The sequence below is a fragment of the Oncorhynchus clarkii genome, chromosome 4, assembly GCF_045791955.1.
Source record: "Oncorhynchus clarkii lewisi isolate Uvic-CL-2024 chromosome 4, UVic_Ocla_1.0, whole genome shotgun sequence".
Classification (NCBI taxonomy): Eukaryota; Metazoa; Chordata; class Actinopteri; order Salmoniformes; family Salmonidae; genus Oncorhynchus; species Oncorhynchus clarkii.
Genome location: NC_092150.1, coordinates 55368240 through 55512418, shown reverse-complemented (window position 1 = coordinate 55512418; position 144179 = coordinate 55368240). Strand labels below are relative to the sequence as shown.

The window sequence follows — 144179 nt, the reverse complement described above, 5'->3', positions numbered from 1 at the left end:
TCTTAAAGCATTTTAGCCAATAGGTTGTGTTGTGACAAGGTAGGGATGGTTTACAGAAGATAGCCCTATTTGGTAAAAGACCAAGTCTATTATGCCAAGAATAGCTCAAATAAGCAAAGAGAAACAACAGTCCATCGTTACTTAAGACATGAAGGTCAGTCAATACGGAAAATTTCAACAACTGAAAGTTTCTTCTAGTGCAGTCGCAAAAACCATAAAGCGCTATGATGAAACTGGCTCTCATGAGGAAGACCCAGAGTAACCTCTGCTGCAGAGGATAAATTCAGTAGAGTTAACTGCACCTCAGATTGGAACCCAAATAAATGCTTGGTCGAATTGCTCCATTGAAACCACTACTAAAGGACGGACACCAATAATAAGAAGAGCAATGGACCTTAGACTGGTGGAAATCTGTACTTTGGTCTGATGAGTCCAAATTTGAGATTTTTGCCATTCAATGTGTGTGTAAAGAATCCAGGGTGTTTAGTTGTGTCACGACTTCCGCCAAAGTTGGTGCCTCTCCTTGTTCGGGCGGCGTTCGGTGGTCATCGTCACCAGCTTTCTAGCTGCCACCGATCTATGTTTCCTTTTCCATTTGTTTTGTCTTGATTGTACACACCTGGTTCCCATTACGTTATAATTATTTCCCTATTTAACCCTCTGGTTCCCATTATGTTTTGTGCGTGATTGTTCCTTGTTGAGTGTTAGTCTTCCGTGTCATTGTGTATTTTTTCCTGCGTGGAATTTATGATTGTTTATTTTTCGAGTAAAGTACGTTATTTTACTCAGTTCTGTGTCCTGCGCCTGACTCCGTCCTCACCTCTGCAAACTGACACTTGACAGAATCACGCACCAAAAATATGGAAACAGCAGGTGCACCCAGTCCTCCTGTACCAGTAGAGGAACGTGTCCAGCAGCACGCAACGATGCTCGAACATCTTGGCACAGCCATGGATTGCGTGCTGCTCACCATGGAACGATGGGAGAGAGGGGGTTTTCCCACTCCTGCATCAACTTCACCCCAACCAACACCACAACCCACACCGCTGTCCACCCCTCCGTCACCTGGACTTCAGGACCCTGGCTGCCAGCGTGGGATGGAATGAGAGGGCCCTGATCGACCATTACCGGTGTAGTCTATGTGAGATCGTTCGTCGGGCGCTGGCCTGCAGGAAAGCCACCCTTACCCTCGACCAGCTGGTGGATTTATCCATTCGGCTGGATAACCTGTTGGCCACCCGCGGACGTCCGGATTGGGGTCCGTCCAATCCATCCCCCAGCACCTCCAATCCTACACCTATGGAGCTCGGAGATGCTGCTCTAAGGGTGACCGGAGGGGGGGGGGGGGGGGGCGTTTCCTGCACTACCTGTGGCCGCAGATGACACATTGCTGGTCGGTGCTGGAAAGGTTCCCCAGGAAGTCGGGGCGGCAGGCAGGGCACTGGTGGATCATCCCAGGTGAGTAGGCATCCGACTCACCCAGAGCTTCCTGTTGCGCACATTTGTATATTAAAATAATTTCCTCAGTTTTCCCCGCATTCCCAGCATAAGGCGCTAGTAGATTCAGGCGCAGCTGGGAATTTTATTGACCGTTCGTTTGCTCTTAGATTAGGGATCCCTATTGTTAATGTTGATGTGCCCTTCCCTGTACATTCCTTAGATAGTCGTCCTTTAGGGTTGGGTCTGATTAGGGAGGTCACAGCTCCACAATGTATGATAACGCAGGAGGGTCATGAGGAGAGAATTAGTCTCTTCCTGATCGATTCTCCTGCGTTTCCTGTGGTGTTGGGGCTTCCCTGGTTGGCCTATCATGACCCCACTATTTCGTGGCAATAGAAGCCTCTCAAGGGATGGTCACATCAGTGTTCAGTGAGATATATAGGTGTTTCCATAGGTGCAACTACGTTGGAGAGTCCAAACCAGGTCTCCAACATGCACATCCCCCCTGAATATGCTGATTTGGCTCTCGCCTTCTGTAAAAGGAAGGCGACTTAACTACCACACCATCGACGGGGGGATTGTGCAATAGATCTCCTGGTAGACGCAGCACTTCCCAAGTGTCACATGTATCCTCTGTCACAGGAGGAGACGGCAGCTATGGAAACATATGTCACCGAATCTCTGGGACAGGGATACATTAGGCCTTCCACTTCACCTGCCTCCTCGAGTTTATTTTTCGTGAAGAAGAAGGATGGAGGTTTACGCCCGTGTATTGACTATAGGGGTTTAAATCAGATCACGATGAAGTATAGTTACCCGCTGCCTCTCATAGTCAGTGTGACCGAGTCCTTGCATGGGGCGCGCTTCTTCACCAAATTGGATCTTAGGAGTGCGTACAACCTGGTGTGTATCCGGGAGGGGGATGAGTGGAAGATAGCATTTAGTACCACCTCTGGGCACTATGAGTACCTCGTCATGCCATACGGGTTGATGAATGCGCAATCCGTCTTCCAATACTTTGCAGACAATATTTTCAGGGACCTGCACGGGCATTCTAATATACTCTGCTACACGCGCCGAGCATGTGTCTCTGGTGCGCAAGGTGCTTGGTCGACTGTTGGAGCATGACCTGTACGTTAAGGCTGAGAAATGTCTGTTCTTCCAACAGTCCTTCTCCTTCCTAGGGTACCGCCTGTCTGAGTCAGGGGTGGAGATGGATAATGACAGCATCTCAGCCGTGCGTAATTGGCCGACTCCAACCACGGTAAAGGAGGTGCAGCGGTTCTTAGGGTTTGCCAACTACTACTGGAGGTTTATCCGAGGCTTTGGTCAGGTAGCGGCTCCCATTACGACTTTGATGAATGGGGTACCAGTGCGACTGCAGTGGTCAACTGGGGCGGACAGGGCTTTTGGTCACCTGAAGGCTCTGTTTACCTCGGCTCCGTTGTTGGCTCATCCTGATCCCTCCTTAGCGTTCATAGTAGAGGTGGACGCGTCCGAGGCTAGGATAGGAGCTGTGCTGTCTCAGCGCTCGGGTACGCCACCAAAGCTCCGCCCTTGTGCGTTCTTTTTGAAGAAGCCCAGCAGAGCAAAACTATGATGTGGTGGACCGGGAGCTTTTGGCTGTTGTCAGGGCTCTGAAAAGGTGGAGGCATTGGCTTGAGGGGACTAATCACCCTTTTCTCATTTGGACTGACCACCGCAATCTGGAGTACATCCGGGTGGGGAGGAGAATGAATCCTCGCCAGGCAAGGTGGGCCATGTTTTTCAACCGTTTTGTGTTCACTCTATCCTATAGACCAGGTTCCTAGAATGCTAAGGCAGATGCACTGTCCCAGATGTATGACACAGAGGAGCGTCCACGGATCCCACTCCCATACTTCCGGCTTCTTGCCTGGTGACACCGGTGGTATGGGAGGTTGATGCGGACATCGAGCAGGCGTTACGTGCAGAGCCCACTCCCAACCAGTGGCCAGTTGGACGTAAGTACGTTCCGTCGGATGTTCATGATCGATTGATCTGTTGGGCTCACACGTCACCCTCCTCTGGCCATCCTGGTATCGGTCGGACAGTGCGCTGTCTTAGTGGGAAGTACTGGTGGCCCACTTTAGCTAAGGATGTGAGGGTGTATGTTTCCTCCTACTCGGTGTGCGCCCAGTGCAAGGCACCTAGACACCTGCCCAGAGGGAAATTACAACCCCTACCCTTTCCACAACGGCCGTGGTCACACCTATCTGTGGATTTCGTGACGGAGGATCTTCCTCTTCCTCCTTCCGTCACAAGGAAACACCACGATTCTGGGTTTTGTGGATCGGTGTTCTAAGTCCTGCTGTCTCATTCCTTTGCCCGGTCTCCCTACGGCCCTACAGACTGCGGAGGCCCTATTTACACACGTCTTCCGGCACTACAGGGTGCCTGATGATATAGTGTCTGATCGGGGTCCCCAGTTCATATCTAGGGTCTGGAGGGCGTTCATGGAATGTCTGGGGGTCTCGGTCAGCCTGACTTCAGGGCTTCACCCCGAAGGTAATGGGCAGGTGGAGAGAGTGAACCAGGATGTGGCTAGGTTTCTGCTGTCTTATTGCCAGGACCGGCCGGGGGAGTGGTCGGATTTCATCCCCTGGGCAGAGATGGCCCAAAACTCCCTCCGCCACTCCTCCACTAACCTTTCTCTGTTTCGGTGTGTACTAGGTTATGAGCCGGTCCTGGCACCGTGGCATCAGAGCCAGATCGAGGCACCTGCGGTGGATGAATGGTTTCGACGCTCGGAGGAGACCTGGGACGCTGCCCATGTACGCCTGCAACGGGCCATCAGGCGACAGAAGGCGAGCGCCGACCTCCACCGCAGTGAGGCCCCGGTGTATGCACCGGGAGACCGGGTCTGGCTCTCGACCCAAAACCTGCCACTTCACCTGCCCTGCCGGAAGCTGGGTCCGCGGTTTGTGGGGCCATTTAAAGTCCCGAGGAGACTGAACAATGTATTTTATTGGTCACAGCTTCCCCCTTATTATCGTATTAACTCCTCGTTCCATGTGTCTCTCCTCAGGCCGGTGGTGGCTGGTCCGCTCCAGCAGTCTGAGGTGCGGAAGGTTCCTCTGCCCCCTCTGGACATCGAGGGGGCCCCGGCGTATACTGTGTGAGCCATCATGGACTCAATGCGTCGGGCGAGGGGCCATCAGTACCTCGTGGAGTGGGAGCGGTATGGTCCGGAGGAGAGATGCTGGGTGCCGGTAGAGGACATCCTGGACACTTCCTTAATGCAGGAATTTCACTGTCACCACCCAGATCGCCCTGCGCCGCATCCTACGGGTCGTCTTTGAGGCCGGTGTCGGCACGCTGCTGGAGCCGCGCGTCAGGGGGCGTACTGTCACGGCTTCCCCCGAAGTTGGTGCCTCTCCTTGTCCTGGCGGTGTTCGGCGGTCGTTGTCACCGGCTTTCTAGCTGCCACCGATCTACGTTTCTTTTTCCATTTGTTTTGTCTTGATTGTACACTCCTGGTTCCCATTACATTATAATTATTTTCCTATTTAACCCTCGGGTTCCCATGATGTTTTGTGTGTTCCCATGATGTTTTGATTGTTCCTTGTTGAGTGTTAGTCTTCTGTGTCAGTGTGTTTTTCCCTGCATGGAATTTATGATTTGTTTATTTTTCGAGTAAAGTACTTTATTTTACCTAGTTCTGTGTCCTGCGCCTGACTCCGTCCTCACTTCTGCACACAGACACTTGACAAGTTGGGTCTACTCTTCATTATAAAACTATTGGTTGAATGGTTTAAAATCCATCAGAAGCTGATATCAATTCATGGTGGCTCTGAATAAGTCTTGACGGAGACAGAGCTTGTTTTGCCAAGGAAAGTGAAAAGGACTGAGGGAAAGTAAAATGGAAAATACATGAAAAGGAACATGGAAGAACCTCAAAGAACATTGGATTTTCAAGATCATCAAACATAACATCAAAATGCATCTTATATTCCTGCAATTACAAAAAAAACACATGATTTCACCCTACATGTTATGTGAAATCATGTGAAAACATGTTATGCAACACAACGTGATCACATTTTCACATGTTGCTTTAAATCTTATCACATTATCTTCACATAAGATTGCATGAAAACATGTTTTTGGAACACTTCCCGTGTTCAGTTGACATGTGAAATTCATGTGTTTTTTGCGTATCTGACTGGATAGGATGGGTGATTCAGCAGAGCACAGAGCGAAGCTGACCAGCCAACAGGAGCTGTGTGTCCCTGACAAGCAGGCCACCAAATGCCCCTGCAGTTCCACACTCAAGGTTCTTAATAATGCTTTAAAATGCACATGTACAATTGTGTATGTGTAATGGGTTGAAAACAAAGTCACTAAAAACAGACACCCATTTATTATTTATTCCCCCCCAAAATTGTTTAAGTATTTGTCTTAATGAATCTAAATGGTATTTTCTGCATACTTTAGCGTTAGCAGTCCATCAGGCCAATAGATGGCGCTGTTGCACTGTTGTAGCACTGTTGTAGTTAACCCACCGTTCCTAGTCCATCATTGAAAATAAGAATGTGTTCTTAGCTGACTTGCCTAGTTAAATAAAGGTGTAATTTTTTTTTGTTGTGTACAAATCGGCAAATCGGTGTCCAAAAATACCGATTACCGATTGTTATGTAAACTTGAAATTGGCCCTAATTAATCGGCCATTACGATTAATTGGTCGACCTCTACCCCATATTACTTTGGCCAATGGAAATTAAGAAATAATTTACTTATTTTGTTCTCAATGTCTCAAAATAAAATACAGTTACTTGACTTGTTTTTGGAAGCATAAGTATTTACAACAATGAATTGAATGTGGTTGACATCTACCAATAGATTAACCCATCTCCCTGTATTATCTGCTTCATGACTCACTATATGACCCTTAAATAGCCTTCCTTCTCTTGACCTAATACGACCCCGACTACCTTCAACTGCATAAGGGGTAACAGTGTTGTGTACTGTTGCAATAGTGTGTCCGTCAACACAGTCAGTGCGTAACTGATCAGGTAACGAATGGTCCGCGTTTGGTAGGTCAGTACGGATATCGTAAGCAGACTGGTCAATTAGCTCACTCACTACACTGTTACAGTCTCAGTCAGATTCTTGAAGACTCTCTGATCGAGGCAGACCTTCCAGATGCAGTATATCATTCACAGAATCCAAAGGTGGAATATCCTGAGCATCCAGGGATTGCACATCACCCTCCAGGCTTGTGTCACCTGTTCCTTCAGAAGACAACTCTGACATGGCAGCTGAGACCACAAGGCTGTCATTCATGTCCTCAGACTCTGTTAATCCAGACATGTCTGTTCCCTCATCAACGGCAGCATGGGGAAGAGGAAGAAAGTTGACTGGCATTATCAGGTTGCGATGTACCGTCTTCTCCCGTCCAGTGGAGCTGTTCTGAATCTTAAAAGTGTGACTGTCAGCATTCAATCCAGTGACAAGGTAGACAGTATCCTCCCAACAGTCAGTGAGCTTCCGCTTTCCCCGCTCCCCCTTGTTAGCCAGCAATACTCGATCCCCAAGCTCCACTGGTTCTCCTCTGACTCTTCTGTCATAAAGGTCAGCATGCCTCTTCAACTGCTTCGCTGCAGATGCCTGTGCTGCATTCATGGCTTATTTCAGATCTCTCCTCAAAGACTGAACAAACTGGTCATAGTCGACAACTTCTGGATTTTCTATGACAGAGCCAAAGACTATGTCAACAGGCAGTCTTGGCGTCCTCCCAAACATTAGCAGGAAAGGGGCAAAGCCTGTGGTCTCGTGGATTGTACAATTGTACGCAAACGTGAGGGACTTCAGCACCTGAGGCCATCTGTGCTTTGCTCTCTTTGGCAGGGCCCGAATCATGTTTCCCAAAGTCCTATTCATCCTTTCGCAGGACCTGTTCCCCATCGGATGGTACGGTGTGGTGTGAGACTTGTGAACGCCTGCAACACTCAACAGTTCGGCTATTAAAGCGCTCTCAAAGTTGGCTCCCTGGTCTGAGTGTATACAGAGAGCCATCCCGTAGACACAGAAATAGTTGTTCCACAACTGATGAGCTACTGAATTAGCAGACTGGTTCGGACACAAGATGGCATGAGCCAATTTGGTAAAGTGGTCAGTAACGACAAGCACATCCAAGGACTTGTTTGAAGAATCTTCTGCAGACCAGAAGTCTATGCACACTAGAGGCTCAGTTGTTATTATGCTCTCAAGAGGAGCTCTTGCTTCCGGATCAGGAGTCTTGCTCACTACGCATCTCCTGCAGCACTTCACATAAGCATAAGCCTCTCCAGGCCATGCCAGAAGAACCTCTGTCTTGTCAGGTAGACTGTTCTCTGTTGGCTCTGGTGGACAGCTTCATCATGGACACCCTTCAACACCATTGCTTTCATGGAGGCTGAAACCACACACAGATACGTTTTCCTCTTTGTAACCACATTCTTCGAAACACGAAACAGTACACCCATCTTCATGGTCAACTTGTCCTAATTTCTGAGAAGACACAAAATCTCAACACTCTCATGGGCACGCTCTCTCCGGGATGGTCTTCTCCCCCTCTCCACAAAGAAGATGACTCTGCTGATCATGTTGTCATCACGCTGCTTACTCATCAGTAGGTCGTGTGGTCTGGGAGTGTAATCATTGACTGACACTAATGAACGCAACGGACATAAAATGTTGAATTTGGCTTTCTGCAATTTCACCGGATGTTGCGCCAGAAAGGTTAAGCAAGGCACTTACACCTAATTTGCTCTAGGGGTGCCGTAATACTATGGCTGACCCTGTAAAACAACACACGTCTCTGCATCTATCTGGTGTCTGTGACAATAAAACATTTTAAAAACTAGCTAACATAAAGAAAATGACAGCATAGATGTTTTTGTTACAGCAGTTAATTTAACAGTGCTGGTTATAAATCTTGTTGACATTCATACAAGGACAGCTTGACTTACATTACATTCTCACTGCAGAAAAAATATTCTCATGTTATTGACGAACCAGAAATGTCACATATCTGTTTGACAGTAACCCTGGATGTTGAATGTGTGAACTATCTTGTCATCTTTTTGGGTAACCACATTGGAACATTTTAGTCTTTAAGGACATGAACTGGCAGAACAGGTTTCAGCAAAGTATGGTGTCATTGTTTTCAGCAAGGTGTACCCAGGAGCAACAGGAGGCAGACTAAGTACAAGGGCAGACACCTGAACTACTGCCCTACAAAGACAAAGAGCAGTCTACACAAACAGTGAATCTGAGAAAAATGGCTTTAAAGTTTGTTTTCTTGTCCATGCATATTAACCGTGACCACTGATCTGACCTATGACCCCTACACTCTACCTTGGTATGACCTTAAACAGCTGTCTGGGTAATGAAACAGCAAAGAGCAGCATCTAGAAATCTAAATGTGTTGATCCAGCTTTCTTGTTGTTTTTCTGTTTGATGGAAACACGTTGAGAATTCTAACTACATTCCAACTGTATTTAATGGTGTTATGTAGTTGTGTTTTCTTGTTTTGAATGTTGTATTGTAGTAACCCTCAACTATATTTAAGGGTGTTATGTACAGTGGGGCAAAAAAGTATTTAGTCAGCCACAAATTGTGCAAGTTCTCCCACTTAAAAAGATGAGAGAGGCCTGTAATTTTCATCATAGGTATACTTCAACTATGACAGACAAAACGAAAAAAAAAAAATCCAGAAAATCACATTGTAGTATTTTTAATTAATTTATTTGCAAATTATGGTGGAAAATAAGTATTTGGTCACCTACAAACAAGCAAGATTTCTGGCTCTCACAGACTTGTAACTTCTTCTTTAACCTCTAGTCAGTCTCCATCCCGCATGAGGGAGCGTAATCATCGACTGACACTAATTAGCATAACGCAACGAACATAAATATTCCTAGAAAATATTCCTATTCATGAAAATCACAAGTGAATATATTGAGACACAGCTTAGCCTTTTGTTAATCACCCTGTCATCTCAGATTTTCAAAATATGCTTTACAGCCAAAGCTAGACAAGCATTTGTGTAAGTTTATCGATAGCCTAGGATAGCATTTTGTCCAGCTAGCAGCAGGTAACTTGGTCACGGAAATCAGAAAAGCAATCAAATTAAATCGTTTACCTTTGATGAGCTTCAGATGTTTTCACTCACGAGACTCCCAGTTAGATAGCCAATGTTCCTTTTTTCAAAAAATATTATTTTTGTAGGCAAAGTAGCTCCGTTTGTTCTTCACGTTTGGCTGAGAAATCGCTCGGATATTGCAGTCACGAATACTCTGAAAAATATTCAAAATTACTCTGGGAGCATCAGGTGACCACTTGCGCAATGTAGCCGCTTATGGGTTTTCTTCAACATAAATGCGTAAAACTATGTCACAATGCTGTAGACACAGTGGGGAATACGGAGAAAAAGTAATCTGGTTGTTAGCCCATTCACTGCTCAATAGGGACGCATTGGAACGCAGCGCTTTCAAAACATGAGGCACTTCCGGATTGGATTTTTCTCAGGCTTTTGCCTGCAACATCAGTTCTGTTATACTCACAGACAATATTTTTACAGTTTTGGAAACTTTAGAGTGTTTTCTATCCTAAGCAGTCAATTATATGCATATTCTAGCATCCTGTCCTGACAAAATATCCAGTTTTCTACGGGAATGTTATTTTTCCAAAAATGAAAATACTGCCCCCTAGTCAGAAAAGGTTAATAGCCAGGGGAAATGCAGAGCGCCAGATTCAAATAAAATGCTATAAAATTCAAACTTTCATTAAATCACACATGTAAGATACTCAATTAAAGCTACCCTCGTTGTGAATCCAGCCAATATGGCAGATTTTAAAAATGCTTTTCGGCGAAAGCATAAGAAGCTATTATCTGATAGCCTGCACCCATCTGCACCAGCAATAAACAAAGGAGCTAGCGTAGCAGGCGCTACACAAAACGCTGAAATAAAATATAAAATATGCATTACCTTTGACGAGCTTCTTTTGTTGGCACTCCAATATGTCCCATAAACATCACAATTGGTTCTTTTGTTCGATTAATTCCATCCATATATATCGAAAATGTCCATTTATAAAGCACGTTTGATGCAGAAAAAAACGGCTTACAAAAACACAATGTCACTACAAAATATTTCAAAAGTTGCCTATAAACTTTGCCAAAATATTTCAAACTACTTTTGTAATACAACATCAGGTATTTTTAAACGTTAATAATCGCTCAAATTGTAGACGGGGCAATCTGTATTCAAAACATGAACGAAAAGAAAACAAAAGTGTCCCCAGTTCCGAGTTGGCCTACTTCTACACAGCACAAAGGAATAACCTCAAACATATTCCAAAGACTGGCGACATCGTGTGGAAGCGATAGGAACTGAAAATTGGTTGCTATTAAATATCCAATGGCAAAGACAATATAGTGAACAGAGATGGGGGAAAAGTAAAAAATCAGAACAGTTAGTCCTCTGGGTTTTGCCTGCTACATAAGTTCTGTTATACTCACAGACATGATTCAAACAGTTTTAGAAACTTCAGAGTGTTTTCTATCCAAATATATTCATACTATGCATATCTTATATTCTTGGCATGAGTAGCAGGAAGTTGAAATTGGGCACACTATTTATCCAAAAATGAAACTTATGCCCCCTAGTTTTAAGAGGTTAAGAGGCTCCTCTGTCCTCCACTCATTACCTGTATTAATGGCACCTGTTTGGACGTGTTATCAGTATAAAAGACACCTGTCCACAACCTCAAACAGTCACACTCCAAACTCCACTATGGCCAGGACCAAAGAGCTGTCAAAGGACACCAGAAACAAAATTGTAGACCTGCACCAGGCTGGGAAGACTGAATCTGCAATAGGTAAGCAGCTTGGTTTGAAGAAATCAACTGTGGGAGCAATTATTAGGAAATGGAAGACATACAAGACCACGCAAGATCTCACCCTGTGGGGTCAAAATGATCACAAGAACGGTGAGCAAAAATCCCAGAACCACACGGGGGGACCTAGTGAATGACCTGCAGAGAGCTGGGACCAAAGTAACAAAGCCTACCATCAGTAACACACTACGCCGCCAGGGACTCAAAACCTGCAGTGCCAGACGTGTCCCCCTGCTTAAGCCAGTACATGTCCAGGCCCGTCTGAAGTTTGCTAGAGAGCATTTGGATGATCCAGAAGAAGATTGGGAGAATGTCATATGGTCAGATTAAACCAAAATAGAACTTTTTGGTAAAAACTCAACTCGTCGTGTTTGGAGGACAAAGAATGCTGAGTTGCATCCACAGAACACCATACCTACTGTGAAGCATGGGGGTGGAAACATCATGCTTTGGGGCTGTTTTTCTGCAAAGGGACCAGGACGACTGATCCGTGTAAAGGAAAGAATGAATGGGGCCATGTATCGTGAGATTTTGAGTGAAAACCTCCTTCCATCAGCAAGGTTATTGAAGATGAAACGTGGCTGGGTCTTTCAGCATGACAATGATCCCAAACACACCGCCCGGGCAACGAAGGAGTGGCTTCGTAAGAAGCATTTCAAGGTCCTGGAGTGGCCTAGCCAGTCTCCAGATCTCAACCCCATAGAACATCTTTGGAGGGAGTTGAAAGTCCGTGTTGCCCAGCAACAGCCCCAAAACATCACTGCTCTAGAGGAGATCTGCATGGAGGAATGGGCCAAAATACCAGCAACAGTGTGTGAAAACCTTGTGAAGACTTACAGAAAACGTTTGATCTCTGTCATTGCCAACAAAGGGTATATAACAAAGTATTGAGATACACTTTTGTTATTGACCAAATACTTATTTTCCACCATAATTTGCAAATAAATTCATAAAAAATCCTACAATGTGATTTTCTGGATATTTGTTTCTCATTTTGTCCATCATATTTGAAGTGTACCTATGATGGAAATGACAGGCCTCTCTCATCTTTTTAAGTGGGAGAACTTGCACAATTGGTGGCTGACTAAATACTTTTTTTGCCACACTGTAGTTGTGTTTTCATGTTTTGAATGCTGTATTATAGTATGCCTAACCCTCACAAAATGTTCTGGTGATGGAGAGAAACACCAGACAAGACAAAGAGACAGCAACAGAATAGGATATGATGGAGAGAGACACCAAACAAGACACAGAGACAGCAACAGACGACACAGAGAAAGTGATGGAGAGAGGCTGAAGAGGGGAGAGCACATAGTGGACTGTTTCACTTAAAGCTGCTAAAGGGATTCTAATTACTGTGTGTGTGTGTGTGTGTGTGTGTGTGTGTGTGTGTGTGTGTGTGTGTGTGTGAGAGAGAGAGAGAGAGAAAGAGTGTTTAGGCACTGTGTGATTACTTAATCAGTTTGGCTCAATCCACAGTTCAGAGTCTATTTTTGGAGTTGCTGAGTGGTTTCTGGAAATACACTATTTTTGTATTCATGGATTTAGCTGTTGAAATTCCTTCCTGGACCCCCCTACTGGCTGCGGGCTAAGCCACCAATGTCTTCAAATCCTAAGGGAGAGAGGAGCTGCTACACCTAGGGAAAGAGGAGCTGATGCCCATGGGGAGAGAGGAGTTGCTACCCCTGGGGAGAGAGGAGTTGCTACCCCTGGGGAAAGAGGAGCTGATGCCCATGGAGAGAGAGGAGTTGCTACCCCTGGGGAGAGAGGAGTTGCTACCCCTGGGGAAAGAGGAGCTGATGCCCCTGGGGAGAGAGGAGTTGCTCCCCTGGGGAAAGAGGAGCTGATGCCCCTGGGAAGAGAGGAGCTGATGCCCCTGGGGAGAGAGGAGTTGCTACCCCTGGGGAAAGAGGAGCTGCAACCCCTGTGGAGAGAGGAGCTGTTACCCCTGTGGAGAGAGGAGCTGCTACCCCTGGGGTTAGAGGAGCTGCTATCCCTGTGGAGAGAGGAGCTGTTAACCCTGGGGAGAGAGGAGTTGCATCCAGGAGAGACTGCGACCCTGCTCAGGAAGAGCTTAACGATTTGTGTTTGTTGGGGCACGTTTGGCAGGAGTTTCAGTGATGAAGACAGCTGAACTTGCTGATGTTTCACAATATGCCATGGCCGTCTCAGTCACCAGGTCTCAACACAATAGAACAACAAATCAACAAAACACCAAATGATGGAATTTCTTGTGGAAGAATGGTGTCACATCCCTCCAATAGAATTCCAGACATTTGTCAAATGTATGCCAAGGCACATTGTAAGAGCTACAAAGAGAGAGGAAGTGGGAGAGAGAACAGGCCAGACCTGATATGTAAATGAACAGAGCAAACGAAAGTAACTTTCGACGACCGAATGATCATTCCAGACTCTGTTTCTATTGAGAGAGAGATAAAAGGTAAGACAGCGATTGTTATGTGCATAAATATAGTTGATGATATTGTTATGTGTATTAATATAGTTGATGATATTGTTTTGTGTATTCATATAGTTGATGATATTGTTGTGTGTGTTCATATAGTTGATGATATTGTTAAGTGTGTTCATATAGTTGATGATATTGTTAAGTGTGTTCATATAATTGATGATATTGTTATGTGTGTTCATACAGTTGATGATATTGTTAAGTGTGTTCATATAGTTGATGATATTGTTGTGTGTGTTCATACAGTTGATGATATTGTTAAGTGTGTTCATATAGTTGATGATATTGTTGTGTGTATTCATACAGTTGATGATATTGTTATGTATATAAATATAGTTGATGATATTGTTAGGTGTGTTCATACAGTTGATGATATTGTTATGTGTATTCATACAGTTGATGATATTGTTATGTATATAAATATAGTTGATGATATTGTTAGGTGTGTTCATACAGTTGATGATATTGTTTTGTGTATTCATATAGTTGATGATATTGTTAAGTGTGTTCATATAGTTGATGATATTGTTGTGTGTGTTCATACAGTTGATGATATTGTTAAGTGTGTTCATACAGTTGATGATATTGTTATGTGTATTCATACAGTTGATGATATTGTTATGTATATAAATATAGTTGATGATATTGTTAGGTGTGTTCATACAGTTGATGATATTGTTATGTGTATTCATATAATTAATGATATTGTTAAGTGTGTTCATATAGTTGATGATATTGTTAAGTGTGTTCATATAGTTGATGATATTGTTAAGTGTGTTCATACAGTTGATGATATTGTTATGTGTATTCATATAATTGATGATATTGTTATGTGTATTCATATAATTGATGATATTGTTATGTGTGTTCATATAATTGATGATATTGTTATGTGTATTCATATAATTGATGATATTGTTATGTGTATTCATATAATTGATTATTATTTTGGTGGACAGTGTTGTAATAGGCCTACTCTCCTTAAAATAAATATAAATATTCAATATAAATTAAATGCGTGGGGTGAATTCGTTCTGTGCCCATCTGTGTGCCCCAGGGTGATCGCTCCTACACTATCTAGAATCTAAAAAGGTTATTTTTCTGTCCCCAAAGGATAACCCTTTCTAGAACCCTAGAACCCTTTCTAGAACCCTAGTACCCTTTCTACTAGGGAGAAACCTTTTGGGTTCCATGAAGAACCCTTTCCACAAAGGGTTCTACGTGGAACCCAAAATAATATCTTATGGTGACAGTCGGAGGACCTGTTTGGAACCCTTTATTCTAAGAGTGTACTGTATCATAGGTCTATAGACTTTTCTTCTCAAAACAGACTTAAAACACAAGCAACAAACAAACATTTTCTCTTTCTAATCTACTGTGAATGATTTTCACTGAGGAAGGTATGTTGTGTGAAAGAGAGACAAATAAATATTTTGGAAAGCCTAACAACAAATTACTTCCTCAAAATAGGTTGTGTGTATTCATTAGTGCCAACCGTAGCAAAATGTTTGACAACAGAAACCTTTAATGTAACATTGTGGGGTGTTTGGAGTAAACTGTTTATGCAACATTTTAAAACTGTTGGCTGGTGAGTAAACTAATGAATACAAGGTTCAACAACACAGGTTGCGGCCTACAACTCGGCTGTTGATGCCGGATGCTGAAACCTGAACGTAGACTGAAGGGTATACTATGATGCAAGCTAGATTTACTGGTTTTCAAAAGCTAATCAAATCAAATCAAATGTTATTTGTCACATACACATGGTTAGCAGATGTTAATGCGAGTGTAGTGAAATGCTTGTGCTTCTAGTTCCGACCATGCAGTAAAATCGAAACAAGTAATCTAACAATTCAAACCAACTACCTTATTCACACAAGTGTAAAGGAATGAATAAGAATATGATCATAAAAATATATGGATGAGCGATGGCCGAAAAGCATAGGCAAGATGCAGTAGATGGTATAGAGTACAGTATATACATATGAGATGAGTAATGTAGGGTATGTAAACATTATATAAAGTGGCATTGTTTAAAGTGTCTAGTGATACATTTATTACATCCAATTATTTATCATTAAAGTGGCTTGAGATTTGAGTCAGTATGTTGGCAGGAGCCATTCAATGTTAGTGGTGGCTGTTTAACAGTCTGATGGCCTTCAGATAGAAGCTGTTTTTCAGTCTCTCGGTCCCAGCTTTGATGCACCTGTACTGACCTCACCTTCTGGTTGATAGTGGGGTGAACAGGCAGTGGCGCGGGTGGTTGTTGTCCTTTATGATTTTTTTTGGCCTTCCTTTGACATCGGGTGGTGTAAGTGTCCTGGAGGGCAGGTAGTTTGCCCCCGGGGATGCGTTGTGCAGACCTCACTACCCTCTGGAGAGCCTTACGGTTGTGGGCGGAGCAGTTGCCGTACCAGGAAGTGATACAGCCCGACAGCCCGATGTTGTTTCTTACCCTCACCACCTGGGGGCGGCCCGTCAGGAAGTCCAGGACCCAGTTGCACAGGGCGGGATCGAGACCCAGGGTCTCAAGCTTATTGACGAGATTGGAGGGCACTATGGTGTTAAATGCTGAGCTGTAGTCAATGAACAGCATTCTTACATAGGCAGAATAAATCAAGATGTCGTCAATATAGACTACCACACTTGCCCGTGCAAGTCCCTGAGAATCTCATCTATAAAGGATTGGAAGACGGCTGGAGCATTTTTCAACCCTTACGGCATGACGAGGTACTCATAGTGGCCTGATGTGGTACTAAACGCTGTTTTCCACTCGTCTCCTCCCCGAATACGCACCAGATTACACGCGCTCCAGTTTTGTGAAGAAACGCGCTCCGTGGATTGATTCCACCGCCGTAGCGATGAGAGGTAGCGGATAACTAAAACCCACTGTGATCGAATTGAGACCTCGATAATCAATGCACGGACGCAGACCTACCCTCTTTTTCCTCACAAAAAAGAAACTTGAGGAGACGGGTGACATGGAGGGCCCAATGTACCCCTGTCTCAGAGCTTTGTCACATATGTCTCCATAGCCAACGTCTCCTCCTGTGACAGTGGGTACACGTGACTCCGGGGAAGTTCAGCGTTCTCCTGGAGGTTTATCACGCAATCCCACTGTCGATGGGGTGGTAATTTGTTAGCTTTTTTCTTACTAAAAGCGATAGCCAAATCGGCATATTCTGGGGGCGCACGGTGGAAACTGGTCTGGACTCTCCACCGTCGTGGCACCGATGGAAACTCCTATACACCTACCCGAACACACGTCTGACCACCCCTGAAGAGCCCCCTGTTTCCAGGAAATGAGGGGATTGTGAATAGCCAGCCAGGGAACCCCCAACACCACTGGAAACCCAGGTGAATCCATAAGGTAGAAACTGATCTTCTCCCTATGATCCCCCTGCGTCACCATGTCCAGCGGAATCGTAGCCTCCCTGACCAGCCCTGACCCTAACGGTCGGCTATCTAAGGAGTGCACGGGGACAGGTGGGTCTATCTGCACTAACGGAATACCCAACTTACGGGCGAGTCCGCGATCCATAAAACTCCCAGCTGCGCCTGAATCGACTAGCGCCTTTTGCTGAAGAGAGGGAAAAAACGCAGGAAAGAAAATAAACAAAAACATGTGACCAACAGGGAGCTCTGGGTGAGTGTGGTGCCTGCTCACCTGGGGTTCACCTGAGGCTCACACTCTCCTCACCCGAGGGAGCCGGACGCACGGTAGCCAGGCCGCCGCTCCATCGTACTCCCTCGGGGGGGAGAGACGCAATGAGCTGGACCCAGAGGACGACGTAGGTGCAGTAGGTGGCGTCGTCTGTGGGGGAGCTGGGGTAGACGTCAGTAGACCACTCTTTTCCCATCGCTCCATCCTCTCCATCATCTGGTCCATCGCTGTACCGATCCGATGGAGGACAGCTGTATGGTGATGGACGCGCTCCTCCATAGTTGGGAGAGGGGTGGTCGCTGCTCCTGCTGACTCCATTTCGGTGGTGCGGGCTTCTGTTACAACTTCTAACAATGGCGAGTGGAGGAGTCAAGCGCAGAGAGCAGGTAATTCAGTACGTGGATATTTTATTCCATAGACTGTGGAACCACGACATGCAAAACACCAGGGCGCATGAAACAACTGGTCCCAAAATACAACGGACTAAAAACTGTCCGGAAAAATACTGATAACACTCATACATAGATAACAGGAAACAAGCCCGCACAAATACCCAGCGGGCCTAGTGCCCTTAAATAGCCTACAAACAAACACTAACTCAAAACAGGTGTACCCAATTAAACCCAATAAACAGAAACAAACGGAAAGGGAATCGATGGCAGCTAATAGGCCGGCGACGACGACCGCCGAGCGCCGCCCGAACAGGAAGAGGCACCATCTTCGGCGAGATTCGTGACATGTGGGTACAACATCACCGATGCACATGCTAATAAACTTGCTTGCGAATCAACGTATTCATCAATATTCATGACTGTGATTATAATCAAAGCGAATTCTCTTGGTAGATAATGCGGTCGACATTTGATTGTATGGAATTCTAGGTCAGGTGAACAAAAGGACTTGAGTTCCTGTATGTTGTTATGATCACACCTCGTCTCGAAACCTCTTCATCCTACCCCCTCCTTTTTCGAACATTCTGTTAAAAATCGCGCAACATTTCAGCGTCCTGCTACTCATGCCAGAAATATAGTATATGCATATGATTAGTATGTGTGGATAGAAAACACTCTGAAGTTTCTAAAACTGGTTAAATCACGGCTGTGACTATAACAGAGCGTGTGTTTCATCGAAAAGCGCAAGAAAAACTGGTCACTGAAAGCTGAAAAAAGTATCCATGCGCCCCTTTCATGTATTGTTTAAAGGAAACCAAATTTAATATGGAGACGGATGCAATTCCTACAGCTTCCACACGATGTCAAAAACGTCATTTTCATTGACAAAAATCCTTTGAGACATTACCAATAGATCCGTCATTCCATCCAGCCTACAACAATCGATTTTGGAAGATTGAAAAATGGACACTGTTTTCTTGAGTAGCTGCTATTGAATACAGATCGCCCAGTGATCAATCGCTTATTAACGTTTACAAATACCTAAAGTTGGGTTATAAAAGTAGGTTGAAGTGTTTTGTCAAAGAATATAGGCAATTTATATAATTTTTAAACATGTTGGAAGAGAGCTTTTTTCCTGATGCAGACAGGCTATACAAATGGATATTTTGGGCATTCATGGACGGATTTAATCGGGAAAAAGACCAATTTGTGATGTTTATGGGACATATAGGAGTGCCAACAAAGAATATCATCAAAGGTAATGAATGTTTTATATTTTATTTCTGCGTTTTTGTGTAGCGCCGGCTACGCTAATTCTTTTGTCTACGTTGCCTTCAGGCATTTTGGGGTGTTGCATGCTATCAGATAATAGCTTCTCATGCTTTCGCCGAAAAGCATTTTAAAAATCTGACTTGTTGGCTAGATTCACAACGAGTGTAGCTTTAATTCAATACCCTGCATGTGTATTTTAATGAACGTTTGAGTTTTAACGAGTACATTTAGCATTTAGCGTAGTGCATTTGCATTTCCAGGTGCCTACTTGAGACGTCTGCGTCTCAAGTAGGATCAAGAAGTTTTAATCATAAGGCATACACCTCCGCCCTTCTTCTTACCAGAGAAATGTTTGTTTCTGTCGGCGCGATGTGTGAAGAAACCAGCGGAGTTGTACCCACTCTGATAACGTATCCTGAGTGAGCCATGTTTCCATCAGAATATACAGAGCTTGTCATCGGGAAGGTGCTCTCTCAGCAGAATAAAAAATTTCTCAATGACTTGATATTTTCTGGTTGTGAATTCAGGCTACAAGGTGAGAATCCTGATACTAATACTGGGTTAAAAACCTATTGCGGATCGGATCCCGCTTGTGGGATCAAATTCGACAACATCCATTGAAATTGCAGCTCTCCAAATTCAAAATACAAAATCGTAATATTAAACATTCATGAAAATACAAGGGTCATACATCATTCTTTAGCTTAGAATCTTGGAAATCGATTGTCCGATTGCCCGATAATATTGTCCGATTTACAATAGGCTTTACGGCGAAAGCAGTTTTCGATTATCTGAGGACAGCGCCCCACATCCAACATGTTTTTCAAACCAGCACAGGCGACACAAAATTCACAAATAGCGATAAAATAAATCACTTGCCTTTGATGATCTTCCTCTGGTTGCAATCCCAAGGGTCCCAGCTACACAATGAATGGTTGTTTTGTTCGATAAAGTCTTTCTTTATATCCAAAAAAGTCTGTTTAGTTGGCGCCATTGATTTCACTAATCCACTCGTTCAACATGCAGACAAAGAATTCCAAAAAGTTACCGGTAAAGTTCGTCCAAACAAGTCAAATTATGTTTCTAATTAATCCTCAGGTCCCCTAATATCTAAATAATCGATAATATTTGAGACGGAGAATAATATGTTCAACAGGGAAGATAAATAACGAAGAGCGCACTCCTGTTCACACGCTCAACAAGACTAGCTTTCTAATGAGGAACACCTTGGATAAACTACAACTACTTGTTCGTTTTTCAAGAAACAAGCCCGAAACCTTGTATAAAGACTGCTGACATCTAGTGGAAGCCATAGGTACTGCAATCTGGGAGCTATTTATTTGTTTTTCCCATAGCCTTCCATTTGAAAGGCCTGTGACCTCCAAAAACAACATTTCCAGATTGATTTTCCTCAGGTTTTCGCCTGCCATATCAGTTCTGTTATACTCACAGACATTATTTTAACAATTTTAGAAACTTCAGAAGGTTTTCTATCTAATTCTATGCATATCCTAGCTTCTGGGCCTGTGTAACAGGCAGTTTAATTTGGGCACGTCAGACAGCCGAAATTCAGGATACTACTCCCTAGCCTTAAGAAGTTTTAACTACTTAACTACTTATGATGATACTGGGTTAACACTATTTATACAGATACTGGGTTAACCCTACTTATGATGAAACTGGGTTAACACTATTTATACAGATACTGGGTTAACCCTACTTATGATGATACTGGGTTAACACTATTTATACAGATACTGGGTTAACACTATTTATACAGATACTGGGTTAACCCTACTTATGATGAAACTGGGTTAACACTATTTATACAGATACTGGGTTAACCCTATTTATACTGATACTGGGTTAACAATATTTATACTGATACTGGGTTAACCCTGTTTATACTGATACTGGGTTAACCCTATTTATACTGATACTGGGTTAACACTATTTATACTGATACTGGGTTAACACTATTTATACAGATACTGGGTTAACCCTACTTATGATGAAACTGGGTTAACACTATTTATACAGATACTGGGTTAACCCTGTTTATACTGATACTCGGTTAACCCTATTTATACTGATACTGGGTTAACCCTATTTATACTGATACTGGGTTAACCCTGTTTATACTGATACTGGTTTAACCCTATTTATACTGATACTGGGTTAACACTATTTATACTGATACTGGGTTAACCCTGTTTGTACTGATACTGGGTTAACCCTATTTATACTTATACTGGGTTAACACTATTTATACTGATACTGGGTTAACACTATCTACACTGATACTGGGTTAACCCTGTTTATACTGATACTGGGTTAACCCTATTTATACTGATACTGGGTTAACACTATTTATACTGATACTGGGTTAACCCTATTTATACTGATACTGGGTTAACACTATTTATACTGATACTGGTTTAACCCTATTGCTGCGATGCAGATGGTGTTTTCCTTTTTCGCCAGCGACCTGGGTTCCCTGCCCTGCCCTGCTGTTTGCTACAATATTAATATCATAGACTACCTGTTGAACTAATAGACACAATCATTTGATTGAAAGGATTTTAGGATAATATCAGTAATTGTTGATTTAGAGTTGTCTTCTGGGTTCAGCCTTGTAGCTGTCTTTATCAATTGGGTGAAATGTAACAAATGACATCACAATGACATGTCCTCAGAGTTGGGAGATAACCAGTCCCAGTCTAAATCACCATGACAATCATTTCATTATTTCTCCAGAGCAGCAAGGGAATCTAGAGACTCAACCTTTGTAGAGTCAGAATCACCTTTATTCACCAAGTACATTTACACATACAGATGTAGGATCTTAATTTGAGTCAGTTTACTACAGCAGGTAAATAAATATTCCTGCAGTAACAGAAAATGTTAATTATTATGTGAATTATAATTCATGGACATTTTTGTAGGTAATGTAGATACATTTTCTTTAAGGGAAACTCAAGTCTGAAATTTCTAAAATGAAATTACAAACTTCAGAAGCCTTTTTAAAGCTCAAATAGACTACAGGTTAATATGGTGCTGCTAGTGATAGACAACATTTAGAGACAGAATATAGACAGAAGAGTACACAAAGTTTCCCTACAACATTTTACACAGCTAGGTAGAGTGAGCAAAGAGGTATAAGAGAATGAACAGTGGATATACACATATACAGTACAGTGGATATACAGTTGATATACAGTACAGTGGATATACAGTTGATATACAGTTGATATACAGTACAGTGGCTATACAGTTGATATACAGTACAGTGGATATATTGTTGATATGCAGTACAGTGGCTATACAGTTGATATACAGTTGATATACAGTACAGTGGCTATACAGTTGATATACAGTACAGTGGCTATACAGTTGATATACAGTACAGTTGATATACAGTTGATATACAGTACAGTGGATATACAGTTGATATACAGTACAGTGGATATACAGTTGATATACAGTACAGTGAAAATACAGTTGATATACAGTACAGTGGATATACAGTTTATATACAGTACAGTGGCTATACATGCAGTTGATATACAGTACAGTGGATATACAGTTTATATACAGTACAGTGGCTATACATATAGTGGATATACAGTGGATATACTGTACAGTGGATATACAGTTGATATACAGTACAGTGGATATACAGTTGATAAACAGTACAGTGGATATACAGTTGATATACAGTACAGTGGCTATACAGTTAATATACAGTACAGTGGCTATATAGTTGATATACAGTACAGTGAATATACAGTTGATAAACAGTACAGTGGATATACAGTACAGTTGATAAACAGTTGATATACAGTACAGTGGATATACATTTGATATACAGTACAGTGGATATACAGTTGATAAACAGTACAGTGGATATACCATTGATAAACAGTACAGTGGATATACAGTTGATATACAGTACAGTGGATATACAGTTGATATACAGTACAGTGGATATACAGTTGATATACAGTACACTGATACATTTGATATACAGTACAGTGACTATAGAGTTGATATACAGTACAGTGGATATACAGTTGGTATACAGTACAGTGGATATACAGTTGATATACAGTACAGTGGATATACAGGTGATATACAGTACAGTGGATATACATTTGATATACAGTACAGCGACTATACAGTTGATATACAGTACAGTAACTATACAGTTGATATACAGTGCAGTGGCTATACAGTTGATATACAGTACAGTGGATATAAGGTTTATATACAAAACAGTGCATATACAGTTTATATACAGTACAGTGGATATACAGTTGATATACAGTACAGTGGATGTACAGTTTATATACAGTACAGTGGCTATACAGTACAGTGGATATACAGTGGACATACAGTACAGTGGATATACCATTGATATACAGTACAGTGGATATACAGTTGATATACAGTGGATGTTCACATTTACGGTATCAGTATAAATATATCTAAGAGAGATGAACAGAGAGCTAATGCAGTTTCATTCAGTTATTTAGTGTACAGTTCAGAGATGGCTTGATGTGGTTTGCAGCATAGAGTGTATAGCCGTTTAGTCTCTATGGGCCAGGTGGCCAGTCGGTAAGGGCCACAGCATTGTCCTTTAGTCTCTATGGGCCAGGTGGCCAGTCGGTAAGGGCCACAGCATAGTCCTTTAGTCTCTATGGGCCAGATGGCCAGTTGGTGAGGGCCACAGCATAGTCCTTTAGTCTCTATGGGCCAGATAGCCAGTTGGTGAGGGCCACAGCATAGTCCTTTTGTCTCTATGGGCCAGATGGCCAGTCAGTGAGGGCCACAGCATAGTCCTTTAGTCTCTATGGGCCAGATGGCCAGTTGGTAAGGGCCACAGCATAGTCCTTTTGTCTCTATGGGCCAGATGGCCAGTTGGTGAGGGCCACAGCATGGGGAAAGAAACTGTTCATATGGGGGCCTATAACATCTAATCACAGCAGCTGAGAGTTGCAACTTCATTGCTAATAACAGCCTTATTTATATAAAGACATCATCTCTGTACAAATGTAGGATCTTAATATGATCACCCTGTTACAGGAAAACTAAAATGTGTAGTGTATTTGAGTGTATTTAAGCTTTAAAAAGGTTTCTGAAGATGATAAATTCAATTTTTCCATTTTAAAAGGGTTAATTAATTACAGTCTACGTAATAGTTCAAATGTCCTGTTACTGCAGGAAAATGTTCCTGCTGTAGCAAACTGGCTCAAATTAAGATCCATCATCTGTAGCAATATACCTCTCTAATGAATATGGCTCTATCAGGATATATATACCTCCCTCTAATGTATATGGATATTTCAGGATATATATACCTCTCTCTAATGGCTATATCAGGATATATATACCTCTCTCTAATGGCTATATCAGGATATATATTCCTCTCTCTAATGTATATGACTATATCAGGATATGTATACCTCTCTCTAATGAACATGGCTCTATCAGGATATACAGTGCCTTGCGAAAGTATTCGGCCCCCTTGAACTTTGCGACCTTTTGCCACATTTCAGGCTTCAAACATAAAGATATAAAACTGTATTTTTTTGTGAAGAATCAACAACAAGTGGGACACAATCATGAAGTGGAACGACATTTATTGGATATTTCAAACTTTTTTAACAAATCAAAAACTGAAAAATTGGGCGTGCAAAATTATTCAGCCCCTTTACTTTCAGTGCAGCAAACTCTCTCCAGAAGTTCAGTGAGGATCTCTGAAAGATCCAATGTTGACCTAAATGACTAATGATGATAAATACAATCCACCTGTGTGTAATCAAGTCTCCGTATAAATGCACTTGCACTGTGATAGTCTCAGAGGTCCGTTAAAAGCGCAGAGAGCATCATGAAGAACAAGGAACACACCAGGCAGGTCCGAGATACTGTTGTGAAGAAGTTTAAAGCCGGATTTGGATACAAAAAGATTTCCCAAGCTTTAAACATCCCAAGGAGCACTGTGCAAGCGATAATATTGAAATGGAAGGAGTATCAGACCACTGCAAATCTACCAAGACCTGGACGTCCCTCTTAACTTTCAGCTCATACAAGGAGAAGACTGATCAGAGATGCAGCCAAGAGGCCCATGATCACTCTGGATGAACTGCAGAGATCTACAGCTGATGTGGGAGACTCTGTCCATAGGACAACAATCAGTCGTATATTGCACAAATCTGGCCTTTATGGAAGAGTGGCAAGAAGAAAGCCATTTCTTAAAGATATCCATAAAAAGTGTTGTTTAAAGTTTGCCACAAGCCACCTTGGAGACACATCAAACATGTGGAAGAAGGTGCTCTGGTCAGATGAAACCAAAATTGAACTTTTTGGCAACAATGCAAAATGTTATGTTTGGCGTAAAAGCAACACAGCTGAACACACCATCCCCACTGTCAAACATGGTGGTGGCAGCATCATGGTTTGGGCCTGCTTTTCTTCAGCAGGGACAGGGAAGATGGTTAAAATTGATGGGAAGATGGATGGAGCCAAATACAGGACCATTCTGGAAGAAAACCTGATGGAGTCTGCAAAAGACCTGAGACTGGGACGGAGATTTGTCTTCCAACAAGACAATGATCCAAAACATAAAGCAAAATCTACAATGGAATGGTTCAAAAATAAACATATCCAGGTGTTAGAATGGCCAAGTCAAAGTCCAGACCTGAATCCAATCGAGAATCTGTGGAAAGAACTGAAAACTGCTGTTCACAAACGCTCTCCATCCAACCTCACTGAGCTCGAGCTGTTTTGCAAGGAAGAATGGGAAAAAAAATTCAGTCTCTCGATGTGCAAAACTGATAGAGACATACCCCAAGCGACTTACAGCTGTAATCGCAGCAAAAGGTGGCGCTACAAAGTATTAACTTAAGGGGGCTGAATAATTTTGCACGCCCAATTTTTCAGTTTTTGATTTGTTAAAAAAGTTTGAAATATCCAATAAATGTCGTTCCACTTCATGATTGTGTCCCACTTGTTGTTGATTCTTCACAAAAAAATACAGTTTTATATCTTTATGTTTGAAGCCTGAAATGTGGCAAAAGGTCGCAAAGTTCAAGGGGGCCGAATACTTTCGCAAGGCACTGTATATACCTCTCTCTAATGTATATGACAATATCAGGATATATATACCTCTCTAATGTATATGACTCTATCAGGATACATATACCTCTCTCTAATGTATATGACTCTATCAGGATACATATACCTCTCTCTAATGTATATGACTCTATCAGGATATATATACCTCTCTCTAATGTATATGGCTCTATCAGGACTCACTTTTGACCATTTGACATCTTTTATTTACTGTTGTTTAGGCTGGTTGAATGAGTTGCCTATGAAAGCTATTTCATCTGCAAGACAACAGGCGGCTGCACCAGTGACTGTAAGTTATGTGATTTCCTCATATGAAATGAAAAATATGTTTGTAGCCTACGCAGTTACAAAATGGCTGTTGAAACTGTGATACATATTTCCCGGTAACATTAAATAAACGTGTTGGTATGTAGAAAAGACGGGCAGACTCTCGTAGGTCTAGGCTACCTACAAACTATTATAAGGCTATGATCGCTTTTCATGCTGACAAAACTGATGGTCTCTGTGAACTGATCTGAACAGGTTTAGGCTGGTCATCTATGATATGTAGGCTATAGCCGAGGTATAGACCTTGATCTGCATATCACTAACAAACTGCTACTATACATTATAACATAGCCTACTTTACATAATATAAAATATCTTACCTGTTGCAAATAAACTTTCTGAATGGATAATTTTTTTCCCCCTCAGATCAATCACTCTCATTTTAGCCCTTCTGTCTACATTCTCAGATATATTTAGAAAAAAATAGATTGAAAGACAATAAATATCTTACTTTTAATTCACACAAATAATTGTGAGACATGGCCTTGTGTTGCTGTACTGTTTATAACTACCTTAACAAACAGTTACTTATTATTATTATTATTATTGACCATTACCATGGAGATGTCATTTCACAACTACATATTCATATGATTGCATTAAATCACCTGACTGTTTCGATACGTCTGTTAGTAAATGTTTCATAAGAGATAATTAATAAATGATAACAATTGACATTAAAGAATTACTGTGTTAACCACAACCAACATGCTGGATCTCTGTTTAGGGGTCAGTGCTCTAAAATGAGTCTCTCTGGGGAGAGAGAGGAGGGGGGCCCTGCCTCTAAAAGGCGTCTCTCTGGGGAGAGAGAGGAGGGACCTGCCTCTAAAAGGCATCTCTCTGGGGAACATGACACCAAAGCTAAGAGGTGAGATGACAATTTTTGAAATAATTATTAAGAGTTTATTTCCAAAATGCATCACATTTGTTTTTTCATCAGAAATGGTTGCTTATGGGTACCTTCAATATTACTGTTCTCAGATTATCAGTTAATAGATTTTATATGGGTATATCTTTGAAAAAAAATTATTACTATTATTACAGCATGTCCTCTTTTCAAAATGTGGCTGATTTAAACAGACAGAATACATTTTCTAAATAAGATTATTTATTTTTTTTACTATTTGTTTTTTCTGAATGGCTGCTGGATAATTTGATATGCACTGAAATCTTCATTTGAAGGCATTGAATTGAGCGAATGCTAGACAGGTTCACTGAGATGCAAACCAAATGGACATGTCTAGCTCATTGATTTGTAGATCTGACACAGTTGCTACTTCAGATTATGTGCCTATCAGGTGTTGTGAATGAGTTATGTAGTACCCACAGAAGGCCACAGGGAGGAGCAAGAGAGCTAGAAACCCATACTGTTTTTTGCCTTAAAAACCCTAAACCTAACAATCAATCAAATGTATTTATAAAGCCCTTTTTACATCAGCAGATGTCACAAAGTGGTATACAGAAACTCTAACCCTACCTATTACCTATTTTAGCCTTAACCCTAATTCTAGGGTAGAGTAGAGTAGAACACTTCTAGAAACTATTTTAGTACTAAATAGCATTTTGATTATTTTGTTAATCAAAACCTGTCTGAGCATTTTGCTTTTATTTTTGTTTGTTATTTTATTATATTTATTATTGCAAGGCAAAACACTTGATAAACAAGACACATTAGTTTTATTTTTCAAATGTGTTTTGAACTGGGTAACCTCTATGTGAAAGTCCAGCAATTGGTGTGGGATAGGTGGGGCAGGTTTGAGACTGATCTAAATAATTAATGAGAAAAATACACTTTATTTTTCAGCTGCATCACCAATGTCAGTACATGAATTATTACCTTTTAATTGCTAAATATGTCCAGTAGATGGCAGCATAAGACCACGAAGCATCAGTTATAGGCTACAAGCAGCAATATGATTGACATAAAATAGAATGCAAACACAGACAAAATGTCCCATGATTTTCTAAAATTGTCACTCATTACTTTAGTTAGCTATTTATCTCGTATTAGGGCTGTGTTGCTTTTGGGAGAGCAAAAAAATAGTGACTATAGCAGATATTGAACCCCGGGTAAATATTCACAAGTCATAAACTCAACCCTAGTATACAAGCATTGAAAAAATGTATCTTAATATCTGATATTGAGAGTAAACAACCGCGGAATATAAAAGACAAGAGTGCATCTTCCAGCCCTTCAATAAATTAGATTATGCAACATTCCCGGTTAGTAAATTTACCTCAACATAACCTTCACATTCACATAAAAACAAGTAATAATAAACATGTATCATCATTATACTACTAAACAGTAATCTGTTAAATGGTTTTTCAGTCCTTCATCTTGCGTTAGCAGTGTGGAAAGGGACAGAAATAATCACACGTGTGTTTTCCTGTGAGGGGGAGTAGTGGTGTATCCAGGGAGAAAACTAAACTAATATTCTGAAAATTCATTTGTGGTCTTATGCTGCCATCTATTGGAATTATGTAGCAACTGCAGTAGTACTGAATAATGTGTAATTCCTTCAGAATTGCAAAATATACAATCTTCTAGTTAATTGTATCCCTTACAACCATAAAATAACCACTTATAGCATAACAAACAATTAAACTGACATAAACCAAAAACACCCTACATGTAGTTAATTGAGTTAATTACCAAATTGAGCAGGTTGGTCACATTTGAGAGTGAGGTATATACATAGCATTTTGCTAAAAAAAACATTTGACTCTCTGAAATGAAATCATCAAGTGATAGATTTTAAACAAATGTCTATGTCATTGAACCACCCCATGCCATGATTATATAGTGAAAAAACACAATTTATTTGATCATTTCTTTAAGCAATAAAATCAAATTCACCAACATTTCAGAAAATTGATACATAGCATTTTAGAATGAAAGTCTTCTTATGTTTCCCCATCTGAGCTCAGAGTAGATGAGAGATGTAATGTTTGTCTCTGTTGTGTTGAAGCCCAATCAAGCAGGAGAGACCAGCCTCACCTGTTCCCAGCTGTGTGTCCATGAAGAGTGACTGGTCTATGGGGCAACCTATAGAGTTTGGAGAGGGAGACTTTTCTACTGAACAAAGGTAAGAAGAACTCATGGGTCATCGTCAGTGAGTTAATAAACAAAACTGCCTCTAGTCATTTCTCCTCTCCATTTTCCAAGTTATTTTTGTTGTTTTCATAATCCATAGGCTAATCCTTTGTCCATTTTCATAGTCCTAAAACAATGTTAAACAAACACAACTTGTGATTTTGTGTGTGCACTCCTTGGATGAGGAGATGTAATCTCATGTTTTGTTAACAGAAACCAACAGGAGGGATCAGAGTCAGGGATTCTCAGTGGTCAGTCTTCCCAGAGTCATCAAACAGATCTGGCCTCCATATTCAGTGTATGTGTTCCTGTTATGTACATTTGTTTTTGTTTACCTCAAGTAAAGTTGATCTGTCAATCATTCATTAATGTGTTGATGAGAAAGCATTTTGTCTCTTGCTTAACTTATTTACTTTATTTAATTCAGTTGCTTGAAGAGAACATTATGACATTTGTGAAGAACGAGCTGAAGATGTTCAAGAGGATTCTTAGTCCAGAACTCCCAGAAGGTTTTCAGGGTCAGAAGCAGGATAAGGACGTGGTGGATGCCAGAGAGGGGGCTCTGAAGATCGCACTGCACGTCCTGAGGAAAATGAACCAGAAGGAGCTTGCTGACATACTGGAGAAAAGTAAGAGCTGTCTGCCTCATGTTGAATGCTGTTTTATAACATTTAAAAGCTGTAGCTAAAGTACAGCTAAAGTAGCTGTGTAACTCAATGATATTGTAGCAGCCTTAACACAACACTGAACTTCTGGAGAGAGTTTGCTGCACTGAAAGTAAAGGGGCTGAATAATTTTGCACGCCCAATTTTTCAGTTTTTGATTTGTTAAAAAAGTTTGAAATATCCAATAAATGTCGTTCCACTTCATGATTGTGTCCCACTTGTTGTTGATTCTTCACAAAAAAATACAGTTTTATGTCTTTATGTTTGAAGCCTGAAATGTGGCAAAAGGTCGCAAAGTTCAAGGGGGCCGAATACTTTCGCAAGGCACTGTACTTACAATACTGTAGGCATTAAAACAGACGTAATATTAATATCCTCTGTGTTATTTCTAGATTCAGATGATCCTGCTGTGATTTGCCAACGTGAACTCAAATCTAATCTAAAGAAGAAGTTTCAATGTGTATTTGAGGGGATCGCTAAACAAGGAAACCCAACACTTCTCAATAAGATCTACACAGAGCTCTACATCACAGAGGGTGGAACTGGAGAGGTCAATAATGAACATGAGCTGAGACAGATTGAGACAACAACCAGGAAACAAGCAAGACCAGAAACTGCAATCAAATGTAACGACATCTTCAAACCCTTAACTGAACAAGACAAACTTATCAGAACTGTGCTGACTAAGGGAGTTGCTGGCATTGGAAAAACAGTCTCTGTGCAGAAGTTCATTCTGGACTGGGCTGAAGGAAAAGCAAATCAGGATGTCCAATTTGTATTTTCATTCCCTTTTCGGGAGCTGAATTTGATTAAAGAGGACAAACACACTTTCATTGAACTTCTCAATCACTTCTCGATGGAAACCAAACAATCAAGAATCTCCAACTACGACACGTACAAAGTTCTATTCATCTTTGATGGTCTGGATGAGTGCCGACTGCCCCTAGACTTCCAAAAGAACAAGATCTGTTGGGACGTCACAAAGTCAACCTCAGTGGATGTTCTGATGACAAATCTCATCAAGGGAAATCTGCTTCCCTCTGCTCTCATCTGGATAACTACCCGACATGCAGCAGCCAATAAGATCCCTTCAGGGTGTGTTGACCAGGTGACAGAGGTACGAGGGTTCAACGACCCACAGAAGGAGGAGTACTTCAGGAAGAGATTCAGTGATGAGGACCTGGCCAGCAGAATCATCTCACACATAAAGACATCAAGGAGCCTCCACATCATGTGTCACATTCCAGTTTTCTGTTGGATTGCTGCAACAGTCCTTGAACACATGTTGAGTACAGACAAGAGAGAAGAGATGCCAACGACTCTTACTGAGATGTACACACACCTTGTGGTGTTTCATACCAAACAAAAGAATGAAAAGTATATTGGGAAAGAAGAGACAGGTCCACACTGGCATAAGGAGAGCATTCTGTCCCTGGGAAAGCTAGCTTTTCAACAGCTTGTGAATGGCAATCTGATTTTCTATGAAGAAGACCTGAAAGAGGCTGGTATTGATGTTTTTGAAGCCTCGGTGTACTCAGGATTGTGCACACAGCTCTTTAAAGAGGAATGTGGGCTGTACCAGAACAAGGTGTACTGCTTTGTTCATCTGAGCATTCAGGAGTTTCTGGCTGCTGTATATGTGTTCCTCTCATTCATTAACAACAATGAGAATCTAATGGACAAACTGCAAACAAAATACAAGTCTGAAGTTACTTTCTACAAGAGTGCTGTGGATAAAGCCTTACAAAGTGAGACAGGAAACCTGGATCTGTTCCTCCGCTTCCTTCTGGGCCTCTCAATGGAGTCCAATCAGAAGCACTTACGAGGTCTATTGACAAAGACAAGAAGCAGCTCACAGAGCCATGAAGAAACAGTCAAGTACATCAAGAAGAAGATCAGGGAGAATCCCTCTCCAGAGAGGTGCATCAATCTGTTCCACTGTCTGAATGAACTGAATGACCATTCTCTAGTGGAGGAGATCCAAAGCTACCTGAGATCAGGAAGTCTCTCTAGAGACAACTTGTCACATGCACAGTGGTCAGCTCTGGTCTTTGTGTTGCTGACTTCAGAAAAGGACCTGGATGTGTTTGACCTGAAGAAATACTCCAGATCAGAGGAAGGTCTTCTGAGGCTGCTGCCAGTGGTCAAAGCCTCCACAGCTGTTCTGTGAGAACTTAAAATTAAGTATAAGAACTAATCATCAGGAATATTTATTAAGTTTAGAGAAAAATACGTGTTAAAATTAGTATATAATATTATATTGAATAACATATTGAATAAATGCATTGATTTTCACATTAGTATAACATTATGAACATACAATTCTAGGAGACCGGAGATGAATCTATGTTTTGTTTGAGAGAATAAACCAAATGCATCTGCATTGTCGTTATACACTACTGGTGTAAAATTAACAGTGTGTTTGTTATTGCATGATGATCTTTTTGTCAGGCTGTCAGGCTGTGGAGTCACAGAGGAAGGCTGTGCTTCTCTGGTCTCAGCTCTGAGGTCAAACCCCTCACATCTGAGAGAGCTGGATCTGAGTAACAATGACCTGAAGGATTCAGGAGTGAAGCTGCTCTCTGCTGTACTGGGGAATCCCCACTGTAAACTGGAGACTCTGAGGTCAGTATTCCTTGGACAGTGAAGCTTACAGTCTTAAATGTGGTGCTATGCTCCAGCATTTTGGATTTGAGATAGAATGTTTCATATTAGACAACAGTACATAATGTCACCTTTTATTTAAAGGTATTCATACATATACAGTGCCTTGCGAAAGTATTCGGCCCCCTTGAACTTTGCGAACTTTTGCCACATTTCCGGCTTCAAACATAAAGATATAAAACTTATTTTTTTGTGAAGAATCAACAACAAGTGGGACACAATCATGAAGTGGAACGACATTTATTGGGTATTTCAAACTTTTTCAACAAATCAAAAACTGAAAAATTGTGCGTGCAAAATTATTCAGCCCCTTTTACTTTCAGTTGTCGTGGAAATTTCCTCTATTTACCAAATCATGGGAGCAAACCACACACACAAGTCAGAGTTAGTTATCAAAGTCCATCTTTAATTATATGAGCTCTATCACAACCCTGTGACTCTCAGATCGATTCAGTGTTTAACCATGAATTCTCTGAGAGCCCCCTTACAATGCAACTGAGTTCTTTTAATAGCAAAGACACACATAGTCAGACAGCATAGAAATAATTCATCGTTCAGCTTTGTCTCTTTTCCCAAACCCCAGAACCATAAACCAAATCCTCCATATCAACAGGCATATATCAAATTGTCATTTAGATACAACCAACTCTAAATACAACCAATCCTGGACAAGCTCACGGAGAGGAGAATGATTCCAGACACTGCCATCTCCGATGGGAAAACTAGGGAGTGAACTGGCACACACACAGTGGAGCAAAAGACATGTTTACACACGTTGATACTTAGACCTCTCCCCTCTCTCCGCCCATGCAACTTAGTCTTGACATAGAACAGATACTGCAACCTGGCCACAGTATTATACAAAAATACCATTCTGATGAGAATTAACTTACACACATTTGATAAATATAAAACATCTTACATATGTTACCAACAAATTCTGATTATCCGACGACACAGTGCAGCAAACTCTCTCCAGAAGTTCAGTGAGGATCTCTGAATGATCCAATGTTGACCTAAATGACTAATAATGATAAATACAATCCACCTGTATGTAATCAAGTCTCCGTATAAATGCACCTGCACTGTGATAGTCTCAGAGGTCCGTTAAAAGCGCAGAGAGCATCATGAAGAACAAGGAACACACCAGGCAGGTCCGAGATACTGTTGTGAAGAAGTTTAAAGCCGGATTTGGATACAAAAAGATTTCCCAAGCTTTAAACATCCCAAGGAGCACTGTGCAAATAATATTGAAATGGAAGGAGTATCAGACCACTGCAAATCTACCAAGACCTGGCCGTCCCTCTAAACTTTCAGCTCATACAAGGAGAAGACTGATCAGAGATGCAGCCAAGAGGCCCATGATCACTCTGGATGAACTGCAGAGATCTACAGCTGATGTGGGAGACTCTGTCCATAGGACAACAATCAGTCGTATATTGCACAAATCTGGCCTTTATGGAAGAGTGGCAAGAAGAAAGCCATTTCTTAAAGATATCCATAAAAAGTGTCCTTTAAAGTTTGCCACAAGCCACCTGGGAGATACACCAAATATGTGGAAGAAGGTGCTCTGGTCAGATGAAACCAAAATTGAACTTTTTGGCAACAATGCAAAACGTTATGTTTGGCGTAAAAGCAACACAGCTGAACACACCATCCCCACTGTCAAACATGGTGGTGCCAGCATCATGGTTTGGGCCTGCTTTTCTTCAGCAGGGACAGGGAAGATGGTTAAAATTGATGGGAAGATGGATGGAGCCAAATACAGGACCATTCTGGAAGAAAACCTGATGGAGTCTGCAAAAGACCTGAGACTGGGACGGAGATTTGTCTTCCAACAAGACAATGATCCAAAACATAAAGCAAAATCTACAATGGAATGGTTCAAAAATAAACATATCCAGGTGTTAGAATGGCCAAGTCAAAGTCCAGACCTGAATCCAATCGAGAATCTGTGGAAAGAACTGAAAACTGCTGTTCACAAATGCTCTCCATCCAACCTCACTGAGCTCGAGCTGTTTTGCAAGGAGGAATGGGAAAAAAAATTCAGTCTCTCGATGTGCAAAACTGATAGAGACATACCCCAAGCGACTTACAGCTGTAATCGCAGCAAAAGGTGGCGCTACAAAGTTTTAACTTAAGGGGGCTGAATCATTTTGCACGCCCAATTTTTCAGTTTTTGATTTGTTAAAAAGTTTGAAATATCCAATAAATGTCGTTCCACTTCATGATTGTGTCCCACTTGTTGTTGATTCTTCACAAAAAAATACAGTTTTATATCTTTATGTTTGAAGCCTGAAATGTGGCAAAAGGTCACAAAGTTCAAGGGGGCCGAATACTTTCTCAAGGCACTGTATATTTTACCGTTTAGAAATGAAAGCACTTTATGTATCTAGTTCTCTCATTTGAAGAAGTCTTAATTATTTGTACAAATGCACTTATATTGTATGATAGTAGTCATAAGTTTAGTAGTTGGTCCCATATTCCATGCCTGCAGTGATCACATCAATCTTGTGTTTCTACAAACTTGTTGAATGCATTTGCAGTTTGTCTTGGTTGTGTTTTGGATGATGTTTTTCCTAATAGAAACTGGATGGTGAATAATGTCCTGTCATTTTGGAGTCATTTCACTTGTATTGTCAGTAAGAATAGAATATGTTTCTGAACACCTCTACATTCATGTGGATGCTACCATGATTATGAATAATCATGAATGAATCGTGAATAATGACAAATAACAAAGTTATAGAGGCACAAAGATCAAACCCCCTCTGTTATTGGCAATGGTGAGAGGTTAGCATGCTTTGTTGTAGCCTCTGTTATTGGTAATGGTGAGAGATTAACATGTTTTGTTATAGCCACTGTTATTGGTAATGGTGAGAGGTTAGCATGTTTTGTTGTTTCCTCAGTTATTGGTAATGGTGAGAGGTTAGCATGTTTTGTTGTAGCCTCTGTTATTGGTAATGGTGAGAGGTTAGCATGTTTTGATGAAGCCTCTGTTATTGGTAATGGTGAGAGGTTAGCATGTTTTTTTGTAGCCTCTGTTATTGGTAATGGTGAGAGGTTAGCACGTTTTGTTGTAGCTTCTGTAACTTTCTCACTCATTATTATTCAGAATTCATTAATGATTTGTATTAATAATCATGGCATCATCAGGATTCATTTAGTAGTGTTTAGAAACATGTCTACTCGCTTAGAAAAGTAATCCAGTCAATATACAGTATATCACAAAAGTGAGTACACCCCTCACATTTGTGTAAATATTTGAGTGTATCTTTTCATGTGACAACACTGAAGAAATGACACTTTGCTACAATGTAAAGTAGTGAAAATGTCCAAATTGGGCCCAATTAGCCATTTTCCCTCCCCAGTGTCATGTGACTCGTTAGTGTTACAAGGTCTCAGGTGTGAATGGGGAGCAGGTGTGTTAAATTTGGTGTCATCGCTCTCACACTCCCTCATACTGACTTGTCGCTGGACGTTCAACATGGCATCTCATGGCAAAGAACTCTGAGGATCTGAAAAAAATAATTGTTGCTCTACATAAAGATGGCCTGGGCTATAAGAAGATTGCCAAGACACTGAAACTGAGCTGTAGCACGGTGGCCAAGACCATACAGCGGTTTAACTGGACAGGTTCCACTCAGAACAGGCCTCGCCATGGTCGAAGTTGAATGCACGTGCTCAGCGTCATATCCAGAGGTTGTCTTTGGGAAATAGACGTATGAGTGCTGCCAGCATTGCTGCAGAGGTTGAAGGGGTGGGGGGGTCAGCCTGTCAGTGCTCAGGCCATACGCCGTACAGTGCATCAAATTGGTCTGCATGGCTGTCGTCCCAGAAGGAAGCCTCTTCTAAAGATGATGCACAAGAAAGCCCACAAACAGTTTGCTGAAGACAAGCAGACTAAGGACATGGATTACTGGAACCATGTCCTGTGGTCTGATGAGACCAAGATAAACTTATTTGGTTCAGATGGTGTCAAGCGTGTGTGGCAGCAACCAGGTGAGGAGTACAAAGACAAGTGTGTCTTGCTACAGTCAAGCATGGTGGTGGGAGTGTCATGGTCTGGGGCTGCATAAGTGCTGCCGGCACTGGGGAGCTACAGTTCATTGAGGGAACCATGAATGCCAACATGTACTGTGACATACTAAAGCAGAGCATGATCCCCTCCCTTCGGAGACTGGGCCGCAGGGCAGTATTCCAACATGATAACGACCCCAAACACACCTCCAAGACGCCCACTGCCTTGCTAAAGAAGCTGAGGGTAAAGGTGATGGACTGGCCAAGCATGTCTCCAGACCTAAACCCTATTGAGCATCTGTGGGGCATCCTCAAACGGAAGGTCTCTAACATCCACCAGCTCCGTGATGTCGTCATGGAGGAGTGGAAGAGGACTCCAGTGGCAACCTGTGAAGCTCTGGTGAACTCCATGCCCAAGAGGGTGCTGGGAAATGATGGTGGCCACACAAAATATTGACACTTTTGGCCCAATTTGGACATTTTCACTTAGGGGTGTACTCAATTTTGTTGCCAGGGGTTTAGACATTAATGGCTGTGTGTTGAGTTATTTTGAGGGGACAGCAAATTTACACTGTTATACAAGCTGTACACTCACTACTTTACATTGTAGCAAAGTGTCATTTCTTCAGTGTTGTCAAATGAAAAGATATACTCAAATATTTACAAAAATGTGAGGGGTGTACTGTTACTGTAATTTAGTTATTCCAATATGTTTTCATTAATTGAATTCCCTTAATCTATTTTATGAGAATTTGTAAGATGCTTGTTTGCATAAAAAAGACCAGTCTTTTCAATAATAGGTAACAGAATTTATTCTCGGAGCGCGCTGCCACGTTACCACGAGCAACAGTTTATATACAATAACATGACGTCATTTCATTGCTTCTAAAATTAATCTCCTCCTCTCGACCGAGACAAAGGGAACTTTAAAAGTTAATTCAAAGTTCATTCTGACCCACTAGCACATACACAGGACACACAACACAACTAAATTAACTTTTGAACCCTCACCATTATCGATCAGCACTTAGCTGACAGTTCTAATTAACAGAAAAAATACTTATTTTTCACCATAATTTGCAAATAAATTCATTAAAAATCCTACAATGCGATTTTCTGTATTTTTTTCTCATTTTGTCTGTCATAGTTGAAGTGTACCTATGATGAACATTACAGGCCCCTCTCATCTTTTTAAGGGGGAGAAGTTGCACAATTGGCGGCTGACTAAATACTTTTTTTTGTTCCACATAATGGAAACAGATTATAATGTTAGACTACATGAACTTTCCTGCTCAAATTAACTGGTGTTACTTAAACAAAGGAATCAATAACCATCAGAATCCATTATCACTATGTTTTACGATTCAGACATTCAAATCTCCCTTTCTCATAGCCAAATACAGTCCAAATATACAACACAAATCAATGATGCCCACCTAGCGAATCTGTTGCTAGTTTTTAGCATCTTTCCTGACTACCTTGACGACTTACAGCTACTTTTTAAAATCTATTTGGAAATGTTTATCAACTTCTAAAAAGTGACTCAAAACAATATGCACGCATTTTCCTTCTAAAAGACACAAACAATTTTCTCCGTCACCCCCAGTCACAACATAATTTCCGTGGCGACAAAAGTGCCTTGCAAGTGATGTCATCAACAAGCGCTCAACCTAGACCCAAGCCGCAACGATTTTCAATTAATTGTAAATAATTGTTGGCTGTCTGTAGCAACAGTAGTAGGGGTTCGATAAACCAAACCTAATTTATCACATCTGTTGAATCTTGAATTAGAACTTACAACATCAATCAACATCTCTCATCTCTCAATTCGCTAAATTTATAAGAACATTTCGATGGGCACAATTCTATCGTAATTGTCTCTTCATTATTATTTAGAATTCATTAGATTTAAGTAACTGTCTCGTCTTTGATTCAGCACTCTATTCCCAATACATTATTCAAACAGACCATTTAGTGAACAGACATCGTCTTGCATCAAAATTCGCTTCGTTATTATTTTAATTTGAATGAATTAGTCTATTAATTTAACCTAAACAATCTATTAAAAACGTTCAATTTATATCTTACACAAACACTAGCGACCATATCTTTCTTGGCAAAACATACAATTAGTTTAATTACAATCAAAAGATCTGAATTTAGTCAACGCCTTGGCTGGGAACTGAACCCGGGACTCCAGTTTGGAAGGCAGCTATGCTCACCACTATATCATCAACGGTATGTAAGTGACTAAGATTCTCCGCAAATAGACCCAATTTACAATTGTCTGTATTCGTAACTCCGGCATTGGGACAACAGAAAATAGCCCTAATTTAAAAGCCCAAGCTTTCCCTCAGTGAGGATTCTCATTAATCTCACTCTCCTCTATCAGAAATTAGGAATAGTTACTATCCTCTTTGAGGATTTACTACCTATTTCTAGTTAAATCCTTACCGTTACTAGTAGGTATGGTATTATAATCACTTATCTATGCCTTTCAATTTTTTTTACCTTCTATGTGTGTGTATTTATCGTTACACAGTTACTTCAGTTGCTCTCCTGTCTGACTATGTGTGTGTCTCTTTAATGATAATCAATGTGTATGGGTTTCTATATTTATTTCTCCTTTCTGGAAACTTCGTCTATAGATTTGACTTTTGATCGGACATTAAATTTCACCCGTATACAATTATAAGCTCATTATAAACTATTGTTCCTTAGGACTGTCAACATTAATATCTCATATCTCACTTCTCTAGACCTCCGTGGATATTACTTCCTTTCAGTATTGAATAGGTTAAGTTTTTCCGTTCGCCTAGGATTACTCTGCCTTCTCACCAAGCCTAATTTATCCTCACCCGTTTTAATATATCTATCCGCTAGTTTTCATAACAGATAGACTACTAAGGTTAACTTTATTTAGGTATGTCTTTTGAATGAATGGCTATCCTATTTGTACAGAACGACCGTCCTATCTAACAAAACGTACTATATAACTTCCTTCCGTTATGTTTATTTGTGGTAGAATTCGTTACCAAGGTCATTTCGGACCTTCTCTCTTCCTTCCTATCGATTTTGGTTAAAACACAAAGTAGAAGCCTAGTGTATTTGTTCAGAATATTTAAGCACCTATCATTGATTCAAAAATATCTTAAATAATTCCCCCCAAATTCGAGAATAAAGACTATTTACCGTCGTCCTGTAGACTGGGAAAAGCAATGCCGGTTCGATTCCGTCACCTTCTCTGTCGCCCTTAGATCTTAATACCGGCCTGTTGTTTTTTTAAACCTCAATCCAGAGGCCAGGTCTTTAAATAATGAGTCCAGACCCGTCCGTGCACGGCTTTCGGCTTTCCCTTCGGACGACAGAGGCAAGTTTGTGGAATCCACTCGTAGGACCAATTGTTACTGTAATTTAGTTATTCCAATATGTTTTCATTAATTGAATTCACTTAATATATTTTATTAGAATTTGTAAGATTCTTGTTTGCATAAAATAGAAGGAGACCAGTCATTTCAATAATAGGTAGCAGAATTTATTCTCGGAGTGCGCTGCCAGGTTACCACGAGCAACAGTTTATATACAATAACATGACGTCATTTCATTGCTTCTAAAATTAATCTCCTCCTCTCGACCGAGACAAAGGGAACTTTAAAAGTTAATTCAAAGTTCATTCTGACCCACTAGCACATACACAGGACACACAACACAACTAAATTAACTTTTGACTCACCATTATCGATCTCCACTTAGCTGACAGTTCTAATTAACAGAAAACCTAGGAATTCAGTCACTGCCTTATTTAAAACACCCCAGAGCTCAGTTTTGTCGGTTCAACCATAGGTTAACTACCTTATCTGCTTACTTAATCCACAACCCATTCCTTTCTGCCGAGTTGGAATGGTGTTCATTAACTTTAATTACTCCTTGTCCGTGTCACACAATCCCTTCTTATGAACTCATATTGTTAATCAGATATAATAAAACAGAGTAGAAGTTTACTTAGTTACAGTTCCATTTAAAATTAGAATATTGTTCAGTCATTTATTCATAATATTCCTAACATGTACTCACTTTTGTGATATACTGTACATCATTCAGTTACTATTGGGCAAAACACAACCAAAACAAACTGCAAATGCAACCAACGAGTTTGGGGCCGACTAAACTTTTGATGACTTATAGAGCCACATTTAAAATGTTAGCTTCACTGTCAAAATAGATATGGTGTGGACTGTATACTCAATACAATCTAAATCTGATACCTCACTGTTTGTCTTTTGACTGATACTGCTTTTTAAACTGGTCTTGTCAGTCTACTCAAATATTTGTACTATACATGTTTCTATCTGCAGGCAATACTTTGATCATTTATCATTTTCTGAATCATTAATTTATGAAAAGATATGTCAGGTTTCAGGACACTGACGTATCTGAAAAAAAATGTACTGCCACTATTTTCACCACCAAAGAATATCAGTGTAGTTGTAATATGATTTGACTCTTTGCAGGCTGTCACGCTGTCTAGTCACAGAGGAAGGCTGTGCTTCTCTGGTCTCAGCTTTGAGGTCAAACCCCTCACACCTGAGAGAGCTGGACCTGAGCTACAATCATCCAGGAGACTCAGGAGTCAGACTGCTCTCTGCTGGACTGGAGGATCCACACTGCAGACTGGAGAAACTCAAGTATGTAGAGGGTTTATGTCAATGTTCATATCAGACATGTTTGACTTATCAGGCTAGTTAAGACAAACATTCTTACCACCACTTGGACAAAGTTATATACTGACTACGTGTGTGTGTGTCCAGTATGTGTGTGTGTCCAGTGTGTCTGTGTTTCAAGTTTGTTTGTGCGTGTGTGCGTATCCGGTGTATGTGTGTGTGTGTGTGTGTGTATGTCTAGTGTGAAACACACACTCACACACTGGACACGGACACACACACACACACACACACACACACACACACACACACACACACAGGACAACACTCACACTAGACACACACACAGGACACACACATACACATACACACTGGACACACACTGGACAAACACTGAACACACACACACAGACAAACATTCTCATGCTTGACTGTGTGTGTGTGTGTGTGTGTGTGTGTGTGTGTGTGTGTGTGTGTGTGTGTGTGTGTGTTCAGGTGTATAACTCAATGACTGTCTGTTCTTCTGCTTACCGCTACAGTGTGGAACATGGTGGAGAGTACACAATGAAACCTGGGCTTAGAAAATGTGAGTGTTGACTGCTGTGAAGAATATAACTAAGAATAAGTCTTAATTTAAGTTAAAGTTAAAGACCACCATCATTACTTACTTGGTCAAATTAAATATCAGCTGTAGTTCTACAGAAGCAGAAATCAGGGACACCAAAGTTTACAAAGAGTTGCGTTGACAATGTGTTTGTGTGGCGTGTTCGTGTTACATAAGAAATGTGTGTTTGTGTTCATGCATGCATACAGGTGTGTGTGTGTGTGTGTGTGTGTGTGTGTGTGTGTGTGTGTGTGTGTGTGTGTGTGTGTGTGTGTGTGTGTGTGTGTGTGTGTGTAATTAATGGGAATAAGTGTGTTTTATATTACCATACAGTATAACATATGATCATTCAACAAGTCTCAAGTTACCTTAAACTCTCCTTTTGATACCTAGAAACATCTACATTAAATGAATTAGTGAAAAGTGAGTTAACATTCTAATGTGAATGATGATGAATTCTAATATTGTGTCTGGTTTCATCCATCAGATGTCTGTGATCTCACACTGGACCTAAACACAGTAAACAGACTTCTCTCTCTGTCTGAGGAGAACAGAAAGGTGACATGTAGGACAGAGAAGCAGCCATATCCTGATCAACCGGAGAGATTTGAGGACAGAGAACAGGTGCTGTGTAGAGAGGGTCTGACTGGGCGCTGTTACTGGGAGGTAGAGTGGAGTGGGAGAAGGGCTGGTATAGGAGTGACATATAAAGGAATCAGCAGGAGAGGAAGGGTTAAGGACTGTGGGCTTGGATGGAATGACAAGTCCTGGAGTCTGTTCTGCTCTGACAACAGTTACATTGCCTGGCACAATAATAGTGACACTACCATAAACGTCCGCCCCTCCAGCTCCCACAGAGTAGGAGTGTATCTGGACTGGTCAGCCGGCACTCTGTCCTTCTATAGAGCCTCCTCTGACACACTGACCCACCTTATCACATTCACCTCCACATTCACTGAGCCCCTCTATCCAGGGTTTTGGGTTTATGAAGACTCCTCAGTGTCCCTGTAAATAATCACCTGACACACACACAAACATGCACTGACACACACACAAACTCTCACACACACACACTGACACACACACACACACACACACACACACACACACACACACACACACACTGGACACACACTGGACACACACTGATACACATACACCGAATTCCACGGACTCCCACCGCAAGCTCTGTACCTTTTCACCAGCTGGCTAGCTGCAATCCGAGTGTCTACTTCTGGCTAACTTCTCTGTCCTTGCTACTAGCTAGAGGTCAGCTAACTTCTGCTATCGGTCATCAGCTAACCTTTAGCTGGGAAAACTCTCGCCAGTCAACGCGATTCTAGCCAGAGCATACCAGACCTGTCTTCTCTCCATTTCCCCGTATTATTCCCTCCGCAAGCTCTGTACCTTTTCGCCTGTCTCATCCAACCTACTGCTGGCTAACGTCTCTGTCCCGAAGCTAGCACCACTTCGCCTGGAGCTAGCCCATGCTAGACCCATTTTCCGGCTAGCTGAAGAGTTCCATCAGCCACTCCTGGGCTACAACACCTATTTTTTTTTTAATTGCTAATTGGCCTGGACCTGTTTTACTGCCGGTGCGGAGCCCCACCGGGCCGTCACAACTGGACAACCAACGTTATCTGCCTGAGGGGGTTATTCAACTGGGCAACGCGACATCACCTGAATGCCCATCTGCTAACTGCTGCCTGCTAACGTGAGCTGTCTGGAGCATTTTGGCTGCTAGATGAATAGGTCCACCGGACATTTTTTGGGGGCACTATACCTATTTTACCAATTGGACTGGTCCCCTTTACCACACGGAACACCACTAATCCATCACGACTGGTCTACCGATGGAAACGCACGATGAGGCTATAACGACACCAGACACACAAACACAAACTTACTTGACACACACACACACACACACACACACACACACACACACACACACACACACACACACACACACACACACACACACACACTGGACACACTCACACACACACACTGGACACATAAACCCACACACCTGACAAACACTCAGGACACACACACACACACGCACACACACAGATTGGACACAAACACACACACACACAGGACACACACACACAGAATGGACACACACACACTGGACACATACACACACACATACACAGACTGGACACAAACACACACTCGCTTGACATACACACACTGGAGGCACACACACTGGACACACACTGGACACACACACACACACACAGACACTGGACACACACACTGGATACACACACTCGACACACACACTGAATACACACACACACATACACACAAAGACAGTCACACACAACGGACACACAAATACAAACACACACACACACTGGAGACACAAACAGACAAACACACTGGACACATACATACACACACACACACCCATAATGGACACACACAGAGGACACACAAACACACACACTGGACACACAAACACAAACTCACTTGACACACACACACACAAACTGGACACAATAACACACACACACACTGGACACATACACACACACAGACTGGACACAGACACACAGACACACACACCCACACTGGACACACAGACACTGGACACACAAACACACACACTTGACACACACACACTGGACACACACACAGACACACACACTGGACACATAAACAGACAAACAGACTGGACACTAACACACACACACACACACTGGACACAGACACACTGGACACACACAAACACACACACACACACACACACACACACACACACACACACACACACACACACACACACACACACACACACAGTCACAGGGCACACACACAGACACTGGACACACAGACTGGATACACACTCAACACACACACTGGACAAACACACACACTGGACACACACATACACTGGACACACACATTGGACACACACACACACACACACACACTGAACACACACTGAACAGACACACACATATACACACTGGACACACACACACACACCCACTGGACACACACACACATACACACTGGACACACACTGGACACACACACACACACACACACACACACACACACACACTGGACACACACACACTGGACACACACACACACACACCCACTGGACACACACACTTTACCCACTCTTGACACACACACACTGGACACTCACACACTGGACACACACACACACACTGGACACAAACACAGGGCACGCACACACATTGGACACACACACACACATATACTGGACACACACATACTCGATACACACACACCCACTGGACACACACACACACACTGGACACACACACACACACCCACTGGACGCACACCCTGGGCACACACACACACACACACACACACACACACACACACACACACACACAAACACACACACATATACTGGGCACACACACTGGACACACACACTGGACACACACATACTCGATACACACACACCCACTGGACGCACCCACTGGACACACACACTGACACACACACTGGACACACACACTGGACACACACATATACTGGACACACACACTGGACACACCCACTGGACACACACACTGGACACACACACACACATATACTGGACACACACACTGGATACACACACTGGACACACACATACTCGATACACACACACCCACTGGACACACCCACTGGACACACACACACACACACACACTGGACACACATACACACACACTGGATACACCCACTGGACACACACACTGGATACACACACACACACACTGGATACACCCACTCGTCTTCTTCATTGTGTTATAACAAACTTGTTATGTCACCTCTGTAACTAGGTATCTAACATACTGACCTTTCTGACCCTGTCCCATGGCCCTACTTTCTAGAACTAAACATTTAAATTCCTCTGAGTTTTGCTTACTGTCCATTTACTTGTGTATTATGTATTTGCTGTGTATTGGAATTGTGCCGCAGAGCATCATGGGGGTTTGTATGTGTTTAGATGATCACGTTCCAGATAAATGGTTGAACTGATTCCTGTCTCCCGTCTCATCATTATTGAATTGCTAGCTAAGAGAGAGAGTTAGCATCGTCATGGACGGCAGAAAAGGATTCGAGACGGATGTCGGAGCGGGAAAACAACATGATTTAAAAGTTAGGAATATACAGTGATTAAAGGAAAGGACATTTATTCAACTGTGAAGATGAACTGAGGAATTAAAAACTGCTAAATGAGCGAAGTGAATAAAGATCACATGACTGAGGAAACTATTGCTGTGTTTGAGGACAATACTGAAGTGAGTGACAATCAGGAGCATATTGAGAAATGAAAAATGGCTGGAATTGTTGGAACCATTGGACAGTTTTATGAAAGTATTGAGCAGGGGACCTCATATACAGAACGGTTTGAATATTTTGTTCTTGTAATTTACATTGATGAGGACAACATTGTACTTACAGTTTTTGGTGTAATGGGGCCAAAGACATTTAATTTACTAGTCAGCCTGCTACAGCCAGACAGAACAGGTAACAAGACGTATGGGGATATTGTGGAGATATTTAAAGGACATTTTTCAGCAGAACCACTAGTTAATGCTGAAAGGTTCAGGTTCCACAGGAAACATCAGGAAGAGGGAGAATCAGTACCAATGTTTGTTGCTGAATTAAAGAAACTATCAGAACACTATGAGTTGAATGGTGTTCTAAATGACATCATAAGAGACAGACTAGAATGTGGGCTACAGAGTGAAGCTACACTAAAGAGACTGTTGACTGAAAGTCATCTGACCTTGGGGAAGGACATTGAAATCAGTGTGTCCATGGAACTAGCTGCTAAAGAAGCTCACCAGTTGAGTTCATCAGGAACTTAGCTTGTTCATTTAACAATCCTAATCACCAGCTGATACATTGTGATGTCATACACAGAGTACACCTTCCACCTAGAAAACATCCTTTAATGAAAATCATAACCTCTCCTCTGTGTGATCTATGTAATCAAGGTGCCTCGGGCTCCTTTCTGCAGAAGCAGTTTTTTTACTTTGCTCTTTAATTATTTGTTACTGTTATTTCATATTTATACATTTTTTATTTGATTTGCTCTTCAATTATTTGTAACTTTTATTTGTTGTTTTTGGGGGTATTTTTCTTAAATCTGCATAAGGGCTTGTAAGTCAGCATTTCACTGTAAGGTCTACCGACACCTGTTGAATTAGGTGCATGTGACAAGTAAAATTTGATTTGATTTGATATGTAGCACAACAACAATTGAGAGCTGGTTATCTGCAACTAAACTATAAAATAACTACTGTTGTAGGTTTTATACCCAACAGATTGCCTGTTCATCATAATTTTAGTGCAAATGTGAACCTTACTGATTTTACTATTATGATTGTATTTACATACAATAACTAGTATACTATTAAATATATTTTAACAGTATTGTGTCTATTCCTGCTGCTATTTGTTCTTGTCTTTGTTCCTTTAAAATCACAAAAAAAGGAAATGTGCACAGAGAAAATCAGAGACGGGAAATCAAGTCACATGCTTCCACTGTGGCAAGGTGGGACATCAGACTTCTACATGCTGGTGTAAGGACACGGATTGCCTGTGGTAAGAAAATGCACATTTGACAAAACCTCTAGAAACAATAAGAGAACAGAAAATGCTAAACGGGAAACAAGAAACAGACATTCCAACGAAAGACAAAGAGACATGTTTACACTGTTGAATAAGAGAACACTGAGGTGAGTGACTCAGCAGACCAGGAAGTCACACTGAAACACCTTCCACTCCAACCAGCGTCCCTCATGTTAAAGACTTACACAGGTGAATCTGTCGCTGTGAGAGGCATCACTGATGTCACAGTTCAGGTAAACAGACAAACTGAAAAGCTGCCGCTCTATGTTGTGAAGGGAGACTATGCATCACTACTGGGATGTTCAAAGTTGGAGAAAATCACACTTGCCATCAGTGCAGACAATGACACTGACCTACCTGCCATCTTAAAGAAACAGACGGATTTAATGGACAGCAGGGTAGTATGAACGACATTACAGGGAAGCTTAGCATTAAGTCAGACAGCAAACCAACAGTCAATGCTGACTTGGAGGCTTTAGTCAAGAACAAAGTACTGGAGCCGGTAAGCATGAGCGAATGCATGAGCAACACCCATCTACCAGTCCTTAACCTGGTCTTTCAGCATATCAGAACACCCATCTACCAGTCCTTAACATTAGAACCACCTGGTCTTTCAGCATATAAGTACCCACTAGAGAAAGTTGCCAGATATCCACTTTATCATATGTGTTACATCAGCTCCTTCCACTCTCTCTCTCTCTCTCCCTCTCTGTGTGGGCAAAGGCAGGTGTGCTGGAGTCAGAGAAGATCCCCACCAGCTGCAACCTGTTCCATAATCAAGACCTCTACAAATACTCAGTCCTGCCACTTCCACACTGCCAGATCGTAGCCTCTCCTCAGTCTGTCTGCGTTTTAGCCATTGGCTCATGCATAGATCCTGTTTTCGTGTTGTGCCCGTTTTCCGTTGCCTGGTGCTGTTTTCGCTCCCTCTCGCTGACCTCCGTCTCAGCATAGTGATAGGAGGTTTTATGCCGGCTCTCTTGTTTTTTTTATGCGGGTCTTCGCAACCACACACCTGCTTCACTCTCTCAGTACTATCATCAACACACACCTGCTTCACTCTCTCAGTATTATTATCAACACACACACCTGCTTCACTCTCTCAGTACTATCATCAACACAACACCTGCTTCACTCTCTCAGTACTATCATCAACACACCACCTGTTTCACTCTCTAAGTAACAAATTAATTACATGAAGAAATATTATTGGAAATATATCAATATAAAATAACGACAATAGTTCATATAACAAAGTAAAAATAAAATGGTCCAATAAACTATTTCCGTTTCCCTTACAATAAAAACATTAATGTAACTTTATTTGTAGATTCAATTAGTAATAGAGTTATAGTACTTAATAAAGTCCATTTACAGATTCCTACAGAAACAAAAAAAAAAACTCTACATTTATTATAATAATAATATAACCAGCCAGGTGAATTTATTTGCTGTATTCCCAAACAAAAGCAAAAGTGCATTAACAATTGTAAAGGATGAATTGCAAAAATAAATATTTGTGGAAAAATATTGGTGACAAGATATTAAAACAATAATGTGTTGATTGTATCAAACACTGTACTGCGCCGTCACACATGAATCAATCCCGTCTTCTCTTTATGCTTTGGGTCCACAAACAAGTCAAATCGGTTGCCCTGCACACAGTTTTCATTGGCCTTGTTTGGTGTGAATCTGCCGACTTGACATTGTGTCTCCTTTCTCCCCAGTGGGAGATGTGGTGCTTGGGGAAGAGGGAGAGCAGGACCTGCTACCTTGGAGGCCTGCTTGGTGACTATCTTTTTTCTCTGCGTTCATGTGGTTCTCACAAAGCTCACATGCCAGATCCATGATGAAATCTCTCCTGTTGACTGTATTGACAAGGCATTGCTTGTACAACATGTGTTGATAGCAGCCATGTCGAGCACATTGTAGAATTGCGCAACAGGCCAGAGGCAAGTACCTCATTTGACAGAGTCTTGCCATGTAATAGTAATAATATGAATGTAATATAATAAAAGGGGGGATACTAGTTGGTGTCTGTCAGATGGGAAGGCTGTTTGTATATGGTAGGGATACTGTATATACTGTAATGACCTGGCTAGATCATAAAGGGGATACTAGTTGGTGTCTGTCAGATGGGAAGGCTATTTGTATATGGTAGAGATACTGTATATACTGTAATGACCTGGCTAGATTATAAAGGGGATACTAGTTGTTGTCTGTATATGGTAGAGATACTGTATATACTGTAATGACCTGGCTAGATTATAAAGGGGATACTAGTTGGTGTCTGTCAGATGGGAAGGCTGTTTGTATATGGTAGAGATACTGTAAATACTGTAATGACCTGGCTAGATTATAAAAGGGATACTAGTTGGTGTCTGGCAGATGGGAAGGCTGTCTGTATATGGTAGAGATACTGTATATACTGTAATGACCTGACTAGATCATAAAGGGGATACTTGTTGGTGTCTGTATATGGTAGAGATACTGTATATACTGTAATGACCTGGCTAGATTATAAAGGGGATACTAGTTGGTGTCTGTCAGATGGAAGGCAGTCTGTGTATGGTAGAAATACTGTATATACTGTAATGACCTGGCTAGATCATAAAAGGGGATACTAGTTGGTGTCTCTATATGGTAGAGATACTGTATGCACTGTAATGACCTGGCTAGATTATAAAGGGGATACTAGTTGGTGTCTGTATATGGTAGAGATACTGTATATACCTTTGTGTGATTGTAGTCTGTCTTTGTCTCCGGTTTCTTCTTCTGGACACTGCCGGTGACAACAGTGGGGTTCATGGTGCTGAGGAAGCAAACACTTATTTTTCTGACATCTGTACACTGTGAGTGTTGCTTTACCACTCTCCATCACACCGTGAGTGTTGCTTTACCACTCTCCATCACACCGTGAGTGTTGCTTTACCACTCTCCATCACACCGTGAGTGTTGTTTTACCACTCTCCACCACACTGTGAGTGTTGCTTTACCACTCTCCATCACACTGTGAGTGTTGCTTTACCACTCTCCATCACACTGTGAGAGTTGCTTTACCACTCTCCATAACACTGTGAGTGTTGTTTTTACCACTCTCCATCACGATGGTTTCATCTTTCCACAGACATGGAAAGACATTGAGCAAGTTGGTTTCGACATCTGCGGCTAACCAAAACAGAAGTCACATGCACCATGATCAGTTTCTATCTGGTTTCTGTTGGCCGTTCATCCATTGACGACAGAATAGCAGATTTGAATTTGATTGTGTTACTAGTTTTTGCTTAGTTGCCAGATCAATGCTACTGCTGGAGTGGTCATGTGATAAATACATGGACAACACGGATATTATTGAAGAAAAAGTGAACTTTGGAAATAAAGCTGCACCTCTTGAATGTTGAGAGTTATTTGATAAAGGTACGTGTCAAGGAAACTGCAGAATCTGCTCTTTCAGATACAGTATTATATAGAAATCACAATGTTTAACCTGCAGAATCTGCTCTCAGATACAGTATTATATAGAAATCACAATGTTTAACCTGCAGAATCTGCTCTCAGATACAGTATTATATAGAAATCACAATGTTTAACCTGCAGAATCTGCTCTCAGATACAGTATTATATAGAAATCACAATGTTTAACCTGCAGAATCTGCTCTCAGATTCAGTATTATATAGAAATCACAATGTTTAACCTGCAGAATCTGATCTTTCAGATTCAGTATTATATAGAAATCACAATGTTTAACCTGCAGAATCTGCTCTCAGATACAGTATTATATAGAAATCACAATGTTTAACCTGCAGAATCTGCTCTTTCAGATACAGTATTATATAGAAATCACAATGTTTAACCTGCAGAATCTGCTCTTTCAGATACAGTATTATATAGAAATCACAATGTTTAACCTGCAGAATCTGCTCTTTCAGATACAGTATTATATAGAAATCACAATGTTTAACCTGCAGAATCTGCTCTCAGATACAGTATTATATAGAAATCACAATGTTTAACCTGCAGAATCTGCTCTCAGATACAGTATTAAATAGAAATCACAATGTTTTACCTGCAGAATCTGCTCTTTCAGATACAGTATTATATAGAAATCACAATGTTTAACCTGCAGAATCTGCTCTCAGATACAGTATTATATAGAAATCACAATGTTTAACCTGCAGAATCTGCTCTCAGATACAGTATTAAATAGAAATCACAATGTTTTACCTGCAGAATCTGATCTTTCTGATACAGTATTATATAGAAATCACAATGTTTTACCTGCAGAACCTGCTCTTTCAGTTACAGTATTATATAGAAATCACAATGTTTTACCTGCAGGATCTGCTCTCAGATACAGTATTATATAGAAATCACAATGTTTAACCTGCAGAATCTGCTCTCAGATACAGTATTATATAGAAATCACAATGTTTTACCTGCAGAATCTGCTCTTTCAGATACAGTATTATATAGAAATCACAATATTTCACCTGCAGGATCTGATCTTTCTGATACATTACTATATATACATCACAATGTTTTGCCTGAATGTGACTCTGAAGGAGGATTTGATAAATGTACTAGATGCTCCCATCTCTTCGTGTACTAGATGCTCCCATCTCTTCATGTACTAGATGCTCCCAACTCTTCATGGTCTAGATGCTCCCAGCTCTTCATGTACAAGATGCTCCCAACTCTTCATGTACAAGATGCTCCATCTCTTCATGTACTAGATGCTCCCAGCTCTTCATTTACTAGATGCTCCCATCTCTTCATGTACTAGATGCTCCCATCTCTTCATGTACTAGATGCTCCCATCTCTTCATGTACAATTTGACAACTGATAGACCTAATATTGTCAGAGAGAATAAAGTAGACGGCACGGGTCAAAATTTAGATTTGTGGCCCTGTGTCCAGATGACGCGTGCATGTCCAAATATGGGCATCCGGCCAGGACATACTGTTCCTGTTGTCATGTGTTAGAGGGTGTGTTATTTTATATCTATATTGCATCTATTCCTTTGAAGTTGTCATGCTGATTGATGTCTAGGTACCTGGTTGAACTGGGGGGGGGGGTTGCTATCTATGAAGCAGGAATGTCTGGGAGGGTGATTGTGTGTGTGTGTGTGTGTGTGTGTGTGTTAGAAACAAGGTCCCTTGGCATTGTGTCCGTTTCAAGCTTTCAACAACAATTAAACAGCCATCTAAATAATGTATCTCAGCCTAACACACTGTTGAGTTTCCTATTTAGTTCTCTTTACATGTACATGCACAGAGCTTCCAGATGGCGCCAGCCTATGGATGTTCGGTGCATGTACATCGGGGAGATTAGAACCCCAAAGAAAATATCCTAAAGGTAATTTCAGATTCAGGTTCAGGGTGTAATAACTTTAGGGAAACCACATTTCACACTATGTACAGACATAGAGAGCCTTCGGTAACAAGCAATGCGTGTTAAATATGTGTCACAGTCAATCATGACAGCCTCTTTATGAAAGGCCTTTACTTATGGCTAAATAGTTTCTACCCAGCTTATTCATTAATGCTGTGGGATAAATCAGGTGTTTCTAGGTGGGCTTAAACAAATCTACAGTGAAACAAACGTGTACACTTTACACACATGTTTATTGACTTTTAAAAAATAAAATAAATTTAAAACAGTATGTCACCCTTTAACGATAGGAAAATGCTTTGATGGAGCGGGCAAGCGTCTTTGCGATGGTGAATTGGAAACGGATAATGGTCAGGGAATAGTAAAAATGTTGAATTATAACGTGTGTTAAAATGTATGTACTAAATATTTCGAATTAAATCATTGGTTTTAAAAATGTATCTCACCCTTTAACGAAAGGGGAAACTGTCTTTTCTCTCACGCCCTGGTCTGTTGCAGAGAAATGCAATGTCTTAAAAAAAACAACGTATTATTTTATAATCTTTCCTACAATGGTATGTTATAAACTTTACTGGTTATTAAAGTTTGTAATGATGTACAAATCAAATCAAATTTTATTTGTCACATACACATGGTTAGCAGATGTTAATGCGAGTGTAGCGAAATGCTTGTGCTTCTAGTTCCGACAATGCAGTAATAACCAACGAGTAATCTAAATAACAATTCCAAAACTACTACCTTATACACACAAGTGTAAAGGCATAAAGAATATGTTCATAAAGATATATGAATGAGTGATGGTACAGAATGGCATAGGCAAGATGCAGTAGATGATATTGAGTACAGTATATACATATGAGATGAGTATGTAAACAAAGTGGCATAGTTTAAAGTGGCTTGTAATACATGTATTACATAAAGATGCAGTAGATGATATGGAGTACAGTATATACGTAGACATATGAGATGAATAATGTAGGGTATGTAAACATTATATAGCATTGTTTAAAGTGGCTAGTGATATATTTTACATCAATTCCCATTATTAAAGTGGCTGGAGTTGAGTCAGTGTGTTGGCAGCAGCCACTCAATGTTAGTGGTGGCTGTTTAACAGTCTGATGGCCTTGAGATAGAAGCTGTTTTTCAGTCTCTCGGTCCCAGCTTTGATGCACCTGTACTGACCTCGCCTTCTGGATGATAGCGGGGTGAACAGGCAGTGGCTCGGGTGGTTGTTGTACTTGATGATCTTTATGGCCTTCCTGTGACATCGGGTGGTGTAGGTGTCCTGGAGGGCAGGTAGTTTGCCCCCGGTGATGCGTTGACCTCACTACCCTCTGAAGAGCCTTACGGTTGTGGGCGGAGCAGTTGCCGTACCAGGCGGTGATACAGCCCGACAGGATGCTCTCGATTGTGCATCTGTAGAAGTTTGTGAGTGCTTTTGGTGACAAGCCGAATTTCTTCAGCCTCCTGAGGTTGAAGAGGCGCTGCTGCGCCTTCTTCACGATGCTGTCTGTGTGGGTGGACCAATTCAGTTTGTCTGTGATGTGTACGCCGAGGAACTTAAAACTTACTACCCTCTCCACTACTGTTCCATCGATGTGGATAGGGGGGTGTTCCCTCTGCTGTTTCCTGAAGTCCACAATCATCTCCTTAGTTTTGTAGAGTGTGAGGTTATTTTCCTGACACCACACTCCGAGGGCCCTCACCTCCTCCCTGTAGGCCGCCTTGTCGTTGTTGGTAATCAAGCCTACCACTGTTGTGTCGTCCGCAAACTTGATGATTGAGTTGGAGGCGTGCCTGGCCATGCAGTCGTGGGTGAACAGGGAGTACAGGAGAGGGCTCAGAACGCACCCTTGTGGGGCCCCAGTGTTGAGGATTAGCGGGGCGGAGATGTTGTTACCTACCCTCACCACCTGGGGGCGGCCCGTCAGGAAGTCCAGTACCCAGTTGCACAGGGCGGGGTCGAGACCCAGGGTCTCGAGCTTGATGACGAGTTTGGAGGGTACTATGGTGTTAAATGTTGAGCTGTAGTCGATGAACAGCATTCTCACATAGGTATTCCTCTTGTCCAGATGGGTTAGGGCAGTGTGCAGTGTGGTTGAGATTGCATCGTCTGTGGACCTATTTGGGCGGTAAGCAAATTGGAGTGGGTCTAGGGTGTCAGGTAGGGTGGAGGTGATATGGTCCTTGACTAGTCTCTCAAAGCACTTCATGATGACGGAAGTGAGTGCTACGGGGCGGTAGTCGTTTAGCTCAGTTACCTTAGCTTTCTTGGGAACAGGAACAATGGTGGCCCTCTTGAAGCATGTGGGAACAGCAGACTGGGATAGGGATTGATTGAATATGTCCGTAAACACATCAGCCAGCTGGTCTGCGCATGCTCTGAGGGCGCGGCTGGGGATGCCGTCTGGGCCTGCAGCCTTGCGAGGGTTAACACGTTTAAATGTTTTACTCACCTCGGCTGCAGTGAAGGAGAGTCCGCATGTTTTGGTTGCGGGCCGTGTCAGTGGCACTGTATTGTCCTCAAAGCGGGCAAAAAAGTTATTTAGTCTGCCTGGGAGCAAGGCATCCTGGTCCGTGACTGGGCTGGTTTTCTTTTTGTAATCCGTGATTGACTGTAGACCCTGCCACATACCTCTTGTGTCTGAGCCGTTGAATTGCGATTCTACTTTGTCTCTATATTGACGCTTAGCTTGTTTGATTGCCTTAAGGAGGGAACAGCTACACTGTTTGTATTCGGTCATGTTTCCGGTCACCTTGCCCTGATTAAAAGCAGTGGTTCGCGCTTTCAGTTCCACGCGAATGCTGCCATCAATCCACGGTTTCTGGTTTGGGAATGTTTTAATCGTTGCTATGGGAACAACATCTTCAACGCACGTTCTAATGAACTCGCTCACCGAATCAGCGTATTCGTCAATGTTGTTGTTTGACGCAAAACGAAACATATCCCAGTCCACGTGATGGAAGCAGTCTTGGAGTGTGGAATCAGATTGGTCGGACCAGCGTTGAACAGACCTCAGCGTGGGAGCTTCTTGTTTTAGTTTCTGTCTGTAGGCAGGGAGCAACAAAATTGAGTCGTGGTCAGCTTTTCCGAAAGGAGAGCGGGGGAGGGCCTTATATGCGTCGCGGAAGTTAGAATAGCAATGATCCAAGGTTTTGCCAGCCCTGGTTGCGCAATCGATATGCTGATACAATTTAGGGAGTCTTGTTTTCATATTAGCCTTGTTAAAATACCCAGCTACAATGAATGCAGCCTCAGGATATGTGGAGTCCAGTTTGCAAAGAGTCAAATAAAGTTCGTTCAGAGCCATCGATGTGTCTGCTTGGGGGGGAATATATACGGCTGTGATTATAATCGAAGAGAATTCCCTTGGTAGATAATGCGGTCGACATTTGATTGTGAGGAATTCTAAATCAGGTGAACAGAAGGACTTCCTGTATGTTGTTGTGACCACACCACGTCTCGTTAACCATAAAGCATACGCCCCCGCCCCTCTTCTTACCAGAAAGATGTTTGTTTCTGTCGGCTCGATGCGTGGAGAAACCAGCTGGCTGCACCGACTCCGTTAGCGTCTCTCCAGTGAGCCATGTTTCCGTGAAGCAAAGAACGTTACAGTCTCTGATGTCCCTCTGGAATGCTACCCTTGCTCGGATTTCATCAACCTTGTTGTCAAGAGACTGGACATTGGCGAGAAGTATGCTAGGGAGTGGTGCACGATGTGCCCGTCTCCGGAGTCTGACCAGAAGACCGCTTCGTTTCCCTCTTTTACAAAGTCGTTTTTTTGGGTTGCCGGCTGGGATCCATTCCGTTGTCCTGGGTGAAAGGCAGAACACAGGATCCGCTTCGCAAAAGTCATATTCTTGGTCGTACTGATGGTGAGTTGATGCTGCTCTTATATTCAGTAGTTCTTCTCGACTGTATGTAATGAAACCTAAGAAGACCTGGGGTACCAATGTAAGAAATAACACGTAAAAAAACTAAAAAATGCATAGTTTCCTAGGAACGCGAAGCGAGGCGGCCATCTCTGTCGGCGCCTCCAATGTTTTTACATAAAACACTCGTGATGCATGTTTAAATATTACGAACATTTGGTAATTAATTCTAACATGCCTTAAAAAGTTTGTAGTAAATATTTTGGAATTAAATAAAAGGAATTTAAAACAGTATCTCACCCTTTAACGATAGGAAAATGTATTTTATATCATCACCCCGGTCTGTCGCGAGGAAAAAAGACATGGAAAATCAGGGTGCGTGCGTGAGTGTGCAAAGGGGGGGGATGTTCAACAATGCCCAGGCATCTGCACTCAAGGCACTTTCTCTCCGTTAGGGCATTGTTTGAAACCAAGGTTTGCACTATCATGCATACAGCATGTCCAGATATCTGCCGACCCCCCGGGGTTAAACATTGATATTTCTAATCAGCGCCCGATGCCCCCACCCCGGTTGTAGACAAAATGTCTCGACATCCCCTCCTGTTGTTTGAATTCACTGCCTTTGTTCTCTAAACCAAATATATGCATACATGATATCTCCCGAAAAAATGCCCACCACGGCCCTGTAAACTCATTCCGTACTTTCTCTAGTTAGGGACACGAACGCGGAGTGAGTCTAGTGGGGCATACTTTGATACTATGTTAGCACAGCTTTAGCTTCAAGCCCACAGACCAATAGCCCCAGAATATTTAGCGGCCAGGACAGATAAAAAAAGATAGTCTGTGAATCCCTCCTAATGGATATTTCTGAAGGCTACTGGACATAAGTGATTGGGAAGCGACTGTTAGATGGGGATTCTCAGAAGCAAACTGCGCCCTGTCCTTTACGTAGCCCTTCACGATCACACAATTTTCGGTGTAAGTCCAAATAACCACATACCCAAGAATATTTAGATATTAAAAAACGGAAAATGTGCACAATGAACAACTTCGGAAGAGCAGATGAAACAGATGCTATTCTACTTTTTTGTACTAACGGCCTTACCCTAACTCCAAACACCAGGCAGCAGTCCCAGGACAGATAAAATGATAATCAGGAAATCATGTTCTGATGCGGATTGGCTTATTTTTAGACAGTTATGAAACAAGTGTTATTTTCTTCTCAGGAAGGCCAAGTATGAATATTTTATGTCTGTTCCACTGATAACCTGAATGACCCTGTCACGTACTGACCGTAGGTCCTTTTTTTATGTCTCTATTTTAGTTTGGTCCGGGCGTGAGTTGGGGTGGGCACTCTGTTTTGTTCTGTGTGTTAGATTTCTATGTGTTTGGCCTGGTATGGTTCCCAATCAGAGGCAGCTGTCAATCGTTGTCTCTGATTGAGAACCATACTTAGGCAGCCTGTTTTCCCACTATGGGTTGTGAGTAGTTGTTTTCTGTTTTGTGTGTATTGCACCTTGCAGAACTGTTCGTTTGTCGTGTTGTTTTTTGTTCAAGTATTCATATTTATTAAAAGTATTATGAATACTTACCACGCTGCACATTGGTCCTCTTCTCCTTCTCCCGACGACAATCGTTACAGACCCTAGAATGTTTTGGAAGGCTATTAAGTCTATATCTGGTAACAGTAATGTTAATGAATTATCATCATGTGTTTTGAAGGACTCTGTTGCAGTATATGACAAAACTGAATTGTTTCAATGAGCACTTTGTATCTTCTGGTAGGCTGTTTGATTCAGTGTCCTCTGTCTCTGTTCAACCCCGTGTGCATGAACCAGTGAGAGCTGGTCAAACTTTTAGCTTTTTTGCCATTCTCAGTGCAGGTGGTACATAAAGCCCTGAAATCCTTAGATCAGAGAAAGCCTGCAGGTCCTGATCTTTTGGATCCCTGCTTTTTAAATCTGTCAGCTGATTTGATAGCTGAACGACTTACATATCTGTTCAATCTAACCCTGGAATTTAATGAAATTCCAAAGATCTGGAAATCAGCATTTGTCCTACCACTTTTAAAAGGGGGAGATCCAACTCTTTTATTAAACGGAAATGTCACTCAAAAACAAGAATCAAAGTGTCGACGGCCACATCATTGATGAAGCAAAATATAGTATGATGCAAAAGGCATCATCATACTGTGTGATGATGTGGCCGGTGACACTTTGATTCTTGAAAGTCCAACATCTTAAAAAGTTGACATAAGACATACAAATCATTTTGGGACTGTTTTCATTTTCTCCTGATGGGACCTGTTTAGGGTTGAGGGTTGTATTGAGGCTGAGGCCTAATGGAAGTTGTGCTCATGTAACCGGTGTGAAATGGCTAGCTAGTTAGCGGGATGCACGCTAATAGCGTTTGAATCGGTGACGTCACTCTCACTTTTGTGGAGTGATAGGTAACGATGCTTCGAGGGTGACTGTTGTTGATGTGTGCAGAGGGTTCCTGGTTCGAGCCCAGGTAAGGGTGAGGAGAGGTACAGAAGGAACACTGTTACACTCACAAAAACAACAATAGAGCTTTACTTAGGTTGACTTTGAATGTTTATGCTGTATTGGGGCCTTATTAGGGCCCTGGAGGAAAGCATTTGTGTGTCTCCAACACCTTTAATTGGTAGAATTCCTTAGAGTTTTGGACCTCATTGTTCCAGAGCCTTGCATGCAGGTGATAACAGGACCTTCTGGTGTCAGAAACTTAAAAAAGTAAAACTATCATTAAAGAGTTGTTCACTTACCCAGTAGAGACAATATAGTCTCAGTGACATCAGTCACCGAGAACAGATTTAGTTTTGCTGTTGCAATATGCTATTTGAGAATCATGAGGACTAGAGAGGTGAAATGACAGTGTACTAGATGCGTGTGTGTGTGTGTGTGTGTGTGTGTGTGTGTGTGTGTGTGTGTGTGTGTGTGTGTGTGTGATTGTGTGTGTCTGGATGACTGTGTGTGTGCGTGTGTGTTTGTTTGTGTCTGGCTGACTTTGTGTGTGTGTCTGACTGTATGTGTGTGTGTGTTTGTGTGTTTGTGTATGTTTGTGTGTGTGTGTGTGTGTTCTTGTATGACACCTTTAATTGTCAGAGTGATATAAGTGTCATTATTACAGAGCCTTGCATGTTAGTGCTAACAGGTCCCACTTGAATCTGAGATAATAACTAATTAGACAAAAAATATGATTGGGTCCGAATACTGCAGGATGATCTATGGTAAATATTATGTGTCCCAATGATGTAACTGTCTCCCTCAACTTGAATCAATGTTTCATAATTCAGTTCAGATGGACATTTGTACAAGTCTATGGAATGTTCCAATGAAATGCCATTAGAACATACACCATAAAGATGTACCATCTTATCAACTGCCTGACTGTCAATTGTCTAATGCACTGGCCAAATGACATATGTCATTATGTGTCCTGTAGTTTCGCAAGGCCATCCTTCCAAGTCTAATTTTGTTGTCTTGAATATTGTAAGTCTAAAGATATTCAGTTTCATATCTTGCATTTCAATGGCAGGGCTGGCTTCTAACGCTTGCCATTAGTTTTGTATCTTATGACAGCTAACTTGTTGGTTTCAACTAGAACCTTACGATCATGGTTCTTTATACCTTTAACTGTCTCTTCTTGAAACACATGTTGATTTTCCAATAGTTTTAATTATTGTCAACTTGATGTTTATTTTGGAAATAACCCAACTCTACCAGACAGTTGAGAGGTCAAGAGGGTCATACCAGCTATGCCATTATAGAATTGCATTTTGCATAGCATATTTACTAATCTCAACAATATTACAATATTATTCACGGTCTCTACTTACATGAATGGTGCTATATTAATCCCTCACCAATTGAATTCCTGACTTTTATCCAACATCTTCTGCCCCTGAACACGCAGTTATCCCACTGTTCCTAGGCCGTCATTGAAAATAAGAATTTGTTCTTAACTGACTTGCCTAGTTAAATTAAGGTCAAAAATAAATAAATAATCATCTTTGGTGACAGATTTAGAGTTTTCTTATAGCCTTCTGAATGGGAAAGGTTCATGTTAATTGATGCAGGAGGGTTAGGGGAGTTGACCAATCAGGTTCACGTGAAGGTTTGTTTCATATACAATTCTAAATCCATTGTCAAAACAGGCCCTACCATCCAGCTGAAAACAGCATTCAGTAAAGGTTAGAACCTTTAAAAAAGTGTTCAATATTGCACCAAAAAGGGATCTGCGATGGTTACAATGCGAAAAAAAAAAAAAAAAGCGATGGTTGTCTTGCTGCTTTTTGTTTTATGTTGCTATGTCTGTATGCTACGTCTTGCTTGTCCTATGTTGCTCTGTATGCTATGTCTTGCTTGTCCTATGTTGCTATGTCTGTATGCTACGTCTTGCTTGTCCTATGTTGCTCTGTATGCTATGTCTTGCTTGTCCTATGTTGCTATGTCTGTATGCTACGTCTTGCTTGTCCTATGTTGCTCTGTATGCTATGTCTTGCTTGTCCTATGTTGCTATGTCTGTATGCTACGTCTTGCTTGTCCTATGTTGCTCTGTATGCTATGTCTTGCTTGTCCTATGTTGCTATGTCTGTATGCTACGTCTTGCTTGTCCTATGTTGCTCTGTATGCTATGTCTTGCTTGTCCTATGTTGCTATGTCTGTATGCTACGTCTTGCTTGTCCTATGTTGCTCTGTATGCTATGTCTTGCTTGTCCTATGTTGCTATGTCTGTATGCTACGTCTTGCTTGTCCTATGTTGCTCTGTCTGTATGCTACGTCTTGCTTGTCCTATGTTGCTCTGTATGCTATGTCTTGCTTGTCCTATGTTGCTATGTCTTGCTTGTTCTATGCTGCTATTGTCTATATTGTAATTGTTTTTAATAACCTGCCCAGGGACTGCGGTTGAAAATTAGCCGGCTGGCTAAAACCGGCACTTTTACTGAAACGTTGATTAATGTGCACTGTCCCTGTAAAAATAAAAATAAACTCAAACTCAAACAAGACAAAGAACTCTCAATTGGCACCATACAGAACCATCTGTTTTTAGTGTGCAGATACACACTTCAGCTGATCACATACTACTGTATCTCTTCTACATCTGAAGAGGCAGCTGAAAATTCAGGTAAGGGGCAACTTCAGAACAGCTGCCCCCTCTGTTTTCTGGAGCTCAGCTGTTTGAACTGATCATTGAGTGGATAGAGGTTCCTCTTGGCCCAAAGATTATTTTGGCTTGGGCAGCACTATTAAGGGCTTTCACCATTTTTTAAATGTCTGTCGCCAATTGGATGAAAAACCTTGCTATAGTTACCCTAAAGTCTCTGGCAAGTGTGCTAGTCTAGTGTCACTTTGATTATGCCAGTACATGATAGTTCACCAGCAGCCTCAAACATCGAAAGAATAAGCTACAGACCAGCCAAAAAGCTTGTAAGAATTGTACTTAAACTCCCCCCTCATTCTCATCTGGAAGTCTTGCAGTTTAAGCAGCTAGGCTGGCCATCTGTGGAAAAAAAGAGTAGTATTAATTTAACTTTGTCTGTCCACATAATTATCACAGACTCAGCCACCAGGTACCAATATAACTATTTTCCATTCGTAAGAAAGATGTCCACCATCATAAAACCTGAGTCAGAAAGTCTAATATTCACTATATTAAATATAAGACTTTAACTACATTTATATATACTGGCACTGTTAAGTGGAACAAACTACTACAATAACTCAAAGCCATACCAACCAAAACCAATTTTAAAAAGAAGGTCAAAAGCTGGCTAATGTGTGAAAAGTACCTTTTCGGTCTGTATCTCTGTGATGGGGCTGCAAACTTCCGACTTCAACTGTATGTACTGTATCTATGTAAAATATATATATATTTAATGTGTCTGTATCTATGTATTGTATCTGTATCTATGTAATGTGTCTATGTAATGTATATATGTAATGTATCTGTATCTATGTAATGTATCTATGTAATGTATCTATTTAATGTGTCTGTATCTATGTAATCTATATACAGTGTCTTGCGAAATTATTCGGCCCCCTTGAACTTTGCGACCTTTTGCCACATTTCAGGCTTCAAACATAATGATAAAAAAATGTATTTTTTTGTGAAGAATCAACAACAAGTGGGACACAATCATGAAGTGGAACGACATTTATTGGATATTTCAAACTTTTTTAACAAACCAAAAACTGAAAAATTGGCAGTGCAAAATTATTCAGCCCCTTTACTTTCAGTGGCGCAAACTCTCTCCAGAAGTTCAGTGAGGATCTCTGAATGATCCAATGTTGACCCAAATGACTAATGATGATAAATACAATCCACCTGTGTGTAATCAAGTCTCCGTATAAATGCACCGGCACTGTGATAGTCTCAGAGGTCCGTTAAAAGCGCAGAGAGCATCATGAAGAACAAGGAACACACCAGGCAGGTCCGAGATACTGTTGTGAAGAAGTTTAAAGCCGGATTTGGATACAAAAAGATTTCCAAAGCTTTAAACATCCCAAGGAGCACTGTGCAAGCGATAATATTGAAATGGAAGGAGTATCAGACCACTGCAAATCTACCAAGACCTGGCCGTCCCTCTAAACTTTCAGCTCATACAAGGAGAAGACTGATCAGAGATGCAGCCAAGAGGCCCATGATCACTCTGGATGAACTGCAGAGATCTACAGCTGAGGTGGGAGACTCTGTCCATAGGACAACAATCAGTCGTATATTGCACAAATCTGGCCTTTATGGAAGAGTGGCAAGAAGAAAGCCATTTCTTAAAGATATCCATAAAAACTGTTGTTTAAAGTTTGCCACAAGCCACCTGGGAGACACACCAAACATGTGGAAGAAGGTGCTCTGGTCAGATGAAACCAAAATTGAACTTTTTAGCAACACAGCTCATCACCCTGAACACACCATGCCCACTGTCAAACATGGTGGTGGCAGCATCATGGTTTGGGCCTGCTTTTCTTCAGCAGGGACAGGGAAGATGGTTAAAATTGATGGGAAGATGGATGGAGCCAAATACAGGACCATTCTGGAAGAAAACCTGATGGAGTCTGCAAAAGACCTGAGACTGGGACGGAGATTTGTCTTCCAACAAGACAATGATCCAAAACATAAAGCAAAATCTACAATGGAATGGTTCAAAAATAAACATATCCAGGTGTTAGAATGGCCAAGTCAAAGTCCAGACCTGAATCCAATCGAGAATCTGTGGAAAGAACTGAAAACTGCTGTTCACAAATGCTCTCCATCCAACCTCACTGAGCTCGAGCTGTTTTGCAAGGAGGAATGGGAAAAAATTTCAGTCTCTCGATGTGCAAAACTGATAGAGACATACCCCAAGCGACTTACAGCTGTAATCGCAGCAAAAGGTGTCGCTACAAAGTATTAACTTAAGGGGGCTGAATAATTTTGCACGCCCACTTTTTCAGTTTTGGATTTGTTAAAAAAGTTTGAAATATCAAATAAATGTCGTTCCACTTCATGATTGTGTCCCACTTGTTGTTGATTCTTCACAAAAAAATACAGTTTTATATCTTTATGTTTGAAGCCTGAAATGTGGCAAAAGGTCGCAAAGTTCAAGCGGGCCGAATACTTTCGCAAGGCACTGTATGTAACGTGTCTGTATCTATGTAATGTATCTATGTTGTCAAGGGATGACACTGGAGAGGTGAAGCAGGTATGAGGAGTCAAACATTTAATATGGAACGGACATTGAATGAGACCAGAAGCTCCCCTGTATACAATAAAATGCTAATTAATTACTTAAAAATCATGTGATTTTCTGGATTTTTGTTTTAGATTCCGTCTCTCACAGTTGAAGTGTACCTATGATAAAAATTACAGACCTCTTCATGCTTTGGAAGTAGGAAAACCTGTAAAATCGGCAGTGTATCAAATATTTGTTCTCACCACTGTATCTATGTAATGTATCAATGGACAACTACAAATACCTAGGTGTCTGGTTAGACTGTAAACTCTCCTTCCAGACTCACATTGGCAGGGTAGCCTAGTGGTTAGAGCGTTGGACTAGTAACCAAAAGGTTGCAAGTTCAAATCCCCAAGCTGACAAGGTACAAATCTGTCGTTCTGCCCCTGAACACTGTTCCTAGGCCGTTATTGAAAATAAGAATTTGTTCTTAACTGACTTGCCTAGTTAAATAAAGGTAAAATAAAAAATAAAATATTAAACATCTCCAATCCAAAGTTAAATCTAGAATTGGTTTCATATTTCGCAAAACAAAGCATCCTTCACTCATCTTGCAAACATACCCTCGTAAAACTGACCATCCTACCGATCCTCGACTTCGGCAATGTCATTTACAAAATAGCCTCCAATTCCCTACTCAATAAATTGGATGCAGTCTATCACAGTGCCATCCGTTTTGTCACCATATACTACCCACCACTGAGACCTGTACGCTCTCGTTGGCTGGCCCTCGCTTCATACTCTTCGGAAAACCCACTGGCTACAGGTAATCTACAAGACCCTGCTAGGTAAAGTCCCCCTTATCTCAGCTCACTGGTCACCATAGCAGCACCCACCTGTAGCATGCGCTCCAGCAGGTATATCTCTCTGGTCACCCCCAAAGCCAATTCCTCCTTTGGCCGCCTCTCCTTCCAGTTCTCTGCTGCCAGTGACTGGAACGAACTACAAAAATCTCTGAAACTGGAAACACATCTCCCTCACTAGCTTTAAGCACCAGCTGTCAGAGCAGCTCACAGATTACTGCACCTGTACATAGCCCATCTATAATTTAGCCCAAACAACTACCTCTTCCCCTACTGTATTTATTTATTCATTTTGCTCCTTTGCACCCCGTTATTTATTTTTCTACTTTGCACATTCTTCCACTGCTAATCTACCATTCCAGTGTTTTACTTGCTACATTGTATTTACTTCGCCACCATTGCCTTTTTTTGCCTTTACCTCCCTTATCTCACCTCATTTGCTCACATTGTATATAGACCTATTTTTCTACAGTTTTTTTGACTGCATATTTGTTTTACTCCATGTGTAACTCTGTGTTGTTGTATGTGTCGAACTGCTTTGCTTTATCTTGACCAGGTCGCAATTGTAAATGAGAACTTGTTCTCAACTTGCATACCTGGTTAAATAAAGGTGAAATAACATTTTTAATCATGTAATGTAATGTATCTTTGTAATGTATCTATGTAATGCACCATGTTATGTATCTGATCTGTAATGTATCTGTCACACCCTGACCATAGTTTGCTTTGTATGTTTCTATGTTTTGTTTGGTCAGGGTGTGATCTGAGTGGGCATTCTATGTTGTGTGTCTAGTTTGTCTGTTTCTGTGTTTGGCCTGATATGGTTCTCAATCAGAGGCAGGTGTTAGTCACTGTCTCTGATTGGGAACCATATTTAGGTAGCCTGTTTGGTGTTGGGTGTTGTGGGTGATTGTTCCTGTCTCTGTGTTTTGTTTGCACCAGATAAGGCTGTTTAGGTTTTTCATGTTACGGTTGTTGTTGTTGTTGTTGTATTGTTTGTTATCATCTTTATTAAAGATGTTTAATTATAACCACGCTGCATTTTGGTCCTCCTCTCCTTCACCGGAAGAAAACCTTTGTAATGTATGTGTATCTATGTATCGACGTTATGCATCTATGTAATGTATATACACTACCATTCAAATGTTTGGGGTCACTTGTTTTTGAAAGAAACATTGTTCATTTTGTAAATGACTAATGTAGCTGGAAACGGCTGATTTTTTTAATGGAATATCTACACAGGTGGACAGAGACCCATTATCAGCAACAATCACTCCTGTGTAACAATGGCACGTTGTGTTAGCTAATTCAAGTTTATCGTTTTAAAAGGCTAATTGATCATTAGTAAACCCTTTTGTAATTATGTTAGCACAGCTAAAAACTGCTATTCTGATTAAAGAAGCAATAAAACTGGCCTTCTTTAGACTAGTTGAGTAATTGGAGCATCAGCATTTGTGGGTCCGATTACATGCTCAAAATGGCCAGAAACAAGTATCTTCTGAAACTCGTCAGTCTATTCCTTTTCTGAGAAATGAAGGCTATTCCATGCGAGAAATTGCCTAGAAACTGAAGATCTCGTATAACGTGGTGAACTACTCCCTTCAAATGAACAGCGCAAACTGGCACTAACCAGAATAGAAAGAGTATTGAGTCTGTAATACCAACATGTTTCAAGCAGACCACCATAGTCCCTGTGCCCAAGAACACAAAGGCAACCTGCCTAAATGACTACAGACCCGTAGCACTCATGTCTGTAGCCATGAAGTGCATTGAAAGGCTGGCAATGGCTCACATCAACACCATATACCAGGCTGTGTCAGAGGAAGGCCCTAAAAACTGTCAAATACTCCAGCCACCCAGGTCCTAGACTGTTCTCTCTACCACTGCATGGCAAGCGGTACCGGAGCCCCAAGTCTTCTAAACAGCTTCTACCCCCAAGCCATAAGACTGCTGAACAGCTAATCAAATGGCTACCCAGACAATTTGCATTGCCCCCCTCCTATTTTACTCTGCTGCTACTCTCTGTTTATTATCTATGCATAGTCACTTTAACTCGACCTACATGTACATATTACCTCAATTACCTCGACTAACCAGTTCCCCAGCACCTTGACTCTGTACCGGTACCCCCTGTTTATAGCCTTGGTATTGTTATTTTACTGCTGCTCTTTAATTATTTCTTACTGTTATTTTTTACTTATCTATTTTTTACTTAACACTTATTTTTTCTTAAAACTGCATTGTTGGTTAACGGCTTGTAAGTACGCAATTCACTGTTCAGCACATGCAAAGAATGAAATGTGGTTTGATTTGATTTGAATTGAATTGGAGAAAATGTATATTTTCTTTCTATCAGTAACTCAGGGATAAATAGAGAGGCAAAGCTCAGAGTTTGTCAGAAGGCGGACCTGACAGGGTCACACACAGGACCAAGCAGGAGCAGGACCTCAGCATTTTAACTTTTTAATACAAATGGAGAAACATGAAGATGTTCAATACTGTTTTCAAGACAGAAACTCTTCTTGCAGAAAGGCTCTGCTGTCAACATCTATCTACATAACACTGTACATCTTCTTCTCATTGATTTCAGCAGTTACAGTATTTTTGAACGTACTGGTGATCATCTCAATCTCTCACCTCAAGCAGCTCCACACTCCAACCAACCTGCTCATCCTCTCTCTGGCTGTGTCAGATCTCCTGGTGGGACTGATTGTGATACCAGTAATGACTGTAGCAATAATGGAATCATGCTGGGGTTTTGGGGAATATTTCTGTGTGTTTCATTTCTACATCTCTTGTTTATGTACTTCTTTATCTCTGGGCAATTTGGTCTTGATATATATTGACCGCTATGTTGCTGTGTGTGATCCCTTATTGTACCACACTAAAATAACAATAACAGGAACTATCTGTTCTATATCCATTACCTGGTGTTGTTGTATCATATGCGTACGTACAGTGCCTTGCGAAAGTATTCGGCCCCCTTGAACTTTGCGACCTTTTGCCACATTTCAGGCTTCAAACATAAAGATGTAAAACTGTATCTTTTTGTGAAGAATCAACAACAAGTGGGACACAATCATGAAGTGGAACGACATTTATTGGATATTTCAAACTGTTTTAACAAATCCAAAACTGAAAAATTGGGCGTGCAAAATTATTCAGCCCCCTTAAGTTAATACTTTGTAGCGACACCTTTTGCTGCGATTACAGCTGTAAGTCGCTTGGGGTATGTCTCTATCAGTTTTGCACATCGAGAGACTGACATTTTTTCCATTCCTGCTTGCAAAACATCTCGAGCTCAGTGAGGTTGGATGGAGAGCATTTGTGAACAGCAGTTTTCAATTCTTTCCACAGATTCTCGATTGGATTCAGGTCTGGACTTTGACTTGGCCATTCTAACACCTGGATATGTTTATTTTTGAACCATTCCATTGTAGATTTTGCTTTATGTTTTGGATCATTGTCTTGTTGGAAGACAAATCTCCGTCCCAGTCTCAGGTCTTTTGCAGACTCCATCAGGTTTTCTTCCAGAATGGTCCTGTATTTGGCTCCATCCATCTTCCCATCAATTTTAACCATCTTCCCTGTCCCTGCTGAAGAAAAGCAGGCCCAAACCATGATGCTGCCACCACCATGTTTGACAGTGGGGATGGTGTGTTCAGCTGTGTTGCTTTTACGCCAAACATAACGTTTTGCATTGTTGCCAAAAAGTTCAATTTTGGTTTCATCTGACCAGAGCACCTTCTTCCACATGTTTGGTGTGTCTCCAAGGTGGCTTGTGGCAAACTTTAAACAACACTTTTTATGGATATCTTTAAGAAATGGCTTTCTTCTTGCCACTCTTCCATAAAGGCCAGATTTGTGCAATATACGACTGATTGTTGTCCTATGGACAGAGTCTCCCACCTCAGCTGTAGATCTCTGCAGTTCATCCAGAGTGATCATGGGCCTCTTGGCTGCATCTCTGATCAGTCTTCTCCTTGTATGAGCTGAAAGTTTAGAGGGACGGCCAGGTCTTGGTAGATTTGCAGTGGTCTGATACTCCTTCCATTTCAATATTATCGCTTGCACAGTGCTCCTTGGGATGTTTAAAGCTTGGGAAATCTTTTTGTATCCAAATCCGGCTTTAAACTTCTTCACAACAGTATCTCGGACCTGCCTGGTGTGTTCCTTGTTCTTCATGATGCTCTCTGCGCTTTTAACGGACCTCTGAGACTATCACAGTGCAGGTGCATTTATACGGAGACTTGATTACACACAGGTGGATTGTATTTATCATCATTAGTCATTTAGGTCAACATTGGATCATTCAGAGATCCTCACTGAACTTCTGGAGAGAGTTTGCTGCACTGAAAGTAAAGGGGCTGAATAATTTTGCACGCCCAATTTTTCAGTTTTTGAAATGTTAAAAAAGTTTGAAATATCCAATAAATTTCGTTCCACTTCATGATTGTGTCCCACTTGTTGTTGATTCTTCACCAAAAAATACAGTTTTATATCTTTATGTTTGAAGCCTGAAATGTGGCAAAAAGACGCAAAGTTCACGGGGGCCGAATACTTTCGCAAGGCACTGTATATGTATCATATATAATAACATATGCTGTTATTATAAAAAACTTTGTAAATGTGCAGATACCCAGTACGTGTTTGAAATAATGTTTTATCGTTGAAGGAATAACATGGGTTAACATCATTTACATTGCAATTACAGTAGTCGTCACTGCTGCCAGGTCAGGGGTCACGCAAGAGCAGCTCTCTCAGAAGCTGTTTACTCTGAATGAATATAGAGATTGGCTAACACACTAAATTGTTTCTAATGGATTAGTAAATAGTTTATTCATAATTTATTTATCATCACTCCCATGTTTTTGTTTTGCAGTCCCTAATCTAAAGTGAGGACTATTCATACTTTCTTAATACTTCATAAATGTTTTGAACAGAATTCGCTTTGTCATTCCTCCACTGGGCTTACTCCCTTTCAGTGCGTACTGGGATATCAGCCGGCCATGTCTCCGTAGACTCTGAGCCAGACTGAGGGCTTCAGTAGACGAGTGGTTCCGGCGGGCAGAGGGGGTGTGGAACGCCGCACGCCCTTCGCCTTCAGAAGGATAATGCGGACCGCAATCGCAGTGAGGCTCCTGTGTTCCATCCTGGTGATCGCGTCTGGAACCTCCCGCTCCGCTTGCTCTACCGGAAGCTGAGCTCCTAGTTTGTGGGGCCCTTCAAAGTCATCTGGAGGGTCAATGAGGTAGCCAATCGTTTGGAACTCCCCACCAACTATCGGATCTCACCCTCCTTTCATGTTTCCCTTCTCTGGCCGGTGGTTCCTGGTTCCCTGACTGATGCCGTCCCCCGCAACAATCCTCTGTCTCCACTGGACATGGAGGGTACCCCAGCCTGTTAGGTCCCTCCTGGACTCCCGACGTCGTGGGGGTCGGCTCCAGTACCTGGCGAACTGGGAGGGGTTCGGTCCTGAGGAGTGCTCTTTGGTCCTGGTGGCAGACATCCTGGACACCAACATCATCCAGTATTTCCACATCCACTGTTCAGACCCGCTCCTCTCCCTCGCCCTTGGGTACGTCCTCCTGGCCATGGTCATCCTGGGGCTGGAGTCGCACATCGAGGGGTGGTACTGTCACGCCTACTCCTGCTCCCTCCCTCCAGAGCTCGACATCGTCAGTCTACTAACCACCGGTCCTGGCAACCCACATTGTGCACACCTAGACATCATCACCACCCTGATTACTCCCCTTCATGTAGCCTCAGTCATCAGGCAGTATTGGTTTTGTTCAGTACTCTTCTCCTGTTTTGTTTATCTGTTTGTTTATCTGTTTTCTCATCATTAAACGTACCTTCTGCACCTGCTTCCTGACTCCAAGCGTATACGTTACAACCATTGATATGTTCTAGTCCATTTTGACACCTTAAATATCTACTTATTGTGAGAAATTACACAGGTCACTCAAAACATTGATTAATCGTTCCAAAGATACAACTAGCTCTCACTTTAGATTAGTGACTCCAAAAATACTTGATTAATTAATCATTAATATACACTGCTCAAAAAAATAAAGGGAACACTTAAACAACACAATGTAACTTCAAGTCAATCACACTTCTGTGAAATCAAACTGTCCACTTAGGAAGCAACACTCACTGACAATAGATTTCACATGCTGTTGTGCAAATGGAATAGACAACAGGTGAAAATTATAGGCAATTAGCAAGACACCCCCAATAAAGGAGTGGTTCTGCAGGTGGTGACCACAGACCACTTCTCAGTTCCTATGCTTCTTGGCTGATGTTTTGGTCACTTTTGAATGCTGGCGGTGCTAGTGGTAGCATGAGACGGAGTCTACAACCCACACAGGTGGCTCAGGTAGTGCAGCTCATCCAGGATGGCACATCAATGCGAGCTGTGGCAAGAAGGTTTGCTGTGTCTGTCAGCGTAGTGTCCAGAGCATGGAGGCGCTACCAGGAGACAGGCTAGTACATCAGGAGATGTGGAGGAGGCCGTAGGAGGGCAACAACCCAGCAGCAGGACCGCTACCTCCGCCTTTGTGCAAGGAGGAGCAGGAGGAGCACTGCAAGAGCCCTGCAAAATGACCTCCAGCAGGCCACAAATGTGCATGTGTCTGCTCAAACGGTCAGAAACAGACGTCCACAGGTGGTGGTTGTGCTTACAGCCCAACACCTCACAGGACGTTTGGCATTTGCCAGAGAACACCAAGATTGGCATATTCGCCACTGGCGCCCTGTGCTCTTCACAGATGAAAGCAGGTTCACACTGAGCACATGTGACAGACTTGACAGAGTTTGGAGATGCCGTGGAGAACGTTCTGCTACCTGCAACATCCTCCATCATGACCGGTTTGGCGGTGGGTCAGTCATGGTGTGGCGTGGCATTTCTTTGGGGGGCCGCACAGCCCTCCATGTGCTCGCCAGAGGTAACCTGACTGCCATTAGGTACCGAGATGAGATCCTCAGACCCCTTGTGAGATCATATGCTGGTGCGGTTGGTCCTGGGTTCCTCCTAATGCAAGACAATGCTAGACCTCATGTGGCTGGAGTGTGTCAGCAGTTCCTGCAAGAGGAAGGCATTGGTGCTATGGACTGGCCCGCCTGTTCCCCAGACCTGAATCCAATTGAGCACATCTGGGACATCATGTCTCGCTCCATCCGCCACGTTGCACCACAGACTGTCCAGGAATTGGCGGATGCTTTAGTCCAGGTCTGGGAGGAGATCCCTCAGGAGACCATACGCCACCTCATCAGGAGCATGCCCAGGCGTTGTAGGGAGGTCATACAGGCACGTGGAGGCCACACACACTACTGAGCCTCATTTTGACTTGTTTTAAGGACATTACATCAAAGTTGGATCAGCCTGTAGTGTGGTTTTACACTTTAATTTTGAGTGTGACTCCAAATCCAGACCTTCATGGGTTGATAAATTTGATTTCCATTGATCATTTTTGTGTGATTTTGTTGTCAGCACATTCAACTATGTAAAGAAAAAAGTATTTAATAAGAATATTTCATTCATTCACATCTAGGATGTGTTATTTTAGTGTTCCCTTTATTTTTTTGAGCAGTGTATAATTTAAAAGTTGTTTACACATGTGAGAATACATAGCTTACTTACATCTAACAAATGTGGGAGTAATGATTAGTAAATGGCTAGTAAACTGTAAATTACTAAACAAGTGGCTTATTACTGAACATTATTATAAAGTGTTAGATAATTAAGTCATGAAACAAAATGACACAAACGTGACATTCACACAATCACAGGATTTTGTGCAAGGTATGTTTACTGTTACAATACAGTAGTTAGACTTGTATTATAGATGGTCCTTGTGCCCAGGGTCTGGGGGCTACAGCTGAAGCTGTTGAGGAGGGCTAACTTGATTTATTTGCTAATCATGATTTATTCTGAACGAGTTGTCATTGTTGTGTGGAAAATTATTTTATAAGTGCTTTGGAGATGATTGATTTAACTAAATGAAAAGGAGAATTACATGTCTTAGTCTTTTTTGTTTAAATCAGAGAAAACAACACACCGGAAAAGGAAAACACTTGAATTGGAGAACGCAAACTTCTGTGGTTGTTAAGTGTTATTTAATGATAAATAGTACGTCTTCTAATTGTACATTCTGAGGACATAATGAGTCGTTCTACATGTTGTTTAACATCTCCCCCTAGTGGCTCAATTGTGGCACAACGTCTTAATCAAGTGTAGTAAAGTTGAAATGTACAATACTGCATGATATCAGATAACGTCCAGATCTAACTAAATTGTGTATTGTGTAAGTAGTTGATGGTTAAATGTAAGAATATGCAATTATGAGTAACACTTTATAATAACATTCAGTAATAAACCATTTGTAAGGAATTTGCAGTTTGTTCACCATTAAGCCCACATTTGTGAAATGTTACTCAGCTAGGTATTCTCACAATACAATTACTTACCTCATTGTTGTCACCATAGATACATGTGGTGTTGATACTGAATGATTTGTCTGGATTGGAATGGAATGACTTGGAGAAGGCATAAGAAGGCATAAGTTTGTTTTATAAAAGACATTCTAGTCATTATGGATTGTATACTCCAAATACCCAAGGCTGTGGTTGTTCCGTGTTACTTAATGATAAATAGTATGTAGTGTTCTAATAGTACATTCTGAGGACGTCATGACTCATGCTATATGTTGTTTAACATCTCCCTCTAGTGCCTCAATTGAGGTCTTCATCAAGTGTAGTACAGTTGAAATGTACAATGCTGCAAGATATCAGATAACGTCAAAGTCTATCTCAATGGTGTAATGGTGTAGTTAAGGGTAAAATATATGAACATGCAATTATGGGTAACACTTTATAATTTCAGTAATAAACCATTTGTAAGTCATTTACAGTTTGCTCACCATGTATTAATCATTACTCCCCCTTTAATGAAATGTTAATAAACTAGGTATTCTCAAATGTGTAAATACTACTATATCCATTAATGATTCAACACAACAGCGCAGGAGACCGCAGCAGACACTTGAACCCCATCATACTGGTTAGGAAGACAATCACTACTCTCACTACCACTACTCTAACTACATCCCTACATCCCTGCTGCCAGGTCAGGGGTCACGCAAGAGCAGCTCTCTCAGATGCTGTGGAGTCAGAATTAATATAGAGATTGGTAACATTTTGCAATAACACTTCAGAATTAACACTTCATCATTCATGTATCATTACTCCCACATTTGTTTTAGTTATTCACACATGTATTAACAACTTTTATAGTCTGTAATAATGGTAAATAAGATAATTCATACGATGTTTAATGAGTTATAAATCATTTACTAATCATTAGTAAAGTCATTTTGCAGAATCTAAAAGGACACTTTCTAATACTCTATAAATGTTTTGAGCAGTGACCAGTGTAATATATCACAAAAAGATGGATATGCCATAGGTAGACAATCCAATGCTACCTGATTCTACTTAAGGTCTAAAATAATCTAGAACAAATCAATGGTAAATGATAAGCACACAACACAGAGGATGTTAAAGGAAATGTTCTAAACATTTTATTCCAAAACAGTCACACTTGTAGTAGTGTGCTGAAGGAAGTTATGTGTTTTGTCTGAAAATGACAGACATTCTTGTTTGTTGGCAGTGACTACCAAAACAAAAGTGTGGATTGCAGTCACTCATTAGAGCAGTTCATAGACTGCTTACAGGGTAATGGAACCAATATCTACATTCTTCATTTCATTAAACATTAAGTTTAAGGGGTTACACTCTTTAACCATACTTCTTCAAGTTGAGGTAGGCTTTGTCTCAGTTACATCGTGGGGAAAATACTATTTGTCAGACATTAGAACAACCACACTGTACTCTGACCCAATCGTCTCTTGATGTTGTTTTCCATTTCTGTGGTGTTGTTTTCTCAGAAGAAAATGTGACTGAGAAATGTGATTTCCAGTTCAGTTTTATCAATCAATGATCTCAAAAGCACCTCAAGTAATTAGGGACAGTTCACAATTTACTCTGAATATCTTCACGACCCTCCCTTTGTTCTTTAAAAAAATTTATCCAAAATAATGTGTACGACCACAAAAAACAATAACTGTAGCGACCCTAAAAATGTGGATATCGACTTTGCCACTTCAGGATGCTTTTGTGGTGCATACGAGGCCATGCAGGGCTACAGGCCCTGTCTATATCATGAGGCCTACACTACGGTCAGAGTTGGCTACAGACAATGATCAGCAAGGGGGATATCAGATTTCCAACATTTTCCAGCAACAGGTTTCTCTGCCAATGCACCCCACAACCAATAAACAAAGCATACCGACTTCAGGTGTTTCAATATCATGAAAATCGTGACAAATTAAAAGACTATGCTCTTACTCCACAAATGCTCTCGCCTGATTTAATCTGGGTCATCCTTGACATCAGACAAGGAAATCAGATGGGCCACCAGTCTGAGGTAGGGTTTGATGTTGGCCCAGAAGTGATCAGACAGGATTTGGCTATGGCACCAGCACTGTCGACCACTGACATCACTGTCAGCATAGATAGTTTGGGGCAGAGAGCTGTCGCTTATCCCCATGAGGAGCAAGTTGGGAGTGACTGAGTCTGGTCAGGCAGGACGATGATGAAGGGGAGTGGTACTTCTGCCCATGGAGCACCAAGGGCAGTTGAAGGATGGAGGTGGGTTTTGCCATCTGTCGTAACACTATGATGACCTGACCCCCCTGTCACTGGAGGATAAGGTGGAGTTGGCTTGTAAACTCTGTAAATGACCCTCAAGGTTGGTTCCTCTTCTCTATGGACAGTTCGATGTTTGTAGCCAAGGGTGTCTAGCTAACAGCTCAGGCCCAGAGTTGGTTCTTGTGGATGGTGGTCTGGGAGAGCCATAGCTCACTGCTCTTTGACCTCCCTTCTGGAGGAAGGTGTTCCACAGAGGTAATGTTACTGGCCCATTCAACCCCTCGGCCAAGAGGCAGCTTTGCAGCCTGTCCACCAATGACTTTGCTTCGGTCCCCATGGGTAGACTTCTCAACTGACTCCTGAACATCCGTGTTGCCATCATGGTGGTCCTGAGAATGTTTCTGGAGGGCATAGATGGCACAGCAGGGACGACACATTGTTACGAAGGGTAAGACCTGCCATTCATAGGTGCTCGGCACTGCTTTTCAGTCCAAATTAAGATCCACAACATTTATTCCATGGGACAAAACTAGGTCCAGAGGATGACTGTGGCAGTGAGTAGGTCCGGAGACATGTTGGACAAAACCCACTGAGTCGATGATGACTCCGAAAGCCTTTTGGAGTTGGTATGTGGATTTTTCCATGTGAACATTAAAGTCACCAAAAATGTGAATATTTTCTGCCATGACTACAACGTCCGATAGGAATTCAGGGAACTCAGCGAGGAACACTATATATGTAAACAGTAGCTATAAAAAGTGATTGAGTAGGCTGCATGGAGTTCATGACTAGAAGCTCAAAAGACGAAAACGACTGTCTTTTTTGTAAACTGAAATTTGCTGTCATAAATGTTAGCATCACCTCCGCTCTTGCTTAAGCCATGTTTAAGTCAGGCCAATCACATCAAGATTATGATCTTGATTAGTGATATGTTAATTTTCTATAACTGCCTTGGAAGTGAGGGATCTAACATTAAGTTGCCCTATTTTTAGATGTGAGGTATCACAATCTCTTTCAATAATGGCAGGAATGGAGGAGGTCTTTATTGCAGAGAGATTGCTAAGGCGAACACTGCCATGTTTAGTTTTGCCCAACCTAGCTAGAGGCACAGACACGGTCTCAATGGGGATAGCTGAGCTGACTACACTGAATGTGCTTGTGGCAGACTCCACTAAGCTGGCAGGCTGGCTAACAGCCTGCTGCTTGGCCTGCACCCTATTTCATTGTGGAGCTAGAGGAGTTAGAGCCCTGTCTATGTTGGTAGATAAGATGAGAGCACCCCTCCAGCTAGGATGGAGTCCGTCACTCCTCAACAGGCCAGGCTTGGTCCTGTTTGTGGGTGAGTCCCAGAAAGAGGGCCAACTATCTACAAATTCTATATTTTTGGCCAGTCCAAATCTATATTTCTGGTTGAAAACAGTTTTCAACCAGCGATTGAGTTGTGAGACTGCTGTAGAGCTCATCACTCCCCCGAACTGGGAGGGGGCCATAGACAATTACTCGATGCCGGCACATCTTTCTAGCTAATTTACACTCTGAAGGTATGTTGCACTTGGTGACCTCTGACTGTTTCATCCTAACATCGTTGGTGCCGACGTGGAAAACAATATCCCTATACTCTCTACACTCTACACAGCATTTCCCTCCAGAAGCCATGAGAAAGTTGTCCGGCTGTGGGGAGTGTGTGAGGGGATTATACTACAATCTGTACTTACTGGTGGTACAGACGCTGTTTCATCCTTTCCTACACTGAAATTACCCTTGACCAACCACCATCTTATGGCAACAGCACATACTGAAAGCAATCCCTGCCCACTGGGCACAGACATGATTTCAATGTCAATTCTATGTTGGATAAAAGATTAATGTTGATTCAACCAGTGTTGGACCAGTGGGTGTAAAACTCTGCAGTTAAACTGTTTTTCAACTGGCCTCTTCACTCCAGCATTTTGGATATGAAATCTAATGTTTCATGAGGCGACATTAGAGAACATCACCTTTTATTTGAGGGTATACATACGTTTTACAGTTTAGGAACAAAAACGAATTATGTATCTAGTTCTCCAATTCGAAGAAGTCATAAGTATTTGGACACCTTCACTTGTAGTGTATTAAAGGTCTTAACCCTTTAAACGTAATATTCAGTTAAATTATGTATTTATATATTGGTTCCCTTACCCTGTAAACAGTCTACTTCTATAATGAGTGACTGCAATCCACACTTTGGTTTAGGTACTCAGGGCTAACAAACAAGAATGTTAGCATTTTCAGACAAACACGTTACTTCCTTCAGCACACTATTAGGACAGTGTGACTGTTTTTGGAATAAAATGTTCAATATTTTTTTAAACATCCTCTGTGTTGTGTGCTTATTGTTTAACCATTGATATGTCATTTTGAGAACATCAGGCTCTGCTTGAATTTCTACCAATAGCATGTCCATCTATTTGTGAGAAATTACACTGGTCACTGTTCAAAACATTTATAAAGTATGAAAAGTCCTTACTTTAGGGACTGCAAAATGACTGTACTAATGATCAGTAAATGGTTTATAAGTGAATTCATTAAACATCTTATGAATGATCTTCTGGATCATTATTACACACTATAAAAGCTGTTAATTAATGTGTGAATAACCTGCTTTCTAAAACAATGTGGGAGTAATGATACATGAATGATGAATAAACTATTTACTAATCCATTATACATTATTTATTACAAAGTGTTATTACTTAACATTATAGTGTTACACTTAATAGCATTGTTACGGATACCATTATCCTGTGTGTGTGTGTGTATCCTGTGTGTGTTTCTTTTCTCTCCGTCTCCCCTCACAGGTGAAAATCATTACTCCCCAATCAGTCAACAATCAACCCATCAATCAGAAGACACACCTCCTCTTGTTTCCTACCCTATCACAGTTCCTTCCCCATGGTTTAAAAACCCCATCATTTGTTTGCTCTAGAGCTCAATCTCTTTGTAAATGCCATGTTTGTAGATCTCTGTTCTTCATAGATTTCAGTAGCTCAATCTCTTTGTAAATGCCATGTATGTAGACCTCTGTTTGACTCTCTCTCTTTGTGTCTTAACCTCTCCTTTTGTTTGAGCACCTCCATAGCACTTTGTCATCACCTGTGAGTATTGTTTTTGGTATGGTGTTTGTATTTGATTGCTGGTGGGAAAAGGGGAAACCAAGACAAGTCGCCCATGGGCATACACTACCCGTAGGTGAACTTTGTTAAATACACTAGTTAGAACTGGGTGGACCACCCACTGTATTTTTGGTTAGTTAGCTGTTGTTAAAGTAGGCTAGTCTAGCTTAGGGGTGTTTTTGCATATTTATTGTTTATTTCCTTGGGTCCAGCTCAGCCCCTTTTCCTTCTCCCCCCATTACCGTGTGTTTATAAATAAACCTTGAGTTTGACGGTAGATTTCAGTAGTCCTGGTTATTTCGTTCACATTTTTACTTTGTCACTATTATAATTTACATGAGTTATGTTACGGGTCTCATTACCATCCCCCCTAGACTGTCGGGCCAAAAGGGATTCGTAACAAGCATATTCTTGCATTTTACCCTCAACTACTTTCACAATACACCATTGAGATAGACTTGAACGTTATCTGATATGCAGTATTGTACATTTCAACTTTACTAATACAAAATAATGCATCAATTATTATTTATTAAGGAATTAACAAGTGGTAGAAAATGGATGAAAAGTGATAAATTGACACTTAAAATATACAAAAATAAGAAAATAAATCGAGTTGGAATCCAACAAATGAAATTGGTGAAAACAACAATAGAGTATTTGCTGCTTTTCTCTCAGACTTATTTGCCTGTGCAGTTTTAACACCAGACACACTGACAGCCTCTTTTGAAAATACCTTTCTGGCCTGTGATCTGGCCACCACAAAGGTTTTCACATAAAGCGGTATAATAATAGAGCAAGGGACAACCATTGTAAATAGAAGGTCAATTATATATCCCCAGATTGACCCTTGAACAATAAAAATTTTTTTCAAACACCTACTTCGTACATTTGCAAAGTTTTTTTTATATTCGCAGCACGGTATATGATACAACAACACCAGGTAATGGATATACAACACATCATGCTTGTAATTGTTATTCTAGAGTGGTACAATAAGGGATCACACACAGTAACATAGCGGTCAATAGATATCAAGACCAAATTGCCCAGATATAAAGAAGTACCTAAACAAGCAATGTAGGCATGAAACACACAGAAATATTCCCCAAATCCCCAGCATGGTTCCATTATTGCTACAGTCAGTACTGGTATCACAATCAGTCCCATCAGGAGATCTGACACAGCCAGAGAGAGGATGGTTGGTTGGTTGGAGTGTGGAGCTGCTTGAAGTGAGAGATGGAGATGATCACCAGTACGTTAAAAAATACTGTAACTGCTGACAACTGCTCTCAGCCCTCTCCTGTAGTCCCTGTTCACCCATGACTGCGTGGCAATGCACGCCTCCAACTCAATCATCAAGTTTGCAGACAACACTACAGTGGTAGACCTGATTACCAACGGCCTACAGGGAGGAGGTGAGGGCCCTTGGAGTGTGGTGTTGTCACGCCCTGGCCTTAGTTATCTTTGTTTTCTTTATTATTTTGGTTAGGTCAGGGTGTGACATGGGGGATTTATGTGTCTAGGGGGGGTTGTATGTTTATGGAGCTGTCTCCTTTCTAGGTAGTTTGTATGTCTATGGTTGCCTAGATTGGTTCTCAATTAGAGGCAGCTATCTATTGTTGTCTCTGATTGGGAACCATATTTAGGCAGCCATATTCTGTGGGTACTTTGTGGGTGGTTGTCTTCTGTCTTTGTGTCATTGCACCAGATAGGACTGTTTCGGTTTTCACATTTATTGTTTTGTATTTTGTAGTGTTCTCGTGTATGGCATTGATTAAAGATGTTGAACACTAACCACACTGCACTTTGGTCCTCCTCTCCTTCAGCGGAAGAAAACCGTTACAGGTGTCAGGAAAATAACCTCTCACTCAACGTCAACAAAACAAAGGAGATGATCGTGGACTTCAGGAAACAGCACAGGGAGCACCCCCTATCCACATCGACAGGACAGTTGTGGAGAAGGTGGAAAGTTTTAATTTCCTCGCCGTACACATCACGGACAAACTGAAATGGTCCACCCACACAGACAGCGTTCTGAAGAAGACGCAACAGCGCCTCTTCAACCTCGAGGCTGAAGAAATTTGGTTTGTCACCAAAAACACTCACAAACGTTTACAGATGCACCATCGAGAGCATCCTGTCGGGCTGTATCACCGCCTGGTACGGCAGCTGCTCCGCCCACAAACGCAAGGCTATCCAGAGGGTAGTGAGGTCTGCACAACGCATCACTGGGGGAAAACTACCTAGCCTCCAGGACACCTACACCACCCGATGGCATAGGAAGGCCAAAAAGATCATCAAGGACAACAGCCACCCGAGCCACTTTCTGTTCACCCCGCTATCATCCAGAAGGCGAGGTCAGTACAGGTGCATCATAGCTGCGGCCGAGAGCCTGAAAAATAGCTTTTATATCAAGGCCATGAGACTGTAAACAGCCATCACTAACATTGAGTGGCTGCTGCCAACATACTGACTCTCTAGCAACTTTAATAATAAAAAATTGGATGTAGTAAATGTATCACTAGTCACTTTAAACAATGCCACTTTATATGGCCATGTCGCAATTGTAAATAAGAACTTGTTCTCAATTTGCCTACCTGGATAAATAAAGGTGAATTAAAAAAAAATATATATATAATGTTTACATACTCATCTCATTTGTATATACTGTACTCTATACCATCTAATGCATCTTTCCTATGCCGTTCGGCCATCGCTCATCCATATATATATTTGTAAGAATCTTTAAAAGGTGTCAATAGTTTTTACCTTTTTGTGAGAAAAAAATATGACTTAACTTTTTAGGGCTGAAATCCCGTTAACGGGATCGATATGACAACAGCCATTGAAAGTGCAGGGCACCAAGTTCAAAACATCAAAAATCTCATAATTAAAATTCCTCAAACATACATGTATTTTATACAATTTTAAAGGTTATCTTGTTGTAATCCCACCACAGTGTCCGATTTCAAATATGCTTTACAGCAAAAGCACCACAAATGTTTGTTAGGTCACCACCAAACTACAATATACACGGCCATTTTTTCCAGCCAAAGATAGCAGTCACAAAAAGTACAAATAGAGATAAAATGAATCACTAAACTTTGATGATCTTCATCAGATGACACTCATAGGACTTCATGTTACACAATACATGTATGTTTGTTTGATGTAGTTCATATTTATATCAAAATATGAGTTTACATTGGCGCGTTACATTCACTAGTTCCAAAAACATCCAGTGATTTTGCATAGCCACATCATTCAACAGAAATTATCATCATAAATGTAGATGATAATGCAAGTTATACACATGGAATTATAGATATACCTCTCCTTAATTCAACCGATGTGTCTGATTTCAAGTAAACCTTACGGAATAAGCAAACCATGCAATAATCTGAGGCGGCGCTCAGAAAAATAGTCAAAATAGCAGCCATGTTGGCGTCAACATGAACAAGAAATTACATGATAAATATTCAAGGGGATTTCAATGGGAACTGTGGTGAATACATACCAAGCTCAGATTTCTCACTTCCTGTTTTGATTTTTCCTCAGGATTTTGCCTGCCATATGAGTTATGTTATACTCACAGACATCATTCAAACAGTTTTAGAAACTTTAGAGTGTTTTCTATCCAATACTAATAATAATATGCATATATTAGCAACTGTATTCATCTAAGCTACTCAATACTGCCCCCCAGCCATAAGAAGTTTTAAACGAAATTGTTCTCTCAGCAATTGCATTAGTATGAACTCATATCAGTTAATTTTTATTTGTATAATTTATTTTATATAGTCATTATGTCTCATCTTTATCAATAATGTCAATCATTTCGGACCCCACTGTACCTACTACTGCTAAATGAGGTGCATATTTATGTACATACAATATATATGTATTGCTTTCTTGTTTTGATTATTCGTGTAGAGACATTCTACTGCACTGTTGGATCTAGTAACACAGGCATTTTGCTGCACCTGCCATAACACCTGCAGATCTTTGTATGTGACCAATAAACTTTTTTTATTTTTTTTATTTTATCTAGTTAGTTGTTCTATCAGATTCCAGAGGGTTCTTATAGCACCACAAAACCATATACTTTATTGTCCATTTACATGGAAATTAATTTAGAGACGTCAGCATACAAATGCACAACACAGTATATTACATGCTGTACTGAAAACTGTAATGTTAGTACACAAGTCACATATTTACATATTCACATATTATTCAAAACATGCAGGGCTCTGTCATAATTACACTTATATAACTCTAACAATTAAACGTGTCAAACACGAACACATCTAATACATTGTGATTTGTATTTTTTTTATTGTTTTATTTATTCACACAGCGTGTGTCACAATTGAGAAGTGGGTCACTATTGAGAAGTGGGTCACCATTGAGAAGTGGGTCACCATTGAGAAGTGTCTCATTTGCAAGGAAGCCTTGTGGTACCAAAATATTTACTGTGATCTAATTTACGGTATATTACTGGAATTGCCCATGTAGCTACATATTACCCAGTGTTCTTTGCAAGTTTTCATTTACATTTTGGTCATTTAGCAGACACTCTTGTCCTTAGTAAAGTACAATGCATTGCTGAGGCAGGTAGCCTAGTGGTTAGAGCATTTGGCATGGGGATTGAATCCCCAGGCTGACATTGTAAAAATCTTTTGTTCTGCCCGTGAGCAAGAAAGTTAACACACTGTTCCCTGTGGGCTGAAGATGTGGATGTTGATTGTGGCAGCCACCCGCACCTCTGATTCAGAGGGGTTGGGTTAAATGCAGAAGACACATTTCAGTTGAATACATTCCCTTTCAAACAAGGTTGATAAAAAGGACACATATCAGTCATAGCAAGTAAAACATTTCTGTAACCATTACTGTTGAAATACTGTTACTGTTGAAATGTTGAAATAGTTAAGGATATTGTGGTCTTCAAAATAATTTTAATTTCAACACTATCTTATGATACAGTGCATTCTGAAAGTATTCAGATCTCTTGATTTTTTCCACATTTTGTGAAATGCCCCATGTTGACAGTGGGGTTATGGTATGGGCAGGCATTAAGCTACGGACAACGAACACAATTCCATTTTATCGATGGTAAATTGAATGCACAGAGAAACCGTGCTGAGATCCTGAGGTCCATTGTCTTGCCATTCATCCGCCACATGATAATGATCATTCACGCCCCCATGTCACAAGGATCTGTACACATTTCCTGGAGGCTGAAAATGTCCCATATTCACCTCCATACTCACCAGACACCAGTCATCCATTGAGCATGAGCATTTTTGGGATGCTCTAGGTGGACGTGTACGGTAGCATTGTCCAGTTCCTGCCAAAATCCAGCATCTTTGCACAGCAATCGAAGAGAAGTGGGACAACATTCCACAGGCCACAAATAACAGCCTGATCAACTCTGCAAAGGAGATGTTTCGCACTGAATGAGGCAAATGGTGGTCACACAAGATACTGGCTGGTTTTCTGATCTGATTTTAACGTACACTACATGACCAAAAGTATGTGGACACCTATTCGTTGAACATCTCATTCCAAAAGCATTAATATGGAGTTGGTCCGCTCTTTGCTTTTATAACAGTCCCCACTCTTCTGGGTTCTGATTTCCATTAGATGTTGGAACATTGCTGCGGGGACTTTCTTCCATTCAGCCTCAAGAGCATTAGTGAAGTCGAGCATTGCTGTTGGCCGATTATGCCTGGCTCGCAGTCTGCATTCCAAATCATCCCGAAGGTGTTCGATGTGGTCGAGGTCAGGGCTCTGTGCAGGCCAATCAGGTTCTTCCACACCGATCTTGACAATCAAACTGTTGCGACAAAGTCCAGAATGTCATTGAATGCTGTAGTGTTAAGATTTCCCATCACTGGACCTAAGAGGCCTAACTCGAAAATGGAAAACATCCCCAGACTATTATTCCTCCTCCACCAAACTTTACTATGCATTAGTGCAGGTAGCCAAACCCAGATTCATCTGTTGGACTGCCAGATAGTGAAGCGTGATTCATCACTCCAGAGAACGTGTTTCCACTGCTCCAGTCCACTGGCGGCGTGATTTACACCACTCGAACCGACACTTGGCATTGAGTATGGTGATCTTAGGCTTGTGTTCGGCCGCTCGGCCATGGAAACCCATTTCATGAAGCTCCAGATGAACAGTTCTTGTGCTGACATTTCTTCCAGATGCAGTTTGAAATCGGTAGTGAGTGTTGCAAGCTGGAACAGAAGATCTTTTCTCGATATGCCCTGGAGCACTTAGCTTTCCAGTTCTGTGAGCTTGTGCGGCCTACCACTTAGCGGCTGAGTCGTTGTTGCTCCTAGATGTTTCTTTTTCACAAAAACAGCCCTTACAGTTGACCTGGCAGCTCTAGCAGAGCAGAAACTTGACGAACTGACTTGTTGGAAAGGTGCATCCCATGAAGGTGCCACGTTGATAGTCACTTAGCTCTTCAGCAAGACCATTCTACTGCCAATGTTTGTCTGTGGAGATTGCATGGCTATGTGCTTGATTTTATACACCTGTCAGCAACGGATGTGGCTGAAATAGCCACAAAATCCACTCATTTGAAGGGGTGTCCCCATACTTTTGTATATAATGTGTCTGTGATCAACAGATTCATATCTGCATTCCCAATCTTGTGAATTCCATAGATTTGGGCCTGACATATTTATTTTAATTGACTGATTTCCTTATATGACTGTAACTCAGTAAAATATTGTGTTTATATTTTTGTTCAGTGTAGAATAAATCAAGTTATCCCTCTGTCACAGATTGTGAATTATACTGCCTTCCTCTGGCTACTGCACATACTGAAATAATCACTGTCCTCTATTTCACTCTGCAGTGTCCATATCCAAAGTGCTTTACTCCAGCACTTTGGATATGAGATGTTGTTTAATATGAGGCGAAATTATAGAATGTCACCTTTTATTTGAGGGTATTTTCATACATACTGTGCATTCGGAAAGTATTCAAACCCCCTGGCTTTTTCCAAATTTTGTTACGTTATAGCCTTATTCTAAAATGTATTAAATAATTTATCTCATCAATATACACACAATACCCCACAAACAGGTTTCTAGAAATGTTTGCAAATGTATTAAAAATAAAAACAGAAATACCTTATTTACATAATAATTCAGACCCTTTGCTATGCGACTCGAAATTGAGCTAAAGCGCATCCATCCATCCATTGATCGTCCTTGAGATGTTTCTACAATTTCATTGGAGTCCACCTGCTGTAGATTCAATTGATTGGACATGATTTGGGTTCCCGAGTGGAGGAGCAGTCTAAGGCACTGCATCTTAGTGCTAGACGTGTCGCCACAGACACCCTGGTTCAAATCCAGCTGTATCACAACTGGTCATGATTGGGAGTCCCATAGGACAGTACACAATTTACCCAGTGTCCTCTGGGTTTGGCTCGTGTAGGCTGTCATTGTAAATAAGAATTTGCTCTTACCTAGTTAAATAAAACATTTTTTGGGAAAGGCACACACCTAACTATATAAGTTCCCGCAGTTGACAGTGGATGTCAGAGCAGAATCCAAGCCATGAGGTCGAAGGAATTGTCCGTAGAGCTCCGAGACAGGCATGTGTCGAGGCACAGATCTGTGAAAGGGTACCAAAACATTTCTGCAGCACTGATGGACCCCAAGAACACAGTGGCCTCCATGATCCTTAAATGGAAGTTTAAGTTTGTTTAAGTTTGGAACCACCAAGATTCTTCCTAGAGCTGGCTGCCCGGCCAAACTGAGCAATCAGGGTGAAGGGCCTTGGTAATGGAGGTGACCAAGTACCCGATAGTCACTCTGAGAGAGCTCCAGAGTTCCTCTGTGGAGATGGGAGAACCTTGCAGAAGGACAAAAATCTCTACAGCACTCTGACAATCATGCCTTTATTGTAGAGTGGCCAGACTGAAGCCACACTACAGTACAATTCACATAACAGCCTTGGAGTTTGCCAAATGGCACCTAAAGGACTCTCAGACCATGAGAAACAAGATTCTCTGGTCTGACCAAAATTGAACTCTTTGGCCTGAATGCCAAACGTCGCGTCGGGAGGAAACCTGGCACCATCCCTACGGTGAAGCATGGTGGTGGCATCATCATGCTGTCGGGATGTTTTTCAGTGGAAGGGACTGAGAGACTAGTCAGGATTAAAGGAAGGATGACCGGAGCAAAGTACAGAGAGATCCTTGATGAAAACCTGCTCCAGAGCTCTCAAGACCTCAGACGGGGTCAAAGGTTCACCTTCCAACAGAACAGCGACCCTAAGCACACAGACAAGACAATGCAGGAGTGGATTCGTCCGGGACAAGTCTCTGAATGTACTTGAATGGCCCAGCCAGAGCCCGGACTAAAACCTGACCGAACGTCTGTGGAGAGAACTGAAAATAGTTTTGCAGCAATGCTCCCCATCCAACCTGACAGAGCTGGAGAGGATCTGCAGTGAATAATGGGAGAAATTCCCCAAATACAGGTGTGCCAAGCTTGTAGCGTCATACCCTGTAATCACTGGCAAAGATGCTTCAACAAGGTACTGAGTAAAGGGTCTGAATACTTAGGGTTCTTCAGAGGGTGGTGCGGTCTGCCCAACGCATCACTGGGGGCACCATGCCTGCACTCCAGGACACCTACAGTACCCGATGTCACAGGAAGGCCTAAAAGATCATCAAGGACATCAACCACCCGAGCCATGGCCTGATCCCTCCTTTATAATCCGGAAGGTGAGATCAGTACAGGTGCATCAAAGTTGGGACCGATAGACTGTAAAATAGCTTCTAGCCGACAACCACCCGGTTACTCAACCCTGTACCTTAGAAGATGCTGCCCTATGTACATAGATATGGAATCCCTGGTCGCTTTAATAATGTTTACATCCTGCTTTACTCATCTCATATGTATATACTGTATTCTACCATATTTTTTTTGTCAATACCACTCAGACATTGCTTGTCAAAATATTTATATATTTCTTAATTCCATTTTTTTACTTTTAGATTTGTGTATATTGTTGTGAATTGTTAGATACTACCTCACTGTTGGAGGTAGGAACAAAAGCATTTCACTAAACCTGCAATAACATCTGCTAAACGTGTATGTGACCAATAAAATGTGATTTGATTTTGTTGTATATTAAATGTAATAACCCTTGAAATGTAATGTTCAGTTACATTTTTTATTTAGTTATTGTTTCCCTTACTCTGTAAGCAATCTAGGAGTTGCTCTTAGTCTATGCAGCTCTGACATTGCTCCTCCATATATTCATATATTCTTAATTCCAGCCCTTTACTTAGATTTGTTTGTATTAGGTATTTGTTGTGAAATTGTTAGATATTGCTGCACTGTTAGAACTAGATGCATACGCATTTCACAACACCCGCAGTAACATCTGCTAAACACATGTTTTTGACCAATAAAACGTGATTTGATTTGTTATCTAATGAGTGCAATCAGTCACTTCATAAAAACAAGAATGCTATAATTTTCAGACAAACACATTACTTCCATCAGCACACTACTACAGTGTGACTGTTTTGGAATAAAATGTTCAATATATTGAGTTTAACATCCTCTGTGTTGTGTTTTAAGAACTTAAGGAGCATCACTGGGGGCACCATGCCTGCAGGAATGTCTACCAATAGCATGTCCATCTTTTTGTGATAAATTACACTGGTCACTGTTCAAAACATTTATAACGTATTAAGAAAGTATGAATAGTCCTTACTTTAGATTAGGGACTGCAAAACTACTTTACTAATGATTATTAAATGGTTTATAAGGATATTTATTAAACATCTGATGAATGATCTTCTGAATCATTTTTACATACTATAAAAGTTGTTTATAAATGTGTGAATAACTAACTAGCTTACAAAAAAATATGGGAGTGATGACAAATAAATTATGAATAAACTATTTACTAATCCATTAGAAACAATTTAGTGTGTTAGCCAATCTCTATATTCATTCAGAGTAAACAGCTTCTGAGAGAGCTGCTCTTGCATGACCCCTGACCTGGCAGTAGTGATGTATTGAGAGTACTGGTACTGTTCATACCCAGTATGCTGAGGTTGAAGTGTCTGCTGTGGTCTCCTGCTCTGTTGTGTTGAATCATTCATGTATATACTGTAGTAGTTATTTATAAATGTGAGAAAACCTGAGCAACATTTCACAAATGAGGGCTTAATATTAAATGTTGAGCAAACTGAAAATGCCTGACAACTGGTTTATTACCAAATGTTATTATAAAGTGTTACCAATAATTGCATATTCTTACATTTTACCACTACTTACACAATACAGAATTTATTTAGACCTGGACGCTATCGGATATCATGCAGTATTGTACATTTCAACTTTACAACACTTGATGAAGACGTTGTGTCACAATTGAGCCACTAGAGGGATATGTTAAATAACATATATAATGACTCATGACGTCCTCAGAATGTACTATTAGAACACTACATACTATTTATCATTAAGTAACATGGAACAACCACAGCCTTAGGTATTTGGAGTACACAATCCACAATGACTGCAATGTCTTTATAAAACAAACTTATGCCTTCTTATGCCTTCTCCAAGTCATTCCATTCCAATCCAGACAAATCATTCTGTATCAACACCACATGTATCTATGATGACAACACTGAGATAAGTAATGTCAGTGTATTGCTATATGAAATAAATAATTACAACAATTGTAGAACAAAACTATATCAAACCTATGTTTGCCAACCTAGAGAATAAAATTATAGGAACTATGAATGTCTTATCTTCAAAGTTAATAAAAGTCTAGCTGTCACTTTGAACCATGGATAAAAGAAAGCATAAATTATTGGATTATTAAGGAATTAACAAGTGGCAGAAAAATGATGAAATATGATAAGAAAATGTAACAAAAAAAAATGTTTTTAAGTAAATAAATAGAGTTGGAATCCAACAAATTAAATAGTTGAAAACAACAATAGATAGAGTTTTTGCTGCTTTTGTCTCAGACTTATTTGCCTGTAGAGTTTTAACACCAGACACACGGGCAGCATCTTTTGAAAATACCTTTCTGGCCTGTGATCTGGCCACCACAAAGATTTTCATATAAAGTGCTATAATAATAGAGTTCGGAAAAACCATTGTAATTGCAATGTAAATTATATTAACCCATGTTTTTCCTTCAACGATAAAACATTCTTTCAAACACCTACTGGGTATCTGTGCATTTACAACGTCTTTTATAATAACAGCATCGTATATGATACAACAACACAAGGTAATGGATATATAACAGATAGTTCATCTTATTGTTATTTTAGAGTGGTACAATAAGGGATCACACACAGCAACATAGCGGTTAATAGATATTAAAACCAAATTGCTAAGCGATAAAGAAGTACATTCAAAAGAGATGTAGAAATGAAATGCACAGAAATATTCCCCCAAACCCCAGCATGATTCCATTGTTGCTACAGTCACTACTGGTATCACATTCAGTCCCACCAGGAGATCTGACACAGCCAGAGAGAGGATGAGCAGGTTGGTTGGAGTGTGGAGGCAGTGGCTCGGGTGGTTGTGGCTCGGGTGGTTGTTGTCCTTGATGACCTTTATGGTCTTCCTGTGACATCGGGTGGTGTAGGTGTCCTGGAGGGCAGGTAGTTTGCCCCCGGTGATGCGTTGTGCAGACCTCACTACCTGCTTGAAGTGAGAGATTGAGATGATCACCAGTAGGTTCAAAAATACTTTAACTGCTGAAATCAATGAGAAGAAGATGTACAGTGTTATGTAGAAAGATATCGTTAGCAGAGCCTTTCTGCAAGAAGAGTTTCTGTCTTGAAAACAGTATTGAACATCTTCATGCTTCTCCATTTCTATTAAAAAGTAAAAATGCTGAGGTCTTGCTCCTGCTTGGACCTGTGTGTGACCCTGTCAGGTCAGCCTTCTGACAAACTCTGAGCTCTGTATTTCTATTTATCCCTGAGTTACTGATAAAAAGAAAAGGTACATTTTCTCCAATTCAAATCAAATCAAATCACATTTTATTCTTCACATGCGCTGAACAGTGAATTGTTTACTTACAAGCCGTTAACCAGCAATGCAGTTTTAAGAAAAAATAAGTGTTAAGTAAAAAATAACAGTAAGAAATAATTAAAGAGCAGCAGTAAAATAACAATACCAAGGCTATAAACAGGGGGTACCGGTACAGAGTCAAGGTGCTGGGGAACTGGTTAGTCGAGGTAATTGAGGTAATATGTACATGTAGGTCGAGTTAAAGTGACTATGCATAGATAATAAACAGAGAGTAGCAGCAGAGTAAAAGAGGCGGGGGGGCAATGTAAATTACCATTTGATAAGTTGTTCAGCAGTCTTATGGCTTGGGGGTAGAAGCTGTTTAGAAGCCTCTTGGACCAAGACTTGGGGCTACAGTACCGCTTGCCTTGCGGTGGTAGAGAGAACAGTCTAGGACTGGGGAGGCTGGGGTATTTGACAGTTTTTAGGACCTTCCTCTTAATTTTAAATAGCCTGATATAGAGGTCCTGGATGGCAGTAAGCTTGGCCCTCTGTATTGTCTTGTGGTCAGAGGCCGAGCAGTTGCCATACCAAGCAGTGATGCAACCAGTGGTGCTCTCGATGGTGCAGCTGTAGAACTTTTTGAGGATCTGAAGGCCCATGCCAAATCTTTTCAGTCTCCTGATGGGGAATATGCTTTGTCGTGCCCTCTTCAGGACTGTCTTCATGTGCTTGGACCATGTTAGTTTGTTGGTGATGTGGACACCAAGGAACTTGAAGCTCTCAACCTGCTCCACTTCAGCCCCGTCGATGAGAATGGGGGCGTGCTCGGTCCTACTATTCCTTTAGTCCACAATCATCTCCTTAGTCTTGGTTATGTTGAGGGATAGGTTGTTATTCTGGCACCATTCGGCCAGGTCTCTGACCTCCCTATATCAAATCAAATCAATTCAAATGTATTTTTCACATACACATGGTTAGCAGATGTTAATGTGAGTGTAGCGAAATGTTTGTGCTTCTTTAACGAGTAATCTAACCTAACAATTCCAAAACTACTACCTTATACACACAAGTGTAAAGGGATAAATAACATGTACATAAAGATATATGAATGAGTGATGGTACAGAACGGCATAGGCAAGATGCAGTAGATGGTATCGAGTACAGTATGTACATATGAGATGAGTACTGTTGGGTATGTAAACAAAGTGGCATAGTTTGAAGTGGCTAGTGGTACACGTATTACATAAAGATGCAGTAGATAATAGAGTACAGTATATACATATACATATGAGATGGATAATGTAGGGTATTATATTAAGTAGCATTGTTTAAAGTGGCTAGTGATATGTTTTCCATCAATTTCCATCAATTCCCATTATTAAAGTGGCTGGAGTTGAGTCAGTGTGTTGGCAGCAGCCACTCAATGTTAGTGGTGGCTGTTTAACAGTCTGATGGCCTTGAGATAGAAGCTGTTTTTCAGTCTCTCGGTCCCAGCTTTGATGCACCTGTACTGACCTCGCCTTCTGGATGATAGCGGGGTGAACAGGCAGTGGCTCGGATGGTTTTTGTCCTTGATGATCTTTATGGCCTTCCTGTGACATCGGGTGGTGTAGGTGTCCTGGAGGGCAGGTAGTTTGCCCCCGGTGATGCGTTGTGCAGACCTCACTACCCTCAGTGGTTCAGCGACTCACAAACACGATAGCTCACTGGCTAACACGGTCAAACAAGCTCGGAACGAACACCCACAAGCTTACTATCATAGGCTTCGTTCAGCTTACTTTGGCCTACTCACTGAAACAGGCATGGAAGACCTGTTACCATTTAAACAAATGTTCCTGTCGAACATGTATCCTACCTTCATTACCTACTTGGGCCCTGCAGCCCACGTTGGCTTGCCTGTCTTACAACTCAGAGAGCTTGCAAGTACAGCTTTTGAGGCATCAAAAGTTCGCAACGCTAAGAGCACTGACCACTCAGTTTTGAAGTTTGACCAGGAGCACTCACTCCAGTCAGAAGGTGCATTATCAGGTATTGGAGCGTTAAGAGATGACGCACAACAACATTTTCTACCACGAAACCATGATTCCAATAACCCCCACAGTCGAAAATAACTGTAAAGTACGTCACCATCAAAACGACTACCACTACAATCGACCTGTTCACTACGTTCCTGCACCCAACCCACACAAAGTGTCAGAGCACAAGGGTAACAAAGGGTTGAAGGATGATCAAAACGTAGACCAATGTTCTCCAGAAGTTCCACTACGTGAAGAACTAAAGCGAGAAACATTTGAGAAAAGAGAAAGTTAAGTCACAAGGACTAGACGGGGAATTAACGGACACCAGGTCCACAGGAATTAACACCCATAGCAGGGACGTTAAAATTCAAATCTCTCCCTCTCACTCGAGACCCTATCCAGGGCCCGCTTGATCAAGAAACAAGCCTACGGGCTTTGTCTATAGACTCTGATACAAAAGTTGCGAAGAAAAAGGTCAAACGCTTTGTTAAAGCCAAGCCCACTCAAAATCTTAAAAGTCGATCTGCTTCCACCTTGAACAGAATTGACACATCACGTCGTTGCGAACGACCACTCCACTTTGTGGGGAATATGTCCACTAAACACAAATCGAAACGACCATACCTGGAAACAGTCCTGGAGGACTGCTTAACTTGTCATGCGCTAATTGATTCAGGTGTGACAATATCACTCATCTCTCAAACATTGTTTGATGATCTAAAAAGGGCTTTGAAGCCAACTAAACGTTGGTTAAAAGTGGAATGATGCGACACTACACTTCAAGGGGTCACTCAGACTACCTCGCCTCTCACATTGAGAGTCATGCTGAAACTACACTTCCAGGACGTATCGCTCGTTCACCCGGTGTATGTTACCAGCCTCGAAACTGTACCCCTGCTACTTGGAGCAGACAAGATGGATCGGTTACTCCCATTGATGGATTGGAAAACCAACTAGGTATGGTCACAGGCCACAGTGCCTTCTCCACCGACCACACTGTCCTCCTAATGCTAGCTGCAACGCAGTCATTCACAAGGGGTATCTGTCGAAAGCACCCCTTGGGAAAAAGACGTTTAGAAAACACTTGGTGCAGAATCCGATCCAAGGCGATATTACGATATCTCGACACATTCCATCAGCCAATCTTTGCAAACTGGAATCCATACATCCTGAGCCTGCATTCATTGTAGCTGGGGATTTTAACAAGGCTAATCTGAAAACAAGACTCCCTAAATTGTATCAGCATATCGATTGCGCAACCAGGGCTGGCAAAACCTTGGATCACTGCTATTCTAACTTCCGCGACGCATATAAGGCCCTGCCCCGCCCTCCATTCGGAAAAGCTGACCACGACTCCATTTTGTTGATCCCTGCCTACAGACAGAAACTAAAACAAGAAGCTCCCATGCTGAGGTCTGTTCAACGCTGGTCCGACCAATCTGATTCCACACTCCAAGACTGCTTCCATCACGTGGACTGGGATATGTTTCGTATTGCGTCAGACAACAACATTGACGAATACGCTGATTCGGTGTGCGAGTTCATTAGAACGTGCGTTGAAGATGTCGAAACCGTGGATTGATGGCAGCATTCGCGTGAAACTGAAAGCGCGAACCACTGCTTTTAATCAGGGCAAGGTGACCGGAAACATGACCGAATACAAACAGTGTAGTTGTTCCCTCCGCAAGGCAATCAAACAAGCCAAGCGTCAGTATAGAGACAAAGTAGAATCTCAATTCAACGGCTCAGACACAAGAGGTATGTGGCAGGGTCTACAGTCAATCACGGATTACAAAAAGAAAACCAGCCCCGTCACGAACCAGGATGTCTTGCTCCCAGGCAGACTAAATAACTTTTTGCCCGCTTTGAGGACAATACAGTGCCACTGACACGGCCTGCAACCAAAACATGCGGCCTCTCCTTCACTGCAGCCAAGGTGAGTAAAACATTTAAACGTGTTAACCCTCGCAAGGCTGCAGGCCCAGACGGCATCCCCAGCCGCGCCCTCAGAGCATGCGCAGACCAGCTGGCTGGTGTGTTTACGGACATATTCAATTAATCCCTATCCCAGTCTGCTGTTCCCACATGCTTCAAGAGGGCCACCATTGTTCCTGTTCCCAAGAAAGCTAAGGTAACTGAGCTAAACGACTACCGCCCCGTAGCACTCACTTCCGTCATCATGAAGTGCTTTGAGAGACTAGTCAAGGACCATATCACCTCCACCCTACCTGACACCCTAGACCCACTCCAATTTGCTTACCGCCCGAATAGATCCACAGACGATGCAATCTCAACCACACTGCACACTGCCCTAACCCATCTGGACAAGAGGAATACCTATGTGAGAATGCTGTTCATCGACTACAGCTCGGCATTTAACACCATAGTACCCTCCAAGCTCTTCATCAAGCTCGAGACCCTGGGTCTCGACCCCGCCCTGTGCAACTGGGTACTGGACTTCCTGATGGGCCGCCCCCAGGTGGTGAGGGTAGGCAACAACATCTCCACCCCGCTGATCCTCAACACTGGGGCCCCACAAAGGTGCGTTCTGAGCCCTCTCCTGTACTCCCTGTTCACCCACGACTGCGTGGCCACGCACGCCTCCAACTCAATCATCAAGTTTGCGAACGACACAACAGTGGTAGGCTTGATTACCAACAACGACGAGACGGCCTACAGGGAGGAGGTGAGGGCCCTCGGAGTGTGGTGTCAGGAAAATAACCTCACACTCAACGTCAACAAAACTAAGGAGACGATTGTGGACTTCAGGAAACAGCAGAGGGAACACCCCCCTATCCACATCGATGGAACAGTAGTGGAGAGGGTAGCAAGTTTTAAGTTCCTCTGCATACACATCACAGACAAACTGAATTGGTCCACCCACACAGACAGCATCGTGAAGAAGGCGCAGAAGCGCCTCTATAACCTCAGGAGGCTGAAGAAATTCGGCTTGTCACCAAAAGCACTCACAAACTTCTACAGATGCACAATCGAGAGCATCCTGGCGGGCTGTATCACCGCCTGGTACGGCAACTGCTCCGCCCACAACCGTAAGGCTCTCCAGAGGGTAGTGAGGTCTGCACAGCGCATCACCGGGGGCAAACTACCTGCCCTCCAGGACACCTACACCACCCGATGTTACAGGAAGGCCATAAAGATCATCAAGGACAACAACCACCCGAGCCACTGCCTGTTCACCCCGCTATCATCCAGAAGGCGAGGTCAGTACAGGTGCATCAAAGCTGGGACCGAGATACTGAAAAACAGCTTCTATTTCAAGGCCATCAGACTGTTAAACAGCCACCACTAACATTGAGTGGCTGCTGCCAACACACTGACTCAACTCGAGCCACTTTAATAATGGGAATTGATGTGAAATGATGTAAAATATCACTAGCCACTTTAAACAACGCTACCTAATATAATGTTTACATACCCTACATTATTCATCTCATATGTATACGTATATATACTGTACTCTATATCATCTACTGCATCTTTATGTAACACATGTATAACTAGCCACTTTAACTATGCCACTTTGTTTACATACTCATCTCATATGTATATACTGTACTCGATACCATCTACTGTATCTTGCCTATGCCGCTCTGTACCATAACTCATTCATATATCTTTATGTACATATTCTTTATCCCCTTACACTTGTGTAGACAGTAGTTTTGGAATTGTTAGTTAGATTACTTGTTGGTTATTACTGCATTGTCGGAACTAGAAGCACAAGCATTTCGCTACACTCGCATTAACATCTGCTAACCATGTGTATGTGACAAATAACATTTGATTTGATTTGATTTGATTGACAATGCTTTTCATTCTTTCGAGCCAGCTGTCTCTGTGAATGAGCAGCTTCCCTCCTCCTTGCAGTCATGCAATACAGTAGTTGAGATGAACTTCTCTTGCCCTTCGGACACTTCCGCAAGCACTGTGGCAGTCTCAGCAAGAAAAATATTGATGCTATACTCTGCTTCCGATGACACACCTTCCGCTTTGTGGGGGACTGTCAACCTTTACAATGACACTAATGGTGTCAGTCCAGTAACTGACCCGATGACTCCCACTGGTGAAACACTTTGCGATATCACAGACCGATATCCTCGTCTCAGTTCGCAGGTACTGAAAAGGTTGCCACACGCGGACGCGGTGGTGACTGACAGACCTTGACAGCCACTGAGGGTGTTGAAGCACAAACACCAGGAGATTTGGTTGAAAGGTTACAGCCACTCTCATAATAACTGACAACTCGTACATAGGTTCTGAACTTTTCGTACCATTCGCCACCATAGCTCATGCTGATGTTGGCTTCGTTCTTGTAGTTTTGTCTGAACCATTCTGACAAGGGATCGTCATCTCACATCCGTGGAACAGATAGTGATGTTGTAGTCAAGAGCTTAAATAGGAAGGAAGAGGAGGGTGTGTTTGAAAAGTTTTATAGCCTTTGTCCCTTCACAGGGGAGGGCCAATGATTGATTAGCCCTATCTTATGAAAATCCAAATCTCACATTTTAGAAGCTAAAATCACATTTCATCCCAACCCAAATAATTTCATATTCAAACATTTAAATTGAACAACAATTCCATGTGAATCTGATAAACTCCACAGCGGAAAGTCTATACATCAGAGTTATGTCATCATTGATGAGAATGTCTCAGATGACAACCGAACTGACATCATATTCAATAAGTACCAGTTCAATTGTTCGGATTACCAGAATATAGTTAATTTCCCCCCACATTCTGACGTTCCCAGAATCTCTATGTTAACCAAAAGGTTTTGCATATGTAACCTTAGTAGGGTAGAGAGAGGAAAAAGGGGGTCATAAACTGTCATAAACCAACCCCCAGGCCAACGTCATGACACAGTTGAAGTCGGAAGTTTGCAGCTCCATCACAGAGATACAGACCGAAAAAGGTTGTACTTTTCACACATTAGCCAGCTTTTGACCTTGGTTGGTACTGTCACGTTCTGACCTTAGTTATTTTGTTATGTCTTTGTTTTAGTGTGGTCAGGGTGGGAGTTGGGTGGGTTGTCTATGTTTGTTTTTCTATGTTGTGTTTCTGTGTTTGGCCTGGTATGGTTCTCAATCAGAGGCAGCTGTCTATCATTGTCCCTGATGGAGAAATATACTTAGGTAGACTGTTTTCAACCTTTAGTTGTGGGTGATTATTATCTGTTCAGTGTTTTTTGTGTTCACCGTCTGTCCTGAGCTGCCAGAGCCGCCCGTCTGTCAGGAGCTGCCAGAGCCGCCCGTCTGTCCTGAGCTGCCGGAATCTCCCGTCCATCCGGGACCCGTTGCTAGGGTCCCCAGTCCGAGGTCGGCGGCGAGGGTCGCCGCTCGACGGGCGCCAAGAAGGATGGGAAAGAGGCGGAGAAAGAGTATGGTGGAGTGGGGTCCACGTCCAGCGCCAGAGCCGCCAACGTGGACAGACACCCACCCAGACCCTCCCCTATAGGTTCAGGTTTTGCGGCCGGAGTCCGCACCTTTGGGGGGGTGGTTACTGTCACGTTCTGACCTTAGTTATTTTGTTATGTCTTTGTTTTAGTTTGGTCAGGGCATGAGTTGTGTGGGTTGTATATGTTTGTTGTTCTACGTTGTGTTTCTGTGTTTGGCCTGGTATGGTTCTCAATCAGAGGCAGCTGTCTATCGTTGTCCCTGATTGAGAACCATACTTAGGTAGCCTGTTTTCACCCTTTAGTTGTGGGTGATTATTTTATTTTCAGTGTTTTTTGTATTCACCGTTCAGCACTGTTTCGTTTCGTTCTCGTTATTTTGTTTTGTGTTCATGATAATAAATTATCAATATGGACACGTACCACACTGAGCATTGGTCCTCCTTTTCTTCCACCAACAACGGCCGTTACAGGTACGGCTTTGAGTTATTGTAGTAGTTTGTTCCACTCAACAGTGCCAGTATATATAAATGTAGTTAAACTCTTACATTTAATATAGTGGATATTAGACTTTCTGGCTCAGGTTTTATGATGGTGGACATCTCTCTTACGAATGGAAAATAGTTATATTGGTACCTGGTGGCTGAGTCTGTGATACTTATGTGGACCAGACAAAGTTAAATTAATACTACTCTTTTTTTCCACAGCTTAGCTGCTTAAAATGCTTGACTTCCGGAGGAATGAGGAGGGAGGGACTTTAAGTACAATTCTTACAAGCTTTTTGGCTGGTCTGTAGCGTATTCTTTTGATGTTTGGGGCTGCTATCATGTACAGGCACACTTTTTTAAGGTTCTACCTTTTACTGAACTCTGTTCTCAACTGGATGGTAGAGCCTGTTTTGACAATGGATTTAGAATTGGATATAAAACAAACCTTCATGTGAACCTGATTGGTCAACTCCCCTAACCCTCCTGCATCAATTAACATGCTATGATATGATATTGTGTTGCTGGAGTTCAGTGTTGTGGCACTATAACTTTTCCCATTCAGAGGTCTGTAAGAAAACTCAAAATCTGTCACCAAAGATGCTGGATAAAAGTCAGGAATTCAATTGGTGAGGGATTAATATAGCACCATTCATGTAAGTAGAGACCTTGAATCGTAGGAATATGAAAATAAATAGTTACAATGTAAATGGCTAAAATACAAGAATCTTGTAAAAATGTTCTTAACAGGTGGTTGATATGTCAGTAAAAAATACTGTGGACTAAGAATAGGGTACATGTAGTTTTTATTAAAAATACTTAATTTGGTGAAAAACATGATTGAATTGTTGACAACACAGTGCCACAAGTAGGTTTATGTTGTTAGGTGAAGTTGTGGGTCCTACAGTAGGTCTAGAAGAAAGACATTTCTTAAAGATATCCATAAAAAGTGTCGTTTAAAGTTTGCCACAAGCCACCTGGGAGACACACCAAACATGTGGAAGAAGGTGCTCTGGTCAGATGAAACCAAAATTGAACTTTTTGGCAACAATGCAAAACGTTATGTTTGGCGTAAAAGCAACACAGCTGAACACACCATCCCCACTGTCAAACATGGTGATGGCAGCATCATGGTTTTCAGCAGGGACAGGGAAGATGGTTAAAATTGATGGGAAGATGGATGGAGCCAAATACAGGACCATTCTGGAAGAAAACCTGATGGAGTCTGCAAAAGACCTGAGACTGGGACGGAGATTTGTCTTCCAACAAGACAATGATCCAAAACATAAAGCAAAATCTACAATGGAATGGTTCAAAAATAAACATATCCAGGTGTTAGAATGGCCAAGTCAAAGTCCAGACCTGAATCCAATCGAGAATCTGTGGAAAGAACTGAAAACTGCTGTTCACAAATGCTCTCCATCCAACCTCACTGAGCTCGAGCTGTTTTGCAAGGAGGAATGAGAAAAATTTCAGTCTCTCGATGTGCAAAACTGATAGAGACATACCCCAAGCGACTTACAGCTGTAATCGCAGCAAAAGGTGGCGCTACAAAGTATTAACTTAAGGGGGCTGAATAATTTTGCATGCCCAATTTTTCAGTTTTTGATTTTTAAAAAAAGTTTGAAATATCCAATAAATGTCGTTCCACTTCATGATTGTGTCCCATTTGTTGTTGATTCTTCACAAAAAAAAACAGTTTTATATCTTTATGTTTGAAGCCTGAAATGTGGCAAAAGGTCACAAAGTTCAAGGGGGCCGAATACTTTCTCAAGGCACTGTATATAGAATGGTATGAATATTAGTTCAGAACGTTACATTTTAGGGTCCATACCCAGATCGGCTCCATAGTTATTTTTAATCCGACACAAGCATGTTACTTAAGCTGCATTACAAGGCAAGCTCACAATTGTGCAGTCAATGCTTTAGCCAGCTAGATTTAAATTCACAAGACAACAGCCTGGTTTGCTGGTTCTCAGGAGTCCCTAAAAGAAAAGTTACAAATTCACTCTTAACACTAGCTAGTCAGGTAGCTTGCTAAATACCAATTTTTGTAATTTAACTTAGACAAATATAGCCGCACATACGTTCGTACCTTCTGTAGTTCGGACTTTGAGATTGTGAAGAATGCATGGGTGTCCGAGCTGTGTGCTAGTAGTTTTAAAAACAGACAGCTCGGTACATTCAGCTTGTCAACACTTCTTCCAAAACAAGTAGTGATGAAATCAAGCTCTTCCCATTTGAGCCGAGAGATTGACATGCATATCATTAAAGAAGAAATGTCCATATTTGGATGGAAACCAAGCTAGTGAGAGGTATCAAGGAAAGTTGTAATTTCAGTTGAAAATTACCAACACTGCATCCAACCACAGCCCTGCTGGCCTCACTTTGGCAAAACACCATCTGCAATAACATTGAGTCAGTTCATCCCACTGGACATTGGAAAGCATTTGTTTCGACACCCATTGTTTGTCCTAGACGGGAAATTGGTGTGCAACACTTATCTCCCTCCGGTGGATGGTTCAGAGTTCCACGCTTACAAAAGGGTTGATTGATACACGTCAGATGACAAGCCTACTACATGCGCCTTGGTGTTAAACGCAAATCAGATACAATTAAGGTAGTCCAACGGTTAGGATTGTTTTATATAGAACACTTTATTTGACATGTTAGAGACATTACACCCAAAGAATGTATCCAGAAGAAACATATAAATGACGCTCCTCAAAGAAGTCTTTGACATGTCGTTGTCCTGTTGAGAGAGAGAGAGAGAGAGAGAGGCTATTAGTTCAGTTATGGTCTGCCAGGGTCTGAAAAGCATAAAACAAGACCAACCTCTTTTCGGGCTGTCCTGATTCACACATTGTCCACTACAGGGGCCGCCAGAGGGACTACTGGCATCACAGATGACCACATCACAATGGACAAAGACCTAGGAATCAAAGATGATGGTTTCAGAAAAAAAATATTTAAAAAAAAGGGATGATTGCTACTCACAAAATTAACCAATAAAGATTGTTACCTGGCCACTCGGCTCAACCGCATCATCGACGAAGGAAAACATATAGACCTCAAAGCGTTTGACGTGAGGGGGGAAGTGGACCCTGGCGTCAGCTACCACCGGGTGGAAGACCACACGGTATGGATCCTCGGGGTTCTCACAGCTGCCAGTGTAGAGAGAGGGACTAAGTTAGTGACAAGAAAACACCAACCCCCTTGTGTACAAAGTCATGTGGTGGTGTCATGACTGTCCTGTGAGGATCAGATCAATTTACAGCAGAAGTGGGTTCTTTCTCCCCCTCCAGTATGAACTAAAGGAATGTCTTTGTTAACAGGCTTTTCCCACCAAAAATCGCCATATCTTTAAAAAACATATTTCATATACAACGTAAAGGCTCGAGACTTCCTACCTGTAGAGTGAGCACCTTTCTAGTAAAAATCACAAAATAAAAACCAATATGACATTCATTTTCTATAGCTAATCTCTGACCAGTCTTATGTTAGAAATATTGTTCCAGTATTCACTTGTGAATGTGTTAGAGAAACTCCCCTAGAAAATGTGCATAGTAAATAGCCATGCCACGAGGGACATCAGAGAGCGGTTCAGACTGACAGAACCGTCCCCGGCGGCCAGAGTGCATAATAGGATTGGTAACAGAAATTAACATTAGACCAGAAAACCGGGAGGCGCAAGCTACACGTTTGAAACTTTCCTAAACTCACAAGTACCTAGAAAAGCAAACTTAAGTGGGACCATTCTGCTACTATATCCAAACCATCCTACTCTCATCACCCACTGAGGAATCAGCGACAGGATTGATTAGCCATCTTCCCGAACGAGTGAAAGGAAAATACATCCTGTAGTTCTGTTCAAGACTAGCCATTGGAGCCACGGCCAGAGAGAAGACCCGACCACCTACCTTTCCACGGCGCCATCCCACATAAATGCTTTTACTCCAAGCCGACGCTGGTTCGTGTGTTATTTTTTTTTATCAACGATAAGTGTCCCTTATGGAACCGGGGGGGGGGGGGGGTAGAGACATCTTGTAACAAGCCATCATATAGTGTCAGTCCGCTAGGGACCTGTGTGTTTAGCCTGTGTTTAGTTAGCTAGTAATTCAATTTGTATAGTACTGAATCATAAGGTTGGGGTTTTGCAGCTGCAAGGAGGATACGATGTCATGGTTAGTAAGTTTACTTTATCAATGGAATAGATTTCTACCGTCTAGAGTTTAAGTCGGGAGACGGTAACTCTTTAAAACCGCTTCCTCGGCACCCCAAATCCTAACATGATTCATTTAGAGTCGGCTAACAATTAAACAGTCCTCAGATAATTCAAGGTCACGTCACAACAGTGGTTTGTGGGTTTTAATTTCTGATCTTTTGGCCCATCAGACCTGGATGAATCTGATTTAGGACATTTTTATTTATTTTAAATAACAGAAATTGGGCTGCCTATTTGAAAAACAATGCACATTTAGCATTTCTCACCAACATTACTTTGTCTACTGCAATGGCTTTTATAGCTTGTTAAATGACAGATGTCAAACATGTATATTCAATTACATTGACATGAGGTGAGATGTCCCTCTAAATGGTTCTTAAAATTCTAAATGATCAGACTACAGGCGACCTGAATATTGATCAATTGACTGATTTAACCAAAGTTGCCGAATAGACAGTCGGTATCAACAAGGCAATCATAGTTTTCAAAAAAATAATTAATTTCAAATTAAGAATTTCATGCAATGCGCCAAAGCAATTCTTCCGCTGTCGGAAAGTAGTCACAAAATAAATTCTACACCCATGGGATCGGATTCACACGTAGCTCTACTATACAAAGTAACCTACGCATTGACAGTCTAGGCCTACTTTACATTTGCATCTTTGGGAGGTTAATCATTTACTGCCAGATATTAGCAAAAAGGGAATTGTGAAATCTGAAGACGTTACATTGAGACAAACGCTCACACCAGTACAAAGCCACTTGAGCCGACAGACGATGGTCAGGATTTTGCACAACTATATAGTTGCAGCTGAAGTGACAAATCTGAACTGCCCATTTCATGCACAGCCATGTGAATGTGGTGTCTTCTCCTATGATACAGGCTGAATGTTGTGTTTTTTTAAACTGCTGTGACATTTCTGATTTAATAAACAGCTGCAAAGTTACTCCCGTGTCCACATGGCCAAATTTAGGTTCTTGCGACCATTTCATTAAAAAGGTAAAATTGCGTGGTTTGATAGCATTTTGCAAACCCAATCCCCCAAATGAATGGTTTTGACCAATAAAGTTGCTTCACTACACTGCTTGGTGTAACATGTATCCAGATACTGAAAAGGCACCCGCAAAATAAAGTGTCATTTGCAGCATGCATAATCATAAGTCCATTACAATGTAGGAAAAATAAGTCATCTTTCAATAGTTACCCAATTTAAATTCTTGAGATAAAAATTAGGCCAGCGGTGTCCATCTGTGGCAAAGTGCTCACCCAAATCAAAAATGTAGTAATTTTTTTTTAAATATGAACATTAGCTAGCAAGCTGCTACACTTGACCGTGGTATTTGTTCATGTTTAGCAACTCCCAATTAGCGCATTCCTCTAGGACAGGAAATTCCATTGAAAGCGGCGTCCTGTCAACTGATCCTATTCCGTTTCAAACATCCATGCTGCACAGGCGTGTGAACCATCCTTTATGTTTAGTGCAATAACTGTTTTCAACACAAGAGGTCACTTGTGCCTGAAGTCAACCCAAAACCAACAAGTATTCAGTCAGTGTTAAGAGCAGTTGTATGAAACCAATCGGAAAGGCAAGCTAAGCTTGCCAGTCGCTCTTGACTTCCATTCGACTGACCATCAGTTCGGCTGAACACTGAACTGTAGCAAACCAAAAGGATAATATTGAGTAAAAAGGTGTAGGTAACGCCAACAACCTTTTCACACGCGAGTTCCAAATATCTTCAACAGTCGCCCCAGCAGTGGGAGTTGATTTTATGCGCGTGACGTCACAATGCACTCCCTGCTCCAAAATGTGCACAGTTAACCCGCGCTGACCTCAAACCAAGGCACACTACCTGCTAATTTTCTATAGGCCGTTTCAACTTCTAATTTTCTAAGTTTCACAAAAGTAGCCCATTTCACTGTTGCAGACCATTTCTATTTGAGAATTTAATGAGCCGGACAAACTTTCCTTCAAAAGAAACTCCAAGCACTTCCCCAGATCAGGTATACAGGCCTTGCACATTTATTGCCTCCCTTACAAATAACTGTGGACATGCGTGCATTCCTTTCAAAGTGCCTTATTTTCTGCGTAACGCGTTGTCGTTTCTACTGTAGCGTACCGTAAGTATTATGTACTTTCTATTCATGCTTTCTGATTCTTGTCTAGATTGTAATGACACATGTGTAAAACACTTTTGAAGGTGGTACTGCATATGAGCTAATGCTAGCGCCATACAATGCAGTCGGGTTATCACGTAAGCATCTGTCAGACTCGACTGACTTATGGTGATCTCAACTGGAGTACCCCCATTGTCTTGAACGCACTGAAGTCGTTAGTTGATTTGAACACGGCATCAGTGTAAACTATGGTACCTCAGGGTTGCCAGATCAGACCCCCCTTTCCAGGGGTATTTAGCTTAGAAAAACTGTTGATAAATCCCCCATCTTAGTAATATTTCCTGCATCATCCTCTCCACAATACCTTCCCCCCCAAGGACTTAGCTCAATCCATTTTTTGGGGGGTTATATCTTGCAACTCTGTGTAGCTTTCGAGCTACGGTTGTATTCGGGGAGGTGACAACAATTGGCTTTTTGATTGGTTAACTGTAAACTACTTGTCATGTGTACGCCGTAACAAGTACAAAGATTTGTCACATGCTGAAGTGGCCAAACTAAGTTAAGATCTCAGGCAACCGGCGCAGTGAACGGCATGTCATATTTTCTAAACTAGATTTACATGGCTCCCTTGTACCGCATCACATTGAAAAACAAGTCAACCTGTTATTTAGACTAGATGATAACGTTAACATTTAAGGTGGAATAAAGTTGTGAAGACCTTTATTTCTCATCAGTACAAAACATTGTTTAGATGCTTTTCAGACAACGCGGTTTAGAGTCGTTTGTTGCAGCATGCGTTCCGTTGGTACGCTGCAAGGACCACAAAAAATGTGATCGTACGCGCCAGATTTGGGTGGCGATCTGGTGACAGACCGCACACGGCTTTTTAAGCATTGTGACCACTCAGGACCTATGGATGGGGGCATAGCCACGGTAGCCAAAGTAAATGGCCTGCCAAGCATGATAGGTTGCTAATTACTCAGGAACCACACCTGTGGAATAACACTTGTTAAGGCCCAAAAACAACTTGTTACCCATTAATGATGAGATTCCACCGGGGTCGGGAGTCGCGGTCCTCGTTGAGGGTGGCCCAGCAGTGGTCAAGCACCAGCGCTACCTTGGGGTCAGAGGACGTGGTCAGCTCCACCTCAAAGTGCAGAGGCTGTCTCAGGTACCTCACCACTGGATAGTCCTCCTCCTGGTGGAACATGTTATACGAGGCGTCTGGAACACAGAACAAGACAACCGGGGATCGTGTTCAGTGGGCACCATCTGAACTTGTCCATTAAGAAACGCTCGTTTATCATATCCTGTTGTGCCCCGATGAACACAAGTCATTTATAGCCAACACTACCCCCCCAAAATCAGCTCCTCACCGTTACTCCATAGCCACACTTGTAGCTCTCAGAACGCAAGGCTTACATTTTTTGGGAATCGTTTTGTAAAGGAGACCTTCCAAGATTCTTTTAGAGGCTAGGGGTCAAGTTGAAATTCTGAATTTGCGCACGCTTACCCTGAGCGAGTCTCATTCTGACCATTTGTCGACCCGTCCCGGTCTCGACAAAAGGCTCTTGGTCCCGTGGCCTGGTCAGGAAGGCCAATGTGCGAGTGGTGTTGGCCACGTAGTAGCAGGAAACCTTTAACCTAAAAAGAGGGATGTAGGCAACTTCAAGCAGTGGAGTGGACACACTGGAAGTAGAGGCACATTTTCCCTGTATACAAAGCATTGAGCAATTGGTGAAGAAAAAAAAAAAACCCTATAAAAGCCAGTGCCACAATTGTGATGCGTAATACACTTACTGATATTCCTCCTCTGAAGACGCCGTGGCATTCAGCTTCACCTCAAGTTCATCTGGCAAGGAGATTTCGTTCTCATACAGCATGACATTGTTGATAAACTGTAGTAGAGGGGAATTGCTTATTACAGCCTGCAGACGCAAGAAGTCCGTATCACCTCAGGGTAATCGTAATTTTACCTTCCTGGTGGTGCCACAGGAGTTCACAGTGAAGTGGAAGTAGGCGAAGCGATCGTCGCTGTAGGTGGGACCACAGGCGGGGTCGCTCAGGGTCAGCTGACCGGGGTTCAGACCGGGAGCAGACTCCACCTTCACCGCCAGCGCAGTCATCGTTCCGTTAGAGAAACACTCTTGGAGGTGGGGGAGCAAAAGACAGGTAGCCATCAGACCTGGGTTCTGTATTTGTGACACTTCATTGAGCTTGAACCAATGGAATAGCACCAAAAGTGCAAACCATGCCCATCTGTGGCACTACTATTAGACTCACAGTATTTGCAAGGAACCCAGGTTTGGTAACCATGTCAAACGACTATTTATCGGAAGCAATTGTTTGAGAACCAACCAGTCAGCGTTTTGAGGAAGCTGCAAGCCAGGGAAAAGTATTTGATGGTCATGTTGTTGTAAGGATTCAACAGAGCCACATCCAGTCTGCTCCTGACAGAGGACGAGTGAACCGACTGGGAACCAATGGGAGAGTTCATTAGTCCAATATCGTATGCATGTATACAGGGTAAGGAAAGCAGCAATTTAGGTTAACATGTTTTGGGAGAGCGTCGTACCTCAAACACTGCGTCCGGCGAAGAGAAGGGCAACGTGATGGTGAAGTCTGCGTCGCCCTCTGTTAAATACTGTTGAGCAAGCTCATGGTTAAGCAGCCGCTTGCCAACCAAGACCACGAAAAAGGGATCTTGGTTCCTGTAGTCCACAGTGATGTGGAAGTTCTCCTGATCACAGTTGCCAGTGACTGAGGGTGGCACTACAAGGACAAACAGGGTTGTGTTCATTAAGCACAAAAAACAGGAAGGTACTACTTGAACTTGTCCAAGAAGAAGCCCTTGTTTTGCAACGGTGGGCCTGAATAAACACGATCCTGGCAAATCAGGAACAGGACAACGGGGTCCAAATACTCTAAAGCTTAACATTTTCTTTGTAGAGAGACCGCATAGGAAAAACCTACAGTATGGCTAGTTGGGCTTCCACTGACAATTTCCTTTCAGGGCAATCATTAACGAGAGGAAACCATTCAACAGTAGTTTGGCGTAGTCCAGAGACATACCAATGTCCAGCAGTACAGCGTCCACAACGGCAGAGTGAGAGAAAGGAGCGTACTCTGGAAAGACGACCAGGCCGTAGATCAGCTGAAGAGTGAAGGTTGTGACACCTTGTTCCGCCCTTCTCTGTAGTGAAGTTAAAAGCATTGGTCAATTGATACAACAATAATGCTAACAGAACCTTACTCAACATCAAGTGACAAGTACATATGGGGACTATTAAAACAAACTATATACTTAAAGTAATGTTGCCCTCATTCCTCTAAATCAAGCACTATTGGCAACTGCCAAAATAATGGAAACACTTGAGTAAATGAGGGATACAAAGTACATTTGTGCCATTATTTCTATTTGGTTGGTGGCCCACTTATTAGGGCATGTACAAATCACTGCGTGTGGCTTTGCATTTAACAGAAACACACCTCCTTGACGACCACCGGGTCTGAGAAGGGCACCTCCATCCTGAAGGTCTTCAAGGTGTTGTCCGGGGATCTCTGCTCCTGAACATTGAAGCCTCTGGCGTTGCACTCTGCAACAGTTAGCACCATGGTGGGAAAGGTGATGTTCAGCAGCTCCACATCAAGGTTGAAGGTCCCCAACTCAAGCACAAACACTGCCTGCTCAGGAACTGTGTCTAAGGGCGTGTGTTCATTGGCAAACAAAGGAAAACATTTTGAAATGCGGTACAATGGAAGTTGAAAATTGACATTTGTTTTTGGATAAGTCTGGGTATTGCCTCCCCGTTTCAGTACATTTTCTTCTGTTTCGTGCCTAATGAACAACCCAGGCATCCCAAATTACCATAGGCACTGTTTAACTAAACCAGACTCACAGTTGCGAACTTGTGGAGGCCTGGCCATCGGAGGTGTTGTGATAGGGAAGAGGACTTTGTAGCTGGTGTCCTCGTGTGCGACCTCCTCGATCCACAGCAACTCAAGCATGGGCTCAATGGTGTAAGTGACAAAGTACTGGTCATCCTGAATATGGCTCTGTAAGGGAGACGAGTGATGCAGTCAGGCTGTAATACACAATTGGAGTGCAAAAACAGGTCAATGTTCCTTATAAGCCAGAAAGTTAAATACAATCATTCTACCGCTTGTCTTTTAGCCGCTCGTAATTTAAGACAAAATATCCAAAGGAAAGTATTGTTTACCAGACTTTAGAGAGCTGGTAGGTATACGCTTGTCAACTTGCATTTCCGGCGGTGTGCATTTTCAAAGCAACTGACACGCAAAGTAAAAACTCGCACAATATGTAAACAGCAGCCGAGTGTTGCTTGCATTCAGTTGACAGTGGCAAAGCTACCGTCTCCCTAAAAAGTCCGGTAAACAATACTTTAGTGTGGATATTTGGTCTCAAATGTCAAGCGGCTAAAGGACAAACTGCAAAGACAAGCGGTAGAGTATGTTTAAGTGTCATTTTATGCAGCATTCACACAATTTGCAATCCATTGTATATTAGCCTGATTAAGCAGACAATTGCTCAATAAGAAACATTTTACACAAAACAACGTTTCTAGGAGTTTACCCATGAGAGATGGCAAAGGGTTACTGGAAAGCACTGAAGGCCCTACAAATAAGATTTAGAAATTAAACAGGAACATTTTACTCATCCAACGCTGACCTTGAAATAGCCGCCAACAGCCCCCACCGGAATTTCAACAATAATATGAGCCTCCGTGACTAAAACCGAGTAGTTTCTGGCAGCCATTTCCTCAGTGTCCAGCCTCTTAGCGTCAATTCCCATGTACACCTCCAACATAGTGAAGGCATCAGAGGAGAAAAGTGGGTCTATGTGCTTGGGCATGTACCAGGTGATCACTTCTGGAGTAAAGACCACTGCCTCTGCAGTGACACAAGAAGCCAAGTGCACATCATAACAGAACATTTTGCAACTGAAAACAAATGTGCCATTATTTGGAAACAGTTCACCCCAAAACATTTTCCCAACTGAACACTACATAACACAAATGAAAGTCTTGTCTGGAGCCAATTAAGAACTGGGTTTAAAGGATCTTAAATGATTTCACACTCAACCTGGTGTTGGACAAACAGCCGTGGCATCTACTCGAGTAACCAGCCACTTCTGCTCAAAGAAGGTTGAGGTTGAGAGCACCCGCATCGGAACCCCAGCTACCTGTTCAGGGGGCAACCACACCAGGGCCGTGTTCAGTAGGGCAAACCGTATTAACAATATGTTGCAGAGTTCAGGTAGGGCCACGCTTTCCAAATGTTTGCTCTACTGAACATGACCCAGTTCATGGAGGAAGTCAGCTTACATTCTGGAGGTATGTTTCCTCTGCATTATGGGGGCTTCTTAACACCAGCCGTGTGGGAGTGTTGACTATCGCATAGCCCTTTCTTTGGACCTCATCCACATTCATGACCTTCTTGCTAGGACTAAAGACGACTGCTGTCATTTTGTATCCTGAAGCAACAGCCTGTCTCAGGAAATGGAAACATGAATTAAACAAAATTGTCAAACGCACATTTTGTTTAGCGCCATCCTGTCATGTTGTAGTGAAATTACAGAAACTGAAATATGGCTACCTCAGTTCCTCTCCGGAAGTTGGCGCTCCTTGCTTTCGGGCCCCCAGTGGGCTGTTCGGGGACGGTTTGGATGTCTGGAAGAGTCCTTCTGACAGACACCTAGAGAAGAAAGGCCATTATTCCCTATGCATTTTCTCCCTCCCAGACAATAGGAAATCAAGGGCCAGTTCTCAATCTGTCCACTCGCCTCCTTAAATGCATTGAGAATAGGCCAAGATTCCTCACCTCTAAAGTTGTCCTATGTGCATTTTGAAGAGGCGAGTGGAATTGAGAGAGAGAGAGACAAGACCTCTACGTTGTGTCGCAGAAGAAATGAAACACTGGACAGTTGTAGCTCTAGACAGATGATTTATACAGGCAGTACGACAAGCTCGACTGTAAACATGTCCATTAGGGCATGCTCTGCTCACTTGCCTCCATGTAGTTGCGGTCGCACAGAATCTCTCGGGAGGTCCAGGGGGTGTAGCTACAGGTTTTGCCCACTCTATACACAGGGTCTTCAGTCATGTGGTTTCCTGGCAGCCTGAACTGCATGACCAAGCTGAACATCTTATCATCCTAAAATGAAGGGGGAAGGGAAAAAAAGCCTTTCATTATATAGCAAAAAAACAAATAATTTAGGTGACATTCATGCAAGTTATAGACTGTGGCAAAATTGGCTATATGAATGCAGCTGCCACTGTATTGAAGCCACACTACAGAAAGTTGGCTGGCCCTCTGAAAGCCCTCCATAAACTTCTGCTGTACCTTCCGTCATCGTTAACTTAGAGGTAAGATATACCAGACCCAGGGGTGGCCACAGAGTTCGGTAAAACTGCTTCAATGTTTCTGGCACCGTACTACTAATAACCTCCATGCTCTAAAATTGTATGAATTACCACCTCTACGGCAACTCGGGCTTATTGAGGACCTTTTTACTGAAGAAGGTGTTTGTTTTCAATGATTTCATTTTTCCATCTAGTGATGCAAATATTGACTTGTATCTTTGTGTATACAGGGCTCATCTGTAAAAGAGCCTGGTCTCAGCATGACTCCAGGTCAAAGGTTAAATAAAATGACGTTGCTACATTATGGGTTGCAAATGCAGTGACACTGAAAGGCAAACTGTCCATTTGAAGTTCAAGCAAACACTACAGTTCTTAGGGTTACCATGTTTTGGGAAAAGCAGTTTTGAAGAGAAGCAAAAAACATGGCATTCCCCATGGGGTCAAATTTAAAGCTGAATCCACACTGAGTAGCAAGGCCAGGCGTCAGGTTTATGATGTGTGTGTCATCTGGAAGGGATGGAGATGGTGTGAACACAATAGTTGACGAGCAATATCAAGCCATGAATTATGAAAGGAGAGAAAGAGAATCATGAGAGGCAAACTCACTGAAGACAGTAGCAACCTCTTCAAAAAGAGGAGCGACACTCAAACGAATAACGTTACCAAGGCATTCAGCATGGAGGTCATCTGGAATGGGAAAGGTTAGTTAAAAATATATTGTCAAACGCTTAGTGCTTGAATTTGCAGGGTGCAAAATGCATACTTATAGAAGGTGTCTGTTGTGCTTGTATGCCCACAGCTGCCATCAATAGGCAAAACAACCTGTAAGGCATTTGACAAAATATTATGATTGATTAAGAAGAACACAACTCAAATGTTTGCGTCGCATAAGACTGTTCTAGGCCTGCTACTACTTACCCTGAGCTAAGGAAAAGAACCATTGTAGAACAGAATTGTTTCGATAAAATGCACAGCTACAGAACCTAATATTTGACCCAAGGTGTGCAGCCTACAGCCCAGGGGTATGCAACTTTTACCCTCTGACAAAGGCTTCCCACACTCAGTCACCTGAACCCCAAAGGGCTGCACATTTTCTTTTTATTCCCCTAGCCCTACAAAGCTGATTCAAATAATCAATCAGCTTTGTTAATCTGAATCAGCTGTGTAGTGTTAGGACAAAAACCTAAATGTACACCAAGTTTGGGAAACGCTGCCCTGCCCTGCAAGGGCCGCGGCTTTTGTGGAGCGATGGTTAACTGTTGTCTGTGTTCAACGGGTCCCTGGTTCGGGACAGAAGTAAAACTGTTACACGGGCACCATTTCATTTGTCATCGATCGCTAGGCCAGGCTTTTTATTTTTCATTACGCAGACATAAGCACAGTTGACACCATCGAGGTGCGGATGTTTACTTTCTACACTAGTTTATTTCCTCCAGTTTCGTCCGACGAGCAGATTGTAGTGGTAAAATAAAACTGGATAGATTTTTAATGGAATCCTAAGCATCACTCCAGTCAAAACGATCTCTGCGAACGTTCGATTCCATTCATTTGCTATGGGCTCGCGCTAGTGTTCCAGCTTAGTCAACGTTCTTATTTAGCCGTTTTTCAGTCTTGGGTGAATTTTTCAGCCTTGGGTGAATAAGAACGACGAGAATAATCAAGTCTATAGTTAATCTACTGGCAAGTCTGATGTACAACTACTAACATACCGGTACATAGTGCTGTGTAATGATATGATATGCTATGTGGTTCGTAAGGACATCGTAGCTAACAAATTGTCAGCCAACGTAACGTGTAAGGTAGCATATTTAAACAGTCATTACATTGGTCTTTAGGGCAAATCTGGTCTGTGATAGGGGGGAGGGGATCACACCTAGTGTTAGGGTTGCGTCAATTCGAATCTGGTATCAGAACAAGTTATAACACTGAGTCACTGATTGCACTCTATGTACTTTTATTAGCTAAGCAATAAATGGCAAATGCAACTTTCGTATATACGGGCTCACTGTAATACCACGCAGGGCAGAACAGGGAACTGTCAGGATGTACATAAACAGCTGTTCTTATACTGTGATAGGCCAACAGACGGGTTGGAACTATGTCTATCACAGTAGAGGCTGAGTGTGGTTTAGACTTGCTCAGCCTATCGCAGGCGCTCAGGCTGGTCCCCGCCTCTTGGCGCTTCTTGGAGTTCTCCCTCCGTCGATGTATAGATTCTTACTGTTCTGGTATCACCCCCTAGTTATAACAGTTGCTCAGTTCCTGCTATTGTGTTGTTCTGTATTTTTCCATCTCAGTTAAACCTCGTGATGACCACCCCTCCCTATACCTGATTAACCACAACTTTGTAAGATACAGGACAAAGCATCTGCCGGGCTGTTATCTACAGTTTTGCAACATGCAGCAGTCTCAGCATGTTGCTCAGTTCTTGACACACACACACAGACAACTGCTGTTCAAACAATTCAATCTTACGTGATATAGTAGTAGGTTATAGAGCATAGACGTAAATCCAGCTCGGCTATTAGACTATTCAACCTTTACTAAAGAATAGTCTATTGTTCAGCTATTAGCCCAACTTGCAACATATTGCTGTTCCCCTCTCATTCCTTTCCCTCTTCCACGCGTCATCATTCTGCTCCCGAGTGGCTCGCTTGTGGGCGTGCTGGCAGGATAGGGCAGCGTCTTCAGTTGCGAGTCAAGAATTCTGCATACAGTAGCACGTTTGTATGAAGGTGTGGTTTTTCACAGGCAAATTGTCTTTTTGTCAAAATCTAAAATAATTGTTCTGAAAGCCACTTTTTTCCCCGACACAAAAGGAAGTCATAGCGGACACCTACGAAGATGGCATCTCAGGTAAGCAGCACTGGGCTGTATTGACTTATCCTAAAAAATGACACGTGCTGCTTTAGATTGAACGGTCATATCTCAGTTATTGCTTTCTTCACATTCAGAGAGCGAGCTGACCAAGGGGGTCGAAAATGTAGATATTGCCAGATGTTCACTGTGTGAGGACCAGCCCGTGGAAGCTTTATTGCTGGCAAAAAGTGTCCATAACCAGAAGTAATTAAACTGTTCTGTGTTCTTTTTCTCCGTGGAATCTGTCTCGCTTGCATGAATTAAAAAACCCTTAAGATGTCAGCTGCTAATTTTCAGATTTACACCACATAAACATTTCCACTGGACTATCTGTTGCTGCCAAGTCATGGGTTAGCCTTGCAATAACCAAGTGGTGAGAAACACAGCCCTCTATTTAAAATGTTTCAGGTACACTTTGAAAGAAGATACTGTATGTGACGCAGACACCTATTGGCATTATCTTCTATTGTTTGTCCTCACGGGTCTGTTTTTCAGCTTAAAGTACTTGTGTGTGTGGTGTCCGCTATCCCTCTCTCCCTAAATCCTCTAGGTTATCAGCTGTTTTGTTGAACCCCTCCCGCATCTGAAATGGCTGACAGAGGGCATGTTCTGATCATAGAGATGATGTCACTTGGTTGAGTCAACTGGAAGTATTATTAGAGATGCTTTACATTGAAATCCCAGAGTTAATGATCCAAAGTCAGTTTTGCATTTCACCTCCTGATTTAAGATGACTGACCGTGTTAGAATAAAAAGGTTTAATCATGCTCTGGTCTGCATGTATGTTTTGATGTGAGAGGAATCCAGTCCTGACAGCGCAATTGGGATGAACTGAGAGAATATTAGGGAAGCACTGTCATTCATGAATCATATGCTCTCTCTCCCCCCACCTCATCTAATGCACACCATATGTGCATTGAAGTAGAGATTTGCCTTCCTTTTAACTAGGCATGTCAGATAATGACAGCCTAGGAACTGCCTTGTTCAGGGGCAGAAGGACAGATGTTTACCGTTTCTGCTCAGGGATTCGATCTTGCAACCTTCTGGTTACTAGTCCAACGCTCTACCCACCTGCCCGCCCAAGATTGAACTCTTACAATTAAAATGCACTTTCAATAAAGCGTTTCACATTCTCCACTGGTTGAAACACTCGTGTCCTCAGATGAGTTAGATCTGCATAGGTTTTTTTCCTGTATATATGAATTAAATCAATCATGTATAGTTAGTGTAATCATTGATATCACAGGAGCAGTAAACGCTGTTGTAGTGTAATACATACATGCAGACACCGCATCATTTGATATGACTGAAAAAGAATGTGTCAGTCATACCTGAACCGTATTCAATGTACAAGCTACAATATGGGAATCTCACGCGTGGTAATAACTAAAATACGTGTGTGTATAGGTCTTGCAGCCGTCGCACAATAAAGGTATTCTACTCTAGGCTTCATTAATGCCATTCAGACTTGAGGTTCATGGATTGGTATGAATATTACTTCAGAACTTTACGTTTAAGGTCCATACCCAGATAGGCAACAGTTATTTTTAATCCGACACTAAGTAAATAGCTAGCCATGTTACTTCAGCTGCAAGGCAAGCTTACACAATTGTGCAGTCAATGCTTTAGCCAGCTAGATTCTTTTCACGTCAGATGACAAGCCTACTACATGCGCCTTGGTATTAAATGCAAATCAGATACAATTAAGGTAGTCCAACGGTTAAGATTGTTTTATATAGAACACTTTATTTGACATGTTAGAGACATTACACCCAAAGAATGTATCCAGGAGAAACATATAAATGACGCTCCTCAAAGAGGTCTTTGACATGTCGTTGTCCTGTTGAGAGAGAGAGAAGCTATTAGTTCAGTTATGGTCTGCCAGGGTCTGAAAAGCATAAAACAAGACCAACCTCTTTTCGGGCTGTCCTGATTCACACATTGTCCACTACAGGGGCCGCCAGAGGGACTACTGGCATCACAGATGACCACATCACAATGGACAAAGACCTAGGAATCAAAGATTTGAATGTGTCAGATTTAAAAAAATATATATATATAAAAAAGGGAGGATTGCCACTCACACAAAATTAACCAATAAAGATTGTTACCTGGCCACTCGGCTCACCCGCATCCTCGGCGAAGGAAAACATATAGATCTCAAAGCGTTTGAAGTGAGGGGGGAAGTGGACCCTGGCGTCAGCTACCACCGGATGGAAGACCACACGGTATGGATCACCGGGGTTCTCACAGCTGCCAGTGTAGAGAGAGGGACTAAGTTAGTGACAAGAAAACGCTGCAAACCCCAACCGCCTTGTAGCGGTGTCATGAATGTCCTGTAAGGATCAGATCAATTTACAGCAGAAGTGGGTTCTTTCTCCCCCTCCAGTATGAACTAAAGGAATGTCTTTGTTAACAGGCTTTTCCCACCAAAAATCGCCATATCTTTAAAAAACATATTTCATATACAATGTAAAGGCTCGAGAATTCCTACCTGTAGAGTGAGCACCTTTCTAGTAAAAACCAATATGACATTCATTTTCTATAGCTAATCTCTCTGACCAGTCTTATGTTAGAAATATTGTTTCAGTATTCACTTTTGAACGTGTTAGAGAAACTCCCCTAGAAAATGTGCATAGTGAATCATAAGGCTGGGGATTTTGCAGCTGCAAGGAGGATACGATGTCATGGTTAATAAGTTGACTTTATCAATGTAATAGATTTCTACCGTCTAGAGTTTAAGTCGGGAGACGGTAACTCTTTAAAACCGCTTCCTCGGCACCCCAAATCCTAACATGATTCATTTAGAGTCGGCTAACAATTAAACAGTCCTCAGATAATTCAAGGCCACGTCACGACAGTGGTTTGTTGGTTTTAATTTCTGATCTTTTGGCCCATCAGACCTGGATGAATCTGATTTAGTACATTTTAAAGAACAGAAATTGGGCTGCCTATTTGAAGAAAAAAAATGCATTTATTTTCTGTCAACAATATTACTTTTGGTCTACTGCAATGGCTTGTTAAATGACGATTGTCAAACATGTATATTCAATTACATTGACATGAGGTGAGATGTCCCTCTAAAATGGTTCTTAAAATTCTAAATGATCCAGAATGGTCAGACTACCTGAATATTGATCAACTGACCGTGGTTTAACCAAAGTTGCCGAATAGACAGTCGGTATCATCAACAAAGCAAAAATAAGCACTTCATTTTAATTAAGAATTTCATGCAATGCGCCAGAGCAATTCTTCCGCTGTCGGAAAAATTGGTCACACAATAAATTCTACACCCATGGCATCGGATTCACACGTGGAGGACTTCTGTGAAGGGCGCAGCTCTACTATACAAAGTAACCTACGCATTGACAGTTTAGTCCTACTTTTTAAATGTGCATCTTTGGGAGGTTAATCATTTACTGTTTAACTGCCAGATATTAGCACAAAGGGATTTGTGAAATCAGGATTTTGCACAAAGATATAGTTGCAGCGACAAATCTGAACTGCCCATTTCGTGCACAGCCATGTGAATGTGGTGTCTTCTCCTATGATACACAAAACATTCAGCCTGTTTTTTTAAACTGCTGTGACATTTCTGATTTAATAAACAGCTGCAAAGTTACTCCCGTGTCCACATGGCCAAATTTAGGTTCTTGCGACCATTTCATTAAAAAAGGTAAAATTGCGTGGTTTGATAGCATTTTGCAAACCCAATCCCCCAAATGAATGGTTTTGACCAATAAAGTTGCTTCACTACACTGCTTGGTGTAACATGTATCCAGATACTGAAAAGGCACCCGCAAAATAAAGTGTCATTTGCAGCATGCATAATCATAAGTCCATTACAATGTAGGAAAAATAAGTCATCTTTCAATAGTTACCCAATTTAAATTCTTGAGATAAAAATTAGGCCAGCGGTGTCCATCTGTGGCAAAGTGCTCACCCAAATCAAAAATGTAGTAATTTTTTTTTAAATATGAACATTAGCTAGCAAGCTGCTACACTTGACCGTGGTATTTGTTCATGTTTAGCAACTCCCAATTAGCGCATTCCTCTAGGACAGGAAATTCCATTGAAAGCGGCGTCCTGTCAACTGATCCTATTCCGTTTCAAACATCCATGCTGCACAGGCGTGTGAACCATCCTTTATGTTTAGTGCAATAACTGTTTTCAACACAAGAGGTCACTTGTGCCTGAAGTCAACCCAAAACCAACAAGTATTCAGTCAGTGTTAAGAGCAGTTGTATGAAACCAATCGGAAAGGCAAGCTAAGCTTGCCAGCCGCTCTTGACTTCCATTCGACTGACCATCAGTTCGGCTGAACACTGAACTGTAGCAAACCAAAAGGATAATATTGAGTAAAAAGGTGTAGGTAACGCCAACAACCTTTTCACACGCGAGTTCCAAATATCTTCAACAGTCGCCCCAGCAGTGGGAGTTGATTTTATGCGCGTGACGTCACAATGCACTCCCTGCTCCAAAATGTGCACAGTTAACCCGCGCTGACCTCAAACCAAGGCACACTACCTGCTAATTTTCTATAGGCCGTTTCAACTTCTAATTTTCTAAGTTTCACAAAAGTAGCCCATTTCACTGTTGCAGACCATTTCTATTTGAGAATTTAATGAGCCGGACAAACTTTCCTTCAAAAGAAACTCCAAGCACTTCCCCAGATCAGGTATACAGGCCTTGCACATTTATTGCCTCCCTTACAATTAACTGTGGACATGCGTGCATTCCTTTCAAAGTGCCTTATTTTCTGCGTAACGTGTTGTCGTTTCTACTGTAGCGTACCGTAAGTATTATGTACTTTCTATTCATGCTTTCTGATTCTTGTCTAGATTGTAATGACACATGTGTAAAACACTTTTGAAGGTGGTACTGCATATGCGCTAATGCTAGCGCCATACAATGCAGTCGGTTATCACGTAAGCGTCTGTCAGACTCGACTGACTTATGGTGATCTCAACTGGAGTACCCCCATTGTCTTGAACGCACTGAAGTCGTTAGTTGATTTGAACACGGCATCAGAGTGTAAACTATGGTACCTCAGGGTTGCCAGATCAGACCCCCCTTTCCAGGGGTATTTAGCTTAGAAAAACTGTTGATAAATCCCCCATCTTAGTAATATTTCCTGCATCATCCTCTCCACAATACCTTCCCCCCCAAGGACTTAGCTCAATCCATTTTTTGGGGGGTTATATCTTGCAACTCTGTGTAGCTTTCGAGCTACGGTTGTATTCGGGGAGGTGACAACAATTGGCTTTTTGATTGGTTAACTGTAAACTACTTGTCATGTGTACGCCGTAACAAGTACAAAGATTTGTCACATGCTGAAGTGGCCAAACTAAGTTAAGATCTCAGGCAACGGGCGCAGTGAACGGCATGCCATATTTTCTAAACTAGATTTACATGGCTCCCTTGTACCGCATCACATTGAAAAACAAGTCAACCTGTTATTTAGACTAGATGATAACGTTAACATTTAAGGTGGAATAAAGTTGTGAAGACCTTTATTTCTCATCAGTACAAAACATTGTTTAGATGCTTTTCAGACAACGCGGTTTAGAGTCGTTTGTTGCAGCATGCAAGGACCACAAAAAATGTGATCGTACGCGCCAGATTTGGGTGGCGATCTGGTGACAGACCGCACACGGCTTTTTAAGCATTGTGACCACTCAGGACCTATGGATGGGGGCATAGCCACGGTAGCCAAAGTAAATGGCCTGCCAAGCATGATAGGTTGCTAATTACTCAGGAACCACACCTGTGGAATAACACTTGTTAAGGCCCAAAAACAACTTGTTACCCATTAATGATGAGATTCCACCGGGGTCGGGAGTCGCGGTCCTCGTTGAGGGTGGCCCAGCAGTGGTCAAGCACCAGCGCTACCTTGGGGTCAGAGGACGTGGTCAGCTCCACCTCAAAGTGCAGAGGCTGTCTCAGGTACCTCACCACTGGATAGTCCTCCTCCTGGTGGAACATGTTATACGAGGCGTCTGGAACACAGAACAAGACAACCGGGGATCGTGTTCAGTGGGCACCATCTGAACTTGTCCATTAAGAAACGCTCGTTTATCATATCCTGTTGTGCCCCGATGAACACAAGTCATTTATAGCCAACACTACCCCCCCAAAATCAGCTCCTCACCGTTACTCCATAGCCACACTTGTAGCTCTCAGAACGCAAGGCTTACATTTTTTGGGAATCGTTTTGTAAAGGAGACCTTCCAAGATTCTTTTAGAGGCTAGGGGTCAAGTTGAAATTCTGAATTTGCGCACGCTTACCCTGAGCGAGTCTCATTCTGACCATTTGTCGACCCGTCCCGGTCTCGACAAAAGGCTCTTGGTCCCGTGGCCTGGTCAGGAAGGCCAATGTGCGAGTGGTGTTGGCCACGTAGTAGCAGGAAACCTTTAACCTAAAAAGAGGGATGTAGGCAACTTCAAGCAGTGGAGTGGACACACTGGAAGTAGAGGCACATTTTCCCTGTATACAAAGCATTGAGCAATTGGTGAAGAAAAAAAAAACACCCTATAAAAGCCAGTGCCACAATTGTGATGCGTAATACACTTACTGATATTCCTCCTCTGAAGACGCCGTGGCATTCAGCTTCACCTCAAGTTCATCTGGCAAGGAGATTTCGTTCTCATACAGCATGACATTGTTGATAAACTGTAGTAGAGGGGAATTGCTTATTACAGCCTGCAGACGCAAGCAGTCCGTATCACCTCAGGGTAATCGTAATTTTACCTTCCTGGTGGTGCCACAGGAGTTCACAGTGAAGTGGAAGTAGGCGAAGCGATCGTCGCTGTAGGTGGGACCACAGGCGGGGTCGCTCAGGGTCAGCTGACCGGGGTTCAGACCGGGAGCAGACTCCACCTTCACCGCCAGCGCAGTCATCGTTCCGTTAGAGAAACACTCTTGGAGGTGGGGGAGCAAAAGACAGGTAGCCATCAGACCTGGGTTCTGTATTTGTGACACTTCATTGAGCTTGAACCAATGGAATAGCACCAAAAGTGCAAACCATGCCCATCTGTGGCACTACTATTAGACTCACAGTATTTGCAAGGAACCCAGGTTTGGTAACCATGTCAAACGACTATTTATCGGAAGCAATTGTTTGAGAACCAACCAGTCAGCGTTTTGAGGAAGCTGCAAGCCAGGGAAAAGTATTTGATGGTCATGTTGTTGTAAGGATTCAACAGAGCCACATCCAGTCTGCTCCTGACAGAGGACGAGTGAACCGACTGGGAACCAATGGGAGAGTTCATTAGTCCAATATCGTATGCATGTATACAGGGTAAGGAAAGCGAGGCTAGCTGCAGCAATTTAGGTTAACATGTTTTGGGAGAGCGTCGTACCTCAAACACTGCGTCCGGCGAAGAGAAGGGCAACGTGATGGTGAAGTCTGCGTCGCCCTCTGTTAAATACTGTTGAGCAAGCTCATGGTTAAGCAGCCGCTTGCCAACCAAGACCACGAAAAAGGGATCTTGGTTCCTGTAGTCCACAGTGATGTGGAAGTTCTCCTGATCACAGTTGCCAGTGACTGAGGGTGGCACTACAAGGACAAACAGGGTTGTGTTCATTAAGCACAAAAAACAGGAAGGTACTACTTGAACTTGTCCAAGAAGAAGCCCTTGTTTTGCAACGGTGGGCCTGAATAAACACGATCCTGGCAAATCAGGAACAGGACAACGGGGTCCAAATACTCTAAAGCTTAACATTTTCTTTGTAGAGAGACCGCATAGGAAAAACCTACAGTATGGCTAGTTGGGCTTCCACTGACAATTTCCTTTCAGGGCAATCATTAACGAGAGGAAACCATTCAACAGTAGTTTGGCGTAGTCCAGAGACATACCAATGTCCAGCAGTACAGCGTCCACAACGGCAGAGTGAGAGAAAGGAGCGTACTCTGGAAAGACGACCAGGCTGTAGATCAGCTGAAGAGTGAAGGTTGTGACACCTTGTTCCGCCCTTCTCTGTAGTGAAGTTAAAAGCATTGGTCAATTGATACAACAATAATGCTAACAGAACCTTACTCAACATCAAGTGACAAGTACATATGGGGACTATTAAAACAAACTATATACTTAAAGTAATGTTGCCCTCATTCCTCTAAATCAAGCACTATTGGCAACTGCCAAAATAATGGAAACACTTGAGTAAATGAGGGATACAAAGTACATTTGTGCCATTATTTCTATTTGGTTGGTGGCCCACTTATTAGGGCATGTACAAATCACTGCGTGTGGCTTTGCATTTAACAGAAACACACCTCCTTGACGACCACCGGGTCTGAGAAGGGCACCTCCATCCTGAAGGTCTTCAAGGTGTTGTCCGGGGATCTCTGCTCCTGAACATTGAAGCCTCTGGCGTTGCACTCTGCAACAGTTAGCACCATGGTGGGAAAGGTGATGTTCAGCAGCTCCACATCAAGGTTGAAGGTCCCCAACTCAAGCACAAACACTGCCTGCTCAGGAACTGTGTCTAAGGGCGTGTCTGTTCATTGGCAAACAAAGGAAAACATTTTGAAATGCGGTACAATGGAAGTTGAAAATTGACATTTGTTTTTGGATAAGTCTGGGTATTGCCTCCCCGTTTCAGTACATTTTCTTCTGTTTCGTGCCTAATGAACAACCCAGGCATCCCAAATTACCATAGGCACTGTTTAACTAAACCAGACTCACAGTTGCGAACTTGTGGAGGCCTGGCCATCGGAGGTGTTGTGATAGGGAAGAGGACTTTGTAGCTGGTGTCCTCGTGTGCGACCTCCTCGATCCACAGCAACTCAAGCATGGGCTCAATGGTGTAAGTGACAAAGTACTGGTCATCCTGAATATGGCTCTGTAAGGGAGACGAGTGATGCAGTCAGGCTGTAATACACAATTGGAGTGCAAAAACAGGTCAATGTTCCTTATAAGCCAGAAAGTTAAATACAATCATTCTACCGCTTGTCTTTTAGCCGCTCGTAATTTAAGACAAAATATCCAAAGGAAAGTATTGTTTACCAGACTTTAGAGAGCTGGTAGGTATACGCTTGTCAACTTGCATTTCCGGCGGTGTGCATTTTCAAAGCAACTGACACGCAAAGTAAAAACTCGCACAATATGTAAACAGCAGCCGAGTGTTGCTTGCATTCAGTTGACAGTGGCAAAGCTACCGTCTCCCTAAAAAGTCCGGTAAACAATACTTTAGTGTGGATATTTGGTCTCAAATGTCAAGCGGCTAAAGGACAAACTGCAAAGACAAGCGGTAGAGTATGTTTAAGTGTCATTTTATGCAGCATTCACACAATTTGCAATCCATTGTATATTAGCCTGATTAAGCAGACAATTGCTCAATAAGAAACATTTTACACAAAACAACGTTTCTAGGAGTTTACCCATGAGAGATGGCAAAGGGTTACTGGAAAGCACTGAAGGCCCTACAAATAAGATTTAGAAATTAAACAGGAACATTTTACTCATCCAACGCTGACCTTGAAATAGCCGCCAACAGCCCCCACCGGAATTTCAACAATAATATGAGCCTCCGTGACTAAAACCGAGTAGTTTCTGGCAGCCATTTCCTCAGTGTCCAGCCTCTTAGCGTCAATTCCCATGTACACCTCCAACATAGTGAAGGCATCAGAGGAGAAAAGTGGGTCTATGTGCTTGGGCATGTACCAGGTGATCACTTCTGGAGTAAAGACCACTGCCTCTGCAGTGACACAAGAAGCCAAGTGCACATCATAACAGAACATTTTGCAACTGAAAACAAATGTGCCATTATTTGGAAACAGTTCACCCCAAAACATTTTCCCAACTGAACACTACATAACACAAATTAAAGTCTTGTCTGGAGCCAATTAAGAACTGGGTTTAAAGGATCTTAAATGATTTCACACTCAACCTGGTGTTGGACAAACAGCCGTGGCATCTACTCGAGTAACCAGCCACTTCTGCTCAAAGAAGGTTGAGGTTGAGAGCACCCGCATCGGAACCCCAGCTACCTGTTCAGGGGGCAACCACACCAGGGCCGTGTTCAGTAGGGCAAACCGTATTAACAATATGTTGCAGAGTTCAGGTAGGGCCACGCTTTCCAAATGTTTGCTCTACTGAACATGACCCAGTTCATGGAGGAAGTCAGCTTACATTCTGGAGGTATGTTTCCTCTGCATTATGGGGGCTTCTTAACACCAGCCGTGTGGGAGTGTTGACTATCGCATAGCCCTTTCTTTGGACCTCATCCACATTCATGACCTTCTTGCTAGGACTAAAGACGACTGCTGTCATTTTGTATCCTGAAGCAACAGCCTGTCTCAGGAAATGGAAACATGAATTAAACAAAATTGTCAAACGCACATTTTGTTTAGCGCCATCCTGTCATGTTGTAGTGAAATTACAGAAACTGAAATATGGCTACCTCAGTTCCTCTCCGGAAGTTGGCGCTCCTTGCTTTCGGGCCCCCAGTGGGCTGTTCGGGGACGGTTTGGATGTCTGGAAGAGTCCTTCTGACAGACACCTAGAGAAGAAAGGCCATTATTCCCTATGCATTTTCTCCCTCCCAGACAATAGGAAATCAAGGGCCAGTTCTCAATCTGTCCACTCGCCTCCTTAAATGCATTGAGAATAGGCCAAGATTCCTCACCTCTAAAGTTGTCCTATGTGCATTTTGAAGAGGCGAGTGGAATTGAGAGAGAGAGAGACAAGACCTCTACGTTGTGTCGCAGAAGAAATGAAACACTGGACAGTTGTAGCTCTAGACAGATGATTTATACAGGCAGTACGACAAGCTCGACTGTAAACATGTCCATTAGGGCATGCTCTGCTCACTTGCCTCCATGTAGTTGCGGTCGCACAGAATCTCTCGGGAGGTCCAGGGGGTGTAGCTACAGGTTTTGCCCACTCTATACACAGGGTCTTCAGTCATGTGGTTTCCTGGCAGCCTGAACTGCATGACCAAGCTGAACATCTTATCATCCTAAAATGAAGGGGGAAGGGAAAAAAAGCCTTTCATTATATAGCAAAAAAACAAATAATTTAGGTGACATTCATGCAAGTTATAGACTGTGGCAAAATTGGCTATATGAATGCAGCTGCCACTGTATTGAAGCCACACTACAGAAAGTTGGCTGGCCCTCTGAAAGCCCTCCATAAACTTCTGCTGTACCTTCCGTCATCGTTAACTTAGAGGTAAGATATACCAGACCCAGGGGTGGCCACAGAGTTCGGTAAAACTGCTTCAATGTTTCTGGCACCGTACTACTAATAACCTCCATGCTCTAAAATTGTATGAATTACCACCTCTACGGCAACTCGGGCTTATTGAGGACCTTTTTACTGAAGAAGGTGTTTGTTTTCAATGATTTCATTTTTCCATCTAGTGATGCAAATATTGACTTGTATCTTTGTGTATACAGGGCTCATCTGTAAAAGAGCCTGGTCTCAGCATGACTCCAGGTCAAAGGTTAAATAAAATGACGTTGCTACATTATGGGTTGCAAATGCAGTGACACTGAAAGGCAAACTGTCCATTTGAAGTTCAAGCAAACACTACAGTTCTTAGGGTTACCATGTTTTGGGAAAAGCAGTTTTGAAGAGAAGCAAAAAACATGGCATTCCCCATGGGGTCAAATTTAAAGCTGAATCCACACTGAGTAGCAAGGCCAGGCGTCAGGTTTATGATGTGTGTGTCATCTGGAAGGGATGGAGATGGTGTGAACACAATAGTTGACGAGCAATATCAAGCCATGAATTATGAAAGGAGAGAAAGAGAATCATGAGAGGCAAACTCACTGAAGACAGTAGCAACCTCTTCAAAAAGAGGAGCGACACTCAAACGAATAACGTTACCAAGGCATTCAGCATGGAGGTCATCTGGAATGGGAAAGGTTAGTTAAAAATATATTGTCAAACGCTTAGTGCTTGAATTTGCAGGGTGCAAAATGCATACTTATAGAAGGTGTCTGTTGTGCTTGTATGCCCACAGCTGCCATCAATAGGCAAAACAACCTGTAAGGCATTTGACAAAATATTATGATTGATTAAGAAGAACACAACTCAAATGTTTGCGTCGCATAAGACTGTTCTAGGCCTGCTACTACTTACCCTGAGCTAAGGAAAAGAACCATTGTAGAACAGAATTGTTTCGATAAAATGCACAGCTACAGAACCTAATATTTGACCCAAGGTGTGCAGCCTACAGCCCAGGGGTATGCAACTTTTACCCTCTGACAAAGGCTTCCCACACTCAGTCACCTGAACCCCAAAGGGCTGCACATTTTCTTTTTATTCCCCTAGCCCTACAAAGCTGATTCAAATAATCAATCAGCTTTGTTAATCTGAATCAGCTGTGTAGTGTTAGGACAAAAACCTAAATGTACACCAAGTTTGGGAAACGCTGCCCTGCCCTGCAAGGGCCGCGGCTTTTGTGGAGCGATGGTTAACTGTTGTCTGTGTTCAACGGGTCCCTGGTTCGGGACAGAAGTAAAACTGTTACACGGGCACCATTTAATTTGTCATCGATCGCTAGGCCAGGCTTTTTATTTTTCATTACGCAGACATAAGCACAGTTGACACCATCGAGGTGCGGATGTTTACTTTCTACACTAGTTTATTTCCTCCAGTTTCGTCCGACGAGCAGATTGTAGTGGTAAAATAAAACTGGATAGATTTTTAATGGAATCCTAAGCATCACTCCAGTCAAAACGATCTCTGCGAACGTTCGATTCCATTCATTTGCTATGGGCTCGCGCTAGTGTTCCAGCTTAGTCAACGTTCTTATTTAGCCGTTTTTCAGTCTTGGGTGAATTTTTCAGCCTTGGGTGAATAAGAACGACGAGAATAATCAAGTCTATAGTTAATCTACTGGCAAGTCTGATGTACAACTACTAACATACCGGTACATAGTGCTGTGTAATGATATGATATGCTATGTGGTTCGTAAGGACATCGTAGCTAACAAATTGTCAGCCAACGTAACGTGTAAGGTAGCATATTTAAACAGTCATTACATTGGTCTTTAGGGCAAATCTGGTCTGTGATAGGGGGGAGGGGATCACACCTAGTGTTAGGGTTGCGTCAATTCGAATCTGGTATCAGAACAAGTTATAACACTGAGTCACTGATTGCACTCTATGTACTTTTATTAGCTAAGCAATAAATGGCAAATGCAACTTTCGTATATACGGGCTCACTGTAATACCACGCAGGGCAGAACAGGGAACTGTCAGGATGTACATAAACAGCTGTTCTTATACTGTGATAGGCCAACAGACGGGTTGGAACTATGTCTATCACAGTAGAGGCTGAGTGTGGTTTAGACTTGCTCAGCCTATCGCAGGCGCTCAGGCTGGTCCCCGCCTCTTGGCGCTTCTTGGAGTTCTCCCTCCGTCGATGTATAGATTCTTACTGTTCTGGTATCACCCCCTAGTTATAACAGTTGCTCAGTTCCTGCTATTGTGTTGTTCTGTATTTTTCCATCTCAGTTAAACCTCGTGATGACCACCCCTCCCTATACCTGATTAACCACAACTTTGTAAGATACAGGACAAAGCATCTGCCGGGCTGTTATCTACAGTTTTGCAACATGCAGCAGTCTCAGCATGTTGCTCAGTTCTTGACACACACACACAGACAACTGCTGTTCAAACAATTCAATCTTACGTGATATAGTAGTAGGTTATAGAGCATAGACGTAAATCCAGCTCGGCTATTAGACTATTCAACCTTTACTAAAGAATAGTCTATTGTTCAGCTATTAGCCCAACTTGCAACATATTGCTGTTCCCCTCTCATTCCTTTCCCTCTTCCACGCGTCATCATTCTGCTCCCGAGTGGCTCGCTTGTGGGCGTGCTGGCAGGATAGGGCAGCGTCTTCAGTTGCGAGTCAAGAATTCTGCATACAGTAGCACGTTTGTATGAAGGTGTGGTTTTTCACAGGCAAATTGTCTTTTTGTCAAAATCTAAAATAATTGTTCTGAAAGCCACTTTTTTCCCCGACACAAAAGGAAGTCATAGCGGACACCTACGAAGATGGCATCTCAGGTAAGCAGCACTGGGCTGTATTGACTTATCCTAAAAAATGACACGTGCTGCTTTAGATTGAACGGTCATATCTCAGTTATTGCTTTCTTCACATTCAGAGAGCGAGCTGACCAAGGGGGTCGAAAATGTAGATATTGCCAGATGTTCACTGTGTGAGGACCAGCCCGTGGAAGCTTTATTGCTGGCAAAAAGTGTCCATAACCAGAAGTAATTAAACTGTTCTGTGTTCTTTTTCTCCGTGGAATCTGTCTCGCTTGCATGAATTAAAAAACCCTTAAGATGTCAGCTGCTAATTTTCAGATTTACACCACATAAACATTTCCACTGGACTATCTGTTGCTGCCAAGTCATGGGTTAGCCTTGCAATAACCAAGTGGTGAGAAACACAGCCCTCTATTTAAAATGTTTCAGGTACACTTTGAAAGAAGATACTGTATGTGACGCAGACACCTATTGGCATTATCTTCTATTGTTTGTCCTCACGGGTCTGTTTTTCAGCTTAAAGTACTTGTGTGTGTGGTGTCCGCTATCCCTCTCTCCCTAAATCCTCTAGGTTATCAGCTGTTTTGTTGAACCCCTCCCGCATCTGAAATGGCTGACAGAGGGCATGTTCTGATCATAGAGATGATGTCACTTGGTTGAGTCAACTGGAAGTATTATTAGAGATGCTTTACATTGAAATCCCAGAGTTAATGATCCAAAGTCAGTTTTGCATTTCACCTCCTGATTTAAGATGACTGACCGTGTTAGAATAAAAAGGTTTAATCATGCTCTGGTCTGCATGTATGTTTTGATGTGAGAGGAATCCAGTCCTGACAGCGCAATTGGGATGAACTGAGAGAATATTAGGGAAGCACTGTCATTCATGAATCATATGCTCTCTCTCCCCCCACCTCATCTAATGCACACCATATGTGCATTGAAGTAGAGATTTGCCTTCCTTTTAACTAGGCATGTCAGATAATGACAGCCTAGGAACTGCCTTGTTCAGGGGCAGAAGGACAGATGTTTACCGTTTCTGCTCAGGGATTCGATCTTGCAACCTTCTGGTTACTAGTCCAACGCTCTACCCACCTGCCCGCCCAAGATTGAACTCTTACAATTAAAATGCACTTTCAATAAAGCGTTTCACATTCTCCACTGGTTGAAACACTCGTGTCCTCAGATGAGTTAGATCTGCATAGGTTTTTTTCCTGTATATATGAATTAAATCAATCATGTATAGTTAGTGTAATCATTGATATCACAGGAGCAGTAAACGCTGTTGTAGTGTAATACATACATGCAGACACCGCATCATTTGATATGACTGAAAAAGAATGTGTCAGTCATACCTGAACCGTATTCAATGTACAAGCTACAATATGGGAATCTCACGCGTGGTAATAACTAAAATACGTGTGTGTATAGGTCTTGCAGCCGTCGCACAATAAAGGTATTCTACTCTAGGCTTCATTAATGCCATTCAGACTTGAGGTTCATGGATTGGTATGAATATTACTTCAGAACTTTACGTTTAAGGTCCATACCCAGATAGGCAACAGTTATTTTTAATCCGACACTAAGTAAATAGCTAGCCATGTTACTTCAGCTGCAAGGCAAGCTTACACAATTGTGCAGTCAATGCTTTAGCCAGCTAGATTCTTTTCACGTCAGATGACAAGCCTACTACATGCGCCTTGGTATTAAATGCAAATCAGATACAATTAAGGTAGTCCAACGGTTAAGATTGTTTTATATAGAACACTTTATTTGACATGTTAGAGACATTACACCCAAAGAATGTATCCAGGAGAAACATATAAATGACGCTCCTCAAAGAGGTCTTTGACATGTCGTTGTCCTGTTGAGAGAGAGAGAAGCTATTAGTTCAGTTATGGTCTGCCAGGGTCTGAAAAGCATAAAACAAGACCAACCTCTTTTCGGGCTGTCCTGATTCACACATTGTCCACTACAGGGGCCGCCAGAGGGACTACTGGCATCACAGATGACCACATCACAATGGACAAAGACCTAGGAATCAAAGATTTGAATGTGTCAGATTTAAAAAAAAATATATATATAAAAAAGGGAGGATTGCCACTCACACAAAATTAACCAATAAAGATTGTTACCTGGCCACTCGGCTCACCCGCATCCTCGGCGAAGGAAAACATATAGATCTCAAAGCGTTTGAAGTGAGGGGGGAAGTGGACCCTGGCGTCAGCTACCACCGGATGGAAGACCACACGGTATGGATCACCGGGGTTCTCACAGCTGCCAGTGTAGAGAGAGGGACTAAGTTAGTGACAAGAAAACGCTGCAAACCCCAACCGCCTTGTAGCGGTGTCATGAATGTCCTGTAAGGATCAGATCAATTTACAGCAGAAGTGGGTTCTTTCTCCCCCTCCAGTATGAACTAAAGGAATGTCTTTGTTAACAGGCTTTTCCCACCAAAAATCGCCATATCTTTAAAAAACATATTTCATATACAATGTAAAGGCTCGAGAATTCCTACCTGTAGAGTGAGCACCTTTCTAGTAAAAACCAATATGACATTCATTTTCTATAGCTAATCTCTCTGACCAGTCTTATGTTAGAAATATTGTTTCAGTATTCACTTTTGAACGTGTTAGAGAAACTCCCCTAGAAAATGTGCATAGTGAATCATAAGGCTGGGGATTTTGCAGCTGCAAGGAGGATACGATGTCATGGTTAATAAGTTGACTTTATCAATGTAATAGATTTCTACCGTCTAGAGTTTAAGTCGGGAGACGGTAACTCTTTAAAACCGCTTCCTCGGCACCCCAAATCCTAACATGATTCATTTAGAGTCGGCTAACAATTAAACAGTCCTCAGATAATTCAAGGCCACGTCACGACAGTGGTTTGTTGGTTTTAATTTCTGATCTTTTGGCCCATCAGACCTGGATGAATCTGATTTAGTACATTTTAAAGAACAGAAATTGGGCTGCCTATTTGAAGAAAAAAAATGCATTTATTTTCTGTCAACAATATTACTTTTGGTCTACTGCAATGGCTTGTTAAATGACGATTGTCAAACATGTATATTCAATTACATTGACATGAGGTGAGATGTCCCTCTAAAATGGTTCTTAAAATTCTAAATGATCCAGAATGGTCAGACTACCTGAATATTGATCAACTGACCGTGGTTTAACCAAAGTTGCCGAATAGACAGTCGGTATCATCAACAAAGCAAAAATAAGCACTTCATTTTAATTAAGAATTTCATGCAATGCGCCAGAGCAATTCTTCCGCTGTCGGAAAAATTGGTCACACAATAAATTCTACACCCATGGCATCGGATTCACACGTGGAGGACTTCTGTGAAGGGCGCAGCTCTACTATACAAAGTAACCTACGCATTGACAGTTTAGTCCTACTTTTTAAATGTGCATCTTTGGGAGGTTAATCATTTACTGTTTAACTGCCAGATATTAGCACAAAGGGATTTGTGAAATCAGGATTTTGCACAAAGATATAGTTGCAGCGACAAATCTGAACTGCCCATTTCGTGCACAGCCATGTGAATGTGGTGTCTTCTCCTATGATACACAAAACATTCAGCCTGTTTTTTTAAACTGCTGTGACATTTCTGATTTAATAAACAGCTGCAAAGTTACTCCCGTGTCCACATGGCCAAATTTAGGTTCTTGCGACCATTTCATTAAAAAAGGTAAAATTGCGTGGTTTGATAGCATTTTGCAAACCCAATCCCCCAAATGAATGGTTTTGACCAATAAAGTTGCTTCACTACACTGCTTGGTGTAACATGTATCCAGATACTGAAAAGGCACCCGCAAAATAAAGTGTCATTTGCAGCATGCATAATCATAAGTCCATTACAATGTAGGAAAAATAAGTCATCTTTCAATAGTTACCCAATTTAAATTCTTGAGATAAAAATTAGGCCAGCGGTGTCCATCTGTGGCAAAGTGCTCACCCAAATCAAAAATGTAGTAATTTTTTTTTAAATATGAACATTAGCTAGCAAGCTGCTACACTTGACCGTGGTATTTGTTCATGTTTAGCAACTCCCAATTAGCGCATTCCTCTAGGACAGGAAATTCCATTGAAAGCGGCGTCCTGTCAACTGATCCTATTCCGTTTCAAACATCCATGCTGCACAGGCGTGTGAACCATCCTTTATGTTTAGTGCAATAACTGTTTTCAACACAAGAGGTCACTTGTGCCTGAAGTCAACCCAAAACCAACAAGTATTCAGTCAGTGTTAAGAGCAGTTGTATGAAACCAATCGGAAAGGCAAGCTAAGCTTGCCAGCCGCTCTTGACTTCCATTCGACTGACCATCAGTTCGGCTGAACACTGAACTGTAGCAAACCAAAAGGATAATATTGAGTAAAAAGGTGTAGGTAACGCCAACAACCTTTTCACACGCGAGTTCCAAATATCTTCAACAGTCGCCCCAGCAGTGGGAGTTGATTTTATGCGCGTGACGTCACAATGCACTCCCTGCTCCAAAATGTGCACAGTTAACCCGCGCTGACCTCAAACCAAGGCACACTACCTGCTAATTTTCTATAGGCCGTTTCAACTTCTAATTTTCTAAGTTTCACAAAAGTAGCCCATTTCACTGTTGCAGACCATTTCTATTTGAGAATTTAATGAGCCGGACAAACTTTCCTTCAAAAGAAACTCCAAGCACTTCCCCAGATCAGGTATACAGGCCTTGCACATTTATTGCCTCCCTTACAAATAACTGTGGACATGCGTGCATTCCTTTCAAAGTGCCTTATTTTCTGCGTAACGTGTTGTCGTTTCTACTGTAGCGTACCGTAAGTATTTTGTACTTTCTATTCATGCTTTCTGATTCTTGTCTAGATTGTAATGACACATGTGTAAAACACTTTTGAAGGTGGTACTGCATATGCGCTAATGCTAGCGCCATACAATGCAGTCGGTTATCACGTAAGCGTCTGTCAGACTCGACTGACTTATGGTGATCTCAACTGGAGTACCCCCATTGTCTTGAACGCACTGAAGTCGTTAGTTGATTTGAACACGGCATCAGAGTGTAAACTATGGTACCTCAGGGTTGCCAGATCAGACCCCCCTTTCCAGGGGTATTTAGCTTAGAAAAACTGTTGATAAATCCCCCATCTTAGTAATATTTCCTGCATCATCCTCTCCACAATACCTTCCCCCCCAAGGACTTAGCTCAATCCATTTTTTGGGGGGTTATATCTTGCAACTCTGTGTAGCTTTCGAGCTACGGTTGTATTCGGGGAGGTGACAACAATTGGCTTTTTGATTGGTTAACTGTAAACTACTTGTCATGTGTACGCCGTAACAAGTACAAAGATTTGTCACATGCTGAAGTGGCCAAACTAAGTTAAGATCTCAGGCAACGGGCGCAGTGAACGGCATGCCATATTTTCTAAACTAGATTTACATGGCTCCCTTGTACCGCATCACATTGAAAAACAAGTCAACCTGTTATTTAGACTAGATGATAACGTTAACATTTAAGGTGGAATAAAGTTGTGAAGACCTTTATTTCTCATCAGTACAAAACATTGTTTAGATGCTTTTCAGACAACGCGGTTTAGAGTCGTTTGTTGCAGCATGCGTTCCGTTGGTACGCTGCAAGGACCACAAAAAATGTGATCGTACGCGCCAGATTTGGGTGGCGATCTGGTGACAGACCGCACACGGCTTTTTAAGCATTGTGACCACTCAGGACCTATGGATGGGGGCATAGCCACGGTAGCCAAAGTAAATGGCCTGCCAAGCATGATAGGTTGCTAATTACTCAGGAACCACACCTGTGGAATAACACTTGTTAAGGCCCAAAAACAACTTGTTACCCATTAATGATGAGATTCCACCGGGGTCGGGAGTCGCGGTCCTCGTTGAGGGTGGCCCAGCAGTGGTCAAGCACCAGCGCTACCTTGGGGTCAGAGGACGTGGTCAGCTCCACCTCAAAGTGCAGAGGCTGTCTCAGGTACCTCACCACTGGATAGTCCTCCTCCTGGTGGAACATGTTATACGAGGCGTCTGGAACACAGAACAAGACAACCGGGGATCGTGTTCAGTGGGCACCATCTGAACTTGTCCATTAAGAAACGCTCGTTTATCATATCCTGTTGTGCCCCGATGAACACAAGTCATTTATAGCCAACACTACCCCCCCAAAATCAGCTCCTCACCGTTACTCCATAGCCACACTTGTAGCTCTCAGAACGCAAGGCTTACATTTTTTGGGAATCGTTTTGTAAAGGAGACCTTCCAAGATTCTTTTAGAGGCTAGGGGTCAAGTTGAAATTCTGAATTTGCGCACGCTTACCCTGAGCGAGTCTCATTCTGACCATTTGTCGACCCGTCCCGGTCTCGACAAAAGGCTCTTGGTCCCGTGGCCTGGTCAGGAAGGCCAATGTGCGAGTGGTGTTGGCCACGTAGTAGCAGGAAACCTTTAACCTAAAAAGAGGGATGTAGGCAACTTCAAGCAGTGGAGTGGACACACTGGAAGTAGAGGCACATTTTCCCTGTATACAAAGCATTGAGCAATTGGTGAAGAAAAAAAAAAACACCCTATAAAAGCCAGTGCCACAATTGTGATGCGTAATACACTTACTGATATTCCTCCTCTGAAGACGCCGTGGCATTCAGCTTCACCTCAAGTTCATCTGGCAAGGAGATTTCGTTCTCATACAGCATGACATTGTTGATAAACTGTAGTAGAGGGGAATTGCTTATTACAGCCTGCAGACGCAAGCAGTCCGTATCACCTCAGGGTAATCGTAATTTTACCTTCCTGGTGGTGCCACAGGAGTTCACAGTGAAGTGGAAGTAGGCGAAGCGATCGTCGCTGTAGGTGGGACCACAGGCGGGGTCGCTCAGGGTCAGCTGACCGGGGTTCAGACCGGGAGCAGACTCCACCTTCACCGCCAGCGCAGTCATCGTTCCGTTAGAGAAACACTCTTGGAGGTGGGGGAGCAAAAGACAGGTAGCCATCAGACCTGGGTTCTGTATTTGTGACACTTCATTGAGCTTGAACCAATGGAATAGCACCAAAAGTGCAAACCATGCCCATCTGTGGCACTACTATTAGACTCACAGTATTTGCAAGGAACCCAGGTTTGGTAACCATGTCAAATGACTATTTATCGGAAGCAATTGTTTGAGAACCAACCAGTCAGCGTTTTGAGGAAGCTGCAAGCCAGGGAAAAGTATTTGATGGTCATGTTGTTGTAAGGATTCAACAGAGCCACATCCAGTCTGCTCCTGACAGAGGACGAGTGAACCGACTGGGAACCAATGGGAGAGTTCATTAGTCCAATATCGTATGCATGTATACAGGGTAAGGAAAGCGAGGCTAGCTGCAGCAATTTAGGTTAACATGTTTTGGGAGAGCGTCGTACCTCAAACACTGCGTCCGGCGAAGAGAAGGGCAACGTGATGGTGAAGTCTGCGTCGCCCTCTGTTAAATACTGTTGAGCAAGCTCATGGTTAAGCAGCCGCTTGCCAACCAAGACCACGAAAAAGGGATCTTGGTTCCTGTAGTCCACAGTGATGTGGAAGTTCTCCTGATCACAGTTGCCAGTGACTGAGGGTGGCACTACAAGGACAAACAGGGTTGTGTTCATTAAGCACAAAAAACAGGAAGGTACTACTTGAACTTGTCCAAGAAGAAGCCCTTGTTTTGCAACGGTGGGCCTGAATAAACACGATCCTGGCAAATCAGGAACAGGACAACGGGGTCCAAATACTCTAAAGCTTAACATTTTCTTTGTAGAGAGACCGCATAGGAAAAACCTACAGTATGGCTAGTTGGGCTTCCACTGACAATTTCCTTTCAGGGCAATCATTAACGAGAGGAAACCATTCAACAGTAGTTTGGCGTAGTCCAGAGACATACCAATGTCCAGCAGTACAGCGTCCACAACGGCAGAGTGAGAGAAAGGAGCGTACTCTGGAAAGACGACCAGGCCGTAGATCAGCTGAAGAGTGAAGGTTGTGACACCTTGTTCCGCCCTTCTCTGTAGTGAAGTTAAAAGCATTGGTCAATTGATACAACAATGCTAACAGAACCTTACTCAACATCAAGTGACAAGTACATATGGGGACTATTAAAACAAACTATATACTTAAAGTAATGTTGCCCTCATTCCTCTAAATCAAGCACTATTGGCAACTGCCAAAATAATGGAAACACTTGAGTAAATGAGGGATACAAAGTACATTTGTGCCATTATTTCTATTTGGTTGGTGGCCCACTTATTAGGGCATGTACAAATCACTGCGTGTGGCTTTGCATTTAACAGAAACACACCTCCTTGACGACCACCGGGTCTGAGAAGGGCACCTCCATCCTGAAGGTCTTCAAGGTGTTGTCCGGGGATCTCTGCTCCTGAACATTGAAGCCTCTGGCGTTGCACTCTGCAACAGTTAGCACCATGGTGGGAAAGGTGATGTTCAGCAGCTCCACATCAAGGTTGAAGGTCCCCAACTCAAGCACAAACACTGCCTGCTCAGGAACTGTGTCTAAGGGCGTGTCTGTTCATTGGCAAACAAAGGAAAACATTTTGAAATGCGGTACAATGGAAGTTGAAAATTGACATTTGTTTTTGGATAAGTCTGGGTATTGCCTCCCCGTTTCAGTACATTTTCTTCTGTTTCGTGCCTAATGAACAACCCAGGCATCCCAAATTACCATAGGCACTGTTTAACTAAACCAGACTCACAGTTGCGAACTTGTGGAGGCCTGGCCATCGGAGGTGTTGTGATAGGGAAGAGGACTTTGTAGCTGGTGTCCTCGTGTGCGACCTCCTCGATCCACAGCAACTCAAGCATGGGCTCAATGGTGTAAGTGACAAAGTACTGGTCATCCTGAATATGGCTCTGTAAGGGAGACGAGTGATGCAGTCAGGCTGTAATACACAATTGGAGTGCAAAAACAGGTCAATGTTCCTTATAAGCCAGAAAGTTAAATACAATCATTCTACCGCTTGTCTTTTAGCCGCTCGTAATTTAAGACAAAATATCCAAAGGAAAGTATTGTTTACCAGACTTTAGAGAGCTGGTAGGTATACGCTTGTCAACTTGCATTTCCGGCGGTGTGCATTTTCAAAGCAACTGACACGCAAAGTAAAAACTCGCACAATATGTAAACAGCAGCCGAGTGTTGCTTGCATTCAGTTGACAGTGGCAAAGCTACCGTCTCCCTAAAAAGTCCGGTAAACAATACTTTAGTGTGGATATTTGGTCTCAAATGTCAAGCGGCTAAAGGACAAACTGCAAAGACAAGCGGTAGAGTATGTTTAAGTGTCATTTTATGCAGCATTCACACAATTTGCAATCCATTGTATATTAGCCTGATTAAGCAGACAATTGCTCAATAAGAAACATTTTACACAAAACAACGTTTCTAGGAGTTTACCCATGAGAGATGGCAAAGGGTTACTGGAAAGCACTGAAGGCCCTACAAATAAGATTTAGAAATTAAACAGGAACATTTTACTCATCCAACGCTGACCTTGAAATAGCCGCCAACAGCCCCCACCGGAATTTCAACAATAATATGAGCCTCCGTGACTAAAACCGAGTAGTTTCTGGCAGCCATTTCCTCAGTGTCCAGCCTCTTAGCGTCAATTCCCATGTACACCTCCAACATAGTGAAGGCATCAGAGGAGAAAAGTGGGTCTATGTGCTTGGGCATGTACCAGGTGATCACTTCTGGAGTAAAGACCACTGCCTCTGCAGTGACACAAGAAGCCAAGTGCACATCATAACAGAACATTTTGCAACTGAAAACAAATGTGCCATTATTTGGAAACAGTTCACCCCAAAACATTTTCCCAACTGAACACTACATAACACAAATGAAAGTCTTGTCTGGAGCCAATTAAGAACTGGGTTTAAAGGATCTTAAATGATTTCACACTCAACCTGGTGTTGGACAAACAGCCGTGGCATCTACTCGAGTAACCAGCCACTTCTGCTCAAAGAAGGTTGAGGTTGAGAGCACCCGCATCGGAACCCCAGCTACCTGTTCAGGGGGCAACCACACCAGGGCCGTGTTCAGTAGGGCAAACCGTATTAACAATATGTTGCAGAGTTCAGGTAGGGCCACGCTTTCCAAATGTTTGCTCTACTGAACATGACCCAGTTCATGGAGGAAGTCAGCTTACATTCTGGAGGTATGTTTCCTCTGCATTATGGGGGCTTCTTAACACCAGCCGTGTGGGAGTGTTGACTATCGCATAGCCCTTTCTTTGGACCTCATCCACATTCATGACCTTCTTGCTAGGACTAAAGACGACTGCTGTCATTTTGTATCCTGAAGCAACAGCCTGTCTCAGGAAATGGAAACATGAATTAAACAAAATTGTCAAACACACATTTTGTTTAGCGCCATCCTGTCATGTTGTAGTGAAATTACAGAAACATGGCTACCTCAGCTCCTCTCCGGAAGTTGGCGCTCCTTGCTTTCGGGCCCCCAGTGGGCTTCTCGGGGACGGTTTGGATGTCTGGAAGAGTCCTTCTGACAGACACCTAGAGAAGAAAAGCCATTATTCCCTATGCATTTTCTCCCTCCCATACAATAGGAAATCAAGGGGCAGTTCTCAATCTGTCCACTCGCCTCCTTAAATGCATTGAGAATAGGCCAAGATTCCTCACCTCTAAAGTTCTCTTATGTGCATTTTGAAGAGGCGAGTGGGATTGAGAGCGAGAGAGTCAAGACCTCTACGTTGTGTCGCAGAAGAAATGAAACACTGGACAGTTGTGGCTCTAGACAGATGATTTATACAGGCAGTACGACAAGCTCGACTGTAAACATGTCCATTAGGGCATGCTCTGCTCACTTGCCTCCATGTAGTTGCGGTCGCACAGAATCTCTCGGGAGGTCCAGGGGGTGTAACTACAGGTTTTGCCCACTCTATACACAGGGTCCTCAGTCATGTGGTTTCCTGGCAGCCTGAACTGCATGACCAAGCTGAACATCGTATCATCCTAAAATGAGGGGGGAAGGGAAAAAAGCCTTTCATTATATATAAAAAAAAACAAATAAATTCAGGTGACATTCATGCAAGTTATAGACTGTGGCAAAATTGGCTATATGAATGCAGCTGCCACTATTGAAGCCACACTACAGGAGAAGAGCTCAGTAGTTCACATCACTGCAGTCTGTATCAGAAAGTTGGCTGGCCCTCTGAAAGCCCTCCATAAACTTCTGCTGTACCTTCCGTCATCGTTAACTTAGAGGTAAGAGATACCAGACCCAGGGGTGGCTAACAATGGAGATCCTTTTGATAGCCAGAGTTCAGTAAAACTACTTCAATGTTTCTGGCACCGTACTTCTAATAACCTCCATGCTCTAAAATTGCATGAATTACCACCTCTACGGCAACTCGGGCTTATTGAGGACCTTTTTACTGAAGAAAGTGTTTGTTTTCAATGATTGCATTTTTCCATCTAGTGATGCAAATATTGACTTGAGCCCTGTATACACCAAGATACATATGTAAAAGAGCCTGGTCTCAGCATGACTCCATGTCAAAGGTTAAATAAAATGACGTTGCTACATTATGGGTTGCAAATGCAGTGATACTGAAAGGCAAACTGTCCATTTGAAGTTCAAGCAAACACTACAGCGCTTACCATGTGTTGGGAAAAGCAGTTTTGAAGAGAAGCAAAAAACATGGCATTCCCCATGGGGTCAAATTTAAAGCTGAATCCACACTGAGTAGCAAGGCCAGGCGTCAGGTTAATGATTTGTGTGTCATCTGGAAGGGATGGAGATGGTGTGAACACAATAGTTGACAAACAATATCAAGCCATGAATTATGAAAGGAGAGAAAGAGAATCATAAGAGGCAAACTCACTAAAGACAGTAGCAACCTCTTCAAAAAGAGGAGCGACACTCAAACGAATAACGTTACCAAGGCATTCAGCATGGAGGTCATCTGGAATTGGAAAGTTTAGTTAAAAATCAAAAAACATATATTGTCAAATGCTTAGTGCTTGAATTTGCAAGGTGCAAAATGCATACTTATAGAAGGTGTCTGTTGTATGCCCACAGCTGCCATCAAGAGGCAAAACAACCTGTAAGGCATTTGACAAAATATTATGATTGATTAAGAAGAACACAACTCAAATGTTTGCGTCGCATAAGACTGTTCTAGGCCTGCTACTACTTACCCTGAGCTAAGGAAAAGAACCATTGTAGAACAGAATTGTTTCGATAAAATGCACAGCTACAGAACCTAATATTTGACCCAAGGTGTGCAGCCTACAGCCCAGGGGTATGCAACTTTTACCCTATGACAAAGGCTTCCCACACTCAGTCACCTGAACCCCAAAGGGCTGCACATTTTCTTTTTATTCCCCTAGCCCTACAAAGCTGATTCAAATAATCATCCATTTTTGTTAATCTGAATCAGCTGTGTAGTGTTAGGACAAAAAACAAAATGAACACCAAGTTTGGGAAACGCTGCCCTGCCCCTTCTGCCCTACGAGCCTGCTGGTTTTCTGTTCAAACTGATAATGAATTGCACCCACCTGGTGTCCCAGGTCTAGATCAGTCCCCTATTAAAGGAGAACAATGAAGAAATGCAGAGGAACTGGCTTTGAGACCCAGAGGTGAGTTTGAGGGCTATAGCTGTTCCTCACATTTCACTGTTTGCCACTGGCGTAATTGAATGAGGGGTTATGTGTATAGCTGGGTGAACCGGTGTGTTAGAGTTGCGTCAATTCGAATCTGGTATCAGGATAAGTAAGACACTGAGTCACCGATTGTATACTATGTATTTTTTATTAGCTAAGCAATAAGTGGTAAATGCAATTTTCGTATGTACGGGCTCTCTGTCCCACCTCGCAGGGCAAAACAGAGAACTGACTTGTTCTTGACAAAGATATTTATAAATATACTCTGACAGAAATAGTTCCTGCTTCCGAGCCGGCCTGTCAGAGTAGAGACTGGGCGTGGTTTAGACTCACCCAGCCTATCGTTGATTGTTGGCGCAGAGGCTGGTCCCAGCCCCTTATGCGCTTCAGTTGATAGATGTAACTATTGCTGTGAAGAATATCTATGCGCTCATGCTCGATACCGTTATCTCGCACCTGGCTCCTGTTATCTAACAAAATACCATTTGTTCTCGCAACACTACGTTCTGAATGTGCCTCCCCCCAACTCATTGCACAGTTCCTGTCTTCATGTTATTCTGTTTTTTTCCATCATGAGAATGGCCCATGGCCCTGAAACTGTTAACAATGTCTCAAGTCAGCTATGTTGCATAACACATACATCCACACAGGCCAACAGCAGATAATATTCAATCACATATGGTAACGGGCTATAGTGCATAACACAGAATCCTCATACTTAATTGAATGAGGGGTTAGGTGTATAGCTGGGTGAACCGGTGTGAAATGGCTAGCTAGTTTGGTGGTTGCGCATGGATAGCGTAGTTGTTCCCTTTACTCTGCAAGGGCCGCTGCTTTTGTGGAGCGATGGGTAACTGTTGTCTATGTGTGCAAAGTAAAACTGTTACACGGGCACCATTTCATTTGTCATCGATCGCTATGCCAGAATTTGTATTTTTCATTACGCAGACATAAGCACAGTTGACACCATCGAGGTGCGGATGTTTATTTTCTACACTAGTTTATTTCCTCCAGTTTCGTCCGACGAACAGATTGTAGTGGTAAAATAAAATGGGATAGATTTTTAATGGAATCCTAAGCATCACTCCAGTCAAAACGATGTCTGCGAACGTTCGGTTCCTTTAATTTGCTATGCTTAGTCAAAGTTCTTATTAAGCAGTTTTTCTGCCTTGGGTGAATTTTAACTCCTTCTATTGTCCAGCCTGTAGCTAGCCAGAACGAATTTACGAAAGCACAACGACTATACCGTGTATCTAAACTAAGAATGACGAGACACATTTTCAATGATGTATGAAATTGGAGTTGTTCTTCATCAATAAATAATGAAGCAGGTTTATTTCATCTCTTATTCTTATCCATATTTTTTGAAACTGTCGTGTCTTTAGTATCCTTAATGTGATGACTTGCTATTTTATCAAATCGATTATCTAACGTTAATTGATTACGTGATTGAATTAAATCAGGCAATAACTAACTCATTATGAATCCTCTGGCACCACAAAGCATTAGTTTATACAGAGCGGCTATCTCCAGAATCCACTCTGAAAGATCTGAAGATCTTTTATATCAATAGTAGTCAATTATTAATCGTCATTATTACCTTGTTAGTCTCATTCCAAACGTCATAAAATTCTTGGTTATCTGCACGGACCCTAGTTTAAATTATGAATCTGCGATATACAAATTGGCTTAATTATTTATTTACTAACTAATCAAATCTCAGAAATGCATAACAAACAAACAGTGGATATTATTGGTTACTAACAATGATACAAGGAAAAAAGTCCCTAGCGGACTAAACCGATATGACTGCTTGGTAGGCAAAAGAAAGGTGTGGGCGGTTCAAAGGCGGGAAACGCAAAGGATTACTACTCATAGAAATTGCTAATACTTTACATGAACGACTGCTCATTCGAAAATAAATTGCAATTTATATTTATGCCCATATGTCGTTGTTGTCTTCTCTGTTGGAATCCGGTCCATCTGCTAGAGAGTTCATCAAAGTCTCTCTGGTTGAGTTTACCCGAAGATCAGAGTATTTTGCGGTTGTTAGAATGGATACTTCAGAGTACCATTCGGAAATGTTCTCATAGGATAGATGTTTCGGCGGTTGTCTGTATCCTCGTTCTAGGTTTACGTCATTTCTAGCTGTAGACTAGTAACTAGAGGTCAACCGATTATGATTTTTCAACGCCGATACCGATTATTGGAGGACCAAAAAAGCCGATACCGATTAATCGGACGATTTTATTAATTTATTTGTAATAATGACAATTACAACAATACTGAATTAATTTTAACTTAATATAAAACATAAATAAAATCAATTTAGCCTCAAATAAATAATGAAACATGTTCAATTTGGTTTAAATAATGCA

General features: G+C 42.0%; 4 protein-coding genes across 4 annotated transcripts; 1 reads left to right on the top strand and 3 right to left on the bottom strand.

Moving 5' to 3' along the window:
* Positions 1 to 27342: 27342 nt before the first annotated feature.
* On the top strand, positions 27343 to 43362 carry LOC139406959 (NLR family CARD domain-containing protein 3-like). The gene is made up of 9 exons (XM_071150175.1): positions 27343 to 27467; positions 29572 to 29688; positions 29910 to 29994; positions 30124 to 30325; positions 30754 to 32527; positions 32813 to 32986; positions 41557 to 41730; positions 42246 to 42292; positions 42798 to 43362. The coding sequence occupies exons 1-9, from the start codon at positions 27343 to 27345 to the stop codon at positions 43319 to 43321; spliced, it is 3222 nt and encodes a 1073-aa protein (XP_071006276.1). The 3' UTR covers positions 43322 to 43362.
* Positions 43363 to 76610: 33248 nt separating this feature from the next.
* On the bottom strand, positions 76611 to 113322 carry LOC139408004 (uncharacterized). The gene is made up of 23 exons (XM_071151848.1): positions 113204 to 113322; positions 113049 to 113107; positions 112892 to 112972; positions 112668 to 112792; positions 111933 to 112076; positions 111519 to 111617; positions 111248 to 111409; positions 111006 to 111105; positions 110593 to 110813; positions 109802 to 109958; positions 109392 to 109603; positions 108975 to 109095; positions 108478 to 108674; positions 108261 to 108375; positions 107879 to 108048; positions 107703 to 107800; positions 107416 to 107546; positions 106937 to 107126; positions 102584 to 102725; positions 102366 to 102493; positions 97732 to 97843; positions 91136 to 91327; positions 76611 to 76850 (listed from the first exon to the last, which is right to left on the bottom strand). The coding sequence occupies exons 1-23, from the start codon at positions 113224 to 113226 to the stop codon at positions 76611 to 76613; spliced, it is 3219 nt and encodes a 1072-aa protein (XP_071007949.1). The 5' UTR covers positions 113227 to 113322.
* Positions 113323 to 116887: 3565 nt separating this feature from the next.
* On the bottom strand, positions 116888 to 127353 carry LOC139407732 (uncharacterized). The gene is made up of 21 exons (XM_071151586.1): positions 127235 to 127353; positions 127080 to 127138; positions 126923 to 127003; positions 126699 to 126823; positions 125964 to 126107; positions 125550 to 125648; positions 125279 to 125440; positions 125037 to 125136; positions 124624 to 124844; positions 123833 to 123989; positions 123421 to 123644; positions 123004 to 123124; positions 122507 to 122703; positions 122278 to 122392; positions 121896 to 122065; positions 121720 to 121817; positions 121433 to 121563; positions 120954 to 121143; positions 117256 to 117397; positions 117058 to 117154; positions 116888 to 116984 (listed from the first exon to the last, which is right to left on the bottom strand). The coding sequence occupies exons 1-21, from the start codon at positions 127255 to 127257 to the stop codon at positions 116911 to 116913; spliced, it is 2730 nt and encodes a 909-aa protein (XP_071007687.1). The 5' UTR covers positions 127258 to 127353; the 3' UTR covers positions 116888 to 116910.
* A 3565-nt stretch (positions 127354 to 130918) lies between these two features.
* On the bottom strand, positions 130919 to 139446 carry LOC139407731 (uncharacterized). The gene is made up of 15 exons (XM_071151585.1): positions 139326 to 139446; positions 139084 to 139183; positions 138671 to 138891; positions 137880 to 138036; positions 137468 to 137691; positions 137054 to 137174; positions 136557 to 136753; positions 136328 to 136442; positions 135946 to 136115; positions 135770 to 135867; positions 135482 to 135612; positions 135003 to 135192; positions 131287 to 131428; positions 131089 to 131185; positions 130919 to 131015 (listed from the first exon to the last, which is right to left on the bottom strand). Exons 1-15 carry the CDS (start codon positions 139428 to 139430, stop codon positions 130942 to 130944), a joined length of 2142 nt encoding a protein of 713 aa, XP_071007686.1. The 5' UTR covers positions 139431 to 139446; the 3' UTR covers positions 130919 to 130941.
* Between the last annotated feature and the right edge of the window lie 4733 nt (positions 139447 to 144179).

Excerpts from the sequence above, each read along its gene's own strand:
- LOC139407732 (XM_071151586.1), bottom strand. The coding sequence starts at position 127,257 with ATGGTTCTTTTCCTTAGCTCAGG. Across the intron at positions 121,818-121,895 it reads CCTGTGGCACCACCAGGAAG|TTTATCAACAATGTCATGCT; the intron begins GTAAAATTACGA and ends CCTCTACTACAG. Across the intron at positions 117,398-120,953 it reads TGGAATCTCATCATTAATGG|CTGTGAGAACCCCGGTGATC; the intron begins GTAACAAGTTGT and ends CTACACTGGCAG.
- LOC139407731 (XM_071151585.1), bottom strand. The coding sequence starts at position 139,430 with ATGAATGTGGATGAGGTCCAAAGAAAGGGCTATGCGATAGTCAACACT. Across the intron at positions 139,184-139,325 it reads AGGAAACATACCTCCAGAAT|GTAGCTGGGGTTCCGATGCG; the intron begins GTAAGCTGACTT and ends CCCCCTGAACAG. Across the intron at positions 131,016-131,088 it reads TCAGGACAGCCCGAAAAGAG|GACAACGACATGTCAAAGAC; the intron begins GTTGGTCTTGTT and ends CTCTCTCAACAG.
- LOC139408004 (XM_071151848.1), bottom strand. The coding sequence starts at position 113,226 with ATGGTTCTTTTCCTTAGCTCAGG. Across the intron at positions 113,108-113,203 it reads GTTCTTTTCCTTAGCTCAGG|GTTGTTTTGCCTATTGATGG; the intron begins GTAAGTAGTAGC and ends AATGCCTTACAG. Across the intron at positions 108,049-108,260 it reads CTTCCTCAAAACGCTGACTG|AGTGTTTCTCTAACGGAACG; the intron begins GTTGGTTCTCAA and ends CCCACCTCCAAG.
- LOC139406959 (XM_071150175.1), top strand. The coding sequence starts at position 27,343 with ATGAGTCTCTCTGGGGAGAGAGAGGAGGGGGGCCCTGCCTCTAAAAGG. Across the intron at positions 30,326-30,753 it reads TGCTGACATACTGGAGAAAA|ATTCAGATGATCCTGCTGTG; the intron begins GTAAGAGCTGTC and ends TGTTATTTCTAG. Across the intron at positions 32,987-41,556 it reads TGTAAACTGGAGACTCTGAG|GCTGTCACGCTGTCTAGTCA; the intron begins GTCAGTATTCCT and ends GACTCTTTGCAG.